This window comes from Aristolochia californica, unplaced genomic scaffold (genome assembly GCF_029961685.1).
Source record: "Aristolochia californica isolate CCGP_79_NKW_82.1479 unplaced genomic scaffold, dmAriCali1.0.hap1 SCAF_10, whole genome shotgun sequence".
NCBI classification, from domain to species: domain Eukaryota; kingdom Viridiplantae; phylum Streptophyta; class Magnoliopsida; order Piperales; family Aristolochiaceae; genus Aristolochia; species Aristolochia californica.
Window position 1 is genome coordinate 31,630,532 of NW_027181771.1, and position 106,923 is coordinate 31,737,454.

At 37.9% G+C, this 106,923-nt stretch overlaps 15 protein-coding genes and 1 long non-coding RNA gene across 24 annotated transcripts; 8 read left to right on the plus strand and 8 right to left on the minus strand.

The window, feature by feature from the left end:
• Window positions 1-2,589: 2,589 nt before the first annotated feature.
• LOC137943083 (transcription factor bHLH30-like) lies at window positions 2,590-4,202 on the plus strand. The gene is made up of 2 exons (XM_068788777.1): window positions 2,590-2,862; window positions 3,759-4,202. Exons 1-2 carry the CDS (start codon window positions 2,590-2,592, stop codon window positions 4,200-4,202), a joined length of 717 nt encoding a protein of 238 aa, XP_068644878.1.
• A 2,977-nt stretch (window positions 4,203-7,179) lies between these two features.
• On the plus strand, window positions 7,180-7,929 carry LOC137943084 (transcription factor MYB77-like). The gene has a single exon (XM_068788778.1). The coding sequence runs from the start codon at window positions 7,180-7,182 to the stop codon at window positions 7,927-7,929; it is 750 nt and encodes a 249-aa protein (XP_068644879.1).
• A 4,639-nt stretch (window positions 7,930-12,568) lies between these two features.
• LOC137942455 (pyruvate decarboxylase 1-like) lies at window positions 12,569-15,791 on the minus strand. Its single transcript, XM_068788102.1, has 5 exons — window positions 14,836-15,791; window positions 13,545-14,195; window positions 13,318-13,435; window positions 13,013-13,201; window positions 12,569-12,913 (listed from the first exon to the last, which is right to left on the minus strand). Exons 1-5 carry the CDS (start codon window positions 15,522-15,524, stop codon window positions 12,743-12,745), a joined length of 1,818 nt encoding a protein of 605 aa, XP_068644203.1. The 5' UTR covers window positions 15,525-15,791; the 3' UTR covers window positions 12,569-12,742.
• Window positions 15,792-17,394: 1,603 nt separating this feature from the next.
• Window positions 17,395-27,296, minus strand: LOC137942456 (transcription factor bHLH140). Of its 4 annotated transcripts, XM_068788107.1 has the most exons (7): window positions 27,188-27,296; window positions 26,994-27,109; window positions 25,108-25,991; window positions 23,575-24,226; window positions 23,327-23,497; window positions 19,976-20,008; window positions 19,378-19,820 (listed from the first exon to the last, which is right to left on the minus strand). In XM_068788107.1, the coding sequence occupies exons 1-7, from the start codon at window positions 27,216-27,218 to the stop codon at window positions 19,761-19,763; spliced, it is 1,947 nt and encodes a 648-aa protein (XP_068644208.1). In that variant the 5' UTR covers window positions 27,219-27,296; the 3' UTR covers window positions 19,378-19,760. The 4 variants fall into 4 exon arrangements, with proteins under 4 accessions (XP_068644205.1, XP_068644207.1, XP_068644204.1 ...); XM_068788104.1 differs by lacking the exons at window positions 19,378-19,820; window positions 19,976-20,008 and adding an exon at window positions 17,395-17,841 and having other exon boundaries at window positions 26,994-27,106; XM_068788106.1 differs by lacking the exons at window positions 19,378-19,820; window positions 19,976-20,008 and adding an exon at window positions 17,395-17,823.
• A 2,159-nt stretch (window positions 27,297-29,455) lies between these two features.
• LOC137936179 (INCREASED PETAL GROWTH ANISOTROPY 1-like protein 1) lies at window positions 29,456-31,922 on the plus strand. The gene is made up of 5 exons (XM_068780745.1): window positions 29,456-30,303; window positions 30,455-30,771; window positions 30,949-31,060; window positions 31,258-31,398; window positions 31,479-31,922. The coding sequence occupies exons 1-5, from the start codon at window positions 29,725-29,727 to the stop codon at window positions 31,566-31,568; spliced, it is 1,239 nt and encodes a 412-aa protein (XP_068636846.1). The 5' UTR covers window positions 29,456-29,724; the 3' UTR covers window positions 31,569-31,922.
• A 204-nt stretch (window positions 31,923-32,126) lies between these two features.
• LOC137936188 (uncharacterized) lies at window positions 32,127-32,592 on the minus strand. Its single transcript, XR_011109519.1, has 2 exons — window positions 32,482-32,592; window positions 32,127-32,371 (listed from the first exon to the last, which is right to left on the minus strand). It is a non-coding gene; the product is annotated as an uncharacterized lncRNA (long non-coding RNA).
• Window positions 32,593-39,630: 7,038 nt separating this feature from the next.
• Window positions 39,631-52,510, plus strand: LOC137942458 (6-phosphofructo-2-kinase/fructose-2,6-bisphosphatase-like). The gene is made up of 23 exons (XM_068788108.1): window positions 39,631-40,024; window positions 40,117-40,180; window positions 40,263-40,558; window positions 40,947-41,141; window positions 41,314-41,523; window positions 42,680-42,775; window positions 43,845-43,943; window positions 44,044-44,073; window positions 45,435-45,488; window positions 45,809-45,862; window positions 46,254-46,331; window positions 48,110-48,201; window positions 48,282-48,339; window positions 48,420-48,494; window positions 48,613-48,660; window positions 49,362-49,459; window positions 50,341-50,416; window positions 50,536-50,598; window positions 51,473-51,564; window positions 51,651-51,719; window positions 51,827-51,890; window positions 51,987-52,052; window positions 52,265-52,510. The coding sequence occupies exons 1-23, from the start codon at window positions 39,833-39,835 to the stop codon at window positions 52,340-52,342; spliced, it is 2,247 nt and encodes a 748-aa protein (XP_068644209.1). The 5' UTR covers window positions 39,631-39,832; the 3' UTR covers window positions 52,343-52,510.
• Window positions 52,511-53,143: 633 nt separating this feature from the next.
• On the plus strand, window positions 53,144-53,869 carry LOC137943085 (RING-H2 finger protein ATL63-like). Its single transcript, XM_068788779.1, has one exon. The coding sequence runs from the start codon at window positions 53,144-53,146 to the stop codon at window positions 53,867-53,869; it is 726 nt and encodes a 241-aa protein (XP_068644880.1).
• Window positions 53,870-58,383: 4,514 nt separating this feature from the next.
• Window positions 58,384-58,770, plus strand: LOC137943086 (E3 ubiquitin-protein ligase ATL41-like). The gene has a single exon (XM_068788780.1). The coding sequence runs from the start codon at window positions 58,384-58,386 to the stop codon at window positions 58,768-58,770; it is 387 nt and encodes a 128-aa protein (XP_068644881.1).
• A 338-nt stretch (window positions 58,771-59,108) lies between these two features.
• Window positions 59,109-62,800, minus strand: LOC137936194 (receptor-like protein 7). 2 transcript variants are annotated; one of them, XM_068780764.1, is made up of 2 exons: window positions 61,642-62,800; window positions 59,109-61,518 (listed from the first exon to the last, which is right to left on the minus strand). In XM_068780764.1, exons 1-2 carry the CDS (start codon window positions 62,600-62,602, stop codon window positions 59,219-59,221), a joined length of 3,261 nt encoding a protein of 1,086 aa, XP_068636865.1. In that variant the 5' UTR covers window positions 62,603-62,800; the 3' UTR covers window positions 59,109-59,218. The 2 variants fall into 2 exon arrangements, with proteins under 2 accessions (XP_068636865.1, XP_068636873.1); XM_068780772.1 differs by having other exon boundaries at window positions 59,109-62,285; window positions 62,396-62,521.
• A 1,330-nt stretch (window positions 62,801-64,130) lies between these two features.
• Window positions 64,131-67,280, minus strand: LOC137943087 (receptor-like protein 7). Its single transcript, XM_068788781.1, is given in 3 exon segments — window positions 64,131-66,570; window positions 66,573-67,073; window positions 67,076-67,280. Coding segments are annotated over 3 exon segments (3,057 nt in total). The 3' UTR covers window positions 64,131-64,219.
• A 1,458-nt stretch (window positions 67,281-68,738) lies between these two features.
• Window positions 68,739-69,227, minus strand: LOC137943088 (RING-H2 finger protein ATL66-like). The gene has a single exon (XM_068788782.1). The coding sequence runs from the start codon at window positions 69,225-69,227 to the stop codon at window positions 68,739-68,741; it is 489 nt and encodes a 162-aa protein (XP_068644883.1).
• Window positions 69,228-75,827: 6,600 nt separating this feature from the next.
• On the plus strand, window positions 75,828-76,247 carry LOC137943089 (transcription factor LAX PANICLE 1). The gene has a single exon (XM_068788783.1). It carries the CDS (start codon window positions 75,828-75,830, stop codon window positions 76,245-76,247), a length of 420 nt encoding a protein of 139 aa, XP_068644884.1.
• Window positions 76,248-80,986: 4,739 nt separating this feature from the next.
• LOC137942499 (anaphase-promoting complex subunit 13) lies at window positions 80,987-82,715 on the minus strand. Of its 4 annotated transcripts, none has more exons than XM_068788182.1 (2): window positions 82,582-82,715; window positions 80,987-81,412 (listed from the first exon to the last, which is right to left on the minus strand). In XM_068788182.1, exon 2 carries the CDS (start codon window positions 81,356-81,358, stop codon window positions 81,164-81,166), a length of 195 nt encoding a protein of 64 aa, XP_068644283.1. In that variant the 5' UTR covers window positions 81,359-81,412; window positions 82,582-82,715; the 3' UTR covers window positions 80,987-81,163. The 4 variants fall into 4 exon arrangements, with proteins under 4 accessions (XP_068644283.1, XP_068644281.1, XP_068644284.1 ...); XM_068788180.1 differs by having other exon boundaries at window positions 80,987-81,407; window positions 82,529-82,715; XM_068788183.1 differs by having other exon boundaries at window positions 82,529-82,715.
• Window positions 82,716-84,560: 1,845 nt separating this feature from the next.
• LOC137942459 (BAG family molecular chaperone regulator 4-like) lies at window positions 84,561-91,323 on the minus strand. 2 transcript variants are annotated; one of them, XR_011110566.1, is made up of 5 exons: window positions 90,874-91,323; window positions 89,580-89,836; window positions 89,345-89,491; window positions 84,846-85,163; window positions 84,561-84,708 (listed from the first exon to the last, which is right to left on the minus strand). XR_011110566.1 is itself a non-coding variant. In XM_068788109.1 (4 exons), the coding sequence occupies exons 1-4, from the start codon at window positions 91,061-91,063 to the stop codon at window positions 84,963-84,965; spliced, it is 795 nt and encodes a 264-aa protein (XP_068644210.1). In that variant the 5' UTR covers window positions 91,064-91,323; the 3' UTR covers window positions 84,746-84,962. The 2 variants fall into 2 exon arrangements, 1 of the variants encoding a protein (XP_068644210.1); XM_068788109.1 differs by lacking the exon at window positions 84,561-84,708 and having other exon boundaries at window positions 84,746-85,163.
• A 4,493-nt stretch (window positions 91,324-95,816) lies between these two features.
• On the plus strand, window positions 95,817-96,641 carry LOC137943091 (ethylene-responsive transcription factor ABI4-like). Its single transcript, XM_068788784.1, has one exon. The coding sequence runs from the start codon at window positions 95,817-95,819 to the stop codon at window positions 96,639-96,641; it is 825 nt and encodes a 274-aa protein (XP_068644885.1).
• The last annotated feature ends 10,282 nt before the right edge of the window (window positions 96,642-106,923 follow it).

The following is a 106,923-nucleotide window of genomic DNA, read 5'->3' on the forward strand; positions in this document are numbered from 1 at the left end:
TCTAAAGATTATGTCAGAACATTATTTTTAAAGTAATAATAATTACTACTATTATTTTTTAAGAATGTTGTAATTATTATAATATAAAAAAGTGGTATCTTAAAATTCAAATTCATAGAAGTTATTTTAACTCACTTTGATAGTCGTTCCATCCAAAATAGGTCCAATTATTTTTCCATTTACCCACTGATAAATGATAAATAGGTAAAATATTTGAGTAAACCATTAAAAGTTAAAGCCAGTACAATCATTTAAAATTGAAAAGTACAAAATTTAAAAAAAAAATATCAAATACATAATGATATAGTTATAGTCTTAAAAACAAGTCCATTACAAAGATATTATCATGGTCTTAAGACTTACCCAACTATAGACATACAAAGTTAAGCTACCCCATGTTTATAAGTCAACTACACATAAAATGTTGTTAATGTACCAAATACTTAGGGTAAGTTTGGAACCCTAGAAAAGAAAAAAAAACAAGAATTTGACTATTATTATTCCCAAAAATAGTTAGTGAAAATGAAATTTTTACTATCTATATTTAAAAATAATAATGGTCAAATTTTTATTTTATTTTTTTTCTTTTTTTTGCATAGGGTTTAGAGTTTAAGGTTCAAGGTTTAGAGGTCCATACAAACCCTTAAGGTACTGAATAGGTATTAACATTGGACAGATTTACCCGAAACCTTATACAGCTAATAATTTTTATTGTAGATCTAAATATAAAAGGGCCAGCAAAACTAAAATTTGAGCGGCAAGGGTGGGTGGTAAGGTTTTTATTACTGTGGGGGATGAAGAACACGAGTTCGCTCCTTAGTTCTTGCACAACGATCCCTGTTCGTTTTTTTCTTCCCAGATGAAAAAACAAAAGCTTTGCGTACCAAACAAGTTGATAAAACCTCACAATCACAGTTACTTCCATGTGGTTATTTTTGTTGGACAAATTGGACAAGGGAGACAATCCCATGACGCAGATAATCTCTCCCTCCGATTATCAGATTGATAAAGACGAAAACAGATATTTGCCAAAATCCTCCAAAAACGTTGGTCGTTTAAACGTCTCATCAGTCCACGGGTAACTCCAAACCTCATCGATGCTTTCAGTCAAATTAAGAATCTCTCGAAATGAGTTCAGCACCATTTTGATTTTTTTTTTTTTTAAACCATGTATGCTGTAGTTAAAAAACCAGGGGTCGAGGTTTTTTAAACGTTTCACCTTACTGGCTTCACCTCCTACGGATCCCCCATCCCTGGCCCTTATGAACGCACCTTTGAAAAAACAATGCGGAAGGTGGGAGAGCAAAAGAGCTCAGTCTTAATTGTTGTCGGTGCCTCTATTCTTTTGCCCGTGTGTCTAATCAAATAAATAGATGGGTCCCCGTCGATCTCAATATCTAGTCCGATGTGAACCAATTTCCTATTTCCTGAATATGATCACTCTTTACCTGGTGATTCTTATTGGAGCAGACCAGCTCGCAAGATGACGTCCAAAAACTCATGATTCAGATTCCTTAGCTTGGGCTTGTCGGTAGATGGATAGAAACACTAACAGTGCAGGTTCATCACATAGATCTCCATCCAGTTCCATCTTCGGGAGATAAAAGTCTTCGAGACAGCTCACTTGTTCTTCGCTTCATTCTCGCACCATGATTTTCCTTGTCGCTAACGCACATATCGAGAGATTTGTTTATCGTTCTATTTGCCTTGCAATATAATTGTGTAAATGGTCAAGATTTTTCTTCCTTTTTACATCTATTGGGGAGATCCTGCCGTCCAACAGGAGCTCTTGATAAGAAAGAAAAAGAGGGGAGAGAGTCTCTTTCTACTTCATCGAGAAGAAAACGATGGAGATAGAACTGTTAAGACCCCACATGCACTTTACTCATTGGAGGAGACTAGGGGACTTCTAATTCCAACACGAAGATCAATTATCATAAGAATATCTAAAAGAAGGAGGATCTGCAGAACTAATCAAGCAAAATCTCTGCAGCTCCTACTAACAAAACAGAACTGTAATTGATCCGTAGAATCTTGTAAGTGATGTAAAATGGAGATTCGCAGACTAACAAGGACTGGTAAATGAATCATGGGTTTACAGATCGAATGCAGCAGCCAAAGACGTACTAAAAATGCTTCCTCTCCACACATCTGTGAATATCTCAAAAGGGAAGAGGCACGTTGGCCTCTTGTCCACTGATTCCCCACAACCCTCTAATAATATTGCCCTGAGGTGACTACTGGATAAGGCCACTTCTCACTCATAATGTGTTGATGTGAAAAGGCCACTCATCTACCCATCACTTTCACACAGGGAAGAAAGGGGATGCACCTCCTCCTAACTTCGCTTTGTTGCTTTATGGGAGAAGCATCTCTCTTCCTGAGGAAACGTGTTGCCTTTGAAGAAGACGATGATTGGAAAGTAGAGAGAAGAATTGCGTCTCTCTGTCTCTCTCTGTGTGGCTTTAGTGGGTAAAGAATAGGAGATCGCAGAAAGAGAGATTTGTGCAGTCACAAATCTCGGTTGGGTGTCCTTAAAAAATAAAAAGCTACTAAGGTGGTTTTCCTTTTTAATGGTGGAGACTGATGATGGACAAAGGCTTGAATCCTAGCTGGTTTCAAGAGGAGCATTTCACCCATTTATCTTCTTTTCACGAAGGCACCTTTCACTTTCCTTCTTTGTCTTCTCAGGGCCACACGTCTAAGCTTCTTTGTGGATCTTCTTCTTCGTCGGCGAATGGAGTTTCGGAAGGCAGAACCATGGCGAGTTCTCAGAGCCACAGCCAAGCGGAGAAGAGACGAAGGGCGAGGATTAATGGGCATCTGTCCACTCTGAGGCGTCTTATTCCTAGTGCTAACCAGGTACTGATGCATCTCCCTTTATCTGTGTTTCAGAATTTTGCAAGCCATGCAAAGCAAAAGCAAAGCACTCCCTGATGCTTAAACCGAACTAGATAGTTACTCGGTAGATCAGACTCGAATTTGATCATGACAACACACGATTCGGTTTTTTGGATCCATTTGATATCGATCCTGCCCATCAAAATCAAGTCCCATAATCCTCCTCCCAACCTACATGCGTTAAAGAACGATTTCCCTGTTGAAGCATCCGGGTAATTTCAAGAACAACCATTAAGCAAGAACAACAAAAAAATTTAACCCGTTGTACTGTTTCAGCTTTAATTTGTTCAGATTATCTCAGTCTCAGAAGCTTAAACTCAATTGATAAAATTAAACTCTTCGTTCTCTTTATTTGTTTAATGTTGGAGGTGAATTAAGGTGCATGGTGAGACATAGGGAAAAACTATGCAGAAGTGAGCATGAGAATTGACAAGGCCTCCACCTCCGATTTCCAAAATTCTCCACCAGTATGTCTCCCCTTTAATGAACCTATTAAACGATTTACTAAGATTAGCGTTTGTTTCGTGTCAATTATTCAACTGTCACTGCGACTCCACTTCCTCCATTTGTTTCAACCACTTCCGGTTTCAATACTAGTATTGAAGAACACGCAGTGGGTGGTTCAGCTCTATTTAGTATCCCCAAGCGTAACATATCGATCCATTCCGGCCGCCAGCACTATATATCATCCAATGAAAACTGATCGCTTGTCTTCTACCTCGGACATTGCATGGTTAGAAAATATTTCTTTTCTGAATGACCAAATCCACCCAAAATCGGCTCTGAATTCTACTTGCTTCAGAACTGTTAAATCTGGTAAAATACCCATGAATTGATACAAGCTCTTACCCGTGCAGCTAGACAAAGCCTCTTTGCTGGCCAAAGTCATCGACCATGTCAAGGATCTCAAGAAAAAAACGTCTGAGATTGATAAATGCTTCATAATCCCAACAGAGATGGATGAAGTCACAGTTGAGCTCAACCACAACTACCCAAGTCTTAGGGTCTCTCTCTGCTGCGACGATCGGCCGGATCTGTTCTCAGATCTGATCGGAGTCCTGGATGACCTGAGACTCAGAACAGTCAGAGCGGACGTAACCACCATAGAAGGCAGGGTGAGGAATGTTTTCATCCTTTGCAGCAATAGCGGCGAAGATGGTGTCTGTTTGAGCTCTCTTCGGGACTCGCTGGAAGCCGTTCTTGGAAGGGTTATTTCATCAAATATCTCGTCCGTGTCTACTTACTACACGAAGAGGCAAAGGATGTTGTCATCTTCCAGTTATTCCAACAATTCTACCTAAAGATTTTCAGTCCAGTTTGTTAAGGTCAAGGTGACGAGCAAACCCAGAACGGCGGAGGGACTCGCTCTCGTCTGTGTCGACTTACTACACCAAGAGGGCAAAAGGATGCTGTCATCTTTCGATTATTCCAATAATTCTACTTAAGTTTTTTAGACTAGTTTGTTAGATTTCAGTGAGGAACAAACCTAGAAGGGGGAGAGGGGTTGGTGGATAGCTTTGTTAACTTTTGTTTTTAATGTTAACTTCATTTACTTATTCGTATATGTGTGTATTTATCCTTTTAATTAATTTAAAGTTCTATCCCAATTCTATAGTTCATGTTTATGCACATTAATCAAGGTACATTAGGAAGTAATTATATAAAAAATACACACAATTTTTTTTTATGCTCGACGATCGCGACTCTAACCCCAAGATGTTTCAACACATTGAAGCTCTATTAAGTTTGGGTTGTCTAACGATATCTATAGCAAATCGTCTCTAACGCCAATTACAATGTTGCACCAACACAGAGACTTACATTACTTAATTGACCACACATGCCAACTAACTAGTACAATTTTACGTAGATTTATAACAACTAACAAGGTTTATTAGGCTAGACCTACAACGAGATTTTTCAGTAGCTCAATATTCTACAAAAGCTTAGACCCATATACAGATTTTCAGTAGCTTACTAGGCACACCGATCTAAACATGTAAAGGAATTTTTAACATAGCATACTTACATAAGATCTCACTACTCACACAAAAGCAAATACAACTTTTTAACTTCTACTAAACCACAACAACTTCTCTTAAACACTTTTATGTGAGGGCGGTCTTACCTATTCAAGACTATTACCCAAATTGTAAGCATTACTTGAAACGATTTCAAATAGACAGGGTTACCAGTAGTGATTTCAAATGGTAGTTAATCACATAACTACTCAAAATGTAAATGTTCAATCAAATATGATCTTAAAACACTCTATTCATGTTCACCAAACTTTAGATTAAGTATTCAATAAAGGTTTAAAACAACAAGTATTGAAATACGTAGATTAAAAAAGAAAACTATCAGATTTGGTTTTCTTTCAATATGGTGGAGTCTTATAGGAGTTTCACAAGAGGTTGTCTCACAGAAGAATCTCAGTTAAAGGTTTTTTAATTATGTTAGTCTTCTATTTATGTTCAATTGTTCAATTATTCTAGGATTTATCTTTTAGACCTTGTTTTGAACCCAGAGACAAGAAAAAAAAAGGGGAAAAATTATTTTCTATTGTTTGGCAGTAGAGAATCATTAAGAGAAAATCAAATACAAGAGAAAATCACCATTAACTGAGAAAATTCTCTTTGTTAATAATTTTTTTCTCACAAAATGATGGAATTTGGGAACAAAAGAAAAGAAATAGAAACTTGAGAGAAAATCTTAATCATAAAAAATTTAAAATATTACGATCTCGATGTTTGGGGGTAGTAACACCCCTTTTGGGTACTACAGTAATACCTTATTAGTGGCTATGGTATGTTTACATTAGAGAATACATTTATCATACATTATATCATGAAATAAGATTACTTGTTCATATTGCTATATGAAAATTCAAGTTTTATTTATATTTCTATGGTTGCATAACTTGAAATTATTACAAGTGACCTCTCTTAGGTCATTCTCACATTCTATTCTTGTGTTGATACAAGAAAGTGAACCTTACTACATCCTATGAACTCATAGGGTCAAATTTCTTTCGAAAAATCAACCATTGTAATGGATCCTATCTCTTATTTACGGCTAAGATCGACTCCTATGGTGGTTCCTCTCTTCAAGGATTTGTTTGGGTCAATAAAAAAAGTGTAGAAAAAATGTCATAATTTTTTTTCGTGGATAAAAAAATATCCACATTTATATCATGTATAGGAACAAAAAATATCCTCTTAATTAATTTTATGAAATATTAAAATAGATAGAAAAATAATTTTTTAAATATCAATAGGAAACTGAAAAAAACTAAAAAACTTTAAAATAGCTCATGATCACTTATTTCTTATTTTTATTATTTATAAAAAAATAATTTACTTTTAGTATAAATATAAACACCTATTATTTATACAAATTAATTCATTTTTAGTATAAGTCATGTAACTATAAAACGGTCCTTCACGAAAAACCATTGCGATAATCGTTGATCGAATCGATTGATTGATCGGAAGGCTGAGATAGACGATGATTCAAATATATTTTGCACAAAATGACTTTTCCTCGTGGATAACCCTCCATACTCTCAACTAATTAAAGGTGCAATTGTTGCTATTATGGAATCGTCAGATTAAGAAAGAAGGATGTCACACATGTAGGACACATTCCCCACATTCACACAATCCTCACCACTCCAAGAACTCTAGAATCATAAGTTCATCAGATTCTTCCGTCGACGCATCCTAGCGGCTCACTCGAATTCCACCGACGTCATTCGCGATCCATCGGCTACCATTGTGCATCGGTCGGTAAATCAAGTGACGGAATAGACCTCATTAAGGGCCTTGATTTACGACGGAATTAGCAAATTCCTGCCGATTGTCGGCATTCATTACGCCTCTCACCGAAACAGAAACCGTCTCAACTCGTCAACCTCAACAGCGACGGTGAACGGTGACGGTGATCTCTGCAAAACTCACCGTCACCTAAAGGAGAATTTGTTTCCTTAACCACCACATCTAACTAAACGACTTAACCCCCTTTCGACCGACTTTTATTTCTCACAAGAAAATCGGTTTTGGCAGGTGAGTTATTCTACGACCCGTTTTTTTAGTTAAGATCTCGCGAGTTGGAGCAGTAGAAGGCAGTTTTTTTATTGGTGAGCAGATTCGGTTTACGCCGGACGGGTTGACGTTCTATATAAAGCAAAGCAAAGATGAGTTCTGGGGAGCAAAAACTGAAGGGAGATCTTTTCTTTTTGTTTTTTTCTCTCTTTCTGTAAATTATTTGTTGAAGACTATGGTAGTGGGACTACGGGTCAAGGGGTCGTGGAGTCCTGAAGAGGACGAGCTGTTGACGAAGCTGGTGAAGCAGCATGGGCCGCGGAACTGGTCGGCGATAAGCGCGGGGGTGCCGGGGAGGTCGGGCAAGTCTTGCCGACTCCGGTGGTGCAACCAGTTGAGTCCTTTCGTGCAGCGTCTCCCCTTCTTCCCGAGGGAGGATGAGATCATCATATCGGCGCACGCTAAGCATGGCAACAAATGGGCCGCCATCGCCAAGCTTCTTCCCGGAAGAACAGACAATGCCATCAAGAACCACTGGAACTCCAAGCTGCGGAGGCGAGTGACGGAGTCGGAGCCGGACTCCGACTCCGACTATTCTTGGAAACGGCAGAGGAAAAGTCCTTCGACGGAGGAGAACAGAGTAGATGGTGGGTTTGAGGAGCCGTTGACAATGTTGACGTTGTCGCTGCCGGGAGAGAGCACACTGCCGGCAGGGGAGGCGAATACGCCGGCTATAGAGAAAGAGAAGGAAACAGACAAGGATGAGAAGAGTTTGACATCTTTATTGCATGGAATGATCTCGAAGGAGTTAAGATATACCAACAAAGAGGAGACAGAAACGGGGACGAAGTTGGAGGAGGGGATGTCTTTCACGAAGCTGTTGCAGGAGGTGGTTTCTAAGGAAGTCCAGAGTTACATAAATATATTGCTCCCCGTCGGGAATGATTTAAATTTCACGCTGGACGCCGGTAAGTCTCAGAGGTGAGAAATATCACGCAGGAATCACGACCGATCTCTATAGAGTGTTTTAGTTGTTCTCTTTCCTTCTTCAACTAATGTACAGTTTTCCTTTTGATACATCAACGAGAAGATTACGTATTGAATACAGTTTAAAGGAGTTTTCGAATTGTAGACTTCAACCAACTCCATTACTAGACGCCATTTATTTGTTTCTGGCGTACAAACTTTGAGCTAGACTGTATTAGGCAAGTGAAGTCGATTTGACCTTTAGAGGCTGCATTTGTTATGCAATTGGGTAATCTTGGTCAACCTAGAGGAGGATCGTGTTGACTTGAAAAAATGATTGGGTGGACCTTAAGAAAATGAACTGGTCAACTAGATTTGCAAGTTGTTGGATTTAGGATCTATGAGTAAAGGCTAAGAAAGAGTTGAGGAAGAAGAAGAGATAATAAGAGAGAGAGAGAGAGAGACGCTAAGGAGAGGAGAAAGGGAGAAGACTTTGAGAGAGAAGCTTAAGGGTGAATTTGAGAGAGAGAAAGGGAGACTTAATGATTCACCCTTTGATTTAGTCTCTATTTATAGTTTATGAAAGGAGGTTACAATGACTATAATACCCTTAGGGCTACAAGTTCTTAAGAGGAAAAGACATAAGTAAACATACATCATCTTCTTTAATTATACCTTGTGTGTCATCTTATGAGAAGATCATTTAAAAAACATGAATAGGTCAACTTGATTTATCCAGTGTTTTTTTCATCTTTGCCACTACAATTGGGTTGGCTTGTTACTAGGGATGGGTAATGTTAGATTTTTGAAAACTTGAACCCTACCGAGAACCTGACCTTATAACCCAACCTTGGAAAAGGAAAACCTACAAAAAGTCATCCCCACAACTCCAAACCCAACCCAATCCCTATTCTCGAATTTCCCTAGCCCATTCATGCTTCGTTATATGACCTAATCTACCATTATATTGTATTATTATATTAAAATATATATAAGAATTATTATATTGTATACATAAAGATAAATAAAAATCTCTCAATTTTTTTATTTTTTTTGTTTTTTAAAAATAAATATAATTTTAATTTTAATCTATATATAATTAGTTCGAGTTGGGTTTAGTAAAATCCGTCCCTACTTCAATTGAATAACAATAAAACCCAAGTAACCATTCCTCCCACCCCATAGCTAGTTCCTTACCCCCATCTATGGGTGACATTGAACTGAGCCGATTCATAAACAGTTCGAGTTCAACTCGAACAATCCCAAAATCGAACTGAATTCGAGTTTTAGGTTGTGTTCGTTTAGTTACACAAGCCGAACTCGACCCCAGCCACGGTTCAGTTCGCGGGCTCGTGAGCCAGTTTGGTAAGTTAAACAATTTCGGACCTTCGGGCACCCGTCTTCTTTTGGGGAAAATAAGAGATGCACATATGGGACATAAAAATTGCCGCTTTCGCCTCTCAGTCTCTCCTCCTCTCTCGTCCACTCCCTACAACTCCAATTATCTTGTCTTCTCTAACAAATCGAGATGGTTTGGACGGATGTCGTATTTCCTCTGTTTTGTGCTAGTAATTTTCAATTTTTCTCTTACTTTTTTGTTCAAATAGGTGTCCCGACAAGATGAGTTGTTGTGTAGAGTTTGCTCTACCACTTCAGATCACCACTGCAATTGCTTGGGCGATCTCACCTATCTCTGTTTCTACCTGCTGTTTTGGTTGGGTTTTCGAAGGTATTCCATAACGAGCTACCAGTGTCTTGCGAGTTGACTTAGTTATGTATTTAGACTAGTGCGGCTTCAGCAACTCCATTGAGCAAACTATTTAAAATTTTCATATCCCTTGATTTCTCTCTTGTATAGAGTTTTGCAAACAATCTACCTCTAAAATGGATGTTTAAAAGGGCATGGTTACGGCTTAAGACAAGAGCGGGTCGCATTAACTTAAAGTTGCCTCTCCCATGTTTGTTTAAATCCCTTCAAGGGAAATAGTGCTAAGAGAAACATTCGGTATTTACACAGAGGCAGCAACAAGTCCACGCAGCTGATGATATGGCATTTACTTAAAGTTGCATCTCCCATGTTTGTTTAAATCCCTCAAAAGGAAATAGTGTTGAGAATGAGAGGTGCATTCTGTCTTTATGTAGATTGGCAACAATAGGTGGACGCAACTGATGATATGTTCAAAACTTCAAGGAATGGGTTACTGGAAGCCAAATAACTTACCAAATATCAATATTTTTTGTTTGTTTTGCATGTTTTTGTGTAGAGACATTCATGGTAATTTAAGTCTTTGAATGACTTGGAAGGTTTCCATTTGCTTTGCAGGCTCCTAAGCATTCAAATTCTGCTCCGAATGTGCATGAATAACAATAAAACCCAAGTAACCATTCCCCCCACCCCACAACCAATTCCTGACCCCCTCTTACCCTAACATAACAATAATATAACTCATTGCACCCTCTCTTAATTTGACCCAACAATTTACAAAAGGGAATTTTAATATATGACTTATTAAAATTTGGTTGAAGGCCTTATCCCAAATTGACTAGTCACTTAGGAAATTTTTTTCCCAGCTAATAAATAGAAGATCTTTATACTCACTAATGTATGTGGGACTATCCTTTTAACACTCCCCTTCACGTGTAGGCACGTGGATAATTTGGGTAGAGGCCCCTATACCATGTTAAATTGGGTCGAAAGCCTTATCCCAAAATGACTAGTCACTTAGGAAACATTTTTCCCAACTAATACATACAAGATCTTTATACTCACTAATATATGTGGGACTATCCTTGTAACATCCCATGTTTGTTTAAATCCCTCAAAGGAAAATAGTGTTGAGAATGAGAGGTGCATTCTATCTTTATGTAGATTGGCAACAATAGGTAGACGCAACTGATGATATGTTCAAAACTTCAAGGAACGGGTTACTGGAAGCCAAATAACTTACCAAATATCCATATTTTGTTTGCTTTGCATGTTTTTGCAGAGAGACATTCATGTTAATTTAAGTCTTTGAATGATTTGGAAGGTTTCCATTCATGTTAATTTAAGTCTTTGAATGACTTGGAAGGTTTCCATTTGCTTTGCAGGCTCCTAAGCATTCAAATTCTGCTCCGGATGTGCATGAATAACAATAAAACCCAAGTAACCGTTCCCCCCACCCCACAACCAATTCCTGACCCCCTCTTACCCTAACATAACAATAATATAACTCATTGCACCCTCTCTTAGTTTGACCCAACAATTTACAAATGGGAATTTTAATATATTATTTTTTTAATATAATAACACAAATAACCAACTTTTTAACTTATTTGTACTTTGATCGATTAACTGCACATGTGTACAGTCAAATGAAACACATAAGTTTTGACTGATTACTTGGTGCCATGTCACCACTCACATCAGCACCCTAGGAGTCTTACAACGTGTCACTGCCACATCATCGAGAAGCCATGTCATCATGCCACATCTTCACATAAATATTCTAAAAAAAATTAAAAAATATTTATAATTTTTTAAAATTAAATATTTTAATACTTTTAAAATATTAAGTAATTAAAATTTTATTAAGTATTATAAATATTTTAATATATTATAAATATTCTAATATATTTTCAAAAATTAATAATTATTTTATAATATATAAAATATAAGGTAATAAAACGTGTATCAATAAATTAGATTTTTAAACTCTAAAATAATTTTAAATAATTTTTTAATTAAAAATATATTTAAAATAGATAATAAAGGGTGTTAAATAAGTAAGAATAATTTTTTAATTAATTATACAAATTTAATGTTTTTTATTATAAAATAGAAGGTAGAATATTTGTACCAACAAATAAAAATTTTAAAAATAAATTATTTTTTACTAAATATTGTATAAAATTAAATAATATCTTAAAGTAAAATAATTACATTAATCTATTAAGTAAAATAAAGTATTAATTACATTTAGAAAATATTTTTTAAATAATTAATAATCTAATTTTATATTTTTTATTATATTAAAGTGAAGGTAATGAAATAAAATGTGTAAGATTTTTTCAAACAAGAAATAAATATTTAAAAAAATAATTACTAAATAACATAAATCAATAAAAAAAAGAAGACAGGAGAAAAAAGGCTACGTGTACAAATGTGTAATTGACCGGTCAAAGTTGGGCAAATTAAAAAATTGGTTATTTATTTTATTATGTTAAAAAAATTAAGTAATATCCTAAAATTCCCTTTACGGAATCAAATTTCTTTTCTGCTGTTTCATTTACATCAGCGATCAGGTTTCACGATGGCCTTGTGAAGAGTTCATGTACTTTTTGGTGTATCCTCATCCTCAAATTTCAATCACACAGGAAGTCGGTAATTCTTTCCCTTTTCATGGAAGCAAATTTTCCCTGCTTTCTCTTGTCAAGTTTTCACGGGTTCCTCTTTCCCTTCCCCAGAGTCTGGACACCTCCACGCCTACACTTTTCCTCTTCCCCTTTTCCCAGAGTCTGAACACCTCCACTTATTCCTCTCCTGGGAAGACTAAGGACAAATTTCATCCATTTCTTTAATCCAGATCCCTCCGTGTATTTTCAATAGATTAGTTAAGGTCTTACCCAATTAACCCAAAATTGCTAGAATTCTCATAGAAGTGATCTACGATGTGGTTTTGTTTCAAATGCAAAAATTGCTAGAATTCTCATAGAAGCCTCAAGGTATTGAAACGGACATCAGATGCAAGAAATTGTATAAAACGGTTGGGAATTTTAAAAGCAAAACTTGCAACGGGCAAATACAGAACCACATAACATGTGGGAAACTATCGAGAGAAGACCCTCCAAAATTATTGAGGATTGGGTGGCCTGCTATTTGCGGCGGAGACTCTGGAACCCCATTCCAGCAGCTCTTTACTCGTATCGTCCTTGTGCACTATCACCTCAATGAAGCACAAGCAATCCTTCTTCTTGCCCGTCGCTGTAGCAATTGCTTCTTTAAGCTCCTCTTCGTATTGAACCTGAATTGCGGACATAGACGAGTATCGAAGTCAAGGAACCGAATCATCAAATGAAGGAGAAGAGGAAACGTAACAGAGAATTTTTTTAGTAGAACTCGCCTTGGTGGTCCAGCACTTCCCTTCACCGTTATGGATGGCATCGACTAGTCCAGTGTAATCCCAATTCTTAATGACATTGTAGGGGCCGTCATGGATTTCCACCTCTATGGTGTACCCACCATTGTTAATGAGGAAGACGATGGTGTTCTGTCCACATCTAAGCATTGTTGACACGTCTTGGGCTGTTACCTGCAGAATCATTTACAGACGAAGTCCAAATCAGAAACTAATATAAGATTACAAATAGAAGCAACTTAACAAGCAATGCATAAGAAGAGAAAAGTGGGTTTTTCGCATTCAAATACCTGAAAGCTTCCATCACCAATGCAAGCAATCACCCGCTTATCCTTTGCAGCTTGGGCGTACCCAAGGGTAGCCCCAACAGACCAACCAATTGATCCATATTGCATTTGGAACTCGTATCTGTACCATGAAAACCTTACTCATCTTAGAATAACCAAGTCACAAGAAGCTAGCAAAGGGAAGAACCGAACTGAAAAAAACAGTCTCTGTTTTCAGTACTTTCACTTACCCACAACCATCTGGTAATTTTAGCTTCTGGCAGTTAAACCACGAGTCCCCAGTCTCGGCAATCACGGCTGTTTCACCTGTAAGCATCTCCTGTATATGCTTGAACAGCACATTCACTCTCAAGGACTCCCTAGGCTTGGATTCCAGGGGGACACCGGGAGGAACAAATATCCTGCGGTAGTTTTCAAATGCTGTGGTGTTGCATTTGATCCTTTTTGCAAGGGCCTGAAGGAAGTCCTTCATCAAAACACATCCAAATGCAGGCCCGTTTCCGATCACAACCCGCTCAGGCTGCACTATGATGGCCTTCTCCTTCTTGATAAGGAGAGAGTAGCCTACTGAGCTGTAGTCATTGAAGATGGGGCCGGCAAAGAGGTAGGCATCCGCCGATTCCACGATTTCAGCACAGAAAGCAGTACTCACAGCTCCCCAGTAGGTGCCAATGAAGCGTGGCAGGGTCTCTGGGACTAAACCTTTGGCCGACGGCATCACTGCTACAGCATAGCCAGAGGCTTCGGCGAGTTCAAGAAAGGCATTGCCTGCTTTTGCAACACGGAGTTTGGGCCCCCCTACTAAGACGGGTTTAACTGCCTTGGTTAAGAACTCAGCAGCTGCTTCGACTGCTGCTTCTAGACCCATTTGGTTGCTCACCCTGCACCACCGGAGAGAAGTTGACTTCATTAACCGTCGACGAGACTGATAAGATGTTACAAAAGAGACGCGAAAGAAGAGCAATTTTGGGATAGCAAATCTGATCTTAGTAAAAGAATATGCAACACAAAAATAGATACTGGAGATACAGGGTAGAAACTAGAAATCAAATTAGATTGCAGAGACGAATCGGGCAACTCTAAATCCGATCAAGAAAATTTTGAAAAAAAAAACAAAAAAGAAATCCAGGAATTTAATTCTCCACCAAAGCCCTCGAATCAACAAAATGAGTAATTGTTCCACAATCAAACTTCAACTTTTTTTATTTGGTTCCTGGGAACGTTGTACATAATCAGAGTAAATTCCGATAAAGCGGTTGCTTAATTCGTAAATATAAAGAACACACATTCGATCAAATCTCAGCAACACAAGTTGATCGCTGAAGACAGAGAGAAAAGATCCTCAAAAAAGGAGAAGTTAAGCTTCTCGATTAATTGTTACAGAAGTAATATAAATTAAAAAACAAATTAAAAAGTAAATATGTATAATTTAACATTCAACAACCCTCTCAACTCCAAGAAAAACCGACCAAACACGTACAGAAAAAATGATAACCGTAATCAAAGTTTAAAAAGACTAACCTGGGTGAAATACAGAAGGGCACGGGCTCCCGGGTAAAAGTGGGATGAGGGATTGCCGGCAGATTACAGCTGATACTGATATACACGGGCTTGCTCTCCTTGAGGGCGGTGGAGACGGCCGTATCGATCATCTCATGGGCGTCCTCGAGATTGTTGACGACCGCCTGATAACAAGTTACGGTCTGAAAGCACCTCAACTCCTGGGTGAAATCAGGTAATCCAATAGTGTGGTGAAGAATTCTGCTGGTCCCATAATCGTTGGAGTTCGGCCCACCAACGATACATATCAGAGGAAGATTCTCACTGTACGCCCCAGCAATCGCGTTAAGGATACTCAACCCCCCGACGGTGAATGTCACGACACAGGCACCAACACCTTTCGCCCGTGCGTATCCGTCCGCGGCATACCCTGCATTAAGCTCGTTACAGCAGCCAACGAGGTTGAGATCAGGCTCGGCGATGAGATGGTCGAGAAGGGTGAGATTAAAATCTCCTGGAACAGCGAAAACATCACGAACACCGATCTGAACGAGACGGCGGGCGAGATGACGACCAAGGGTGGCTTCCGGGGAAGCAATGACGGAGGGGGAACAGTGGACAGCGGCAGTGGGGCCGGAGGGGAGGTTACCCAGGTCGCTGCTTGCCGTCTTGGAAACCTCAAAAGTGCTGTTACCGATCTTAGTATCCATACAGAGAGCGTATGACACTAAACGAGGGGAGACGCAGATCAGAGTTCAGAAAGAAGGAAAGGAGAAGTAGGTTTTATGTTGAAGTCAACGAGTGTTTGATGGAGTGACTGAAGGAGAGTATAAGGAAGGGAAAGGAGAAAGGCGCATTTTATATAAGGCGACGAGAGAAAGAGAAAACCAGAAAAAAAGTTGGAAATGGAGGTGGGAAGAGAAAGAAACAAGGGGCGGTTTTGTTTGAAGGAATGTTGGTTTACTTCCTTGGGGCAGGGTTTTAGGTCCTCGACAAGCTTCTCTGAAGATGCTAGAAAGTTGGGTGCTATGGGCGCTCATGGTCAGAGATGGTTCTGGTCTCACAGCATCCAACAGTGCCATTAATCTTAAAAAAGGCAGCCACAAAAACCACGCGGAATGTCGGCAGCGGCGGAGAAGTTGACGGTTTTCTTCGCCTTTGTTTTGTCTAGGAACCGGGTTTTGGGTCCGATTGTTTAGGGATCCGACTTGGAAAGGTCAACAGCACTCAACGATGGTGAGCTAGATATTTAGGGAGGCATCTGTGGTGATTAGAGGCGGGGACGTGTATGTAGTAGCATTCAAAATCGGATTCTTCTGTTCTTGTCTATCTCCGGCTGATATCTTACGTAGAATTTAGAAATGTAGAATAATAATTTCGGCGGCGGCTGACGAGTCAGTCCAGGGGTTTGGTGCTGTAGAGGTGGGGCTTGGGGTTTGGATTCAGTGGGAGAGACTCTGTTTATGCGACCAGAATCGGTAGCTCTGACAGGAGAGGAATCGGACTAGAGATAACGGTGGGAGATAGGTTGCAGCCGCTGGTCGAGAGCTCTAATACTATGTTAAATTTAGAAATGTAATATAATAATTATTATAATTATTATTAATTATATAATATTTATAAAATTACAATAGAGATGATTAGGTAAAAGTGATTACAACTCTATGTCTTGTCTCTAATTCAATCATTTTCGATTTGAGTCCATCTTTGTCACTTATGGGTGGTTTTCTCGCCATTGTTTTGGGTCTTCTACGTTTTAATTCCGTCTTTGGGGGGTTAGTCCACAAAGAACTTGAATTGAAGTGATAAATTAAGTTGAACTTAAATGAATTGAGAGGGGGGAGGGGGCGCGGCGAGAGGCTCGGCCTCTTGTGCTCTACTACAGAGGTCGAGAAGGAGAATGAAGTGGTATAATCCCACTTCAATGTAATTTATTTTATACTAACGTTATTATTTAATGAACTAAGTAATACCAGAGAAATTCATTTCATTGTGGCTTCTACGCTTTAATTCCGTCTTTATCACGTTTGGCGTGGTTTGCTCGCCATTGTTTTGGGTCTTCTAGGCTTTAATTAAAGAATGCATGCATGAATATATTATTTTCTCTGCCCTCTCCAGCATGATCCAATTCTACAGTCGTCACCGCCGTCAGTTTCAGGTTTAGGTAAGAATACATTGCCGATTCGATGGAATCCGGGAGACGAGAATCTGGAACTTGGAAGCCGCTAGTTTTGTGGTTTGGACACGGAATGCATCTGGCACTTGTCTGTCGAGTGTCAACTCCAGCACCATAACAAATGGACAATAAAAAAAAAAACGGAAAGCTTCGCTCCAGTTCCAAGTGACAGCCTCCTTGTCAGCTAGATGATCACTATAAAAGGTTAAATATTCGTACGTTTCGTGCTATGACGCCTAGATTTATTCAATTATCTTAGTGTAAGATTGAGATGAATCATTTTCCTTATTTGAGAAAACTATAGGACCTTAGATGGCTTATAATTTGAAATTGCATTTTTCTTTATTATACCAGACCGTGTTATGGTTGGGATGCTTTGATTTAATTTGCTTATGAGACTTCATTCACATATAAATGATCCTATTTCACAAGTCAAGTGCAATGTTGAAAGAAGAAAGATTACAAAAGCTCTTTGTCATCCCAAGACAATTTTGCGAAGAAGAGGTAAGACTATCTACAATGGTGTCAAGCGCTGCTCATGTTGTTCCTGTAACCAGACGCCCATTCTGCAGCAATGAAGCCAGAAAAGGAGTTTGACATTTAACAATGTGAGCTTTGAGGCGAGGAATGTTTGGATGAGCACTTCGGCACCGATGACACCTCAACTCCGTAGACAGCAATTTCTCATCATTCAATGTCACTTGGCCACAGCTTTCCATTTCTTCAATTACATCAAGGGAGTCACGGAAGAAGCCAGTGTTGAAAGAGTTCCAATGCTTCTTGTTCTTCAAGTGCGTGGAATCAAAGTCTTGGCTTATGACATGAAGATGCAGCTGTCGCATTGAAGGAACCTGCAAGTGTTGGTAAAGCAGGTTTTGGTTGACAAAACCACATTACAAGTCTTCGCCAACAGTATATACACTGGTGGAGCTAATTCAATAATGAAAGTAGATTCCAAAGAGCCAATCTAAACATTCACTTGGTTGACACAACTAACTCAACCATAAAATCAAAGTGAATATTGAGGAAAAAACAAGAGTTGAGAGTGAGAGGAGGTTAAGAGAAGAAGAAGAGCAGGGTTTGGAGAAGAGCGTAAGCTCTGGATTAGAGGGAAAGCTTGAGCCTCCTATCCCTCAATTGAGAGGAAAAAACCTCTCTACCCCTCATTTATACGTTATATCTCCATAAATACATATCCAAAAGTTGTGAAAATTGGACCATATACAATTAAAAACTTTCTGAAGTTACTGGTACTCTCCCTGTTATTATAAAACTATGTGAAATAACCAAACTACCTTTTTACATTATATGTAAAACTCCCCCTCAAACTGAAGCATATACATCTAGTAGTGCCAACCTGTTATAAAATGTCCCAAACTCACGCCTACCCAAGGCTTTAGTGAAGACATCACCGACTTGATCACATTACCGAACATAAGAAATAGCAACTTCCTTTTTCATCACTGCATCTTGAAGAAAATAACAGTCCACTTTAATGTGTTTAGTCTTCTCATAAAATAATAGGTTGCTATCAATAAAAATGACAGCCTGGTTAACACAATTACATTGTCATCTGCGCATCAATCTATAGACTCAATTCTTGAAGAACTGGTTTCACCCACTTCAGCTCACTGACTATATGAGCTAAAGCTCTATACTCAACTTCAGTAGTAAACCAGGCCACTAAATTCTGTTTCTTGTTTTTCCAAGCTTACTAGGTTTCCTCCCACTAAGATACAATACCCAATAATAGACTTCCTATCAAGCTTGGAACTAGCACAGTTCAGAGAAAACTTCTATGTTTTAGATGATTGTGAGATTTAAAAAACAGTCACCTTTCTCTTTCCAAGTCACCCATTTAAATATATCAGTATTCTTCGAGTAGCCTTTAAATGAACTTTGTGTGGGTGTTCCATGAATTGGATTAGTATATAAATTGAAAATGATATATCTGGTTCGTGACAATGACAATTTTCCAACTAGTCTACGAAATACGGTTTCATCCTCGAGTATTCATTGTGCTCATCATGAAGATCATTTTCAATTTCTATGGGTGTCTCTATAGGCTTTGCACACAGTAAACCATAATCCTTTAGCATGTCTGTAACATAATTAACACAATACTAGCTTTACTTCTTGCAACTTCTATCCCAATGAAATATTTCAGGGAGCCCAAGTCTTTAGTCTAGAAATGTTTACCCAATATCTGTTTTACTTTTTCAATACCTTGCACATCACTACCTAACACAATGATATCATCAACATCTATAAGAAGAACTGCAATCCCAAATGACCTCTTCATGACAAATAATGAATGATCACAATGACTCCACGAAAAACCAAAGGACATTACTACTTGGCTGAATCTCTCAAACCATGCCCTAGGCTTTGTTTTAGCTCATAAATTGCATTCTTCAATTTGTATACCTTTTCCCTCTCCCCCTGAGCAACATACCCATGAGTTTGCTCCATATAAACCTTTTCTGTTAAATTGCTATACAAGAAGGCACTCTTAATGTGAAACTGAAAGAGTGGCTAATTTTGGTTCATAACAATGGATACAAGTACACGAACAAATGTCAACCATACAACTGGGAGAATGTCTCAAATACATCAATTCTATACGTCTGAGTATACCCTTTAGCCATTAAACGAGCTTTATAACGCTCAATAGATCCCTTTGTTTTGTGTTTAACTATGTATACCTAACAACATGCCACAACTGTTGCACATGAAGGAACATTACATACACTCCACGTACGTCTATCAGTCAACGCCTCCATCTCAACATCCATAGCATGCTTCCACGGGAGAGAGACAGAAGAGCATCCTGCACAGAACAAGGAATAGTACAAGAAGACAATGACAAAGCAAACTGCTTGTACTGTGCAACTAAGGAATAAAAAGAGACATAATGGGACAAGAGATGAAGAATTGTAAACAAACTCCTTTACAAAGAACAATAAGAAGATGTAAATCAGTTACCTCAAGATCTACAGATGAAGAGGATGTTGGAACCTGCAAGAAAGAGGGAATCGTGGCTCATTGTCGACCATGTCACCTTCGCTAATAGACCTACAAGGGTTTTTCTACAGTAATAGACTGGTGGACTAAAGATATCTTCCACAAGTGCAGGACCAATAACACTTGGAACTGTGACTGATGAAGGAGACATCGTATCAAAAGTAGAGAAAAAAAGCACATCCTCAAAGAGGGTCGCATCAATAGACACAAACGTTTTCCTAAGAGAAGGACAAAAACATTTGTATCCCTTCAGTCTCCTAGAATAACTAAGAAAAAGACACTTGACTGCACGTGGTGATAGTTTATTTGTAGAAGTACTAAAAACATGGGCAAAAAGTACAAAAAAAAAAAAAAAAAACGAGGTAACAGTGGAATCAACATAACAAAAGAATTCAACACCTAAAGAGGAATTTGATCCCCCAAGTACAGATGAAGACATTCCGTTAAATAAGAAAACATTTGGCAAGTACAACATCTCCTCAATAAGTACACGCATATGCAAAAGCATTGTTTGAGCTACTAAATGCCTATTTTTATGCTCTGCTACTCCATTTTGTTGTGGAGTAAAAACACAAGATGACTAGTAAAGTATATCATGATGCTGACAAAATGTAGTAAACTTATGATTCATGAATTCCAACCCATTATCGAGTAGAAGAATCTAGAGAGATGCACCAAATTGGGTATTTATTTCATTATAAATAGTTTGAAATACATCAAATACTTTAGGCTTCTCTTCTAGGAGATACACCCAGCTAGTGTCACTAAAGACATTAATAAAAGAAAAAGAATATTTATAGCCAAAAATACTAGGAACTGGACATGGTTCCCATACATCAGAATGAATAATTTCAAACAACTTTCTACTTTTCGACTGACTCAATGGTAAAACACTTCGATGATACTTGCCCGATTCATAGGACTCACATTGAAAAGATAAACTTGACGGAAGTTTAGGTTTAGGAAATAGTTGGATCAACTTCGTTGGAGAAGGATGACCAAGTAGTAGAAGCCACTAGAAGGGTGAAACTGCAGCATAAAGGGCAGGTGGATAAATATGTGATGAGCCTTCCAAGTGGTATAGTCCTCCTCTCTCACGCACAGAACCAATCATCTTCCTCATCATAAGGATAAAAAGTTACACAATAGTTCAAAGATTTAGTGAGTTGACTAATAGACAACAAATTATGAGGGAACTTGGAACAAATAACACAAATTTAAGGAGCATAAACGAGGAAAGTGTGAAATAACCTACTCCTTGAACAAGAGACATGGACCCATCAACAAGTGTAATATACTTAACTAGTGAAGACTCCCTCAGACCAATAAACAAATAAGACATACCTAACATATGAGTAGATACTCTTGAGTCAATTAACCAAGAAGACCCAGGATGCACATGTAGAGCAGACATACTTAAGCTCACAAGAGTAGCTGTAGGAAGTGGAGGTTGTGCAACAGATGCTGAAGAGGAAGGTACTGAAATAGAGGCAAGTTGAACCATGTGTTCAGCCAGTTGTTGCATTTTATCTAATGCTCCTAGTAAAATATCAACCACATGTCCAATCAAGGGCTCAATATTTTCATGAGTCAATGAGTTCGCTCAAGTAGACCAGCCAAATTTAACCCAACACTTGTTAGAGAAGTGGTTGGTGCGTCCATAGTGAACACACTTTCTATCACCTTTTCCATCATTCCGGCTCGTCCTCTACCGGAACCATCTTTACCCTTGCGCCTTGAATACTACCTTCACGGCCTCAAGCAGACTCAGTTTGACCAAAGGAAATGCAGATGCACTAACATTCTAATTATCCTTGTTTCCTTTGGACATAATTGTGGTCTCGGCCTACATAACTCTATTAAAAGCTGTGGAGAGCAACGTAACATCATCTAAACCCTGACTGCGTCAAAATCTGGTCTCAACCTATCTAGAAATTTTGCAACATGAAGTTGTCCTTGTTGCTTTCGATGTGAATGGGTGGAACATGTTGATATCTTGTAGTATGCCTTGCAGTTCACTATAATAATTTCTGACAGTTCTCTCCTCCCTCTTAAGACTGAATAGTCTGGCATACAATTCGTAAAACCAAGGCAAATTACTCTCATGTGCATATAGTGATCCCAACATCCACATCTACTTAGTTGTTTCACAATCAATAATCTGAGCTCTTAATCTCAAGCCCATACTGTTCAGCAACTAAGTCATTCCTTGACCACATCATTTCTAAGGGGTACAGGAGGATCATCTCTAATAAACTTTGACTTTCTTTTGGCCTTAACATAGATTCAAACAGATTTGGACCAACTCAAATAGTTGTGTCCATTCAATCTTTCTAAGGTAATAAATATTGATTTTTCCCTTCTGAGCTCGTAACGTCTCTTGAGGGGAGTAATAATTTCACCAGAGTCAACCATAGATAAAAGTAAATCACCAATTAAGATTTCACAAAACCTGCGTAATTGTGCACACCAAGTGAGCCCACTAACTAAAATTAGGGTTTCGTCAAATAACAGCATGAACACCCAATAGTATATAAGCAAACTTGCCATAGAAATTTCCAGCCAAAAATCACCAAATTTCACAAAATCAGGGCTTACATCAGCCTCTCAGAGGATGATGCAGGAAAAGTAGACAGTATTGAAGTCTGCGCACAATAAGAATGCTAGAATCCCAAGTAAAAGACCCTCTTGGGGCACTAATCAGGCATAGAACTACTAAACTAGCAGTAAAAATCATCAACCCTAGGGTTATGGCAGAGAAAGAGAACAAAAAAGCAATTTTTTTAATACCAGTCAAGACCAAACCTGGAAACTCCCTTTGCTGAGATGATGTTGTATATAATAGAAGGAGAGAGGATGCTTTAGTGGCTTGCAATCAGGACCGATTGCTTTGATACATTGTAAAATATTGTGTGAAAAGAGAGTTGAGAGTGAGAGGAGGTAAAGAGAAGAAGAAGAAAGGGATTTGGAGAGGAGCATAACCTCTGGATTAGAGGGAAAGCTTGAGCCCCATATCACTCATTATTAACTTAAGTGAGTTGAGAGGAAAGCCTCTCTCTCATACAAGTACACCTTATCTCCATTGATACAAGTCTGAAAGTTGTGAAAATTGAACCATAGACAAATTACAAACTTCCTGAAGTTACTGGTACTCTCCCTGATATAATCAGACTATTTGAAATGAACAAACTACCCTATTACATTGTATCTAACAGTATCTTTAGGGCAGAGAAAGAGGAAAAAAAGTATGCATAGGAATAATACCAAGCAGGATGAATTTATAAAAAAAAAGAAAAGGTTAACAAGACTCACGGAATGATATCCCAGTCGAAAGACCAATGATGCATCAGCTGAAACCAACTCTTTAGCCCATTTAAGCGCAACTGCGTGCATTGTCTTTAGCAAGTGAAGGTGTTCTTTGCGAACATCAGCTAGATGATCTAGACCATTCACTCTTGTTAATACCAGAAGATGCTTTTTGGCCTGCATAAAGAAGCATTATCTTGCAATACGGTCAATTCAAAAAATCAAACTGGGAAAAGTTTGAAAGGGGATCATACTTTAGGATAAAGGTCATTTAGCACAACAGTATCATTGGATATTTCAATAACACCATTTTTATGACTATCTGGGTGCATGGCAGTATCATAAAGAACTTGTGTCCATGAGCCCCATGATTTCTTTGTACTCTCAGCTGTTTCTGACGTATTAGAAGTGAAACCCTTCTGCACCGATGCAGATGAGGTTCCCTTGCATTTCTTGTTACTTTCTGATTGATAGCAACCTTCTCGTTTACTCTTCTGCTCACTATTTGGAATATGATCATTAGGTTTTCTACCAGCACAATCATCATGCAAGTCCGATAATTGGAGCCCATACTCTGGCTTTTCTTTCTGCGTGGCTAACTTGGAACTTACTATAGATCCAAAATTTTCAAAAAGTGATGAGTAAGACTCATGGAGAATCTTGCAGCCTTTTGCATAGTCATTATGTAGGAAATTTGGCCTTTGAGGATTCATGTTTGGTCCAAGTACGTGTATGACATGTGTCACACCTTCTCGTTCATAAAGAGGAGAAGATGGAGGAAGAGGGACAATGACACTTCTCCCAGGGCTAAGAGTACCAGCACATTCCCTGGTTGCACTCTCCAGTGCTTGGCCAGCAGCACTGAATATAGCAGCATTTACTCCACCTCCCCCAGCTTTCAACCGCCTGCATTGGACAAATCAGTTCAAAAGATAAGGAAATGTAAGAGGAAATGTGCTTATGTAACTACTATTTCTGTAATATACTTAAGAGAATCAAGACTCTTGAAGGGTATCATTATGTATCGAATATAGTCCAAAAGCAAGCAGTACAGAATGAGAAAGAGGCACACATATAGTCCAGAACATAGTTATCAAGACCTAGTTCTAGAACGATGGTAGATCAGTCCATCTCATGGAAACATCAGTAGCTTAAAGCTCTTTCATTGATTTATGAGCACACATGTAGGACAATGTAGTTGCAAGTTTAAGTTCAGTCATCACTGTCATTCAAGAACTCATGAGCATAGTGATTACAAATTTACACCAGTTAATCATGACTTCATATCATTGATGACAGGGAAACAAGAATCATCTTTTTTTCTGAGAAGGTCCATTTCTCACGACGTTTTTATAAAACAATCACAGACTAAATCGCTTCCTTCAACCTATTGTAATCTAGAAAAGGTACAACTTTTTGGTCAAGTACCAGTTAGGGAATTTTGAGTGCCATAATTGCCCTTATGTTCCAGAATTTGACTCATGTGAGTGAATTTTTTACTTCTTCAACCAATTTTTTTACTCTTATAAGAAATCAAATGTTATTTTATCATCAGTTCATAAGATTAGATGAGACAGAGGGTGCCTCACATATGTTGTATCCCAAGAATTAGCTCCTGAAGATTGTAACATCCCCTTAACCCACAAAAGAGAACAAGTAAAACCAAGGGAACAAAAAATAATATAACAGGTCCAGGAAGAACAAATCCCTCTTAACTTTTAAAATGAATCACAATTGAAATGTTTTAAAGTACTCATCCAGTATATTCCAAGAAGAAAAACACTCACCAGTTAGCAGCATTAGCTATCACAGTACACCTTAAACCTTTTTCTGAGTAGAGACGAGTTATATCTCCCACGAGCATGAAGAACTTGTTAGAATCCAGATTTATTTTTGCAGCTTTAGACCTGACCAAGGACAACATATGTGATGCATGTGTTAAGTCCACTAGAACAAGTCTGACGTTTTTTACCTTGTTTAGAAACTTCTCAACTTCCTCCACAATAATTACAGATGCCTTTTCATGGTTGAACTGAAAATCTGCTGTAGATATAGATGGGAAAGCTAACGTGGGAACATCACTTGAGGAAATTTCAGGGCCCAAATTTCTCTCCAACTCCTCTTTCCCTTCAGTGACTTCATTATCAGAAATTTTTTCAACCACAAAAGCATTTTCAGGTGCTATTTTATCGGGGTTTTCTACTTTCTTCAGAAACCTCATTATACCAAGCTGAACTTTTGAATCAGATTTTTTTTGTCCAAAACAACCAGATGGAAGATTATCCTGTGGGCCCAATTCACTATACACATTAACAGCAATTTGAACATCACTTTCATTTTGGCAAAATGTAATTCTGGAGAAACCTTCAGCTAACTTAGGTAATTCTTTCTTTTGTAACATTCTGTTAACAACTGCAGCAGCTCTACCACCTTGCAAATTTCCTTCATGCCCAGTCCTCTTTACTGATCGGGAAATGCATAATTTTGCTGGAAGGTCAAGTACCAAGGCATGCACATCAACAAGGGAACCACCAAGCTTCACAAAGTCAATGCGTTGTTCTTGCTCTAAGTTGCATCTATCAATAAACACACTTTTCCCATCCTTCAATGCTTCAGTTGCACTCTTCAAGCACTGTGACTTCGTTCCTGCCTTGCCATTTGCTATGGTGTCCTGGACACATATTAATTATTTTGAAGCTAATTTGCATTGAATTACATGCCCTCATAAAGCAAGTTCTTGAGATATCATTTTTTGATAAAGTACAGGTAGCATGACTATTATAAATCCAAAGGCATGAAAATAAGAAACTTAAGAAAGAAAGCAAGAAATTTAAGAACAGGTAAATATTTAAAACTACAAACATGAGACACCTATATTTTCTCCCAATAACTATAAAGAAATTGCACCAGACATGCAGAGAAGCCTGAGTGATATTAAGGTTAAGCAATTGATATTTAGCGTCCAAGGAAAATTAATCCAGAGGGAATGATTGAAAGAAGCTTACAGCACGATCACCTTTTAGACTAAAAAATAGTTTTAGTAATACATCTCTTGAAAATAACCAATTTCAATCAGACTTAATTTATACAAAGCAATTACCCCCAAACTATCGAAAACAATAAAACAGCACAAACTTCAGAAAACTTGGAAAGCATGTAACACACATGGTACAATGTCAATTCTCCGGACCAAGGCAATCCAAAGAACAAGAAATACACCAAAGCTCGCCCATGTAAGAAACCTATAAATCACTTCTTTTTTTTCAATTAAAAAAAAAAAACTCGTACAATTCTTTAGGCACAAACATAAGTATGGCACTGCACGACGATTGAAAGTAGGATGATTTGAATATTAACTCCCAGGGCAGAAAGAAAGAAAGAAAAAAATATTTCTTTGGACTAAACAACAAATGATTGTTATGGACCATTTTGGACTCAGCACTGAAATACTTGAACATTTGAAGGACAAGTCCGACTATACTAATTCTAGATGAAACAGAGGCGTCAGAACTAAAACATCAATGAAAAGAGTAATTTCCCACATTTGGCATGGACACAAATTCAGAAGCTAAACCTAAAATCAGTTAAGCCAGCAGAACGTCGCTCGCAGACTTCTAACTGGTCTTGAAATTAAGTGGCGAGTAAACTTTCATAATCAGTAATAGAAAGAGACCTGACAGACTCGAACCCACGGACGGCGAGCGCTCCTCATGACATCGTTGCAGAAGGTGGTCTTGCCGCTGCCAGGCGGACCCACCAGCATTAGGACAATTACCTTTCTGCTCTCTTCTGCGAAACCGTTGAAAACCCATCAAACCACAAGTGTGACGGAGAAGAGACGAAACAAAAAAAAAGCCAAACGTGTACCTTTCGACGGCTGCCCGGATTCTCCCTCCATTTTCGTGCAGTCACAAAGCAGACCGGAGACCTCTTCAAGCTCTCCGAGACGCTCGTTTACATTCCCAACTCCCGCTTGAACGGCATCAGCGATCAAGCGCTTTGTTAAGTTGGTAATGGGCTATGGCCCCATGGGTTCCATAGGCTAAGGTACTTCAAGCATAGTCCATAGGCCTAAGAAAGGAAAATATTGGATGTTGTGTAAGGATAGGCAAGAATGGGGTAACAGGGTTGACACCAACACAGGCATCAATTAAGGCTAGGGTCATTGCTCACGGATAGGTTGATATAATTTTCACTAGTCATTTTAGGATATTCTTAATATTTTTTTATATGTAGCTACTTATAAGAATAGTGTAGTGGATATGTTGTGACCCACAATTCATGATTACAGGAGAGTGCCCTATTATAGAATTTTTGCAACAAATGTCTTTACCTTAAGATTTTTTATGTTTTAGAAATTATACACATTGATATTTTAAGTCCTTATAATGCAAGTTTTAATGGTCAAAAATATTTCTATTGATAATTATACAAGTTCTATGTATCTTTGTTTGATTTATGATAAAAGTGAGACACTATATGCTTTTAAAGTCTATAAAACAGAAGTAGAGAAACAATTAGGCAAATACATTAAAATCTTGAAGTCGGATAAGGGTAGTAAATATTATGATAGATACATAGGAAAAAGGATACTTGCAGTTCTCAATATACTCATATATCTTCACATAGATTGGTTGTGTTTCAAGATAATTTAGGACTTGATTTGAAAATAATAACTAATAGTTAAAGAATATTCTTATAGATCCAGTTATTCAACATTCTCGACCTAAAAATGTTGAAGTACCATTAAGAAGATCTTCAAGATGATCCTATTACGTTTTCACAAGGTGTGAATGGAAATAAATCCACATTATGAAATGATGTCATGAAGGAAGAGTTAGATTCAACGGCTAAAAACCAAGTATGGAATCTTGTTCAATTTAAGTAAACTTAAAATTCATATATTCGAAATCTATCTACACAAAATCATATAATTCATGAATAAAGTAAACCTCTAGTGCTCAAAATATAATAACAAAGCAATAACAAGTATATCTAATAAAGGATTTTTTAGCCAACCACTTCTCTCCAATGCGGCTGCCCTCTATTCCCTTCTCCTCATGGCACCATAATTAACTGACCCAGCATCCTAGCGTACCCTCCAGGGCATTGTTCCTTCCCTACTTTATTAATATTCCTTTCGTGTGAACTGTGACTCGAATGTCCTTTTCCTATTATAACCAGAACCAGAATTCTCTGTAAGAGATTAGAGTCATTAGAGACCTTTAAAGGAAGCGCGCTACGGGCTTTACAGTTCAGGCTAGTCTTCACTTTCAGATGAGGCTACCCACGTTCGTGCCTGTAAGACTATTCAGCTTTCTCTTCATTCCTTGTTTCCTGACCATCATGAGGAGAATAAAAACTTTGGATTTTTTCTGTCTGTCCTTTTAATACCAGAGAGTGAGTTTAAAGATCATAAATGCAAATTTTGGATTCCATTAAGCTTCTAAGCTCCCTTCATCAATTTAAGAAAAAACCTTCATTTTGCAGAAGAAAAGTGGAGAGTATCCACTTTACCTTGGAGTTGCAAATCTTTCCCCAAATGGCCTTAAAAGTCCTTAAACCCTTTTCAGTTTCAATTTCATGACTTAAGCTCCAAGGCTTGGCATTAACAGAACCTGCCTGTAGTTCATTCTGTTTTTAAATTTGCTTCCAGCAAAGTCGCTGTAGGTGTTCAACTATGTATCCCTTTTGCTTTTCTTTTGTAGATTCAGAATCTGCTTTAGTGTCAGTAACAGTCAAGTCCTTGGTGCTTTTTGTCATGTTTCTCCTGATAGCTTCAGCCACACAAAAACATCAAATGATGCCTTCCCTGTTACAGGATTACCAACAACTAAGTAAATATTTCATGTTTTCTCAATCTTCCTTCTTCCTAACCATCTCCATCATTTATTTTTTCTCCCAAGAGATGTCATCGTTGATTTTTTTCCCCTCAATTTCAGAGATGGGCGGTGGTGTTGTCTCCTGATAATGACCCTTCATCTATAGCCCTACAATAGATCCTTCATGACTCCATTAATCCGATGATCAAGTTAACCACCCAGATCCACCAAGCTGCCATGTGAACAGTATAAGATTGTAGCGAACCTGAAAAGGAAAAGAGAGACAGGAGAGCTATCTGACTGTGAGTATTTATGATCCACACCCAACACCGTCCCTTGTTAAGACCAAGAAGAATTTCCTAGTTGAGGCCTTTTTACTTGAAAAAATCTTCCACCAACTTCATCGGCTTCTTGGTCACTCCGGTCGTTCTGATCTATTCAGTTCTCTTACGTGAAGCTTCTTCAGTAACTCCCTTCTAACCTACCCCATGCAGCCACATATATGAGCGAGAAAGCGAGATCCTTCCAGTTTATGTAACTCTCTCTCTCTCTCTGTATCTCTCTCCCCTGTATCCAGAGAGAATGCCTAAGGAAGAAGAAGAACCTCGCATCGCCTTTCTCAAGCAAGAGCTGGAAGCTGCCCAGGAGAGAATTCGGTTTCTGGAGAAAGAGAACGAACAACTAAAGCAAGACCTCGCCCTTGTTAAATCTCAGACATCGGACAGAAAATCTGTCCCGTGGAGGAAACTACAGAATTCTGTAGCAGACAACAATAATACACCACCAGAAAACCCCACCGCTGAAAGCAAAATTGTAGAAGCACCTCCTTCATGTCCAAAAGCAGAGTACTCACGACTATTTACAAAAGAGAGGGTAGCAAGAGTACCAAAACCTCCTCCAAAGCCCTCATTTTCTTCTCAGGGTACTCTACAAGCAGCAAAAGGTATGAAATCCCCACCTCCGCCGCCGCCGCCGCCCATGAGACCACGAGGAGGGCCTGCTTCTGCGGTACGAAGGGTGCCCGAGGTAATGGAGACGTATCGGCAGCTCACAAGAAAAGATACGAGAGCAGATTCTAGAACAAGTGTGGCTGGTAATCCAACCGCTAATGCACGGGATATGATCGGAGAAATTGCGAATAGATCTTCATATCTTCTGGCAGTAAGGCTCCATTCTCACCATCTAATTCATTTGATCTCTCCGTTTTAAAACACATTTAACTATTGATGAAATCTGATGTAGAAACAGAATTCAGATTTTTATCACCTGGATGCCATTTCAGCAGAGCTCTTTTTAACACATTCAATGGCAGATAAAATCTGAGGTAGAGACACAAGGTGAATTCATCACATTGTTGACAAGGGAAGTGGAAAATGCAGCCTACACAGAGATGTCAGATGTAGAAGCATTTGTCAAATGGCTAGATGATGAACTATCTTACTTGGTGGATGAGAGGGCGGTGCTCAAGCATTTTCCGCAGTGGCCTGAGAGAAAAGCAGATGCGATGAGAGAAGCAGCCTGTACCTACAGAGATCTGAAGAATTTGGAGTCCGAGGTTTTGTCTTTCGAAGACAATCACCACCAGCCATCATCTGCCGCACTCAAACGAATGCAGGCATTACAAGACAAGTAAGGAGACGCGACAAAACAGATTTACATTGTTTAAGATTAGTGAATTCCTTACCACAAACGAGCTACAGATGACACCCTGCATTGCTGAAACGCACTAGCATCTGCGTCTTCTTGCTCATTAATCCAGAAAAATCGTGATTTTTGCGTTTGAATCAGATCTTTTGATTGATGCAGATTGGAAAGAAGCGTTCACAATTTAGAGAGGCTACGGGAGAACGCTAGCAAGAAATACAAAGAGTGTCAGATCCCCTACGGTTGGATGCTTGATACTGGTATAATCAGCCAGGTGCGGGAGCTCTACACGTTTTCTTGCTTTCATCTTTTTATACTGAAACGAAATTACACTGGACGAGTGCAGCTTTTTCCAATCTAAGTTATGCTACTTTACCAAGACGATGAATCGTCGGAGATTGCTTATTGTGCAATTGAAAGTGTTGAAAAAGAGCTTTCTAAGTTTTCGCTTTCCCTTGACTTATATTGCAGCTGAAATTGGGTTCAATTAGGCTGGCTAAGGACTACATGAAACGAATTGTTGCCGAATTGCAGCTCAGCGCATGCATCCAAGACACCCAAGATGAGGAGCTTTTGCTGCAAGGCGTCCGTTTCGCCTTTAGAGTACATCAGGTCTTTCACAATCTGCCTATCTTTTTGAAGTTTTAAACGTAGAATTTCAAAACATCTACTTAACCTGAAAATTCTTGCAGTTTGTCGGTGGCCTCAACGCAGACGCAATGACTGCATTCCAAGAACTGACGAAGGTTGCCAGAGACTACCACTTACTAAACAATTCTTGAAGAGGAGCCAAAATGAACCAGACAGGCCAGCGAAAGCTGATTCGTTTGAGCTATTTACAAGTTACAGAGATGTATAAATGACCAATGGTTTTATGATGCTGAAAATCAAGCAATCGATAATTTTTGGTGGAAAAATATTTGCAATCAACCTCATCTGCTTGCACAGGCAAGAGAATCTACAGAACAATGGAAGCAAATCGATAAAGCTCTGTTACTCTCACCATGACATGTTCATGCTCATGCTAAGTTCTGAACCCAGTTGCTGCATCCGAGAGAGTTTTTTTAACGCACTGCAATCTCATTAATGTATGCATTCTAAAAGTCTCGTTCTCCTGTAAGATAATCTACAGTGAAACTGGCCGACAAGCGTTTTCCACAATGATAACCATAGCAACAAAAAAAGGTCCAGTTTTTGTCGATGATCAGACTCAAAAATCGTCCAATTTTCCAACATTAGACGCGCGTTGTTATGTAATAGAAATGCCGCTCATCTAGGTAGAAGAGCGGACTAAAAGAACCGCTCATATCCACCACAACATCAATTCCAAATCTACCATATGAACTGAAAGGAACGATATCATCTGAATTAGTTAGTGCAGGAAAGTAGCACGGAATCAAAATTACCAAATTCAAAGATCAAACGATCTTTCTACTAAATGCATCGAAACAGAGACAACAAAAAGACCGAAACTACTTGAATGCGAAAAGCTACAAAAACACGAGCGGCGGAAGTCCTTCTACTTGGATCTCTGCCTCATCTTTCGGCGCTTCCTCTTCAACCGCCTCATACGCTTCTTCTTCCACTAAAATAATCAGCAAACAAAAATAAGAAACCGACTTCGCCTAGTCTAGCTTAATTCAACTTGAGGTAGAAAGCAAAACAGGATGGAAGGAAAAAGAATCTCGATCTTACCTTCGCACGCATCTTGGGAGGATGAAGCGAAAAGAGAACCCCCCCTGCGTTCGCTTCAGTTTCGAAACCCTAAACTCGCTAGAACGCAAACCCGGTAACAGAGACAAGAAAAGGGGGTTGCCACAATTTATACAAGGGGTAAACCCTAAAAAGATAAAACCTGAGGCCCACTCGCCGCTGTCGCGGGTTCGAACCGCCCGTTCACCCTAAAGTGACTCGTGTCGTGTGATCTGGAACGTGTGAAGCCTTGAATCATGAACTAATTTAAATTGTTTTTTCTAGCTTCCTTTAAGTTATTTTAATTTATTTTATTTTTTTAAATCCTAACCTTGATATTTTAAAAATAAGGTAATTTTATAATCATCTTTTCCATTATCTTAAACTTGGAGGCTTTTTGTTTAAAAAAACAAACTTAAGGCCCTTTTGAGTATTAACGAATATTATTCTCAATTTTCAAGTTTCCTTTTTGGAAACTATAATCACAAGTTTACAATCCATATTAAGAACTATATTGAAAGGTTAAATGGTACTTACCAAGTTTTTCTTTTGCCCATTTACATTTGGGACCATGACTTATTTAGGTCAAGTTTTGGAAAACTTGAACTCGACCCTAAAATCCAAATTGGAAAAACCTAAATAGGGTTGGAAATCCTACCCCGTCCCTACCTCGTTCCCTTTCCTATACCCAACATTCCTAACCTACCATACCTCAACCCCATATCTCACCCATCCTTACTTTGCCCCATGATCCAATTTGCCATCCATAAAAGTTCATAAAACTTTTACAAAATATAAAAAATTATTGTTTTCATAATATGAAAAACAAAACATAATAAAAATAAAAAATAAGGAATTTCTCTCTTTATATATATATATACATACATACATACACACACACACATTAATTTTTAAAAAGGGCTTTATAATGTGAAACCCTTCCTTATGTGAGAAGTTGAACTGACCCACACCTTTTGCATTGATTAAGGGTGGTATTTATACAATTTAGAATAGAAAAGATAAATACAATTTATCTCCTAAACCTAAGGGATAAAGATAAATACAAAGGGAGATAATCCCTTATCATGCCCCCTCAAGATAGGCCATAGTTAGATAGACCAATCTTGTCTCATAGAAATTGAAACTCTGAACATGGCACTGACTTCTTTGTAAAGAGATCATACCCTATAAGGATGAATTTGAGCCAAGAGAGAGAGACTTCAATTAGGGAGAGATTTTTAGTGAAGGTTTCTTGTGGCTAGGTTTTAAAACAATCAATATACCCAAGGAGATCATACCAATTAGGGCAAATTAGAGCCAAGAGGGAGAGACTTGAATTTGTAGACATATTTGCAATGAGGGGTTTTTTGTGGCTAGGGTTTGGAGTCATACCCAAGGAGATCACGATAGGGGTGAATTGGAACCAAGAAGGAGAGACTTGAATTTAGGGAGAGATTTGCAGTGAGGGTTTTCTGTGGCCAAGGTGAGGTTGGAATTTGGAGAGAGATTTGCAGTGTTCGGGAACTAGGAAATAGTGAGCTAGCAGTCGTTGACTGTGAGAATTTTTTTCTCACACGCGTGAACAAGAAGGCATCCTAGGGGAGGAGTTTATTTCCTTGAACTTAGGTTTGCCTAATCCTATTATGCGAAACGGTCAAGTGTAGCTTTAGTGTCGGCGAGTGGTTGCATTTGGTGTCATTGAGACGCATCAATGACTGCCATTGGTGCAGCACAGATGTGTGGTGGGGCAGATAGCAGCAACAATGGGTGTGGTGGACTACAACCACGATGTTGTTGGTCTTCAGTGGTGACAGAGACGGAGGTGAAGAACGATGGCAACGATGATGGCGACATCGTAGCCGACAAAGCTGGTGATCTCGACGAAGGTAGAGAAAAAGCCGAAGAGGAAGATGCCAGGAAGGGTTTCACTCGGCAAGATGGGGGTTTGTGTCGGACTAGGGATGACTGTGGGAGAGGGTGAGGAAGATGGAATTGGAGAGAATGCATTTTCCGATGAGAGATGTATTTTGAGGGTTTTTGGAAGCAAAATGAAGGCATAGAGTGCTAGCATTGCAATAGGAGAAGCAAAATCTCTGGCCATTTGTGTGGAGGGGATCGAAAGTGGTGGTCACTGTGGCAGGAAGCAACAATGGTTGTGACACTTGATGAAGTGTAGCACGGGTCGGAGAGCTTCTGGCCACAAACAAAGTGAGAGAGCCCAACGACAAACTTGAGGAAATGAACGTCAGATGGGGAGGAGAGGAAGTAGCGCGTATTGTTCGACAATGAAAGGAGGCAAAATTGGAGGAAGATAAGTGATTACAGGCTAATGGTGGATGTGAGCACTATGATAAGTCTACACAAATGGCTAAGCGAGGGATGTAGGCGGCAGGTTGATGGTGCTGGTGTAACAATTGATGGAAGGGAGGTTAGTGACGGAAGAGTAACAACATAAACAATCTATCATTGCCGATGGCTCAACTTGAAATGTTGAAGGGATTTGCAGAAAGGGAGTTACGGGTGGATAGGCAGAGGAAGAAAAAAAATCGGAGGATGGTAGATGTAGAAGATCAATCTGCTCTGATACCATATGAGAAGTTGAACTGAATCATACCCAAAATTTCACTAGTTTTTTTTCTGACCTTTTATTCGCCTCATAGGATGATGGAGAAAACCCGAAACCAAGTTTTTTGGGTTGGCATGGGTCAAGTTCCCCACTTTTAACCTGACCTAATGTCCATCCCTAATTAGGTTAAGATCAAACACAAACACAACTCACTTTTGATGGATTGAGACCACTAGGCATTAGACTCATAAAGAGTTTTAGATCTAGTTGGATAAGTATAATAAGATTCATACTTAATCCATTGATTGAACCAGATTCAACTTGACTCAGTCCCTCCACCTAGTCTTAAACCTTTAAATATCAAAGATTAGTAAAAAAATGATTGACCCAACTTATTAACCCACTCATTCATTGAGGGGGGGCATTGCATCCCCTCTCCCCATCTTTAACTTGGTAGGAGAAAGGTCATTGGTGTCCCCACCTTCAATGAATATTTAAACCTTTAAATATCAAAGATTAGTAAAAAAATATTGACCCAACTTATTAACCCACTCATCCATTGAGGGGGGTCATTGCATCCCCTCTCCCCATCTTTAACTTGGTAGGAGAAAGGTCATTGGTGTCCCCACCTTCAATGATGAGAGGTGGGCACCTCTTAGTATGCATAGAAAAGGGGAAGGAGGAGTAAGGGTGGGCATTGCTTCCCCTCTCCCCATCTTTAACTTGGTAGGAGAAAGGTCATTGGTGTCCCCACCTTCAATGATGAGAGATGGGGCACCTTAGTATGCAGAGAAAAGGGGAAGGAGTAAGGGTGGGCATTGGGTGGGAACTAGACCTGACCTGAAATATGTAGGGATGGGTTACATTTTCACCCCACGGGGAGGGGATAAGGATGGATTTAAAACCCCATCAAGCTTCGGGTCACAAATTGGTTTCCCCAAACCCGACTCATTGGGATGTATACCTATAATCCACCCTCTCATATTAAAATGATATTTGGTTTAAAAAAACAAAAAATATAATTGTTTAAGTTTAATTAGGGTATTTAAAGATTTTTTATTTCAAAACACTTTTACGTACCCTCTCATTTTAAATTAAAGACTCAAATATTTTTCCTCCATACAAAGAATAAATTTTTTTAATTTAGGACATTGAAGAACAAAAAATAGGCTTCCAAGTCCTTATTTATAATTTTTACAGGCTAATAATTTTGTATAGTTCCTTGTTCATGGAATGGGTTGGGGATGGGGGTTGGTTTCCCAACCTTGTTCGGGTTTTTTTTTTTTTTGGGGGGATCAAGTTTAGGTTCGAATTTTCAGAAACTCGACTCCGACGTTACCCGTGCCCACCCTTAGGGGGGAGTAGATAAATTCTCTACTTCCCTCCCCCTTGTACAGTTCTATATGCAATTACTACAAAAAGGAGAGGGAGGGGATTGCCACCCCTTTCCTTATCCTTTATATTCATCAATGAAGTAGGGGTTCCCATTGTGAAAAGGGAGGGAAAAGATAGCCCCTCCTCTTGGTTCCATCAATGCACAAGGCAAGGGCTTTTCCCCTCTCCCCGGTTAACGCCACTTCCACAATGTGGTGGGAAGTAGGGGTGGCATCGAGTCAAGTCGAGCCGAGCCTAAACCTGCCTATGTTCGAGCCGAGTTTGATTTAAATATTTTGAGTCGAGCTTCGAGCCGAGCCTCGTCTCGAGCCTAAAATTGTTATCAAACTTGAGCCCAAAAATTTTAACCGAGTTCAAGCCGAGCTCGAGCTTCAACATGCATTTAAAACTTTTCAAAAAATATATATCAAATAAATTGTATATAAAATTATGCATACATTTTACATAAAATTGGGCATGACCTATATATAGAATACATGTATAAGATTGGGCATGACCTCTACTTAAAATTGAGCGTAATCTATGTATATAATACCTTTATAAAATTCGGCATGACCTCTACTTAAAATTGGGCATAATTTATATACATAAACACTCCATAAAATTGTCTATACATTCCATAAACACTCCATTAAATTGTTTATATACTCCATACACTCCATAAAATAGTCTAAACACTCCATACATTGCATAACATTATGAATATACTCCATATAATAATCAAACACAACAAAATGAAATGAAATATCACTATCAATTTACAATCACCCAAATAAAAACTATAAATCCATTATAAATTTACAAATTATAGTTGTTTCTCTTCATGCTAGAAAATAATATACGTCCCTGCATGAGCAAAATCTCCACCTATGAAAAAAAACAAAAAAATAAAATTAGTTATTGTCAGATAAAAAAAAACACTCTTCCACTACTAGTTACTTAATGTCATTAAAAATATTAAAATTACTATAATGAGAAAAACATGAAAAATCATGTAGTTGATAGCATTATCTCTACACTCTTCTTATCAGGTTGTAATCATAAAACAAAATTTTAATAAATAAAACTAAAAAAATACTAAAAAATGTCATAATAAATAATTAATAAAAAAATTAACCTTTTGATTTTTCTTTACACCGTGAAGAGCCCGAACCCAATCACTGCCACAAATCAAAGTTTGAACTGTATTTGGTGCCAAAGAAGAACGATATGAGTCTATTACTAAATGTCAAATTTGAAGCTACTGAGGATATGAGAATTATAAGGGGGGGTTAGTCAACAAACTTAAAATTTGAAGTTCATTTTCATCTCCTGCTTCAAATTCATTTAATTCATCTACATGAAGCTTAATTTCAAACTTGGTATTAGTGTGAACGAGTTCATGTACATGAAAAACAGTTTCCAATGTTAGTGTCCAAAAATGAGAAAAATATAAAAAATAAGAAAATGAGGAACTTATAATAGTATACTTAATTAAAACATAATACTTAAACCCCAAATTAGTTAAAATAAACATGATTACAACACGAATAAGTAATTTAATGTATAATTAAAATAAATTAAAATATTAATTAATTAAATATTATATTATATTATTTAATGATTCCAGTTTATTGTACATTAATACAATAATTACGTGAGCCAATTAACTGTGCACATGATTAATTATAAAAAATAAATAAATAAACAGGAAAATTTGATCATATGCTAACTTTAACACACTATATTTTTACATAGTATTGCATCGTCTGAAGGAAAAACAGTACTAGAGGCGGTCAAGGCTAACAAAATTGCATCGTCTAGAAGAAAAACAGGCTGAGAATAGGATTTGCAAGTTTTTTTTTTTTAAAAAAAAACCGTACGTGCGAAACTCGCATGTGTGAAAAACTGCATGTGCGAGTTCGCACGTTGTGCAGGACGGAGCGTCGAAGGGGGAAAATAATTTTCCCCCTCAACTTAGGTATCCGGGGGGTTTTGTGCCGTTCTGGCGAGAGCGATGGCCGACTGATCTGACGGCGACAGTAGGTGGTAGTAGGGGGTGACGGCGACGGGAGAGGGTTCAAAGCAACTACTTAGCTGGGGTATGACGAGGCGAGGGCAATGCGGGAGTTGGCGACGATGACGATGAGAGGCAGAGAAGGCGATGCACGGGGGGAAGGATTAGGTGCGGCGGCGGCGAGAGGGAGAAGGGAGATGGAGAAAAAAAATTTGGAGGAAGAAGAGAGAAGGGAAGGAGACCAAGAGAGCGAGAGTGCGGGAGAGAGACCGAAAAAAAAAATTCGGGAGAGAGAGTAGCATGGGAAATTGCAGACTGCAGAAAATTTTCCAAATCCGCCCGAATCCATCGCTCATTAAATTAACGAGCCGGCTTGCGAGCCATCGAGCCGAACTTGACTTCGATCGAGTTCGGCTCGTTAATTTAAACGAGCCGATTTTGGATCTCGAGCTCAACTGAAACTTGAGAGATACCGAATCAAACCGAACTAAATTTGAGCTGCTTGCAAGCTGGCTCGGTTCGAAGCAACCCCTAGTGGGAAGGGAAGAATCTTCGTGCCCTTTTGCATTGCCAGGATAAAGGAGGGGACTTCTACTCCTTACCTCTGAATCGAGTTCGGCTCGTTAATTTAAGCGAGCCGATTTTGGATCTCGAGTTCAACTGAAACTTGAGAGATACCGAATCAAACCGAACTAAATTTGAACTGCTTGCGAGCTGGCTCGGTTCGAAGCAACCCCTAGTGGGAAGGGAAGAATCTTCGTGCCCTTTTGCATTGCCAGGATAAAGGAGGGGACTTCTACTCCTTACCTCTGTGTTGAAGGGGAAGACTTTCTCTCCAACTTAAGAAATTAAGATATTATTTATGACATAATCACCGATTCAATTGGTGGTCAAACCCGATTGAATCAAATTTAGTTAAACCTATCCACGTTACCGGTGGTAATTGGGTAAAGTTATAATAACATTGAGTTGAACAAAACCCTAAATCATAAACTCAGAAGTCGGATCCGTGTAGCACTTGCTTTGTTCGCAACCCAGTTGGGTTGGACTACGCGCGACAGTCGAGCCAACTCCTCGGCTATCCGGTCCCTCTTCCTTTCTATCTCTTAACCCCCACCCAAGGCCAACTTTCTTCTTCTCTCTCCACAAGTCTACTTCCGCAGTGCCAATTCCAAGGACAAATAGGAAGCGGAAAAAAGACAGAATCCTCGACTTTTCAGTTTTCGATCATCATCATCCTATCTATATTCCTCCAACTACGAACCCTTCTTTCTGTTATTTATTTTATCTGGTCTCTTTTTGCTCCCTTGTCTCGCTAAGGCTCCTCCTTACACAGATTCTGTAGAACCAAAGGCCACCTACGCGCCATTCTAATCTCTGAAATTTCAATTCGAAGCATGGGTACCGGTGCTTCTAAGAACCCAGATAGTTCCCATGGAGGTGAAGGCAGGGAAGAAGAGAACCTTGACCATGCTGGTGGCCAACTCTATGTGTCTCTGAAAATGGAGAATTCCATACGCAAAGGAGACCTTATTCCTCATGTCTATGGTTCCGTTCCCCTTGTTGGCTCTTGGGATTCTTCCAAAGCCGTAAGCTTCTGAAGTGCTCCCAATTTTCATTGAAATACGTTTTTTGAGTTCGTTGTTGTCTGGAAATATGATTGAATTTTTGCTTTTGTTAGCTTGCAATGGAACGTGAGTCGACTTCCATGTGGGAACTGAGCTTCGTCGTCCCGCCCAATCATGGTACCAATTTGCATGTTTCGGTGTCTTTTAAACGTACGAGTTCTTCTCGTTCTTGTGCTAAATGCGTTTCTTTGAATTACAGAAACATTGGACTTCAAATTCCTTTTGAAGCCCAAGTATAGCGACGTGCACTATGTCGTCGAAGAGGGTCCCAATAGGTTACTCACTGGTGGAACCCTGCAAGGCGATGCTCGACTGGCTCTATTCAGGCTTACTGGTGACGAGGTGCTTGAGTTCCGTGTTTTCATTAAGGCGGATAGAGTTTCTCCCTTCGATCTTGCTGCAAGTTGGAGAGCTTATCAGGAGAACCTTCAGCCTTCCAGGGTACGTGGGATTCCTGATGTGAGCATAAATGCTGCTCCAGAGGCGGGTTTTGAGGTATTGCAATAGCGTTGGCTTAAGAATTTCCTTTTTCTATTGACATGTATAAATCTAGTTATAAATTATAATCTCTGTTGCCATATGCACGTATTAATACGCCTTGGATTCTAGAAGGGACAGATTTACTTTTTTAATTATTCTTTCTTTATTTAGTTTTGAATGGTCAGAACCTAAATAATGGTTCAACTCTATTTTGTCATATCGATAAATGGTTTTTCCATGCATCTGCTGTGCGGATTGTCCTACAATTAACTGAGGTAGATATACCAAGTAATTGCCACAAGAGTCTAAACTGATATGTCACGGTTGATCAGCTTTAACGTCTTGGACCTTGAGTGTCCTTATTTTTTCAAATTTTGACATATTTCCCTCGTATCTTTCACAGAATGGTTCTTCTGCCACTTTGGAGCTTGATTTAGAACACTATGTTGTCCCACCTCCAGCTCACTCGGCCCTGATTTATGCTGCTAATATGACAGAAACTCCAAGATCATTGGTTAGTCCTGGAAAATTTTCTAATGCTGACGTTTCAAGCAGCAACTCGGGTGCTTCAGATAAAGCCTGCAACTTCCCTCGAAAGGTTGGTATGTGTTCTTAAAATCTTCCATAAGTTGCTTGGTGGAGTGTCATGTTCTTGCTCACAAAATTTGCATAAAAGTCTTGTTTTTTCCCTTTTCCCCAGTTGAACCAACTTGCTGGATCAGGATTACAATTTCTTTATCATGCTATTATTTAATAAGTTATTAATGCAGGCTGTTGAAATCATCATTCCAGACTCTTCGAAAGTTATCTCTACTTCAGGCACGGCTGTATCAAAATCTGTTGGTACATTTTCACCCTTGCAAAAGCAAGAGTCTCATAGAGGACTCTTCGTGGATAGGGGTGTGGGATCCCCTAGACTTGTCAAATCAGCTAGTGCAGTTGCTTTCACTAGTGATCTTAAACTGGATCCTGAAACAAAGGTATATCTCTCTCTCTCTCTCTCCATCACTATCTTTACTGTAATATGCTTGTTTGAGACTAGTCTCTTGAAAGTCTGAGGAGTACCTCTACTCTTAATAATATTCATAGGTCTTTTCAACTTGTACCACATTTTGAATTAGTAGAATCTAGTATGGTCCAATCAGAAAGATGAGAAAGCAATCTGTTGATTTCTCCATTTGCCTCTTTGTTTTTTATTTAATTTTAAATTTTCTCTCTGAAGAAAAAGAAGAAACCCTAGAAGCATCTTTTGACCAAGCCTTTACATCTGACTTTCTGAAAATTATATTGTACCCACCAAACCTCATCCCCAACCCACTATCACACACATACACAAACATCTGGCCAAGCCAATGGTCCTGTCCATTGTTTGGCAGAACTGTTAAAAATGCCTTTATGCAGTTGTGAAGTGAATTTTCTGCTACAATTTCCATTCATCAAATGTCCAGTCATTCTGTTGGAGTAGAGAAATAAAAAGGAAGCTCACTTTAAGATATATCTTTTTGGTATGGTTGTGGATCACACGTATAGCTTCTGTTCTTGCCTTATTATGATCAGAATATTGTATTATTCCATGCTTTTTTATTTTCTGAGTTACATTTTTGGCTTCATTGTATGGGTGCATTCTTGTTCTATTATCCTTTCATTTAAGTAAGGGGAAAAGAGAAACTGTTAGTGCTTTGAAATCGAGAAATTGTGTATATGTATCATATACTTTGAGAAAATATGACTAATGTTTGACAAAATGTTGGTATAATTATTAGATTACTAACATTAAACTGTTAGAAAATTGAAATTAAGAAATAGGATAGTATGAACAACAGCTGAGTTAATATTCCTAAGATTTTACTAGATGTTGGTAGTATTATTAGACTACTGAAATTTTGAAGTCTTTTAATGTATTCACTTCCTGCCCTCTCCTTTTAAAATTAAAAATTATGTTAATTCTTATGACATGTTGATCGCCCTCAGAATTCTAATTCTAGCAACCCTTTTAAATATCAGATTTTGAGATTTTAGTTTTCATGTTAATGCTTATGATTTTCAAATATCAAAGATGTTTTTTTCGTCTGTTTATCGATATTATGTTTATGATACTGGTTCTTATGACTCTTTATTTTTGGTGCTGACTGTTAGAGGACCATGCCAGCTGCAGCAGGGGCAGTTGCAGCAGCAGCAGTTGCTGATCAGATGCTTGGGCCAAAGGAAGACAGGAAGCTAGCTATTGTTCTGGTATATTAATAACTATAAAATGTCTTCTGTTCTTTAGCTCTTTGTCGCTTCCGTTTTTCTTGTGTCCCAGGTTATTTTTTATTCACAAAAGGACTTGAAGTTGCTAGTTTGTTTAAAGCTGAAGTTCTGACTTGATAATTGTTATGAGCACTAGGATTCAGAAAAACATGAATCCAGTTTTTCATTAACTTAGAAAAGATTGTAAGTCTCTGATGTTTCAGGAATGGTCACAGAAAGTAGACGATTGTGACTAGCTTATTATAATGTAGTTATGTATGTAATTGCAAAATATATCATATGAAAACTTAATTACCCTATCATCTCTTTGTGGAAGATGAATAAATGATTTAAAACTGCTTTTTTTTTAAACCGATGGATTTCATTAATAAATGATGAATGAATAGGATGCCTGGAGAGGGAAGAAACTCATGGAGTAGATTACCCAAAAGCTAAAGAATGATGAGATACCTCATGTTTTGCAAGTTATCTGCTAAACTATTTGCAACACAGTGTCATGCTACCATACAACCTGAAGAGCAATATAAATTTTAATAAAGCCTCTTATTCACATTCTTTCCGCCTAGATCTTCATCAATAGTTTTGGTTTTCGATGAAATCATGTATGATACCTCAGTTGCATGACTCAGTACTGGCTCTTGACTCGGGCAGCCAAAAACCTGACATGAATCACACAGAGACGTGTCAACTCAGCTGAGATCTCAGGTGAGTTAGACCTTTTCTCCAGTCGTGGGATACCACAAGGTAAGATGACTAGACCAAGACGCATGTCATCTTGCTGAGATGGCAACCCAGCAGGATACTGTCATTGTTTCAAACGGTCCAACTGAAATGTTATGTATCATTAAGAAAAAAATGGAAAATACCATTTTTAGGACAGAAAAAGTGGTACATACATGACAATTGAGCAACATCACTTTTTACAAAAAACAGAAAGTTTTAGTAACATCCTTAACATATGGTTGGAACTGGGGCCATCTGCTAAAACTTCTTCTTCTGGCTTTCCGAATTCATAATCTGAATCTTTCTGCTTTCTTATTTTCTCCTACAGGTTGGATTACCAGCTAGAGGGAAGACATTTACAGCAGCCAAGCTTACAAGATATCTTCGTTGGTTGGGTCATGAAACCAAACATTTCAATGTCGGCAAGGTGGGTCAATACGTTGTCACATGGTGTTGGCTGCTACAATGTTTCATAGTCTTGACAAGCTTTACTTGTTTCTTATGTGTTACTTTGCTTTTTTGAACAGTATCGCCGCCTTAAGCATGGGACAAATCAGGTGAGGCTACGTAATTCATGCTGTCAATGAGTTTTCTGCATCCTTAATGTTATTTATAATGTAAAGTTCTTATTTGCTCACTGTGATTGTCTGTTAATGCTGCAATATTTGAAGCCGAAAACTTTGTTACTCATTAATTAGGAAAAGATTTATGAGGCTCTTCCTCCACATGGATTGACATGTTGGTCAGAGGAAAAGATCCATGAGTTTAAAATGACTGCAATAAAGATGATGATATTGCTCAGAGACTGGTAAGATTAGGAAGGATATTGTTCAGGCCGCTCACATGGTCTAGCAATGAGACTTGAGATTGTCCTACTGAGATGGGGGTTGTAAGATCTAGTAGGTCCAGAAGACAAAGGAAGATGCAAGGGAGGTGAATAGACGTATTGGAAAGACTCCCAAGTAAATCTCCTAATCCAAGGAGATAAGAGAAAATCTTCTAATCAGCAGAGAGTGCTCAATGGAAATTTATGGTGAAATTGGATTTGTGGAGTCTTGTTGGGTAAAGTTTATCTTAGTGACAATCTCTGTCTACTTACCGACCAAGGTGAAGAAAAAAAAAACAAGGGAAAGGAGGCTTTATTGAAGTCCAGCTAACTTTGCATCTTTTTATGAGAAAAGTTACACTTTTCAAAAAAAAAAAAAAAAAAAGAGAAAGTTACACTATTACAAGAATACCATGTATTTTATTATATCTTATGATGCCATTATCTCTATTTTATAATTAAAAATTGATAAAAATGAAAAAACTCAAAAGAAAAACAATGACTCTTAAAAAAATTAATTATGAATGCATGGGATAAGAAATAGATGTAGCATAAGAGAAATCAAGTTTTTAATTCATTCAATTCAAATTTGATGGTTAGATTAAAATTTGCATACACAGCTTAGATGGACTTAGGTCCATATTTTATTTTATTTTCCAAACAGAAATGCTTGAAGTACGTAACTTATAGAATGTTTAATTTGGTGAACTGTTAAAAAAATTTGAGTCAAAGTTCTCAGTTATTGAAGTAAAACCTAAGTCTAGAAGTACTGGAAAACAAGACGCTTCTTGTGTTTGATACTTATATATAATTACCCATGTAAAATCTTCTGAAAATTCAATTTTGGCTTTTTTTATGTAATTTTTAACAAAGGAGAGAGCAGAGGGTAATTTAAATTTTGGCTTATTTAAGGCCTTCCATGAGATTTTAAGTAACATACCAGTGTCATTGATATCTGCTAAAGTTTCATTATCCAGATGAACTGTAATATCATTTGTTGTCTTTCCAAACAATCCTTTTTATAGATGTGTTCATTTTGATATTTTTTACTTAAGCTTGGCAGTCTTCTTAAGTTGGGTTCTACTTCTGTAGTCTGCAGACTTCTTTCGGGTAGACAATCCAGAAGGCATGGAAGCACGTAATGAGGTGAGCATTCTTAAGATCTAAGATTTTAAATGCAACATCAGCAAGATATTTGACTTTTGTTGCTCTCTTTGCATTCTTTCTTTTCATTTTGCTTAATGAAATTACTAGTGTTAAAATAATTCTGTGGCTGATTTTTGTCTGGCCACTGGATGTGTTTTCTGCGACTATATGCTAATTATCCTGACATAGGAATTTTTTGGCTGATTGTAAATTAAACAGATAATAAAAATCTCTGCCTCTGATACAAAATTAATTTGATTGGCATCTTAGGTTTATCCTAGGCCCATTGGATTTAATTTTACTTGTTTGCATGACACCAGGTAGCTGCACTGGCAATGGAGGATATGATATCCTGGATGCAAGAAGGTGGTCAGGTAAATGACACTTCAATTTCAATTACAATACTTGCTGACAGTATATGCAAGTCTGTTGAGTTGAGTTGGAATTTGGCAGAGTCAACATGTTTTACCATTGCCTAGTTGTAGGGAATTTTTATGGCAGTCTAAACTGAGGGAGGAGAGAGAACTTGCCTGAGTCAGCTTTTTTTCGCTGCTGAATTATGTGGAGTTTCTTACAGTTCCCTAAATAAAGGCAGGAGAGATGTTGCTGCCATATGCAAGTTCTCTTCTCTACTTTGTCTCTTTTTTGTCTAACTCAGCTGACTAAGAGACTTAAGTTATGCCATGTGGATAGGGATTTCGAGGAGCGAGTTACTTTCAAGTTGATTTTTAAGACTGAGATTCTATCTAATTTCTTATATTGTAGGTTGGCATTTTTGATGCCACAAACAGCACCAGGCAACGAAGGAATATGCTAATGAAGATGGCAGAAGGAAGGTGCAAGGTATTGTGCTAACCTTATTTTGTGGATTGCTTCCTGTTATGTCATGTGGAGTTGCATGGTTGATGAACTCTTAGAGGTTCCTCTGAATAAAGAAGATTTTTTTAATGACAAATAAGAGAATTATTCTCAGACACAAAGTTTCATTCTGGGAATAATTATTTTTTCTTGAATCATTTATACAAGTTCAGAATCTTCCCATGAATCAGAATGTTAGTATGAAGTAGATTTTTGGGGTAGTTATGCAAACTCCTACTAGATAGAGAACTGCACTTGGTTGTGAAATTTTATATCGTTCAACCCCATGATTATAATAGAAATGGACAGGAAAAAACTTGTTTTTTAACAAAATTCATTTTAAAGATAGGGAAAATTTGACTGGGTCTTCAACTCATCTCCCTCATTCCTCTTGGAGGGGAAAAGGAGCCCTCCTGCCAATTCCCTTCTCTGCTCAGAAATATTAAGAGGAGGAAGGGGGAAGGGCCCTGGCCTCATTCTCGCTTGTTCATGTATGGGGAGAAAATTTTGACAATCAGAAGTTGAGGGGGAAGTGGTCCTACCATTCTCACTGTCTGCACATGGGGAGGCACTGGGGAGGGCCTGTCCTCTCTTCTTTGCCTTCTGTGTTGTGGAACCCAGAGCTCAGAGAGCAGAGAGGAGAGAGCTCTCTCCCGTTGCATGCACAGTGAAATGGGGGGACGCCTTCATTTTCCTCTCCTTCACATTGTTCATAATAAAGAGGAGGGCGTAGGCTTCTGCATCTTTCCCACCCTTCTCTTCTAGCCTGAATTTTCTTTTGTAAATGACTCTTTTTTTTGTAAAAAAGATCAATATATCTTGGGGCATTGTTGTTCTTTTTTAACATGATAAAGAGACCAAGGCCCTGTTACAGGGAATGTTGGTAAAGAGTGGATTCTCTAGAGAAAGTTCCCAAAACACATTACTGCAATTTGAAATTTTGGGTGGTAGCTACATAGTAGAAGGGAATTGCCTGTTTAAACATACACATGGCAGAAAGTTTAAGTGAGATAAGGTGGCATGACTTCAACTTCCATCACAACCTTAGATCTGAAATATAGAGGTTTAACTGCTCACCTTTTCTATTGCACTTTTGCCATGTTTACACAAAAGGTTCATTTTTTAAGAGGAGATAGATCAATTTGCAATGAACTTTTACTTTCTCTTTCCTTGTGTAATCTACTTTTTCCATGCATTGGCCCCCTAAGGTGGTGAATGTAATGAGGTTTCACAATCATGGTAGGAGTGTGTTTACCAATATTCTAGGGGTGAGCATAACTTGGCAAATTTATCGCGGGTGAGGGTAATTAACTATTTTTTTACGATATAAAGAGAGGAAATTGAAAGTCCTATCTTCTGATGCCATTTCTTTAGTAATTTTACCACTGTTGAAGATTTTGACTTCTTTTCAAAGACAAAATATCCTGTAGATGTTACCTTGATGAATTCTTTTATTTTAGAGGAAAGTCTCTCTCTGTGCACATGCTCCGACTTAATGCTGCAAGATAAAAATAACAACAATGATATTTCTAAAACAGTGTATGCCCACATATTATTTGAAACTTCTGGGTGGATATTGAGAAATCACATGAGTTAATGTGAGTGTACTACTCTTTACTATTGAATCTGAAGTGGAAGGTCCACATATTCTAAATCTGTTTCTTTAAGTGGGGATTGCATCATCATTGCCTTGTCTTGTTTGTTGGTTTGCAACCTTTTAAAAGTATTATCTAACTTTGAAAAGTTGCATGTGTTCCTTTTAGATTATCTTTTTGGAAACTCTCTGTAATGATGAAAAAATCATTGAGAGAAATATACGGCTGAAAATTCAGCAAAGTCCAGACTATGCAGAAGAGTAAGTGGTAACTATTTAATGTTTTTTATTTTTTCTGTTTTTTTTTTCTCTTAGCTAAATAGACACAAAAGTGTTTGCAGGCCAGATTTTGAAGCTGGAATGCGAGATTTCAAAAACCGTCTTGCTAATTATGAGAAGGTCCATATTCAAACTTTCATCTGACTAGCTACTGTCTTGCAGCTTGGCTTAAGTGCAATTTATGGAATTTTTGTCTTTAGTTTTATGAGCCAGTGGAGGAAGGCTCCTACATCAAAATGATTGATATGGTTAGTGGACAAGGTGGGCAGATACAAGTAAGTTGGATTTCTCTTTAACATTAGAATTATTTGCCGTAGACATTTTTGTTGTTTTTGTTAACTATTGTTATTAGCTTTACTAATTTTAGGTTCACTCTGAACTTTCTGGATTCAGGTGAACAACATCAGTGGATATCTCCCAGGGAGGATTGTCTTCTTTCTGGTGCGCACCTTTTCTTCTGCCTTCTTCAAGATTTCTTGTCTACTCAAGACAAATATGCTCATTAAGGCCCCCACATTAGCTAAATCCTGTCTGTGTCCAGCTTTGGGTTTTTTGGGATGAATGGTGTCATACAGTCAAGCAATATCATAGGCATTACTAAATTTATAATGGTTCAGCTTTCTTACCTGGTTATTCTAATATGCATGGGAGGACTTCTGCATCAAAGGATGACAAATTTAACTGTTAAAATACATCTTGTTTCTAGTGGTTGTGCACACATATGTGGTACCTAGACTATTATGAAACTTGAACCCAAGGTTTCCCACTACCATTTGATCCACAGTGTCACAAACCAATTATGTCATGGACCAATTCTCTCCCACCAAAGAGAATTGGTTCGTGATATGAAGGCTCAATCCACATTTATGGCACCTTTTTTTAATAATTTTTTTGGAGAATGGTGAGAAATTATATTTTGACATTTTTTTAAACATCTTTTTCTTTTGTTTTTTTAAAAAGAGCATATTTTTTGTAGCATGCAAGAACTTGTTCGGCTCTCTATGCTTCTTATTTGTACTTTCCCTCCTTTTCTGTTTGCACTTTCCATTTTGTCATTTTTCCTCTTCTACTGAAGTCTATGTTTGCTTTCTAATATTTTAGTACAGCATGTGAGACAGACAAAATATTTGATTGTTTTGTAGGTAAACACACACCTCACACCACGACCTATTTTGCTTACTCGACATGGAGAGAGTCGGGACAATGTGAGAGGAAGAATTGGAGGTGACACTGTTTTGAGGTTTGTCAATCTACTTCCCTTAACAGCATGTTTATATTGTGCACTTCCATAATAGTTTAAACCTTATAAAGAAAACGTAAAGAAAGACGTGGTTTAACTCCAACTGTTGACTTGCATTATTGTGTATTCATTTAGCATCTTAGGTGATTATTTTGTGAGATATTTGGAAATTTTGGTGAAATTCCTGCAAATTTGAAGAATGAAAACTTTTGTGGTGTCTCTCAGTTGTATTCTAAAATGTAACACATGGATTTTAATTTAAGATTGTTAAATTTCATTAGGTGGACATGCTTGAGGAAGAGGAGAACTTAAAAGAGAGAAAGAAGAGAGGAGAACACATCAATGAGAGGAGAGAAAAAACGTGTTATGTTCTTCCTCCTCTAGACAGCCTTATATTAATAAAAAAGAGTTACCTAATTAAATTAAACTTTACTTTCCGAGTTACCTAATTACAATCAAACTATAGCTTGCTAAATTAAACATTAAAGAGACAAAACACTACTAAGAAACATCCTTTTTGTTTCTAACTTTTTCCTCTGAACTTGCTTCTTTTATGAAACTTGTCTTGCATGTGATTTACCTTAGACTCCCTGAAGCTTGTGAGAAATGCTTTACATGAGTCTCATCTGATACTCTTCGCTATAGCTTCTTCAACAAAGACTAAAGTTATTCAGAAATGCATTACCAACTACTTAATATTGTTATAATTTTTCCCCTTAAACCTTTTACTTGAGGAGTCTTACGAAAGATGGTCTGAGTAAAAATTTCCAGGAGAACATGCTACTATCTGAATGATGTTGTACAAAAGTAATAAAGAAAAAAATTCTATTAATATGTTATATGTAAGCATCCCTCTCTAAAAGTGGCCTGTATTTGGGCAGCGAGGCTGGAGAACTGTATGCAAAGAAACTCTCAAACTTTGTGGAAAAGCGACTGAAATTTGAGAGAACTGCTTCTGTAAGACTCCCATTCTTGCTCTACTTGAATTTTACTAACTAGATGAATATATGGAATTTTCTGGTTGTTTTTTTCTGTAAACTGCTATGACAGTCTACTATTCGTACCCCATGGTTTAGATCTGGACCAGCACATTGCAGAGAACGATTTTAACTGCCTCTCCCATTGTTGCATTCCCTAAGGTCAGTCATCCGACTTAATAAGAAAAGCATCATATCATGCCATTGTGGGGATTGGTACTTGAAATTGTTGTTTCTTTACTTGATAACAATATGGAGTTTTCAACTTGCAGAATTATTTTTGAAAACGCACCTGTTTCATACCCAATTCTTAAATTTGGTGATCTTTCACTATTCATGACTATGCATCATGTGGAGCCTTCAGATCTGTCTGCTATCATGTGACTATGCATGACTGCAGTGAGGGTGGGTTTCCCTCCCTATACATGTAGAAAAAGGGGGAGGAGAGGGATGGGTTCCCCCACTCCGTCCTCTCTGTTTTCTTGAATAAAACAGAGAGGAGGGAGAGGGGGATCTGCTCCTCTCCTCCCACTTTTTTTTTTGCATGGTTGGGGCATGGAGAGGGAGAGAGATTGCTACCCATCCTCCCTGTCTGATACTGTGTGAGAAGGGAGGCACCATCCCGTATTCTTGTGTGGATGTGGAAGGGCCCACCGTACCCTCCATCTCCCTGGTGGCACTTTCCAAGAGAAATTGGTTGGACTGACCTGACTTTTTAACAGTTCAGCAGTTTAAGTGGTAAAACTGGTGGCTGGGTGAGCCAGTTTTCAAGATTTTCCTGTTTTTTTCACATACCAGAACATGACTTGGATCAAGTTCATGCTCAACCTGATTCAACAAGCTGATCCAGTTCAGTTCTAACAACACTGGTATAAGATGGAGTTTGTATGTTATTGGAAAAATGTGTTAAAAAGATGGTTATGGTTAATTGATATGAGCAATCTAGTGGATGTTCACTTACCCATTTCATTCTTGCTTTTTATTGATTAGTGATAGACATCAAGAACTTGCAGTTTGATTCTTGATTTCCGTTTAGATACAATGGCGTGCACTTGATGAGATTAATGCTGGGGTATGTGATGGAATGACCTATGAAGAAATAAAGAAAAACATGCCTGAAGAATATGAGTAAGCATTATTTTTTGTTTTTCTTGTTAATGCTTGTGGACCTTGAGCTTTCAGATGACTTTTTTTCCCCTTTTCATTAATTGCAGATCGCGGAAGAAGGACAAGTTGCGGTACCGATATCCTCGTGGAGAATCATACTTAGATGTAATTCAAAGGTTTTATGCTACAAACTTAGCTCCCATGTTTTTTGTGTTCTAGACTCTCAAATATCGTTCTCCTTGCCTAAACAGTAATGTCTATTTTTTGAATTACTGATCTTCAGATTAGAACCTGTAATAATTGAGCTTGAACGTCAGAGAGCACCTGTTGTAGTAATTTCCCACCAGGTTAGACTTGTCATTTTTATACGGATTTGCTCCTATAATTGTTATAACTATCTTGAAGCACAGATTATTGATTTGTTTGCTTCATGAATCATGCAGGCAGTCCTGAGGGCTCTTTATGCCTACTTTGCTGACCGGCCTCTAAATGAAATCCCCCACATAGAGGTAATGACACAAACATACTTTACAGTTAGTATTTTGCAGCACGTCTGATCCAATACGAGAAATCATTTGGTTTGAAGATAGCCATTGATCATGATCGGATGGCTTAGATAGTGTTTCGTATGTTTGTACCAAATGGTTTTTCGTATTGGATCAGCCGTCTTGCAGTTCGTTTTAGACCCATAAATTGAAGCATGATTGACACAAATTTTCAGGTTCCGCTGCACACAATAATAGAGATTCAAATGGGAGTTGCTGGAGTGCAAGAAAAGAGATACAAACTCATGGACTGATGAATGCTCATAACCAATAAACTAATATTTTTTTCTTCGACAGATGGCATTTCGTTATTGGATGGAAATCATCCTTCTCTCACTCATGTATCGGTCAAACTAATTATTTATTTAATGGAAGGCCTGGCATCAACAATGATCACAACTTTTGTACTGGTGATTTTCACTAATCTCATCACTAATCACTGGAATTTTCTACTCATTCCCTTTCTTCTGTCCCCTTCAACGTCAGGGAGGCGTAGGGGGACAAGTGCTGCCGATTTCGATGACCAAGTGGGCCCCTTGTCCGCCCTCCCTGGCCCACCTGTACGCTTCTCTTGTCTTTGACTTTTGACCCAAGAAATTCATCAGAGGTTTTGTCCGTATTGCTGGAAACCCGGACAGTTTTCCGAGTGGGCCCAGTCATCCTCCACACACATGTGATCCTCGCTGGGATGGAGCCCCAGTTCTTAAAGTTCAATCACGCGAGTCTTCTCAGCGCGCATAATGATATCCTCGGGATCCATTCCAAGTGGGAAACTGACCATATAAATAAACCATTCTCGTTGCCGTTGTCTTCACGAGAGCCTTCATGAGTTGGGGTCCCCGACGAGCACAGAAGGGTGTGTAGTTGATAAAGTCATACGCAATGTTGAAATTTATACACTTCCTTCCCGGGATTCCGTCCCCAATCTACGACTAATAGATTCCTTTTCGCATTCTCGCATTACTTATTATCGTCTTCAATCTTCAGTCTTCGTCTGCATCGATTCACTACTTCAGTAGTACTGTAAGAATCTCGTATCTGGAGCAGAGAGAGGAATGTCTAGGCCATTCTACTCTTCCTACAATGAGAATGCCATGCTGGTGGCAGTCATCTTCTTGTTGATCGTCACCACCGTCATGCTGTTGCTCCACTTCTATGCTAAGTGGCGGTTCGAAAGACGGCGTCGAGGGATCGACCCACTGCCGACGGCCGTGGTGTCCCATCTTCGCGACCCGTTTTCGGCGGTTGATCATGCTGGGGACGGCTTGGATCCTTCACTTGTTGCTTCGTTGCCGGTGTTTGTGTACAAGGCCGGGGAGTGCAAGAATGCGATGGTGTGTGTGGTGTGTTTGAGTGTGATGGAGGAGGATGAGATGGGTAGGATGCTTCCCAAGTGTGGACATTGTTTCCATGTTGGGTGTATTGACAAGTGGCTGCTATCGCATTCGTCGTGCCCGATTTGCCGGTCGGAGGTGGGGTTGGAGGAGGCCCTGGCATTGTCGACGACGGTGGAGCTGGAGGAGGAGAGTTTGGAATTGGAACAATCACATACGGAAACTGAATGCGTTGAGGAAGAATATGGTAATGGTGAGGATAGAACTAGTCCTATTGCAGAAATAGTGGTCGATGTACCGCCGGATTTGTTGATAGAGAATCGGGCGGGAACAGGTCATTCTTCTTCTTCCTCTTTGAGCTGTTCTCTGAAAAGAATGCTTAGCAGGGATAGATTTGAAAACAAAGTTCATCCCTCAGTTCAAGTAGATGACGGTTTAAAGAATTAATCTTCGCAGGCCTTCAATTTCTTTCGCTTTCTTTGTGTAAATATGAGGGTGACACTCATCTGAACGTCTTTATGAGAATTATTTATATATGAAAGATTAGAGATATATTCACTAACTAAGCAGTTTAAGTTTTGATTATCCCTTTTCCTGAATTTTCCCGTTGATGCAATTTTTGTTGAGATAAAGCTTAATATGTATTGTAGTGGGCTGTCTGTGTGTACTGGTGCGCGCGGTTAATTATGGCAAACGCAAGGGGTTCAGTTCAGGTACCTCGAAGCCGAGATGCTTGGTCTGGGTCTGGTGATAATGGGCTGAGAGCGTCGTCTTCTTCTTGATTTTGCTGGAGAGAAGAAGAATTCTGAGTGTGAACGAATATCGCGAAGATTTGGTAGACTATTCTTGGGGTAAGAAACATAGGACTTTAGCTCTTCTCTAGTGCTTTTTTTTTTGGGGGCGGGTGCTTGCTTGTACTCTATTTTAGATGAAATCTGCCTAATTATAGGGTGGTTCTCTGTGATCTCATGAATATGGAACATACAGGCCACTGTGACTTCTCAGATTTTCCTAGGAAGCAGAAACGTAATAATTCAGAATTTTTGTAGTGCTAGTTCTTGCTTCGAGGCAGATGCCTAGTTGAATACGTTTAGCTCCGTTACCCTTTTTTTTTGGAAGCTTCCTGATTCCAACTTTCTTCTGTTACAGATTCATAAATCAAATGGGAAATATATAGTAAAAGAGTCAGAACTTTCTGAAGTCCTAATTCCTCCACAACAGAAAGCCGTCATCGTTAAACTTTTATCAGTGTTCGTTCCCTTTCAGAAATCGAATACCATTCTGCTTCTCGTTTCCACGACATTCCCGCGTCATTATCTATCACGAAGACTGCAAACTGTGAAGTACTGGACTTTCTCAACACAAGAACGATGCCATCGTCCAAAATTCAATCAACACTCGCGCTCAATCAGACATCATATACCACCCTTGTCCTATCATCCTCTCTCTTTTCCGCAACAGTTGTCTTTCAGAAATACTGTAACAAAAATACCCAATTCAGGGCGTCTCTGTTCATCCTGCTAATCAACTTGCTGTTAGTCTTCAGCCCCAGTTTGGTCGAAGCGTTTAGAAGTTGATTAATCCCACGCAAATTGTTGGTGAAGATATATACTCCTGGGTTAGAGGAAAGCAGAAAGAAAGCATAAGAGATGGGTTTTGGAGCGTTCTTGAGATCCAACTCATGGAAGAGTAAACTGGTCGTGGGGTTTATGCCTGTATTCCTGGGGGTTATCATTTTTTTATTAATCATCTTAGTGTTGTTTCCCTGTCTGTATTGGTTCTGGAGGCGTTCGTCGAGGTTGACCGAGGGTATAGGGTTCAACGTGAGTCGTTCAGAGGTGGCTTCTTTGCGGGTTGTGGAGGTTCGCCGGTTGCAGAACTGGGGTGACGACTGGGTGTGTCTTGTGTGCTTGGAAGCGGGAGAAGAGTACCAGAAGTGTCGTCATCTTCCCAGGTGCAGACATTATTTTCACGATCGCTGTATTGAAGAGTGGCTCCATTGCAAGCCTTCCTGTCCAGTTTGCCGGACTCATGTCCTGTGAGAGAGGTCTACTGCTGGCTTGAAGCGTCTTCTTCTTTCATCTTCTGCGATCCAGGGACACGGGGCTTCTGTTCCTTGGTTAATTCATCTTCTTGGATATTGGTTCCAGCTTTTTATTAATGCAGAGAGATGTTTTAAAAGACAAATATAAGATCAGAGGTAGAACTTACGAGAACGAGATGATTCAACAAGAGCATCCGAACTGAAATTGTTTTCTTGTGTTTCCAGAGGCGATTATTTGATGTAGTTTTCACTTAAACTGATAATAGTGGAAGGCTTTCAATTTGATGGAATTTCCCTTAAATACCCATTTAAAATAAAATATTTTCTAAAATACTGACGTCATCAAAATATTTCTAAAACTACCAAACTTTGACCGGTCAAATGCATATGTGTGCAATCAAATGCCTGGAACTGCTTATGTGTCACCACGTCATCAGTACAGTAAATATAGATCTACACGTCGTCTACCACGTCATTATTTTACCACGTCATTATTTTACCACGTCATCTGACACGTCATTAAATAAAAAATTAAATAATCCTCACCATATTCTACCGCATTATTTTTCAAAATAAGTTATTTTAAATGCCTTATGTGTCCCCTCTCATCTTTCTCCTCTCCTCTCGCCCTCTTGCCACCGCTCGGCCTCGGCCTCCTCTCCTCTCGCCCCCTCTCGCCACCGCTCGGCCTCGGCCTCCTCTTCTCTCCTCTTTCCCCCTCTCCTCTCGCCCTCTCACTGCCGCTCGGCCTCGGCCTCTCTCCTCTCGCTGCCGTCGCTCAACCTCGGCCTCCTCTCCTCTCCTCTCCTCTCCCCCCCCTCCTCTCCCCTCTCGCAGTGCCTGCTGCCACCGCTCGGTCTCAGACCTCGCCCTCGACACCCCCCTCTCAATTAAAAAATTAAAAAATATTTTAAATCGATAATAAAATATATTAAATTAGTAAGAGTAAGATTTTTTAATTAATTATATATTTATTTTATTTTTAATTATTTTAAATATAAGGTAATAATAAATTTGAAAAAAAATGTATTGATAAATTTGATTTTTAAACTCAAAACTAAAATTTTCAAATTTTTTTATTAAAATATTTTTTAAATCGATAATAAAAAAGGTGTTAAAATGGTAAGAGTAAGATTTTTTATAGCTTATTATTTTAAATATAAGGTAATAAAAAGTGTACCGGTACATTTATTTTTTAAACTTAAGTAAAATTTTCATATTTTTTCAGTTAATAAATATTTTTAATTGATAATAAAAGGTGTTGTAAGATTTTTAATTAACTAATATATATTTTTAATAATTTATTATTTTGTAAATAATGTGATAAAAATTATACAAATAAATTATATTTTTAAACTCTAAAATAATTTTTAGGCTTGAGACATAAAATTTATTACTTTTCCCAAAGATAAATATCCAATATTGTAGATATTAGGTAATAAAAAATGTATCTGATTTTTTTTTTTAAAAGAAAAAAAATTATTTAATTTTTTATTTAATGACATGTCAGCTTACGTGGCAAATGACGTGGTAAAATAATGACGTGACAGACGATGTGTCGATCTATGTTTACTGAATTGATGATGTGGCAACACATAAGCAGTCAAAGCTTACGTGTCACTTTTGATTGCACACATAAGCATTTGATCGGTCAAAGTTGGGTAGTTTTATAAATATTTTGATGAAGTCGGTATTTTTGAAAATATTTTATTTTAAATGGGTATTTAAGGGAAATTCCCTTTTTTTACGACGATTTATATCGGCTGAAACACTTGGAAAATAGAATATATAATATTACCTAATTTTTTAATATAATAATACAAATAACCAATTTTTTTAACTTACTTGCACAAATACCCAACTTTGACAGGTTAATAAAAATTATAAAATTTAATTATTAATTATTTCAAATTATTTTTAATATAATTAATAATTTATTTATTTAAAACATTAATGTAATTATTTTACTTTAAGATATTATTTAATTTAATACAATATTTAGTAAAAAAATAAATTAGTTTTAAAATTCTAATTTGTTGGTAAAAAATATTCTACCTTTTTTTTATAATAACAAAACATAAGATTCGTATATTAATAAATTAAAATGTTTATTCTTACCTATTTAACACCTTTTATTATAGATTTAAAATATTTTAATGATTTAAATAAATTTTATTTTTAAATATTTTTAAATATAAGGTTGTTAAACAGGTTAATTAAAATTTTTATTCTTACCTATTTAACACCATTTATTATAGATTTAAAATATTTTAATATAAAAAATATTTTAAAATTATTTTAAAGTTTAAAAATCTTATTTATCAGTTCCCGTTTTACAACCTTATATTTTAAACCATTTAAAAATAATCATTTGTTTTTAAAAAAAAATTTAAATCATAAAAATAATTTTTTAAAAAATATATTTTTAGAAAATAAACATTTATTTTATTATATATTTTGAAAATATTTAAATTTTTTTCAACTTAAAAAATATTTTTTAAATTTTTTATAAATACTTAAAAATATTTTTAATTAATTTTTAATAAATATTTAATTTTAAACATCTTATAAATATATTTTTCCCTAATATAAATCGGGAGCTTTATTCATCAAATAAGCTATATTTGGCTTAAAGGAAAGGTTTCCATTCATGAGAAGGCCTTCGTGGCATAAGGCTCATACATAAACAGGAATTTGGGAAACAATATGATGTTGTCAAATATGGTAACTCGTGACGTGTCAAGCGTCTCATAATCTGTATGGGAGACTGCAACCTCTCCAAAATCGGAAAGTCGAGCGTCGTAGGAACTTGGGTTTGCTGATCTATAAAAGCAACTCCTCTCATCCTCTCTCTCCTAAGACAGCCCCTCTGTGTATGAAAATCAACCATTACCACTCCAATTAAGCTTTGCTCGTCATGACGTCTCTTTTCATGCCCATCCTTCTAATTATCCTGGCAGCGATATGCCGCATAATCGAATTCATGTTGTTGAGGAAAGCGGACGCTCTCGAGGCCGGTCTCGAAGAGCTTCCGGCAAACGGCGACGACTCGACAGAAGATCACCGTCGAGCTTTGGATCATTCTATGATCGCTTCTCTCCCTTTCTTTCTCTACAACCCGAAGGACGAGGAGCTGTGGAAGGAAGCGGAGTGTTCGATATGTTTGATCGAGATGAAGGAAAACGATAAGGCTCGGAAGCTTCCCCTTTGCCAGCATTGGTACCATGCGGCGTGCATCGATGAGTGGCTGTTGAAGGATGCGTCGTGCCCGATGTGCCGCGCTGCCGTATGGCAGGAAGTGTAGAAGATGGGTCTGTTCTATGATCTTCTTATGTTCGGTTTGGTTGAAAATTTCTTCATTCTTTACTTTTGTTCAACTCGGCAGTTTTGTAGTTGCAGTACCTGCAGATGTATCATCATTCATCAGTCTTACAGAATTTCCTTTTGTTTATTCACTGTAGCAACAGTAGCAGACACACGACTATTGAGTATTTGTACGGTTTTGAATTTAATATGGCGATTCATCCGAATCCTAGAGCAAATTTATACAATGGATGTATGTACTCTGAAGCATTTCCCATCACCGACGGAAATTTCTCAGCAATAAATACCACAAAACTATGTACTGTCTACACAACAGCATACACAGAAGAGAAGAAAACAATTTCCAAAAGAGTAGTCCTCCTTCTTCACTTGCTGCTGTTGATCTGCTCAGACAAATTTCCATATAAAAGAATTACGAGTAATAGCTGCTACGAGGAAAATGGGGGCGAGGATGTACAAGAGCAGTTCTTGTGGATGATTCTTGTCCCACTTTCACCAAGTTGGGTGCAAAATACACAAAACAGTCGTCCACTGCTTTCTTCTTCGTCTGATGATGAATCAAGATGTCGACCGGAATTTTCCTGTGCTTCGATTTTCCTGTCATGGCAACACAACAATGAAAAGACCACTGCTGGAAACACTGTGAAATACACCGTATCCGCCTTTTGGTTAAACCATCGCCTCCCTTTCCTCCAGAACATGAATGCACCAATCGTCATACCTATTCCCCCTCCGAAACCAACTCCAACTACAATTATTTGCCAATTGATATCCTGCGCAGATTGCTTTTCCGGTTTCCCATTGTCCAGCGAGGGAGGAGTATGGCATTTCTCTGGCAGTGGTGGTCCGCATAAACCCAAGTTTTGTTCAAACGAAGACGGTGAGAATGTGTTGAATTGGCCACCTTGAGGTATTCCTCCCTCCAAACGATTGTATGAAAGATTCAAGAACGAAAGGAAACTGAGCTGTGCCAATTTTCCAGGGATCATACCAGTCAAATGGTTAAAGGAGAGATCCAGAGACTCAAGCTGATCAAGATTTGCAAGTGACGCTGGTATGGGGCCTGTCAATGCATTGCGAGACAGGTTCAGCACATACAGCAACTTGAGTGTCCCTACAACGTCTGGAATTGGACCTGTGAAATTGTTTTTTGATAGATCCAAGGATGTAAAGATGGTTAAGATCTTCACCAGTTCCATTTCTAACCCTTTGCTGCTAACATTCACAGTGTCCCGATAATAAATTGGGGTTAGCCTGAGCACCCTTGATTGAATCACATGATGGGCGCGGCTCGATTCATTGTCGTTGCCGTTGGGAACCATTGCTTTCCACCGTTCGAAGCTTTCACGAGGCAACTTACCATTGAAATTGTTAGAGGACAGATCCACTATTTGTAACATTTTGAAGCCTTCTCCACGGAGCTCAATCGAACCAGAGAATCTGTTGTTCCGCAAAACAAGAACCCGCAAGTCAGTCAAATTCCCCAACCAACAAGGAAAGCCACCTTCAAGCACATTATTTCCAAGATTAAGTACTTCCAGATCTGTGCAGTTTTTCAATGACTGAGGGATCTGCCCTTGTAACTGATTCCCATTTACGTCGAGTGTCTTTAGTCGACATCCTTCAGAAAAGTTGTTCGGAATCACCCCGGAAATGGAATTTCCCCGAAGATTCAAGACAATTAGCGGAGCAGAGTCGTTGTTGCCCAAGCATGCTGGAATTGACCCGGTTAAGTTGTTTCCCGACAAATCGAGCACTTTTAAGTAACGAGCATTGCAGATTGACTGTGGGATTTTACCATGCAGGTTGTTGCGAGAAAGCGAAAAGAAGATGACGTCTGGAATATAAGAACCGATTTCATCAGGGATTACAGAACTAAATCTATTGTCCGAGTAATCAACAAGTATGGAGGAGTTTGGAGGAAGTGGCACTGGCCCCTGAAGCCTGTTTGAGTGAAGGTCAAGAACGGTAAGAAAATGCGATGTAGTATGGGACGGAGATTTTTCTAAACTCGTCAGCGAGTTTGTCGAAAGATTCAAACGATTCAAGGGCATCTGCCATATCCATTCCGGTATCTCCCCCTTGATTTCATTGTTGGAAAGATCCAGCTCATTCAACTGCTTTTGATGTATCAAGAACTCAGGCAATCTGTTCAGCTTACAAGATCCCAACTTCAATGTTCTCAAACGTGGAAAACTGCTGGAGAGATTATCTGCGACACTTACTGAGAATCTATTATCTGAGAGTTCCAGGGTTGAAAGATTCTTGAGATTCAGAAACCAGGACAACCTTACTTCGCCACTGAAATTGTTTGAAGAAAGTTTGAGTACCTTAAGCCTCGAAAGTTCAAACAAGGAATTCGGAACTGGCCCCTGCAAATCATTATTACTCAAATCCACTGTCGTAAGCTGGGACAAACTAGCATTGGCGATGTTTCCAATCCCACCGGAGATCCGGTTTTGGCCAAGCAGCAAAGTTTGCAGCGACGGAAGCGTAAAGAGCGACAAGGGGATAGACCCGTTAATGGAGTTACTGTGTAAACTGAACTCCGTAAGATTCAAAAGCTCATTTCCAATATCAGGAATGGCACCACTTAAATTGTTTGATGAAAGGTCTAACTCAACCAGGCGCTTCAAATTTGCCAGAGGAGGAATGGGACCACTTAAACTGTTTGATGAAAGGTCTAACTTAACCAGCCGCTTCAAATTTGACAGAGGAGGAATCCTCCCTGTGAAATTGTTAACGGAAAGATCCAAATGAACGAGACTTGTAAGGTTTCCGAGAGAGAATGGTAACTGTCCGAAGAAATTCAATCCAGTAAGCTCTAACTTGGTCAAGAAAGCAAGCTTACCAATAGAAGATGGCAGTTCCCCTGAAAATTTCGTACCCCTGAGTACCAATTCTTCGAGAGAACTCTCCTCGGAAAATTCTGGCAAGTGGATTATCAAGTTCGGATTATTAGTTAAATCAAGTATTCTGAGGCCCCGCATCCGTAAAATGTTTGCCGGAAATTCCTCTGTCAAACCACAGGATCTCAGACGAAGTAAAGTTAAAGAAGAGAAATTCGATAAGAAAGAAGGAACAGGCGATGTCAAATTATTGGTATCAAGGCAGAGTATACTCAACATGGTAAGATTCAAGAGTGATGGGCGCAACGGGCCAGTGATGGAACAGCTGGAGAGGCTCAAAACCCGCAGTTTCGGAATAGCAGAGGCGACGATGTCGCACCATTCTCTCTGGTAAGACGAGATATTCACCCCGTCGAGATAGAGCACTTCAAGATTCGAAAGTCCCTTAACGAAGGCTTTGAAGTCCGGGTCCTCGAGCGTGGGGTAAACATTAGAAAGAGTAGAGAACACAGAGAGATCAAGAGAGACAAGATGTCTAATTCGCGCGACTTGTATCGGGATCTGACCGAAAAACCCGGCATTGGACAAATTGAGCCGTTTGAGCTGTGGTAGCTGGTGGAGATCAGCTGGTATTGAAGAATTGAACCTGTTGAAAGCAAGGTTCAATGACTCCAACCCCGTGAGATTCAAAAGAGGCGCCCAACTTACATTAGCAGAGAACGCAAGATTGAGACGAGAGAGGTCAAGGCCGGTTACAAGTCCTCGATTGGGATCACAGGTGACCCCTTTCCAATTGTTGCAGCAATCATCGTTGCTTGAATTCCACGAAAGCAGTTGGGTAGCAGGAATGAAGGACTGCTTGAGGAGCAGCAAGGCGGAGGCCTGGCCTGCGACGCACGCCGGCGAGACCGGGGGGAAGAGGCATAGGAGGAGGAAGAAGAAGGAGAAAAAGAAAGAGGTCATGGCATGCGTTCAGGCTGCCCATGAGACTATTCCGATGGCGAACTGAAACATGAAGAAGTCGGAGAATAGACGCGTGTGGCCGACCTAAAAGGGTGGGTTCGGCAGAGCCAAAGAAGTCGACGACCGAAAGGAGATGGGAGAGAGAGTGTGTGAAGCGGAGGAGAAGAATAATCTGTCGTCAAATCTCAAAGCGGTTTATTAAAGAGAATACGCCCGTAGACTTTTTTGGCATTTAGAAGAGTCCGATTGGTAGATGTTTACATTAACGCGGGATCCACGGTTAGGACTAAGTTAGCCGAAGCTCTGATGTCTCTTCATTTTGAAAGCTACCTAGGGCCCAGGGTTGTTGTTGATTTCTAGATTTTTATTTTTTGGAGGAAACTGAACCTACAAGAAGTTAGCCCACGTCAACTATGAAGGCATATGCAAATACATGGAGTTGTATTATCCAAGTCTAGAAGAAATTAAGTAATAGAGATCCATATTTATTAGAAATTAATTAAGAGACCCGACCAAACTCGAGATTTTCTAAGCTTTGGGAACCGATTCGTTAGTATAATTTTTTTTTATAAAAATACCTTTTACTCTAATTGCTCTCGTCAATTCTCTCTTTAGTTGGTTGATATTTGTCCTTATTTACCTCAAAGACGATCAATTACTCGGCCCTGTAGGGTCCTTCAATATCTAATGGTGTTATTTGCCAATGAAATAAATAATTTCGATGGAGGTATTTGTTCTTTCTTTTAGATCTACTATGCTAGTTATTATACATTAGTATGCTCCATTTTAAGTTCAATGATAAAAAAAGTCATCACAATATTTTTTTTACTTATTTTTGTAATTTTAAATATAGATCGGAGCTCGAGTACAAAGTATTCAGATCAAGCCAATCTCGAATATATGTAGGTTCAAGCTTGGTTCGGCTTGATGCCACTCCTATATGTCACATAGTCAAATAATAACGATAATAATATTATTCTAAATATATATATTATTTTTAAAATTCATATATCATTCAAATTATTCACTTAATTAAGTTTAAAAAAAATGTATTTCTAAGTAATGTACCAAATCAGATTGGATATTATAAAAGAAGCACAACTAAACCAAATGTTCCACCTTAGTAATGGTTGACTTGACTTAATTAAAATTTGAATTATTAATATTGTTTTATTATAAGAATTATTTGTTCCTTGTGAAATGTTGAAGAGTCATAAGTAGCGGCTTGACTAATGTTAGTTGATAAACCATATGCAAATGGGTGTGTCCCTCCCGAAGGGCCAAAAAAATGGACTTGGTCCGATGACCTAGGGCTACTGTCTGACTGCGAAGGTCGTCCTGGGCTCCACTAGTAAGGGACAAATCCGAAATAATTGAATCGTAAGACTTTGTACAAAAAAATTGGTAGAAGTCATTAGAGAGCTTAATCTTTATTAATTACAGCAAATACATAAAATAAGATCATATGAAGAAGACAACTTCTATGAAGTAGAGGTCTGCTTAAAATAATGGCATTTTGACTCAGTCACCCTAAACCCTAGACCACTCTGAACTCATAATATTCAGGTACCCTGCTGGAAAAACTGGGAAATACACAGTAACCGCCTGTTGGTTAAACTATCGCCTCCGTTTCCTCCACAACATGAATAGACCAATCGTCATACCTATTCCCCCTCCGAAACCAAATCCAACTTCAACAACTACAATTATCTGCCAATCACTATTCTTCGCAGAGTGCTTTTCCGGTTTCCTGTTGTCCGGGCATTTCTCTGGCAGTGGTGGTCCGCATAAACCCAAGTTTTGTTCAAACGAAGACGGTGAGAATGTGTTGAATTGGCCACCTTCAGGTATTTCTCCCTCCAAACGATTGTATGAAAGATTCAAGAACGAAAGGAAACTGAGCCGTGCCAATATTCCAGGGATCATACCAGTCAGATGGTTAAAGGAGAGATCCAGAGACTCAAGCTGATCAAGATTTGCAAGTGACGCTGGTATGGGGCCTGTCAATGCATTGCGAGACAGGTTCAGCACATACAGCAACTTGAGTTTCCCTATAACGTCTGGAATTGGACCTGTGAAATTGTTTTTTGATAGATCCAAGGATGTGAAGATGGTTAAGATCTTCACCAGTTCCATTTCTAACCCTTTGCTGGTAACATTCACAGTGTCCCGATAATAAATTGGGGTTAGGCTGAGCACCCTTGATTGAATCACATGATGGGCGCGGCTCGATTCATTGTCGTTGCCGTTGGGAACCATTGCTTTCCACCGTTCGAAGCTTTCACGAGGCAACTTACCATTGAAATTGTTAGAGGACAGATCCACTATTTGTAACATTTTGAAGCCTTCTCCACGGAGCTCAATCGAACCAGAGAATCTGTTGTTCCGCAAAACAAGAACCCGCAAGTCAGTCAAATTCCCCAACCAACAAGGAAAGCCGTCTTCAAGCACATTATTTCCAAGATTAAGTACTTCCAGATCTGTGCAGTTTTTCAATGACTGAGGGATCTGCCCTTGTAACCGATTCCCATTTACGTCGAGTGTCCTTAGTCGACATCCTTCAGAAAAGTTGTTCGGAATCACCCCGGAAATGGAATTTCCCCGAAGATTCAAGACAATTAGCGGAGCAGAGTCGTTGTTGCCCAAGCATGCTGGAATTGACCCGGTGAAGTTGTTTCCCGACAAATCGAGCACTTTTAAGATACGAGCATTGCAGATTGACTGTGGGATTTTACCATGCAGGTTGTTGCGAGAAAGCGAAAAGAAGATGGCTTCTGGAATATAAGAACCGATTTCATCAGGGATTACAGAACTAAATCTATTGTCCGAGTAATCAACAAGTATGGAGGAGTTTGGAGGAAGTGGCATTGGCCCTTGAAGGCTGTTTGAGTGAAGGTCAAGAACGGTAAGAAAATGCGATGTAATATGGGAAGGAGATTTTTCTAAACTCGTCAGCGAGTTTGTCGAAAGATTCAAACGGCTCAAGGGAATCTGCCATATCCATTCCGGTATCTCCCCCTTGATTTCATTGTTGGAAAGATCCAGCTCATTCAACTGTTTTTGATGTATCAAGAACTCAGGTAATCTGTTCAGCTTACAAGATCCCAACTTCAATGTTCTCAACTGTGGAAAACTGCTGGAGAGATTATCTGCGCCACTTACTGAGAATCTATTATCTGAGAGTTCCAGGGTTGAAAGATTCTTGAGATTCAGAAACCAGGACAACCTTACTTCGCCACTGAAATTGTTCGAAGAAAGTTTGAGTACCTTAAGCCTCGAAAGTTCAAACAAGGAATTCGGAACTGGCCCCTGCAAATCATTATTACTCAAATCCACTGTCGTAAGCTGGGACAAACTAGCATTGGCGATGTTTCCAATCCCACCCGAGATCCGGTTTTGGCCAAGCTGCAAAGTTTGCAGCGACGGAAGCGCAAAGAGCGACAAGGGGATAGACCCGTTAATGGAGTTATTGTGTAAACTGAACTCTGTAAGATTCAAAAGCTCATTTCCAATATCAGGAATGGGACCACTTAAACTGTTTGATGAAAGGTCTAACTTTACCAGCCGCTTCAAATTTGACAGAGGAGGAATCCTCCCTGTGAAATTGTTAGCGGAAAGATCCAAATGAACGAGACTTGTAAGGTTTCCGAGAGAGAATGGTAACTGTCCGAAGAAATTCAATCCAGTAAGCTCTAACTTGGTCAAGAAAGCAAGCTTACCAATAGAAGATGGCAGTTCCCCTGAAAATTTCGTATCCCTGAGTACCAATTCTTCGAGAGAACTCTCCTCGGAAAATTCTGGTAAGTGGACTCTCAAATTGGGATTATTAGCTAAATCAAGTATTCTGAGGCCCCGCAGCCGTAAAATGTTTGCCGGAAATTCCTCTGTCAAACCACAGGATCTCAGACGAAGTAAAGTTAAAGAAGAGAAATTCGATAAGAAAGAAGGAACAGGCGATGTCAAATTATTGGTATCAAGGCAGAGTATATACTCAACATGGTAAGATTCAAGAGTGATGGGCGCAACGGGCCAGTGATGGAACAGTTGGAGAGGCTCAAAACCCGCAGTTTCGGAGTAGCAGAGGCGACGATGTCGCACCATTCTCTCTGGTAAGACGAGATATTCACCCCGTCGAGATAGAGCACTTCAAGATTCGAAAGTCCCTTAACGAAGGCTTTGAAGTCCGGGTCCTCGAGCGTGGGGTAAACATTAGAAAGAGTTAAGAACACAGAGAGATCAAGAGAGACAAGATGTCTAATTCGCGCGACTTGTATCGGGATCTGACCGAAAAACCCGGCATTGGACAAATTGAGCCGTTTGAGCTGTGGTAGCTGGTGGAGATCAGCTGGTATTGAAGAATTGAACCTGTTGAAAGCAAGGTTCAATGACTCCAACCCCGTGAGATTCAAAAGAGGCGCCCAACTTGCATTAGCAGAGAGCGCAAGATTGAGACGAGAGAGGTCAAGCCGGTTACAAGTCCCCGATTGGGATCACAGGTGACGCCTTTCCAATCGTAGCAGCAATCATCGTTGCTTGAATTCCACGAAAGCAGTTGGGTAGCAGGAAAGAAGGACTGCTTGAGGAGCAGCAAGGCGGAGGCCTGGCCTGCGACGCACGCCGGCGAGACCGGGGGGAAGAGGTACAGGAGGAAAACGAAGGAGAGAACGAAAGAAGCCATGGCATGCGTTCAGGGTGCCTGTAAAAATAAATAGTCCCACGTATGATTATAAAGATCTTGTACTTATTATTAGCGGGAATAAGGATTTTAAGTGGATAATAATTTTGGGAATAGCTTTTAACCCAATTTAAGAGACTATTCCGACGTCGAACTGAAACATGAAGATGTCGGAGAATCGACGACCGGATTGAGAGGGGAGAGAGGGAGAGAGAGAGAGAGAGAGAGTAATTACGGGATATTTCTCTCCCTGATATCATGTGTCTCTTCACTTTGAAAGCTACCTAGGGCCCAGGGTTGTGGTTGATTTCTTGATTTTTAATTTTTGAAAGAAACTGAACCTACAAGAAGTTACGTTGCGTGATCGTGTGACGCCCTCGTCAACTCCGCAGGCGACCGGCGCCTAATTTTAACCCTTCGACGTGAAACATATGCAAATACAAAGGAATTGTATTATCCAAGAGGTTTAGTAGGAGTCCTCAAGGCGCACCAAAGCTTGGCCAGTACAAATTTTTTTCATAGTCTGTTCCTCTTGTTTTTTTCTTTCAACTTCTCGCAGGTCTCTGACTTCGTCTTTCGGATTCGATCTCAAAAAAACAAAAAAAAACACGACCGAATGAACGGCGACGACGGCAAATGGCATAGAGCAGAGGAGGGACGACGACGATGAGCCATGGGGTCGAACGTCAGTCGAGTAGAGGAGAAATGGAAGAGGAGTCGATGGCAGAGATTTTGAGTGGAAGTGGTCAGAATTTGTCAATTGATGTCAAATTCTCTAATATCTCCATATATTTTATTTCCAAGTCAACATATCAATATCTAACAGTGTAAACTAGGCTTATTTACCTCATCAAATCTCACGTGGGCCCTATTGAGGGGCGCTTTCTTAATCCGGAGTCCGGAGTACGGCGCCTGAGTCGCCATTAGGCGCTACTTGCCCAATTTGAGGAAGACGTGAAGACAACTGCTTCTGAGAGTCGTCGCGGAGAAGATTGAACGTTTGAGAGGAGAGGAGATAGATCGAATACGACGTAGAAATAGAAATCTTACAGCCTCCGTTTGAGGAAACATCAGCGTGAACCAGACACCAAAAATTACGTTACATTCCAAAGTCCCATTCCTCCAAAGCTACACGCCATTTCACAAATAACCAAATTATCGAGGAATCTTTTGGGCTCTATGAGAGAGAGAGTGTAAAGAAAAAACCATCCAAGGACAGTGACAAGAGAGGACAGCTGCAAGTCTAAACAAAACCCCTCTTCGCTTATCCGGCTGCATTCACTCGTCTGGCTCCATTCGTGACGTCTCTCCACTACAAGAAGATAAAAATCGGTGAAGCAAAAACCAAAATCGTTTATGGTTACAGATTTTATCTCCTTCCTACTCCTCTCACCATCTCAGTTTCGCGACCGAAACGGTGCGTCCCCTTTTTAGTGTTTTGCGTTTCTCTCTTTCCATCTTCTACTCAACGGCATTGATCCGATCCGGATCCGAATCTCCCAGGGCGGCTCTGCAGAGGGGACAACTGGAATGGGTGCGCAACCACTTGTCGACGCACTCCGGGTGGAAAGTGTGGTGGCACCGGGGCAAGACTTTGACCTTCTCCCCCTCCACGAAATTGCTCAGACAGATTGAGCACTGGACGTCGTCGGCCGGGGAAGCGACGTGGAGCTGCACGGGTATGCTACCGATGACGACGGGATCGAGTCCAGTCCGTTGGAGGGGCGGAGGGATGTTGGTCGGCAGCTGGTGGTCGTGGGCGAGGGGACCGCGGGATAACAGGCGTCGGTAGCGGCAGACCCAGCGGGCGTAGAGACAGAGAAGGGTGAGGAAGAGAAGGACGGCGAAGAGGATGAGGATGAGGAGAAGACGCTTGCCGTGGATTTGGAAGTTCTTATCGTCGAGCTCGCCGTAGTGCCAGTGGAAGGGCTGGGGGTCCTGGGAAGCCATGGACGATGACATGGGGAGAAAGTAGTGAAGGAGACGAAGCTTCTGGGGAAGAGGAGAGGTGAAATGTCATGGCGATGGGCCATGCTCAGCAGGAGGTTCAGCTAAAGTAGTTCCAAGGAGAGTCATGAATTCAATTTGCTCGGATCTTTAAAGAGCCTCCTCCTCCTCCTCTGCTTCTATTGATCGTTTCTACCGCAGCTCTCGTCGACTTCTTCTACCAAGTCCAAAAGTTGAAAAGTCGATAATCGGTTAGCACGTGCACTTTTTTACACACGAGTGACCACCTAAACAGTTGACTTAGAGGACATTCTTATTGTTTGTAGAGTTTTAATTAGATGATTATGCATAAATAATATTTAATTGGTCACACTTGAGTGTGGGCCCCATTTGATTGCACCATTGGTTGGGCCCAGCATCCTCAAATTCTTGAGAAGAGAATATAGATATGGGATATTCCCTCCCCCCCCATCTCTGTCATTCTAGCTTTCTGTCTTCTCAGTGGGAGATGTGGGCATGCATGTGAATGCATGATGCTTCAAAAATCCAGAAGATTCAGATAATGGGTGTTAAAAAAAAGCTTTATAAGCAAGCATTTAGTGTGATTAGTGAGTTGGGTTTTGCAGTTAGTGGGTCTAATCATGTCTACCATCTTCTGCTTTATTTCCACTTGGCCAAATTGGAAGTTTTCATTTGAGACAACTGGATGATTTGGTGATTTTAACTTTTGCAGCTCCCTTTGGTCACAATTAACATCAATGAAGTTAAGTTTTGTAGGTTTTTAAGTATAAAAGTTCTATTCATGTTCCAACTTTGATGATGGGAAAGTGGTGTGGACACATTACAGGATAAGCCAAAAAATCAGTCATGTATAAATTTTTTTTAATTTTTGGTTTTAAATTGAGTTTAGGTGTTAAAATTTTTGGGTTCGAGTTCAAGTTTGAGTTTGAATTATTAAAATCAAGCCACACTCAAACATATTTAGGTTCAAAATTGGCTCGACTGGATACCACCCCTACCTTTATAATATACGAGTCTCCCTACTCACCCCATGTCTATTTGAGACTAAATTTGATACGGTTGGTGTAAATTTTAAGAACTCAAATTCAAATCCTTGTTTTGATATGTAAAATGTATGATTGATGTTCTATATAAACCTTCAAAAATTTTAAAAGTGACTTAATATTTTTAAGATTGAGAAATAGGGCCTTTTAAAACGTTAAATCATTAGATAAATCCTCCTAGTTACATTTGAAAAGAGGATTTATTTATTTAAAGTGGGTTGAATTATGGTAATCTTAATGGAGTCCCACGGTAACTCTCTCTCTCTCTCTCTCTCTCTCTCTCTCTCTCTCTCTCTCTCTCTCTATATATATATATATATATATATATATATATCTTTACTTATGTGGTCAACATGGTCAGTCTCCATTAGGGGTGGTTTCGAACTGAACCGGTAATCTCGAGCTGAGTTCGAGATCCGGGATTAACTCGTTTAAATTAATGAGTCAAGGTCGACCAAATCAAGGTTCGGCTCGAAAGTTCGCGAGCCGGCTGGTTATTTTAACGAGCGATACGGATTCAAGGGATTTGGGGGAGACGGGACTGGAGCGCCAAGAGCGAGGGGAAAAAAAATTCTTCCTCCCCTTGTGACCGCCGAGCCCCTCTGACCGCTGTTGTGGCTGTCTCTATTGCCGTTGGCCACCTTCTGCCTTTCCATCGCTGCCGATTCTGTGGCCGTCGCTTGATTTCTTCCCCCTCGTATGCCTTTGCTGTCACTTTTGTCGTCGTCGCCGCCTTCGTCGTAGCCATTATTCCAGACGATCGCCGGCACCGCGTCGTTCCTTGTCTCGGGCAAAAATCAAAACCAGCAGGGGGTGAAATAATCCCCCCCCCCCGGCGAAGATGATTGTGCAAGTGCGACTTTCACTCGTGCGATTCGCACGTGTGAGCTCATAAAGTGATATTGAAAATACATTTTAGTAGAAATAAGTTTCTCAGGACTATTAATGTCCCATGTTTTTTATAAATATTTTTTTAATTAAAAATTCTAATTAAAAAATCATATAATTTTCTAAGTAAGATTTTCCTGCCAAGATGGGTTATAAAACTGTATAGAAAATTTTTGAATAAGTATTTGACAATTGATGTTGTAATACTTTAGCATGAGACAATTTTCTTAGCAATTTTGTGTTTGATATTTTATTTGATTAAAAATTTATCGATAAGTATAGTAATATATTAGATATATTATTAATTTTTATTTATTTTCCTAAAAAAGGCAATAAGAGGTTCATTTAAAATTCCTAAGAAAATTTTAAAATATTTATTGTAATTTTCTAATAAATCACTAATAAGATTTTATTTAAAGGTTTTTTGGAAATATGTATCATAGGAAAAACATTTCTAGATTTTTCTAGAATATAAAATTTCAATTAGGGGCCCTAAGGAGCCCATAGTAAATTTATGGCCAGATTCAAAAATTACAAAATAATTAAGACACCATTTGGAGTAAAAAAAATTAATAGTGATGTGTTCTAATCCATTATTGAAATTCAATCCTGAACCTCCCTTATCATTTTTTTTTTAAATGTATGCATAATTTTATATATAATTCATTTGACATATATTTTATATAGAGTATTAAATGTAGGTTAAGTTTGAACTCAGCAAGAGCTAGAGCTCGGTTAAAATTATTAGGCTCGAGTTCAATTACAATTTTTGGTTCGAGGTTGGGGTCGGCCGAGCTCGAGTTCAAGCTATTTAAATCAAGCTCGACTTGAACAAGGTTTGGACTTAGTTGGTTTCGATGCCACCCTTATGCCCAATTTTAAGTAGAGGTTATTCCCAATTTTATGTAAAATATATGTATAATTTTATATACAATTTATTTGACATATATTTTTTAAAAAGTTTTAAATATATATTAGAGCACGAACTCGAGACTTGTATGTTTTAAAAAAATTTAAATAAATGTTGAAGCTCGAACTCGGCTCAAACTCGATTAAAATTATTAGGCATGAGTTCGATAATAATTTTAGGCTAGATCTCAAATTCAAATTATTCAAATCAAACTGGGCTCCAGACCCCCCTTCCCCCCTCGTCCCCCCTCGTCTCCATTAATGAAAGTCCATTGAATCTTTCACAATAGGACCGTATAGAAAGAGAACGGCCTTGGATTTTGGGCTTTTGAGCGAATAATGAAGAACTTAATATTAGGAGGGTCCTCGAACGGTACACCTAATATGGACGTGGGTCCTCGACCAACTGCAGGTGGGCTATTATGGGCTAAGAATTGAAAAAAAATGAAAATTCAATTAAGTTCTCAAACTCGACCGGAAGGTGTGTTTTTTTTCAAAGAATATAAAAAAATTTAAAAATAAATATAAACTATTAATTTTATTAGAATCAAATAAGAAAATCAGAAAATACCCAATCTAGAGAGTTGTTAGCTTTATAGTGAAAACGTTAGATTCTATAATGAATTATTTTTTAGTGTTAGTGTATTAAATGAAAAATGTAATTTAATTTTTTAATTAATAAAATAAACTAAAGAATTTCATATTTAAAAATAAATAGTTTATTTACCCGGCAGAATCCTCCCACTGCTGACAAGCCAGAATCACCGGCCGATGTCGTCGAAAAACGATAGAATTAACCGTACGTCCGGCGATGATGTCATCAAGTTGGCGAGCTTCGTCATTCCTGAATCCTGAGTAATATACAGAAGAAAGAGGGAGTTGGTGTTTTTGACAGGATGACTGATGGGTTTTCTGCTTTTCTTTTTCTTCCTTCGGCTCAGATAAAGAGGATTCGGGATTCCAACCGTATCAATAAGTTCCCACCAAACCCTTGCCTGAAAGCCGGAGGGACACGTGAAGCAGCTAAATTCGTTTCTTTCCTTTACCGTCCTTCTATGACTGTGAGTCAAACTGCAGCGCCACCTCCAGGTCCGCCACCCTTCTCCTTTAGCTCCTTCCATCTTCTTCTATGCAATCTATCAAACTTCGTATGTTCATTATTTTTTTTCATGTCTTCACCTAAACCAAAGAAACTCTGGGTCCACTGCACATCCCTGCTTTGACGAAATTTGAACTCCGACAGGGACTGTCAACTGTTCTTCTACACCTGCCACATCCTGGTTCAGAATCAAATACCTACGTTTCTGTACGTTGTCCGTTATGTACCACCAATTTGTACAAGTGAATCAACTCCACTCTCCAGCTTTTCACAAAAACTAGTTATCTCAGAAGTTTTGAGTTGTGCCTAGCTAGCTAGCCCTGGCGTCGCCTCTCGCCGATTCCAATATCAAAGAAATGTCTCTCTTTCTTTCCCAAGTAAAGAAAACACGAAAAGAGAGGAGCGATTTTTTCCAAGCAGGAAAAGCTTGATGAGACGTTGAGATGAAACCATCGAATCAATCAAAACATTGAAACAGTGAATTACCTAGTGCCGTAAAAGCAAATATTCACGTACGGAGGTAAGAGCTTGGTCGAGATCTCTAACCTGAGCCTATTGAAAAGCGACAGATTTCGCAGGAGTGATTCACTGGAAAAAGAATATCGAGGTCTTCTTCAAAGTATGGAAATTGGAAAACCAGTGTCCGAGTTCTTTACTAGTGCATCCTCGGCAGTGCTATCCATACTCTCATAATGGGTTTCATTGAAAATCTCTATCTGCTCGGATGTCCTCTGCGAATCAATGAAGAGCTCGTAGAAACGAAAAGATGAAAGGGAGAAAAGAAAAGAGTTTCCTTCATCTTCTATAGTTGGAGAGATGATCTTAATATTAGAATTCCAGGCCCGCTGCTCTCACAGAAGATTGAGGAAAAAATAAAATAAAAAGGAAAGCTTGATTTGATGGCTAATCATGTGGGCGCACCTGTTGAGTCATTTCGGGTTTGAATTTTGATGCGTGATGACGCTCATGTCTATTTATTTGAACGTTTTGGGCGGTGCTAAGATCGGCCATGTCCTGACGTTTTGCGTTATATCGAACGGCAATGATAGGAGAGTTCCATCGTCCTCGCAAAGCTATTGCATGAACAGAAGCCTAGTTTCTGTCTTAGGGTTGAATCAGGCCGGTCAGTTTGACCTTGACCCTAGTGTTTTGATGAGAAGATTAGACAACCCTGATTAGGTTTCCCGTCTCCCATTTCATTTTGTTTTCTGATGTCATTCACGTAGCCGCGTTCATGGTTCCGACATTGCAAAATCAGTATTATTACCATGAGGCTCCTCCTGAACTGTTTTATGTTCAACAAGTTCAACTAAATATTTTCAAAATGGAAGTTCTCTTCCTGTTCTTCGGGTCGGAGCGTTCATTTGGTCTCCATTAATGTCTGCGGAAGTGGAATTCTTGAATTTTCGGAAGTCCCTTCCTCAAGAAGAGTTTCGTCAGCTTCTGTCTCCCTGTAGAGAACATCTACAATAATTTTACATCCTTCACGAACGAGATAAGATGCGTTTAAGTGAGCTGCAAGCAGGTACTGAAACAGCGGAAATCAGAGAAAGTAGTACAGTACTGTAACTCGTAATACATTCTTAAATTGAAAAACTCATGATATGCTCTCTGCAACTAGTATTCCAGTTAACTTGATTATAAAAGAGGGATTCTCCTCCTCCTGCCAAGCCCGGACAAGCCGGCAGAGAAAAGGTCAAAATTATCTATAAATATGACAGGAATAAGACAAGACTCTTCGAATATACAAACGCACTATCATCACGTATTTATCTGGAATTTTCTCTTGAAAGACTCTCTTCATTTTGCGGACATTTCTTGAAGCTAACTGTTGCGAACCTTTTGGAGTTGAAAATTGAACGATCAGTTCGAGGCCTCCTACTGGTTGTTTAAATTTTATGCGCCATGACAGGGGAAAAGATATGGTCGGTGAACATGACAGAATCGAAGCTTATAAAATAACTTAAAAAGATTTTAGGCAATCCGTGGTTCTAAGACTCCGTGCCAGACTATCAGGGCTACTTCAGAATTTAGAAGGGTTTGTTTTAAATATTATTTTCAATTTCTCCATTAATATTAACTGTAATCTCTCTCCCCACTCCTGAGGTTTTCAGATAACTGAGATCGAAAGCAGAAAAAATACACATTCCTGATGGATTAGATTAACTAATACGAAACTGAAGATAAAAAAAGAAGCTGCTGCAGGCTGCAACTCTTACAAGTTTAATCGCACGCTGTGTAGTCAAGGTCGACAAATGTACTGGACTGGATTAATCTGAGAAGATAGGGGATTCAAGTTTCGCCGACAAGAGACAACCCTAGTAAGTTTGAAAATCAGTCAGCTTCCAGTTCCAGTCAGAGCTCCCGCGGCCGGGCGGGGTCGCGGTGGGTCAATCAGTCGCACTGACCTCCTCTCACTAAACGTCTAAGCCTACTCCCTCACCCTACTTTGACGTACTAGGAACGCGAGACACCAGAATCGTGACGGCTCCAATGGCAATTCAACTGACTCACATGGCGATCTCAATCATCTTCTTCTTCCTCTGCTTGTACTGCTTGGCTATATATATATATAAGCACCCTTGTTTCTCTTCCCCTCACGCCTACCAACTTGAGAGTACCCTCCTTCACAGCTTGATTTGAATGGCGAGCGACGGCTCTTCTTCTCTCACTTTAAAAGACAAGGCCAGGCCGGGCAAAAAGCGGACCCCCGGCGTCAGGCTCTCGACGGATCCACAGAGCATTGCGGCTCGGCAGAGGAGGCACCGGATCAGTGATCGGTTCAAGATCCTCCAGTCACTGGTACCCGGGGGAACGAAGATGGACACTGTGTCCATGCTGGAAGTGGCGATACAGTACGTGAAGTTCCTCAAGACCCAGATATGGCTTCACGAAGCCATGATGCCTGCTCAGACTTACCACTCTTCTCCTCCTTTTCCCTACCTCTCGACTCATTCTTCCCCGCAATCGCTTTGCTCCACCGTCGACCTTCCGCCATTACCACCTTCTTATGTCCATGCAGAAGAACCCCTCTTCCCCTACATTTTACCTTCTGAATACTAGCTGGGTTATATATGTAGCACGTTCTTTGCTTGTTTCATGTAGTAGACTATCGATGTACGTATTACCTAGTTTGCATGATGGGTAGCCATTAGCAATATGGATTTGTCCTTGTGTATTTTACTGATCATCTGTCTTTGACTGGAACGAGTGTTCTCTTGTATTATGGTAAGAGGCAGAAACGACCTGTTTGTCAAAGCTGGAGAGGCAAAATCTTCCTAAGGGAATGCATCCCCATAAAGAAAAATCCACGGGCCTTCAACATTTGAAACGTTAGTAACTTTAGGAAAAGACAACATAATGTCCCATCTTGGGCTTGGAAGAAGGATAGTTTGTATAATGATTTCTCTCCCTCACGCGTTGATTAGAATTTGGGTTTTTAAAATGCAGAACAAGAATCCAGTGGATTTTAAAAGAACTTAATTCCTTTCAAGAACCAAGAGAAAATGAATTAATCGGTCGGAAGTCGTGGAAAGAAACCATTGAAACTTAGGATTCTATGATATATAATCACAATAGAAGAGAATTAAGGGATGAAAAGAAGAAGAAGAAGAGTTATGGACAAAAGGTTTTAGGAGGAGAAAAGAAAAAGTGACCGATTTGGAGAAAAGAGGAGGCATAATTAAGTTCATTTCACACTCTCCCCCGTAAGTTTTATTTATAAATTCCAGAAATACTAATATTATAAGTATACTCTTCACCCTAGTAAGAGCAAATAAGGGATAAAAAACTTAAACTAATTACATCAGTGTCACCCTAATATCTTCCAACTCTAATTTTCTTTTTTTTTTTTAGTTTCTAAGCTGAAATGCAACATTGCCCTAGATCTCATTCCTTCTCTCTTCTTCTCGTTCTTTTTCAATCGGATGTAAATAATCTATATCACTTAGTAATTTATTTTATTGGAATAACTTATTTGTCTGAAATTTTTACTGATGTAAATAATCTATGTCACTTAGAGTAAAGAACATGTTGTTCTTATCTACAATAAGTAAGAAATTTGCATATGATTCCATTTTTGTGATATTTAAAATATAAAATATAGTTAGATAATATATTTAACAAAACCTAAATTGTTTTTACTTAGTAATAATAGTTGTGAATTACTTGCAATGGTTGTTCCAAAATTATATTTTTCTTGAGATCAACCATCAACTTATTTAGTTTGAAACAGATAACTCTTAAGTCAATACTCGATATATCTTCTACTATTTGTCTAAGATTTTTTTTCTAATGTTTTATTTATTTATGACTAATTTCAATTAGATGTGAAGGTTATAAAAAGGTTAGACAACCCAATCCATCTACAAATAGCAATAGCATCTTGATAATTTTGAACCACATTTAATAGACCTCCGGTAAATGATGATGGCAGAGTCAAACATCTTCCAATTGATCCTGGGGTTGTATCTACAACAACGCTACATCTTCAATCCCTTTGTAAAGTTAAGATCTAATTTTGGTATAATTATGTTGTGTCAAATTGAGATGAACTCTTCTATACATGCACAAACATTAATAACAAACTTTTGAAATAATTGCCTTCTTTAAATAATATTTGTTCCTCAAGTAGTCATTGTTGTAGTCAATACACATTATATTCTCTCATGAAGATAATATATATTTTTTTTTTTTGTGGGATTTATCTTGGACCATTATTGTAAGGGATGTTTGTTATATCTTCATCTTCTCCATAAGGAAGTAATAATGGATATAGTATTGCCATAAAACTTAGACGAATTTATTTAATCCTTGTAAACTTGTTCCAAATTTCTCAATTACTATATCTCTACCATAGAAAAGATTCTTATCCATCACCAATTATCAGAGCAATAATCCTTGATGTTGTGTGAATATTATATCCAATCAATCTAATTTCAAGAAAATTGTTTCATTTTCAAAAAACCGACCTCTTACCATTTTGTACGTTTTTGTTACCTGGTTGTTACTATGAACATATTCAATAGCCCATGTACAATTTCTTCATCAATGTTTGCATGATCCTGAAATGCATTAATTCCATTAATGACCTCATATTTTGTGTTGTATATATCTATATATTAAGCAAACTTAGGCCTTTTTCCTTAAATTGTCAATAATGAGTCAAGGTGGTGGTAAGTTTGATCATATATTTTGAATGCATATGGGCCTCATCTATCATTTACTTGAGTGTCAATTGTTCCTCCCATGGATGTAAGCATAAATATTAAGTTAGAAAGTCTAATGTTTTCACAAAAAAATTTATTTTCATCCTCCTTTGTAATTCAACAAATCATAAAGAAATGCACACAGTTTTCAAAATAATGGAAGACATACTTTTCTATTGCAACAACAAATTATAAAACTTGAATTTTGAGGATTGCAATTATTTTTCATCTCTTTCTTCATAACAGAAAATTATGCTACAATGGCAACATTGCCCATTTTCGTAACCAAAATCTCATTTTTTAAAAATTGTTCCTATAGAAATAGGATAAAAAAAGAGATTAGATATGACTATATAACAATATTAGCCTGATTTTGTTTTATATAACCTATTATGATACAATATGCATACAATTTTAAGCATCAAAATTGGAACCCCAACCAATGGTCTAGATCGTCGACATTTATCAATGATCAAGATTGAAGGATCTTTATAGCCAATTGACCAATGGTCAAAGTCAAAAAAATTGATGGTTCAGGCATGGAGTTTTTCTCAAACAATCAGTCAATTGACAAAATCAGAGCTTTGGTCAACATTTGGATCAATCGACAGTTAAAATAAAGTAGATTGTAGTGGGGCCACTACTAAAAGCAAATTACAAAAGAAGGGTGCCTAAGTGCCATATAAGCAAATAGAGTTCTACCTAAGCAAAGGAGGTAGCATATAGGGGATACATACCATTATAGGAAAGTTATACCTAAAGGGATGAGGTGACATACTCTCATGGAAAAACTGCAAGGTTTTGCCAAATGTTCTTCTTCCCTTGCATGTGTAACTAGTAAAAGGGAGATGATAAGATAAGGGAGAGTAAAAAGTGGGGCAATTGAACCACTTCCACCTCAATTTAATTTGAGAAACACCTCCCCCTCCCATTGGGTTAAGGGTACTTTTTTTAGAGAGAATTGCTTTTGGAAGGGAGAGAGTTGGAGAAATCTTTAGGAACTTTAAATCCCAGATTTTGCTAAACTCACAAAAGCTGCAACAAGTAGAAATCCTGTTGCAATTCTATCAAATTCCTTTAAAGCTATAACAAATCTTACACCAAGCAAACACTTTGATGCAATTCTTTCATCCACTCAATGCCTCAAACTTCAAGTTAGCTTGAAGCCCTACCGGATTTGTGCAATAATAGTAGGAACAAACAATCTTATTTGCCGCTACTTTGACATTATCCCTGGATCCATCGTTGCAATATGAAAGCAAATTTTTTCATCAAGCATTAAGTGGAGACTAGCTGTAAAATTCAAGCTAGTCAACCAAGGGAAACTATAATTCACTCAACAAGTTATTTAAGACTCGAATCATGTTTGTGTGTAGAGATTGAATCAGAGGTCTAAAACTGAGATGAAACCTCACATTACATGAAATCTGGTAAGTTTTCTTTAGTTGTTTTACCATCAATTGACTTTGCAGATCAAACCCATTGATGTGTAATATATACTTACACAAATATGTTGCAATTTAACATGATTGATCTAAGAGAATCAAATTTCGAGGATTGCAAGTGAAATCCTCATAAGTTGTTTTGTGGGTCTCATAATCTTCTAACTCTTGAGTAAAAAGTGTAGCAACCATTGATTCATGTAATTCTATACTCAAAAGAAGTTTTTTCTAACAAAAAATAAAAAAAATTATTAGTAACAAAGTTTGTAAAGTTTCAATATTACGGTAGATCAATTATTCAAATAATAATTATCCTTAATGTGAATTTCTTACTTGGTAAACTTTGAAACAATTGAGTACTACAACATGACACATCATTATTTGTTGGGAAATTTTTGAGTATGTATAAGAACAACTTCACTCTAGTTTCAAAGGGAATTTGTTTGAAGTTGTCTCTTGTTGCGACGTTGTTATTGTATAAACTTTCTCAAATTCCTTTCTAACTTTGCTTGTTCCTTTCGATTTGTATCCATTCTTACAACATAATCACATGAATAATTTATACTTGAGATAAGAGAAACAATAATTATATAGATCATCCATTCAAGATAAATGTATCTAAGTATCACAAAAAATAAATTATTACAACAATTACTCCAATGTAAATAGAATGTTAACAAACTATAAAATAAGATGTATGTCAAAAATTTGAAACTATTTCCCCAAACTTGTCATTTAACCAAACTAATTTATGTTAAACTGTCTGTAAAGGGCAATTCAAGAGTTTGTAGAAGTATCATAGTACCATACAAATTTGGTCTGCTTGAATCCAAATAGCAAGAAATTTGCACAATATTAGAATGCATATCACCCACCTTTTGAATGGGTTTTGTCACACATTCAATATTTCACCTAACAAATATTAATCTAGTATCTCTGAATGGGTTTTATCTGTATGTGGCTATTCATGTCATAAAACATTAGTCCACTCACCTTCGAATCTCTTGCTCAGTTGGAGGGAGAGGACGACCATTCCCATCTCTCGTGCGTCTCTCATGCATGGGAGAAAAACATATGACTTTTTTTAAATAGTAATAATTAATAAAGTAAAATAAATTTTACTTAAAAAATAAGCCAGGGATGAGAGAGAGGATGTTTGCTTATTTTTAACCTTAATTTATCAAGGATTTTCTGAAACTTGAAACCATGCAAGCTTCATAAGATCAATTCTGCACTTTAAAATCTGCAAACAGTCTAAAGAGTCAAATACAGAGTGCTTCAGACAAACTATTAGAAAGATCTTAAAGGAAGGATTTTAATAGTGAGAGCCTCAGAGGTTCTCCAAGCCAAGATCACGCCAAGTATCTCCTTCAACAGGCTGATTCTCTTGATTAGTTTCCTCAGCATCCTCCGCTTTTGGAGCCATTTCAAGTGGCAATGGAATGTCGTCATTTGGCAGGGTGTCTCTCATCCATTCCTCATCCACTATGTCCAACAGTATCCCCATGCTCAACTGCTCTGACATGCTTCAAACCCAAAACTATAGATTGGAAATCCACCTATACAGCTGAATGCTGCACTTTCAACACCAAAAGGGTAAAGAAGAGATCAAAAGCTGTTTTATGTGGAAACTGAAGAGAATAAAAAGAAAGCCTATAAGTAGAGTGAATTTCCCATCTTCCTGTTCTGTGGGAACAGCAGACTGTTTGTATACACTTGCCAGAGAGGGCTTAAGTGGATATGTATAATATGTTCAGAGAAAGAATATCCATTTGAGGCACTTCAACAGATAATTTGCACGAATTTGGACACTCGGCTTCCATCACCAGCTCAACCACACAATACTGGTAAGTAGCACAGGACCACAACAATCTATACGAAACAAAAGGTCATAAGAAAGATCCATTACAGAGAAGGGGAGCTTACTTATGATAACCAGTGATGGCATCTCCAACAGTGTCATGATAATCAATGGTAGAGGAACAACAGATAAAATGACAGAAGCAAATAAGAGAGAACCCAGACAGTCGAAGTAAAGGATTAGCAGTTTTGCATTGCAATTACCAATCAACTTGTTCTAAAGGCAAGTCATGGGGCCTCACTCTTTGGGATGGAACGGTGCTGGTTTTAAGAAACTCAATCCCAAAAGTTGTGAACAGTGAGGCCCCATAACTTGTCTTTAGAACAAGTTGATCGGTAATTGTAATTGTCAACTTCAAATCCTTCTTCCTCTGACCATCCTGGTTCTTCCCATATTCACTTTTGTTTTTTGTTCGTTATTCCTCTGCCATTCATTATCATGAAGCCTTTTGGAACCGCCATCACTGGTTATCATAAATAAGCTTTCCTTCTCTATCTCTGGTTTTTTAACATTATTCCGCCATCAGCAGTCTCTTTGCTTCAAAATAGAAGTAATATGTAAGAGCTAGAGAAATTAGCACTTACAAAGAAAACAATACAACATGCAAGTTAGGGTTTAAAGAAAGAAATGCCCAAATAAGACCACAAATATGTGAAAGGAGACTAGCGCTTAAAAAAAAAAAATGCAAGTTAGGGTTTAACGAAAGAAATGTCTAAATAAGACTGTCAATACATCAAGGGAGAGGAATTTTGCAAATAAGACTGTAAATTTGCAAAGAAGGATCTCAAACGGGAGAGAATCTGCCAGCCAAAACATGAAAGAACAAAAGCTGACCTGAGAATTGCGAGCTGAAAATAATGAGGAAGAAAATCATGCATAAACCTTACCTGAGAATCACAGATTAAGGTCCTTTGGAGAGGCTAGCTGGAGGAGAGGAGTGGAAGTTGCTGTAAGATAGGCACAAAAATAGCTTTTGAAATTCAGCCGGTCCAACATCAAATCATATGGCGGAGGGAAGAAGGCTCATTGACTGACACTGGAAGACAGGTTAACATAAGACGCAAGCAAGAGTTTCTAGTCTTCATGGACGTTTTTTTCAGTGAGAGGCCAAAAGACACCAAATAACTCAAGCAATGCTGCAGGAAGACATCATAGCATGAGATGCACATATAATGGACTTCATTTCAATCATGTATATGGACTCCTACTTAAATAAATAAAAAGGAGAAATATGACAAAAATAAGAGAACGAGTAACTTATAATAATATATTTAAATAAAATATAATACTTAAACACCAAATTAGGTAAAACAAACATGATTACTATACAAATAAGTAATTTAATGTATAATTAAAATATATTAATATACTAATTAATTAAATTATATATTATATTATTTAATGATTGTAATTTATTTTATATTTATACAGTAATAATGTGAGCCAATCAACTGTGCATATGATTAATTATGAAAAAATAAATAAAGTTAAAAATAACATAAATAAATATAATAAATTAATTTATTAATAACATAAGATATACTTTAACATAAAAAGGAATGATGAAACAAAAAGAATTGATCAAATGCTAACTTTAACACACTATATATTTTTATGTATTATTAATTAATAATATTTTTTTATTAAATTTAAAACCATTTGGTTTTATTAATTATAAAAATGGGTTAATTAAACCAAAATTAATATAATGAATAAATAAAATTATTATTTTACTAATAACATAAGGTGGATTTTTTTATGTAATATTAATAATATATTTCCACAACAATATAGATTTTTTTTTTAACCGAGTTGACTCAATTTAACTTGACTGAACTCAAGTGGGTCCGGTCCGAGACTCGGGCAAAACCAATGATTTAATTTTTCTTAACTTAGGGGGCTACGTGACAGAGGCGGCCCTAGGAGGGGCTACGACGGGGACAACACTACACCGCAAGTGCTGCAACAGAGGCGCTCCGACAGGGTAAGGGGGGGCTGTGAGGGCTGCAATGGAGACGATGTTTGCCTGGGACAGACCAAGAGGGAGAAGCGAACGGGAGAGAAAGAAAAAAAAATATTTCGGCCTCCCGCGACGACGTGTCCTACTAGCTTCATCAGGATGATTCTCAAAATACTACAAAATCCGAAATCCCGAAATTAAACTGTAAGTGTAATCTTTCGATTCATCTGATTCATCAACATGAATCTAATGCTGGTGTTCTACTAACGAGGTCAAGAAATAAACTGAATAATGTGGCTGAAATTCATCTCCTGATTCAAGTTGATGCTCTGAATCACCAAACAACGACTCAAAGAGATAGCAGGATTATTAGACGCCCTCTCCGAGCAAACTCTTGTGCTATTATATATAGTATACTGGCAAGGAAGTCCATCCATTGAAGATACAATCTGAGTACTAAAACAGTAAAATCACTGATAAACTATAAAGAAAAAATAAAAACAGTAGAGTTAATCTATAAGGTTTCAGCTGATTTCTACACCAAAATTTGAACCTCTAATGAAAAATAAACGGAGAAAGATGCCGAGGTTAGTCATATGGAGAAAGATGCTGATATTAATCATAACGATCAGAATGAAAAATATAATTCCCATAAGAAAATTTACAGTAAAGAAATTCAATCAAAATGCAACTGCTTCAATCTACTCGGTTGCTAATCATATTCATACAGGTTAGATACAGTAAAGAAGTTCTTAAGAATGCTAGTGAGAAAGTCTCCTATATAAGGAGGAATAGATTACAGGTTAGATAGCCGGGTACAAAGTCAGGTGCAGCCTCATCTTCTGCATAATTTCATTGGGTCGAGCTCAAGCCGGTGAAATAACAATGGAGGGCTCCATTCCTTGTTCTCTGGAATTTGATGGAACAAAATTCGCAAGCTGTCTTTAACAAAACGAATGCCACATTCCAGCAAGTGGCTCAAACCCAGCAGTAAACGACCTCCAATTCGCTCAAGATTACGAGAATCCAGAAGATCTATGGAATGCTAAACCAACTGCGAAAACAGGTAAGAAACCCAAAATAACACCAAATGAATCAAGTCAATCAACTCCATATTTTCATTTTTCGCTGTTTCAAAGAAAATCAAGAAAAAAATCATATTCAGAGGCAAAGCTGATTGTTGGAATGTACCCACTCATCTATGTACATTAATAACTTGAAGTTCCAAGCCAAGTACTGTTAAATCTTTCATTAAACATATAGATAGATCGATGCCATCCAACACAAGAACGGTAAACTGGCTTGAAGTCAGTCGAACGGTTCCCAATCTTGGGTTCTTGCAGAGGAAGACATCGGATTTGGAGATGGAGCGCTCAAGCTGCCGATACCCGACTCGAATGCCTGCCACTGAGTGGTCACAGAAACCGCATTGCTGCTGTTACTGAATGGGTTGGAGTTTCTGGTTTTCAGGTGATCCAGGGTGTCCACAAGGCTCTGAACACGTCGAACCTGTTGCAAGAAATTCATGAAGAATGAACAACTTTTTTTATTTGCTAGAATAGAATCAAAACATTATGTAAAGATCAATATTTGGGTGAAAGAAGAGGAGAAAATTGAGAGAAAAAGGAGAAAGGAGAACAATATTTTTCTGAAGGTTGTTTTGAGTTACAAATTAAAAAAAATACCTCTATACACTTAATAAACCTTAATCTTTTTATATTTCCCTAACTACACATCCTATGTACATGAAAATTTAATTACTGATATAATTTAACATGCAGAATAAAATTACATAAAGAAAATTAACCACCGAAGTGGTAAAATGACCAAAATATCCCTGGATGTATTTTCTAGCACTCCCACTCAAACTGGAGCGTACATATATATAGGAGTTCCAGCTTGTTGTATAGTGATATAAATTCTCGCTTGCCAAGGGCCTTGGTGAAGACATCTCCCAACTGATCTCCAGACCAAACAAATATAGTTACTACCTCCTTTTTCATCACCGCATCTCGAATGAAGTGACAATCTACTTCTACATGTTTAGCTCTGTCATGGAAAATTGGGTTACTTGTAATAAAGATTGCAGCCTGATTAAAACAAAACATGCTCATTGGCTTATCCTGGTTGAAATCCAACTCTCGTGAGACTGACCTAGCCTACTTCAACTCGCTCACTGTGTGAGCCAACACCCTGTATTCAGCTTTTGCACTAGACCGGGCTACAACATTCTGCTTTTTACTTCTTCAATATACCAAATTTCCTCCTAGGAAGACACAATATCCAGAAGTTGACTTTCTGTCCAATTTGGACCTTGCATAATCTATATCAGAGAAAATATGATTGTTAGGTCTAAAGAAAAGACCTTTTCATCGTGCTCCCTTCAAATACCTTATAATTTTTTTTGCAACATCTAAGTGTATTTTTTGAGGACGTTCCATAAACTAACTCACTACACTTAACAGCAAAATAAATGTTAGGTCTAGTAACTGTTGCATGACTTGTTGTGAAAGTCATGTGAGACTCTTCTATACTTGCTCTTTAACACTTTAACTTTTTTCTACCCTTAAGATACATTTTGACAGACTAAGCCCAATTAAGATAATTAGGCCCTGTCAATTTTTTCGAAGTAATCATGATGATATCCTTTCCATCAAATCCAAAATTTTCTCCAGCCTGGGTTTAAACTTCTCTTATCTCAGCCATAATACTAATATATGATCACAAAATAACCAATTTAAGCTTCCAAACAATTTTCATATTTATTACCAAGGTAGTAAATAGTATATGAGCACTTCAAAAATCCAATAACCAACAATTCACAACTATTTCAACCAATATCATGCAAAAGTGGTAGTAATTAGGGCTTACATCATCAATTGAATGATGACACAGGCATCCAACACTAGCTTGGGTGACGCAGATCTCAAAAAACCAAATTAGGAAACCCAATTAGGGCAATAAAAGTGTAGAAAATCCTTCAATGATTCATAAAGACAATAACCCTAAGGTTATGGCAGAGAAAATAAAAAAAAAAACTCGTAGTTTTTCTCCTTCCAACAGGTCGACCTCTTAAAAAATGGCAATAATCTACAATAAAATGCTCCCAAGAATGATTTACTACTCTGATACCATGTAAAAATCAAGATTTGGGTGAAAGAAGAAGAGAAAATTGAGAGAAATGGGAGAAAGAAGAAATTTTTTCTAAAGTGCTTGAAAGGCTTGGTTGGGAACTGTGCACGAATTCCCAGATTTTTTTAATAAGTGTTTTGAGTTACAAATTACAAAAATTCCCCTATGCACTTAATAAACTTTAATCACTTTATATCTCCCTAACTACACATCCTATGTACATAAAAATTTAACCACTGATATAATTTAACATGCAGAATAAGATTAAATAAAGAAAATTAACCACTGATATAATTTAACATGCAGAGTAAGATTAAATAAATAAAATTAATCACTGAAGTGGTAAAATGACCAAAATACCCCTGAATGTATTTTCTAATACATTATAAACTGGATTGATCATTAGTGACAGATCCGGTGTAAAGGGAGGCAAAGAAAGCAATAAACAGACCGAACAGAAGCATGGGGCAATTATATATATTCACAACAAAATGGCTTCAGTTTTTTATTCTATGATTCCAGATGGCAGATGATCACCATTCCAATGACAGAAATCAAAGGGAAACAGAACGGAATGAGCATTTGAAATTGGATGTTATAGGGCAAATCCGCTTTAGCAAGTATGCAAATTATAAATAATAATATTTAAGACCTCAAAGTTATGACACTAAAGGTAATTTATATGTATTTTATGAATAATCTCATCCTGATTTTTGCTGCTGAAGACAAACTTGATTCCTCAGAAATGTTAACATCAGATACCTCATTATTTTCAGATGACAGTTGGATCTTAGAAGATTTTTTCGACCCAACATGAAATCAGGTAGTTCATAAAAATAAAAAATAAAAAATGATCACTAGTTCTTTGACAACAAACCCAAAATTAATCACCCACTGTAAGTTTCTCAAGTAATTAACTCAAACAAAATACCAGTTCACAACTAGAGCTGAAATGCAATAGTTTAGCTAATCTCACACTTTAAGTATCACAAGTATGTCATTTTAAAAATAATCAACAAATGGCTATAAGATAAGAAAATCCTTTAGAAAGTTCAGAATGTTTACTGCTAATTAATTAACACTAGAAAAAAATAAGATATCAAAATGATTGATTATAACTATCTTTCCTAGATGAAATCCTTATCCTTAGTTTTTCAGGATTATAAGCACAGTTGTAGATACCTAAACAAAACATTGCTCCCATATAAAGGTTATTTTAATTACTATCTAGTTCTAGAAAGGACAAGACCTAAGTCATCAGCTTTGCATTTTTTACCAACTCAGTTCTTTATGCTTGAAACTTCAAATTATGCGTCCAACAGTTGTTTCTACTTGAGCAATCTCCTAGCTCCAAGACATGAATTACAAATTTGGACAAAAAAAGACATGTGCTTCCAATTTCAAAGGACCCAGAGTTATCTGAGATTCACAAATTTGAAACATCTTAACAGTTTTTTTTTTTTTCCTATTTCATGTTGATTAAACAAATTACACCCCTTTCATCCAGTGAGGCTTGAACTCAAGACCTAACACAAGGAATTAAGCCATTTAGCCAAGGCTTACAGGTATACAAAAATGATTATATTTTAAAAAGAAAAAATTTCATTTACAAAAACAAGTCATTGATATTAAAATATGATCATCATTTATGAAATTCACCAGATCTATAATCAAAGATAACTCCACATAGTTTGATAGATAATAATCACAAGATAAGAGCATAGTAGGGCAAAAGACAGAAACAAGGAAGGAACATGACAGACAAGAAAAGGTGAAGAAAGAGACACAAGAAAAGAAGAAATAAATTCAGCAATTGCAAAGTACTGCAGGCATAAGTTTCTGCACAAGTAGATGTAGCATTTTCCAAAATGAAAAATAACCATCCTACACAAAAAACAAAATACTCCTCACAGCAAAATTTTCAGTAGCATCCACAAGTTGCCAAATATTGCAGTTTACATAACTGATAAAGACGGGCCAAATTTTAACTACAAGGATTGAGCATTATTGCAACCAATTTACAGAAAAAAGATGATGAAACAACAACCAAATGACAGAACTTAAATGGAGCTATGATTAATGTACAAGAAAAAAATGCTCATGGAGAACATAGATTATGAAGTAATAATGAATGCAGAGGATGAAACTCTAATGATGAACATTGAGGATAGAATGGTCAAGCTAACACATTTATTTCTCAGTCCTGCAAGAAGAATAAGAATACTATGATAAACTTGGGCAATGATCAAATTCCGCAAACAAGGAGACATTCTCATGTTGGGATTAGGGTTCAAACCTCAAGAGGTTGGCTAAAAGTTGGAGACAACTACCTCAGGTAATTCCAACAGTGAAATCATGAAAAACTCAATCCAAGGGAGAGCCCCCTCTATTCCCCATTAATAGACAATATATCAAGAGGGTTGATGAGCTGATTCACTTATGACCAATATGTCCCTGTAGTCAAATACCTAAATAATGAAAGCAGACTGAACTCTAGGAATTAACTACATCAAATGACCAAAAAAGACGAAGAAATAGAATTGCATATAGTTCACCACCTCAATTCGTCTCTGCACTTTGGCTTCCCCTTGGGCCTCAATACTGTCCAACTTCAGCAACTGCCTCATTAGCAGTTCAGTCAAGACGATAAACTCCTTTTCATCAACTTTGGTTCTCAGATTCATAGACTTCTCAAACATAGAAACCTAAAGTTCAAATTCACAATTTGATTATATTGATATATAAATAGTTGAAGAATGGGTGTTACCTAAATGATGTGTGAATTAGAATTACCTTTCCCGCAAGCTTATCAACCTCTGATCTGACAAATACCACAGCTTCACATGCCTTAGAGATCCCTTCATCTATTTTCATCTGTTCAAGCTTCCTCTCTTTGCTTGCAGGGTCTTCCAAAAGGATAATCTTTGACATGTCTTTCACACCTACCATGTGTAAATGCTCCTCATTATCTTTCTCTTTACCTCGGAATAGCAGCCTCTGCTCCTGGGGCTCCAAACTGGTCTCTTGGGCAATAACCTTCTTCAAATCACCTTATTTATAATAAATTAAGTTATGACTATCTAAAAGGAGAAAGAAGAACATAACAACATGTGCATGAAAAAGACATACTATACATGAAAAGAAATTGTGGAATCCAATTGAGAGAGTAAAGGCTAGAGAAATCCTGAACTAACAATGGATCAAGAAAAAATAGCAGATTCCGTAGAATGTACCAGTTGAAGAAGTAAATCTCTTACATGGAAAATTTAGATCTAGACTGCACTATAAAGAAAACTAATAAATACCACAAGACAAACAAGAATAGTCACATTTCATTTAACAGATTTGCAGGGATGGTCTTCACCAATCATCAACTAGTAAAGTGAACAACATGGTGGACTCTGATCATGCTTTTTCCTATATCGTGCAGGATTCGCAATATATCTAAAAGAAAGAGAAGATGTCTTGTCAACATGCCTCTCCGAAAAGAAAAATCTGCAAAATATTGAGTAAAACTAATAATTGCATCATAATATTCACAAAAAACTAACAATCACAGCCAATTACCAAACGAAAACAGATAACAAAATTACCCGTGGAGGAAAATGAATATGATCGAAGCAATACATCAATCAAGAAAGCTAAAATCTAAAACAACCCCAACATATATGGACACAAATAAGCAAATTCAAGTAGGAAACGGAAATGAGAACAACCAGTCGACCAATTTCCGCTACTCTACAATATAATGTCACTGTTTAAGATAAATGATGTTCAATCACAGCGTTACGCAACGAAAACTGAGATAGGACGATAAACGAAACAACAGGGGAATAGAGAAGGGTTTCACCGGAATCATCCGTCATTAGAAGAAAGAACAAAAAGAAGAAAGATTGGGAGTACACAGATTAGATGAAACTTGAAATAAATATAAGAAGAGCCAGTAAAAATGGAATCACATTATGACAGGCAAGAAGAATAGAATACAAGCAATGACAAAAGGAGTCTTCATGCCGATCAAAACACAAGAACTATAGGATAACAAACAAACCCAGTTCAAATTGGAGAAAGGACTCGAAAAATATACCAAAGGTAGACTGAGCAGGCACACTGATCTCATGTTGGTAAGAGCCGTGAGAGACTTTAATCTTTATTTTTGAACCTGAACCCCCAAGTCCGTCATCTCTTTTCTGAACAAGCATCCCACCGGGCCTCAACTCCCAATCTACTTCCTCGGTCCAATTGCCTGGGACTTTCCTCCCGTTGGATCGTCTCATCTCACCAAACGAAAATTGAATATCAAGGGAAAGAAATAAGAAAAAGATGGGCAGTCGGATCAAAATTCCCTTCACTGGAAGCAATACATCGACCACCCAACAGAAAATTTGAGAAGGGGTTGGGAAGTAAAACACTAAAAATTGCTGGAAAGAAACGAAAGGAATACTCTGTCAGAAGTCTGAACAGTTTCAAGCTGATTTGAGATGTAACGTCACTGTTCACAACTGAAAAAGAACATAAAGCCTAGACAGAAGCGGGGAAAAGCACAGAAAGAAACCTTTTTATTTATTTTTTCCATCTTCCTCGGACCTCCGTCGATTGCCCTGCTTATGGTTTAATGGGTGTTTTCTGCTTATGGTTTAAGGAGTCCAAGCAATTTCTATGACGTTAGAAAAGTCAATAGCCGGTTGTCATTTTTCTTAGGAAATTTAATTGCCCATTTACAGGGATTTGTGGACATCACTCCCAGAAACTCTAACTTGAAATTTGATGAGCCAACTGGTTATAAACATGGACAATCTGTGAAATTAAAGTCAAATACTGTTTATATGGAAGGCATTTATTTAGACGCCTCATCTATTAAAAAAAAAAAGTCTAAACTTGCTGGTTTCAATCTTGTTTATCCCAAATAAAATGTGTCTCGTGGTATTTCATTGGCATAAGTATAATCTAGCTGTTCTTCCTTCTCCGTATAAAAAGGCCTGTTCTTGGTGTCAAAGTGACTGGTATTATCTGTACTGGCTCTCCTATACTGATGCATCTTTACATTTTATGCAAAGAGAAACTTTTTTCTTACACCTTACGAGGGCTTTATCTTATTCTTTACTTCGATCAATTGAATACTTGATAAGAAATAGCTTTTATCAATATCTATTTTTAGTAAAAATATATGGATAAATGGGTAAATATTTACATGATCACAGATTTTTATTTTAAGGTAGATAAGTAGAATGGGTAATTGAGTGAACAAATTGTCACCTTAATTTCTCTTGTTTATACAAGGATATATATATATATATATGTGTGTGTGTGTGTGTGTGTGTGTGTGTTACCAAAACAATCGAGTTAAAAAGGATAGAAAATAAAAAAATCTTTACCCATGTAATGATTTACCCATTTATTTATATACTAATTTTAAAATAAAAAAAAACAAGTAAATGTTATCTTGTATCTGATTAATACATGGAGAGATAACTTTGTAAATTTTAACTTATCCATATATAAGTATATGAAAAAATATTAATCTATTAGAGGTAACTTAATTTAAAGATATTTACTTAAAATAATTGAATTATATAATAATAATAATAATAATAATAATAATAATAATAATTTATTCTTAGAAGATTTTGATGTTATTAAAATTTTAATTTTATTACTATTTTATGTATTACATTGGTAGGTATTATTTAACCATTTATTTTCTCATTGGCTGAATTAACTGCGAATAATAAAATAAATAAAAGGGTAAGGAAATACCCATGAGAAATAGGTTGTAAACAATCAAACTGAATAAATTAATATTGCTTACCGATTTTGTATGTTATCCATCATGATCTCTTATTAATAGGTTTAGCTGAATTGGACAACCTAATTTACTTGGGGTAAGCTTTATTTTGTCGCATTTTCTTATTCCAAGGTTTTTGAAAACACTAACACATCATCAATGTGAATACTTAAATAATGAATGAAATATCGTTCATAATATTCTGATATTCAGAAGGGACATTTTTTAACCCAAACGGCATTACATTCCATTCATAATGTTTGAAAGGAACAACAAAAGTGGTTTCATATCTATCAACTTTAGTTAATTGGATCTGCTAGTAATCTAATTTGAAATCAAAATTTGAAAATATTTTGGCTTCAAAGAGCCTATGTTACAAATCTCTTTATAAGGATTGGATATCTAATCCATTTTAGAACTTTGTTAAGAAGTTTGTAACTTTATTATTAACATGGGTTTTCCTTTTTCCTTTTCAATATTATTATTAACATAAACGGTAGTATAACTCTAATGAGATTGTGTCAACCTAATCACTTTCTTATAAGATATTCTTGATTCATTTGGAAAGGTCTGGTTTTGATTTACTTTTTGTTACTCAATTGATTGGTTATCCTTAAAGAGGATAATTTGGAATGAAACCAACGAATTCCAGTTTAAAGGCAAATTTCCTGGAAACATATTTAAAACAATAACTACATTAGGATTTGATGTTATGCGATATGGAAAAGTGAAATACTTCATTGACATCCTAACTTGTTGTAATCAGAGTACATGGACATCTATTTATAATAGAGGAAGGTAGTAGGGTCCAATTACAATAAAACTACCATTGTCTTAATTACACCCAAACTCTAACACTTAAATATAAGTTCTACGATAATTAAATAACTCAATATTGATAAAAGACAAACATAACTCAAACTAAAACTCTTCTTGGTTGTGACCCTAAGATAAAGATACTTTTGTGAGTCCTTTTTGATTTTCCAACTGATGTGATAAAGATGCTAACTCATGGTAATCATTGTAGATCTTACTTCTTATGGGGTTGGGCCCATCTTGTGGGTCTTCCTTGGTCGTGTGACTCATTTTATAATAAACTAAAAACCTTCCTTGGTCGTGCGGGCTTGAACTTATCCTCCAACACATTACTGCGCAAAGAATACAGGAATTTCTCAACGACCCTCGGGTTTGAGAAAGAAGAACAACTTAAAAGAATAACACAGTCAAGCTTGTTGTTCAAAATACAACAGCTACATGGAGTGACTGCGAAACCACAAATCCACCCGGTTCAAGACCGACTTCCAGATTTACAATTTGAAACCAGAGAACGAATCCCAGTTCCCTTCATCCAGTCTTACTAATCGAAAAGGGCAAGAGAACAAAGCTGACTCTGACTTGCTCAAAGGAGCAAGCAGGAACCGCCAGAAAAAAAAGTTTTAAGAGGCACCAAATGAACGCATAAGATAGCAACAAAAGAAGACAGAGATGCATGTGGACATATGACAGACATATGGTGCCCAAAAACAATCATCGAAGCTTGTGTTCAGACTTCCGACTTTCTACAGAGCCTCGGAACTCAAAAACCATGGAACGAGCTTTGCTTTCCTTTTTCTTTTTAAAAATTTTCTGGCCAAGCATCGGTCTTTCGTGCCCTTGTGAATGGGTTATTTGGCAGCATTAGTGCTGGTCCATTTCAAGCCACAAGATAACCCTGCTTTGACAGCGATTAGTCAAGCCTTTTCTGTTGTTTTTATTAATTTATACTTCCCCTTCCAAAAGTGCAGTCAACAGTAAAGAATGCAGGAGGAGAGTAGATCGATATATATATATAAAATTCATATAAAGAATGCTCTCCTCTCTGAAGAAGAAGGAATGTGAAGTAATGAGAGCTAACCTAGTGATTAATGGATGGATATCCTTAAGGCGGCCTTTCGTCTCTTCTCAACTGTACTGGAGAAGACGAAGAGAGAAGTGTTTCAGAAAAAAAGGTGCCGACCTAGTGCAAACCATCCATTCAATTTCCAAGCTTTCTGATTGAACCCACTCAAGGAAGTGAGTGCAGCAATATGCAAGTCAAATATTTCTCTCATTGATCAACTTGTGAGTGCGTGATTCTCTCATTCCCGAGATGAGAATTGTCTACAGAGACTCCATCCTCTACTAACGAAGCCTGTTCTTCACAGGAGGGACCAAAGGAATTTTCGAATCTGGGGATGATCTTCCTCTGGTATATTACTCCTACTACATTTTAACATTATAGTCAAGAGCCTCGTGAACAAAGTGAGTTAACATTTCTGCTTCGTTGATGGAAGATGGGAGGAAGATTAAGAGTATTCGGCAATTATTACTTCTTGATTTTAGAACTGGAACTATGCATGATCTGCCAATCACTTATTTTATAATAAAGTGCAAGGGATTAAAGATTTCGTTTCCTAATTGAGTATTATTAGCTTCCCCAATGCCAACGGGAAGAATGAATTTCATACCTAATCGAGCATGATCACCTTTTCGCCTTTTGCCTATGTTTGTAACAAAGAATTAGAAGCAGAGATGAGAGAACCACCAGAAGCAAGTTGGGGACGTTCCAGTTTCCACTGCATGGCAGGCGAGCACCATAAAAGAGTCTCAACCCTACGGTAAAGAGAGAGCACAGGGTCTACTATATGAAGCTTGACGAAGCATTAAAACTTGGTAAACATTTCTCGACTCCCAAGAGATGCCTGGTTCATTTCCAATGAATCTCTTACACAAAACCCTGCTGAGCCCTTTCTCTCTCCATCTCCCCGTGGCTTCGGGTCTTAATAAACCCATTGAAGGAAGGCAGCAACCCTGCCCACGGAGCCGTCACAAGCGAATTTTTTTGCTTCCGAACGAAGCAAAAACTAAAGGAAGCAGGAGAAGCTTGCATGGTAGCACCGTCAGACACATCAAACCTCTCGTCACAGAAAAACCCTAAAATAATACTCCAGCTCTGGGCTCTCCCGTTTTCCAAATTCCAAGCATCAGACTTATACAATTACGAGTCGCCTGTTGGCCTGTTTCTCCCCAGCACAGAACTGGACCTTTCTTTCTCCCAGCACCTTTTCCTTTCCTGCACAAGAGGGAAGGTTGCGAGCTGCGATGGCATTTTTATATTATGACCACCGCCCTTAAACCCCACAAAGGAGAAAAAATAAGCCCCACCGTCTCTCTTCTCATCTTCCCACGCAACGAGGTCTAATCCAACCCCTCCTGCAACAGGACCCATGGACGGTGGCGCAGAAGAAAAGAAATGCGTTTCCCCATCACGAAACTTCCCACCATCTTTATCTTTACCCGCCAACAGTAATAGCAGCAGCAGCAGCAACAACAGTAGCAACAGCAGCAGCAGTAGCACCAGCAGGAAGTGCAAAGGGAAGGGTGGGCCCGATAACAATAAATTCCGGTATCGTGGGGTCCGCCAGCGCAGCTGGGGGAAGTGGGTGGCGGAGATCCGTGAGCCCCGTAAGCGGACACGGAAGTGGCTGGGCACCTTCGCCACCGCCGAGGACGCTGCTCGGGCGTACGACAGGGCTGCCCTCATTCTCTATGGGTCTCGCGCCCAGCTCAATCTGCAACCCTCCGCCGCCACTCAGTCCTCTTCTTCCTCCTCCTCCACCTCCACCCTCCGCCCCTTGTTGCCCCGCCCTGCCGGCTTCCAGCTTCAGACCTACACGCCCTTGTACGCGCCCACTACTGGTCCCTTCTCGCTGCCTCCGGTTGTGAATACAAATACGTACTTTTATGGTCCCTCCGCTGAGAGCGACGGTCACCATCAACACCTGCAGCCGCCGCAGCCGCAGCTTGGTGTAGGCACTACGCCCATCTACGCGAGTGCAAACCCTAGCCCTATTCTACACGAGGAGATCAGCAGGCTTGCGGGTGCCGTCGACTCCAGCCTCTCCCTCTCCGCCGCCCCCCAACAGGAGGAAACATCAGTTCCAGGTCCCAGCCATCTGCAGGGTGTGCCTCAGACACCACCGGCGATCTGGCCATACGGCGGCGACGACTATTTCTGGGACGACAACGAGCCATTTCTGTTTGATTTCTGAGAGACCCAAAATTCAATTTCTTTCATATTATCATTTTTAACCTTTAAAAGCTACATTTCTCCTTGCATGCAACTGCAACCTCGATATCCTCTAGTTTCATCGTCGATTGTTCAACCTGGAAAGCGGCTAATAATGGAAGGAGATCAGAATCTGGACGAGTTACCTCATGCATGTTGAAGAGAAAGATGATCTGTTGCCAGGTTGCACAACAGTCTCTTTGACTCAGTTGGAAGTGATTTCCCGAGGTTCTATCTCTTACATGGTTTGGTGTAATTCTATTTTTGGCCATTGTAAGGTTTTCAAGAGAACTCCATTTTGGTACTTTCTTTTTTGAAACCCTAAGTTTCTTCACATGATAGTATTTGGTCTCAGACAAAATATATGTCTTTCTCCTCTTTCAGTATTGGGAATAAATCAGTTATGATTTTCCAAACATCCAGTACAAGACTGATATCTCTCACTCTTGTATGTAATGCAGTATTTTAATGAAATGGTGATTTTTTTTTCCGTTTATTCTTGTTCTTTTTCCTTCGTAAGTAGACTGGTCGAGTTCTCCATGTGCAGAAATCAAGTGAAAAATTAGGGAGCTTTAATGGTGACTTCATCAGAGAGGAAAAGAAGAAAGAGTAAGAAAGTCGAGCTTTAGCATTATAACTTTCTTTTTTAACGTCCAAGTCTAATTTGATTTTGATGTTTGCCTTCTCTGGTATTTAACCTGCCTTCTGGAAATTCGAGATCAAGAGATCGAGATCGAGAGAGAAAGAGCAGCATTAATGGTCAGGATGGCATTTTGGTTCTTGAAAGCATCATCATTAATGGTTAGGATTGCGTTTGGCTCTTGAAAGCGTGTGCTATATTGTACAGACTTAATGATTTCTTCTCACGCAATGGAACAGCCTTTATTTGACAGTACCATGGAAAAATAATAGAAAGCTCAAGCTGGGAAGTGGGAAGATGTAATTCTCCACTTTCTTCATATTTAAAAGACGTTGAAGCATGGAGCCAGTTCCCATTCCAGATTTGGAGATTTATCTTTTCTAGGAACTATGTTTTGTTAAAGTATCTGGTTTTGATAAGCTTTTCGAAGCTCGTTCATTTGTTTCGGCGACTTGTCATACAGGCACTGTTCTCGTATTTACTGATAAATGCTCTTCATTTCTACGTTCACAATCTCTCAGGTTTCCTCACTCGACAACCACTTTGGTGGGTGTCATTTGTGGGGATCAGGAAGACAAATTTGTCTCAAGTTTGTCTTGCAAATTTGTCTTGAGATGTCAAAATGGATCGGTAAGGAGCAAGATATGAAGCAAGATGTCGCAGATAAAGAGGATGCAGGGAAGCAAGTTAAACGGGCAATAATGAATCCAAAGACTTGGCTCAAGTGGCACCCATTGCGATTAAAATTCACGAACAGCAAAGCCTTGAATAAGACAAAGCCGAAAACAAGCTTTTTTTTTGGATAAAAGTCCAAAGCAGAAGACTAGTGCAGGGACGTTCTAATGGGGCACGCCTGTCTCTTGATTCTTCGTTTAATCATGGTGGGCACTCGACCCGCCTTGATGGAGGGGAGAAAAATGATACAGCTTGCCTCAAGTAATTCGATTGACAAGTGTCCACTTGAACCTCCTTTGATAGATGGAATCCATCGCAAAGAAACGGTCATCATCTTGGGTTGGAACGGTGAACGACATGATACAGAGGGCATTTATGAGTACCAGTAATCAGGAAACAAGAACATAGAAATTATCCTCATCTCAGAAATGTACTTATGCGTCCCTTCTGTTATTCTTATTTTACTAAGGGTGTTGGATGCAAAATCTACAGACGGCACAATAAGAAAGATTAGCAATGCAAATTTGTGAATTGAATCCACTGTTACCGTCTCACTGAAAAATCTTAAACTGATTACAAAATGATTTCTGAAACATGAGGAAGCACCAAAAGAATTAGAATTTTCATTTAAATAGATAAAATCAAGTAAATCTGTCAAAATAGTCCTTAAGTTTGTATTTTCTTATTTTGGTTGTTCTCTTTCTATTTTGTTATTCTTGTCGATGCCTCACGTACTTGAGTTTATGGTGAAGGTTCGTCTCCATATGCTTTTATGTCTTATGTATATTATTTTCCTCAGTGTTTTGTCATATTTCATCTTTGCTATTGTGCTTTTCAAGATCTATAGTTGAAGAGGCTGATTGACACAAGTTATAAGAGGGTTGTCTTTAGTACTTTGATGTATGTTTAAGTCTCATCCTGTGGCTTTTTTTGGTGCTACTTTCATTCAAGATTAGCATTTTTGTCTAGGACATTCATCTACCGAGAAACTACAACAAATGTTTCCTTCCTTCTTGTCTAGCGCAAAATTGGAATGTGAGTTGTACCAGTCAGGGAAACATCATTAGTCTTCTTATCCTCATTGAGTTGATAGTAAGTGAAGTTTTCCTTTTGAATTTGTACATTCATTACTTCCTAGTACCTTTGGTTTTCATAGTTTTGTTGATGATTATAGTTGGGTTTGTGGTTTATTTGTTGAAGAAAATTTTGAAGTGTATTCAAAGACACCTTTGTGTGTAGGGGTAGCATGGCTAGTGAATAAGGAAAACTTTTATAAAAATGGCATATAATTATAATTATGCAAGATGGTGTATATTCTCTTAAGTCTTTTTTCTTTTGAAGCATATAGCCCTAAGGGTACTGTAATCGTTGTAAATACCTTCACACAACTACAAATACAACCTAGAGGCATAGGGTAGAGCATTCGAATTTCTTTCTCTTGGCTCAAATTTTTCCATACATCTTTCTCTCCTTTCCTCTACTTCCCTTGAGATCTCTTGTGTTTGTGTGTTGACCCTAGAAATCAACATGGTATCAGAGCGAGCAAAGATCTGAAATGGAAAAGGAGAAGAAGATGGAGGAGAAGGAGAGGAAGAAGAAGAAAAAAAAAGGAGTTTCTCGTTCTTCATTTAGTCTTCTTTCCCAATTCCTATTTTTTATTGGATGTTTCACTATCTTACCATATGTTTCATATAGAAAATTATATAGCATTGGAAAGATAGTTGAATCTAGTTTCCAAATCCAAATGAATTGTTGAAATCATATTTTTTAGAAAGAGAAATTGACATTTGAAGCAGTAGAAAAGTTTCGTGTAGCAATAGAAAACCTTAACTTTCTGAATGGTTTGTACCAACATGATTAAGAATTTATATTGAGAATTATATTTCAAAATAAATCTATATGAGTCTACTTTCTATCCCAATAAACTGCTTCTCAATCTGATCTTTCTAGAGAGAGATATCCACATTGGAAGAATCAAAAGTCCTGTTTGTATCCTATTGGATGTGCAAATCAGAATTTAAGCCAATTTTTTTCCTTCACTTTTTGAGTTGCTAATGTTGGTTAAGTTTCCTTTTTTTTTTTTTTTCAAAATCTAGTCAATATTTTACCAAGTGGATTATCTTTCCTTCCTTAAAATTTTCTTTTGTTTGATCTCATATTACATTAGTTTCCTTAAGAGAAGTCTTTCCCATTATGAGTTTATTTTTCTTTTTTGACAAAGTCTGAAATTTTTGAAATAGAAAGTCTTGTTTGCTCATTCTAAAATCCAAATCGTAGTGTCCTAAAACCTCTCTCATTAAATAAATTATCTCTTGAATATTTTTTTCTAAATTGGTCAAGTTGTGCTAAAAAATAATTGCCTTATTTGAGAAATCTATTTTTAGAAAGTTTCCATTACTATGTTCCATCTGAAAATAAATTTATTTGGTTTTTTAAGTTTCCTAAATCATCATGTTCATATAGGAATATCTTTTTACCTATATTTTGTGTTAAACCTTGACTTTTTATCCATCTATCGATCTAAAAGTATCACCTTCTTCCTTGGAAGTATGAAAAACTACATTGTGTGCCTCCTTCCTTTTGAAGTATGAGAGTTGCTATTTTTTTATTTATACCCTTAATTCTTCAAAATACTTTTTTTAATTTTTTTTTTTAAAATCACTTCAGAGTAATGCCTACAGATAGGGGTGGCATCGAGCCGAGCCGAGCCCGAACCTGCCTATGTTCGAGTCGAGCTTGATTTAAATATTTCGAGCCGAGCTTCGAGCCGAGCCTCGTCTCGAGCCTAAAACTGTTATCGAGCTCGAGCCCAACGAGTTCGAGCCGAGCTCGAGCCTCAACATACATTTCAAATTTTTCAAAAAATATATATCGAATAAAATGTATATAAAATTATGCATACATTTTATATAAAATTGGGCATGACCTCTACATAAAATTGGGCATAACTTATATATATAATATGTGTATAAGATTGGGCATAACCTCTACTTAAAATTGAGCATAATCTATATATATAATACTTGTATAAAATTCGGCATGACCTTTACTTAAAATTGGGCATAATCAATATACATAATACCTGCATAAACACTCCATAAACACTTCATAAAATTGTTTATACATTCCATAAACACTTCATGAAATTGTTTATACACTCCATAAAATAATCTAAACACTCCATACACTGCATAACATTATAAATAAACTCCATACAATAATCAAACACAACAAAATTAAATAAAATATCACTATCAATTTACAATCACCCAAATAAAAATTATGAATTCTTTAAATAAAATCATATTACTATTACATACTTACTAGAAAATTACAAGAAATATTTTAAATTTTTCTTAGGAAAATTAAATGGACCTCTTATTGCCTTTTCTAAGGAAATAAATAAAAATTAATAATTAATCTAATATATTATTATACGTATCGATAAAATTTTAATCACATAAAATGTCAAACACAAAATTACTATGAAAATTGCCTCATGCTCAAAGTATTATATCATCAACTGTCAAATACTTATTCAAAATTTTTCTATATGGTTTTCTAAACCATCTTGGCAAGAAAATCTTACTTGAAAAATTATAGGATTTTTTAAAAAGAATTTATAATTAGAAAAATATTTTGAAAAAATTCGAGGCACTAATGGTCCCTATATTTCTATTAAAAATGTTTTTTCAATATTTATTGAAAAAACTAGTCTCTGGAAACGTATTTCTACTAAAATATCTTTTCAATTTATTTAAGAGCCATGAGGAAGGGACAAAGAGTTTTTTTTTCCCTTGTTTATGATCTCGCACGTAGGGGTGGCTTTGAATAAATTATATATAAAATTATGCATACATTTTAAAAAAATATAATGATAGGGGAGGTTCAGGATTGAATTTCAATAATGGATTAAAATGCACCAATATTAATATTTTTTACTCCAATTGTTGTCTAGCTTCTTTTGTAATTTTTGAATTTGGCCATAATTTATTATGGCCTCCTTAGTGCCCCTAGATAAAAATTTATATTCTAGGAAAAACTAAAAGTATTTTTCCTATGATACATATTCCCAAAAAAACCTTTAAATAAAATCTTATTACTATTAGTGACTTATTAGAAAATTATAGGAAATATTTTAAAATTTTCTTAGGAAAGTTAAATGGACCTTTTATTGTCTCTTCTAGGGAAATAAATAAAAATTAATAATCAATCTAATATATTATTATACTTATCGATAAATTTTTAATTAAATAAAATATCAAACACAAAATTGCAATGAAAATTATTTCATGCTAAAAGTATTACAGCATCAATTGTTAAATACTTATTCAAAAATTTTCTATACAGTTTTCTACCCCATCTTGGTACAAAAAATCTTACTTTGAAAATTATATGATTTTTAATAAAAAATTTCAATTAGAAAAGTGTTTAAAAAAACATGAGACACTAATAGTTTATAGAAAATTATTTCTATAAAATTTATTTTTAATTTTTTTCAGAGGAAAATGTTTTTATTTTATTTTATGATCTCGCACGTGCGAAATCGCGTGTGCGAGATCATCTTCTCGCGAGGAAGGGGGAGATTATTTCTTGCACGTGCGAGATCATCTTCTCGCGAGGAAGGGGGAGATTATTTCTCCCCTGTTCTGGTTTTTCGCTGAGACGACCCCGAGGGAAGGGGCTTACGGCGCCGGGGAGGATTTATTGTCAGAGATGACGGCCACGACGGAGTCGGCGGCGACGGAAACAGAGGCGACGGCGAGGAGAGGAAGAAATCGAACGGACGGACACAGAGGCGGCCGACGAGCAGCTGCGACGGCGGTATAGACGCCGGAGAACAGCTACGACGGCGTTAGAGGCGGCGACAACAACCGATGGGAGGGGTCGGCGGTGACGAGGGGGGAGGAAAAAATTTTCCCCCCCTCGCTCTCGCTCCCGCTCCCGCTCCCCCGCTCGCTCGCGATCCCGTACCGATTCATGCCGATCCGACTCATTTCGAGCCGGCTCGCGAGCCAACGAACCAAACTTAGCTTCGGTCGAGGTCGGCTCGTTAAGGTAAACGAGCCGATTTCGGTGTTCGAGCTCGGCTCGAGCTCGAAAAATGACGAATCGAACCGAGCCGAACCGAGCCGGCTCGCGAACCGGCTCGGCTCGAAGCCACCCTACCTACAGACTCATTAACTAAAAAGTATAGGAGTGTGCCCAACATCCAGCTTGAGTTGTCTTTTTATTCTTCACCCAAGAGGTGTTTTTTGTTTGAGCTACCCTTGGAAAGTGAGTAGTCTCTTTGTTGTGCCCAATAGTTGGGCAATTTTTTCGTCTTTGAATTTGAGCAGAGTATGTTTCAAACTATGACCGTTTTAACCAGTGTATGGAGCTTTTTCGTAAGGCTAGGAGTGATTTATCTTTTCTCACTATTATGTTATGCATGTTGGGTTTCTTGGTAAAGAACAAAGATATCCCATGCTTGAGAGGGAAAAGTACAAGGAAAAGGTAACCAATAATGAAGAATTCCATGAGTTTTGACAATCAAGTTTTATATGGCTAGAATATCCAAGTAAGGGGAGATCATGTTTCTTGGTCAAGATTATTTGCAAAGTGAAGTTACAAACACCAACTTGAAGGGGAGTGTTAAAAGCACCCACATGAGTAGGGGTGGCATGACTAGTAGATAAGGAGAACTTACATAGAGATGGCAAAGAATCGTACTTACACAAGCTGGTGTATGCCCTCTTATGTCTATTTTCTTTTGATGCATGTAGTCCTAAGGGCATTATAGATATTGTAAACACCTTCACACACCTATAAATACAACCTCAAGGCATGGGTAGAACATTCAAACCTCTTCCTCTTGGCTCAAATTCATCCATACACCTTTCTTTCCTTTTCCTCTTTTTTCTCTCCCTTGGCCTCTTCTCTCCTCTGTCCCAAGACCTAGAGTTCATCTCTTCTCTACTTCCCCTGAGATCTCTTGGGTTTATGTGTTGACCCTAGAAATCAACAAAGTGTTTGATGTATTTGGCTCTTGACATAAATAAATTAAGACTCAATTTGGTGTTGCTATTCAAATTTTTTGTATTGATAATGGATTGGAGTTTACGACTTCTTGTATTGTTGCTTAATATTCTTCCCATGGAATTTTGCATCATACATTGTGTCTATCCCTCAACAAAATGGGTGGCTGAGTAAAGGAGTAGACATCTACAATGTTGTGCATATCTCTCTTTAGCCTATAAGTAGGCTTGTTATTTATGTAAAAATAATTCTAATTCAATAGAAACTCTTCATCTCTTTTCATCCGTGGATTAGGCTCCTAGGGCCGAAACACATAAAATTTTATTGTTATTTTTGCTCCTTGCATGTCCAATTTCATTTTTACATATGAATCTTGGTATTAGAGTCGAATGTTTGATTTTGGCCTAGTTTTGTATTTTAACTGTTTTTTGCACAATTTTTTTGTATCTATATTTTGCTCTCTTTGAGTCAAGTTCAGTTAGCTATTACATCAAATGGTTTATTTCAAGCATTTCACCCCTTATTTCATTAAAAAATTGAGAAATCGTTAATGATTTCATGTTTTTTCATTGAAGAAGAAAACTTTTTGAAATGCTTCAATTTTACAATATTATGTCTTTTAAATTAAATGGTGCATATCATTTCCCATCAGGTTTCATCAAAATCCATTAAAAAGTAATGTCACAATTATAATTTTTTCTTCTTTGGTTCATTTGTGTCAAGAGGTAGACGACGAACAAGTGTAGCTTGCCCTAATAGACACACTCGCTTGCCCATTGGTTTCAGAAATTAGCTCCGGTGCAAGAACTGTGTACAAACCCTATACAATGGTACCTAGTCTATGACACTCGACCGAGTGCCGACCCGATGCACATGATTGGATCTAACGCATGGATCCACTCCACATGCAATGCACAGTTCTCGATCCATGTCGAAAACAACCTCCTTACCTCGCATGTAACTCCTTTATCCTCAAAGTCATTTACCTTAAAGATTCAGATCTAACGCATAGCTCTTGCATCCGATCTAGATAGTGGATCCAACTCTTTCTGCTATCTACTTATGGTTTTAGTTTGGTTTTCTTCACCATTTCTCAGTTCACCTCATTTTTCTTACAATTTTTGGGTATTTTTTATTTTTATTTAAAATAAATAAATACTGTTATTTCAAATTGATGGATGGGTGGAGAAGGGGCTTATACTGTGAATCAATAGGGAAATAGTTGTTTTTTTTGTTACAAGGAATAGAGATTGTGTGATGGACACAATTTCATATCCTATATCCTTTTCAAGTATAATATATATCTCTATTATAATATATACACCATTCTTATTTCACTTTATTTTCCAACAACTTTTCCTTTTTTCATCACCTTTTATTTTCTTTATTTACTTGTAGTTTTTTAAAGGATGTAGATAGGACGTGCTACGTGAGATGAGCCCCCCTTCCACTGTCCCACTACATCCTTAAGAATTACTCCATTTTGTAGAGCCATTTTATCACAAGCACCATAAACTCCCTTCACAAGATGGATGCTCTAATTTGAATAATTGCAAGTTGCATTTCCTTCTACCCTATGTACAATTTGAGAGGAGAATTTTTTTGTAATAAATTTGTAACTAAGATTATGTTCTAAATTAGTCAATTTGTGACAAATCTATCAAGAAATTGATTTGTCTTGATTTCCTAAAATCAAGAAAAATATATTGATTCATTTGATACCTTAAATCAAGAAAATTTGAATCCGTGCCTATGGATTTGAATAATCAACTTCCAATCGACAAATAGGTTTGTATTGATGAAACCTTCTAATTCAATAGAAATTCTTCGTCTCTCTTTTTCGTTTGTGGATTAGGCTCCTAAGGCCGAACAATGTAAATTTTCATTGTGCTTTTTGCTCCTTGAATGTCTAATTTTATTTTCACATTTTAATTTCATAGGTAATCCTCCAGATAAACTATCCCACATGCTCTTGAGTGTGTGTTCTTGGGGTATTCTCAAACTCTTAAAGGATACGAATGTTATGATCCTCTTAAGTGCTACCTTTTTCAGACTACATATTTTGTTTCCTCCTCTTTTGATTGTTCTAGTTTGTTGAGTTTTAGGGCCAACACATAAACACAAAAGATCTATAGGGAAGGAGAGAAGAGAGAAACTTTAGCTCTTGGAAGAGAGGAGAGAAGAAACCAAAGGAGAGTAAGAAGAGGAAGAGAGAGAGGTGTAAGGATGAATTTGAGACAAGAAGAAGAAACTTGAATGCTCTACCCCATGCATTGAGGCTGTATTTGTAGTTATCTGAAAGTGTTTACAATGACTACAATGCCCTTAGGGTCACATGCTTTAAAAAAGAATATCAATAAGATGACATACTCTAGCTTGCATATTTACATTTCTCTGTCATCTCTATGAATGCTCTCTTTATTTACTAGCCATGCTACCCCTACACATGTGGGTGTCTTTTAACACTTCCCCTCATGTTGGTGTTTGTAACTTTACTTTGCAAATAATCTTAATCAAAAAACTTGCGTGCTTGAAAAAAAAAATTTGATTGCCTTGCTTTGATTTGTCTTGTTTTTTTTCACATCTTTCTTGTAGTCTCCATCTTGTTCTCCCCATTTCTTGAACATTCTAGTCACATAAATTTTGATTGCCACAACACTTGAAATTCTTTATTGTAGATTATATTTCTTCTTCTTCTTCTTCTCAAACATGGAATTCAGAAGGAGGCGCAACCACTACAACAATCAACTTTCAATCTAAATTTTTACATGTAAAGAAAATAAGAAGAGGACTACATCAAATTAATGAATATGACCAAACTTGATTTAGCTTGCAGAATCTTTGATGGTAGATTCTGTCACTTACCTCATCCTCATATTTTTCCTTCTACTCTCCCTCTCAAGCTGCTAGGTAATGGCAATGATCCTAGCTT

Coding starts and splice junctions, on each gene's coding strand:
- LOC137943086 (XM_068788780.1), top strand. CDS start 58,384: ATGACGTCTCTTTTCATGCCCATCCTTCTAATTATCCTGGCAGCGATA.
- LOC137942459 (XM_068788109.1), bottom strand. CDS start 91,063: ATGAGACGATCCAACGGGAGGAAAGTCCCAGGCAATTGGACCGAGGAA. Junction 89,492..89,579: donor TTGATAAGCTTGCGGGAAAG/GTAATTCTAATT, acceptor TTTGAACTTTAG/GTTTCTATGTTTGAGAAGTC. Junction 85,164..89,344: donor AAGTGCAGAGACGAATTGAG/GTGGTGAACTAT, acceptor TTCTTGCAACAG/GTTCGACGTGTTCAGAGCCT.
- LOC137943085 (XM_068788779.1), top strand. CDS start 53,144: ATGTCTAGGCCATTCTACTCTTCCTACAATGAGAATGCCATGCTGGTG.
- LOC137936179 (XM_068780745.1), top strand. CDS start 29,725: ATGCCTAAGGAAGAAGAAGAACCTCGCATCGCCTTTCTCAAGCAAGAG. Junction 30,772..30,948: donor ATGCAGGCATTACAAGACAA/GTAAGGAGACGC, acceptor TGATTGATGCAG/ATTGGAAAGAAGCGTTCACA. Junction 31,399..31,478: donor TCGCCTTTAGAGTACATCAG/GTCTTTCACAAT, acceptor AAATTCTTGCAG/TTTGTCGGTGGCCTCAACGC.
- LOC137942456 (XM_068788103.1), bottom strand. CDS start 27,218: ATGGAGGGAGAATCCGGGCAGCCGTCGAAAG. Junction 27,110..27,187: donor ATCCGGGCAGCCGTCGAAAG/GTACACGTTTGG, acceptor ACGGTTTCGCAG/AAGAGAGCAGAAAGGTAATT. Junction 17,842..23,326: donor TTCGACTGGGATATCATTCC/GTGAGTCTTGTT, acceptor CAACACTTGCAG/GTTCCTTCAATGCGACAGCT.
- LOC137936194 (XM_068780764.1), bottom strand. CDS start 62,602: ATGACCTCTTTCTTTTTCTCCTTCTTCTTCCTCCTCCTATGCCTCTTC. Junction 61,519..61,641: donor GGAACTGCCATCTTCTATTG/GTAAGCTTGCTT, acceptor ACAATTTCACAG/GGAGGATTCCTCCTCTGTCA.
- LOC137942458 (XM_068788108.1), top strand. CDS start 39,833: ATGGGTACCGGTGCTTCTAAGAACCCAGATAGTTCCCATGGAGGTGAA. Junction 40,181..40,262: donor CGTCGTCCCGCCCAATCATG/GTACCAATTTGC, acceptor TTTGAATTACAG/AAACATTGGACTTCAAATTC. Junction 50,599..51,472: donor CCATTGTTGCATTCCCTAAG/GTCAGTCATCCG, acceptor ATTTCCGTTTAG/ATACAATGGCGTGCACTTGA.
- LOC137943088 (XM_068788782.1), bottom strand. CDS start 69,227: ATGGCTTCCCAGGACCCCCAGCCCTTCCACTGGCACTACGGCGAGCTC.
- LOC137942499 (XM_068788182.1), bottom strand. CDS start 81,358: ATGTCAGAGCAGTTGAGCATGGGGATACTGTTGGACATAGTGGATGAG.
- LOC137943091 (XM_068788784.1), top strand. CDS start 95,817: ATGGACGGTGGCGCAGAAGAAAAGAAATGCGTTTCCCCATCACGAAAC.
- LOC137943084 (XM_068788778.1), top strand. CDS start 7,180: ATGGTAGTGGGACTACGGGTCAAGGGGTCGTGGAGTCCTGAAGAGGAC.
- LOC137942455 (XM_068788102.1), bottom strand. CDS start 15,524: ATGGATACTAAGATCGGTAACAGCACTTTTGAGGTTTCCAAGACGGCA. Junction 14,196..14,835: donor CCCTTCTGTATTTCACCCAG/GTTAGTCTTTTT, acceptor CCGGTGGTGCAG/GGTGAGCAACCAAATGGGTC. Junction 13,202..13,317: donor TTGGTGATGGAAGCTTTCAG/GTATTTGAATGC, acceptor ATGATTCTGCAG/GTAACAGCCCAAGACGTGTC.
- LOC137943083 (XM_068788777.1), top strand. CDS start 2,590: ATGGACAAAGGCTTGAATCCTAGCTGGTTTCAAGAGGAGCATTTCACC. Junction 2,863..3,758: donor TTATTCCTAGTGCTAACCAG/GTACTGATGCAT, acceptor TTACCCGTGCAG/CTAGACAAAGCCTCTTTGCT.
- LOC137943089 (XM_068788783.1), top strand. CDS start 75,828: ATGGCGAGCGACGGCTCTTCTTCTCTCACTTTAAAAGACAAGGCCAGG.